This window comes from Hypomesus nipponensis, chromosome 2 (genome assembly GCF_054491055.1).
Source record: "Hypomesus nipponensis isolate SF chromosome 2, ASM5449105v1, whole genome shotgun sequence".
NCBI lineage: Eukaryota > Metazoa > Chordata > Actinopteri > Osmeriformes > Osmeridae > Hypomesus > Hypomesus nipponensis.
In genome coordinates, this window is record NC_140362.1 from 6,685,333 (window position 1) to 6,794,653 (window position 109,321).

Consider the following 109,321-nt stretch of genomic DNA (forward strand, 5'->3'; position numbering starts at 1 on the left):
CGATTTTGTATGCAATGGTAAAAAGGTCTCAAATCCTGAAACATTGATAGTGTAGGCCGAGAAACACTTTAACAAAAGCCCATGTGGATCTTGTTGGTATTGCATTTCCGATTTTGTATGCAATGGTAAAAAGTTATAAAAATCCTGAAACATTGATAGTATAGACCAAGAGTAACTACCACACCACAAATGGCCCACCATTACCCATAGGTGGCGCTACAGGCCACGCCAAAAAGCACAAATATACAAGGCTTTCTGGAATGGATAGGCTCACCAAGCCCCCTCCCTTCACTTATTGGCTTGAAAAAAAGGCCCATGTGGCTCTTGATGGTATTGCATTTCCGATTTTGTATGCAATGGTAAAAAGGTCTCAAAATCCTGAAACATAGATAGTATAGGCAAAGAAACACTTTAACAAAAAGCCCATGTGGATCTTGTTGGTATTGCTTTTCCGATTTTGTATACAATGGTAAAAAGTTATAAAAATCCCGAAACATTGATAGTATAGACCAAGAGTAACTACCACACCACAAATGGCCCACTATTACCCATAGGTCTTCCCTTGACACACGCGCGGGCTTGGCAAGACGCACACGCAACATTTCAGGAGAGTGTTCCTTGGTCTTTTGCAAAGGCCATGTGGATCTTGATGGTATTGCATTTCAGATTTTGTTTGCCATGGTAAAAAGTTATCCAAATCCTGAAACATTGATAGTAAAGGCCAAGAGTAACAACAACACTTTAACAAAAGCCCATGTGGATCTTGTTGGTATTGCATTTCCGATTTTGTATGCAATGGTAAAAAGTTAAAAACATCCTGAAACATTGATAGTATAGGCCAAGAGTAACTACCACACCACAAATGGCCCACCATTACCAATAGGTGTCGCTACAGGCCACGCCCTAAAGCACAAAGCACTTCACTTCTTGTGAAGATTAAAGCGCTTCACTTCTTGGCTTGAAATAAAGGCCCTTGTGGATGTTGATGTTATTGCATTTCAGATTTGGTATCCCATTGGAAATTCTGCAGCATTGATTTTTCTATACAGTTACAATTTGTCAAGAATATACATTTTTCAATGGTTCGCAATGCTTTACACGTAAGCCAGTCAAACAAGTTCATATGAAGACTCTTGAGAATGTTTAGTACACAAATCTGAGAAAAAGTTGACTCTAAGATGAAAGGTCGATTTTTGGTGAATCTTTGAAACATGCATGCTTGGCTAATTTCTAGGGAAATTTACAATGAAATGTGTCCCCTGCTCCTCCCCGCGCATGCTCCAAATTCTCAGACACTCATTCTTCCCTTGACACGCGCGGGCTTGGCAAGACACACACGCAACATATCAGGACTGTGTGGGCTGACCAAGCCCCCACTCATTCCTTGAATATCAGCATAGGCCCTTGAGGACCTTGGTGTCATTGCATTTCCTACTTTGTATGCAATAGTAAAAAGGTCTCCAAATCCTGACACATTGACAGTACAGGCCAAGAGTAACTACCACACTTTACCCAAAGCCCATGTGGATCCTGTTGGTATTGCATTTCCGATTTTATATGCAATGGTAAAAAGTTTTTAAAATCCTGAAACATTAATAGTATAGGCCAAGAGTAACTACCACACCACAAATGGCCCACCATTACCCATAGGTGGCGCTACAGGCCACGCCTTAATGCATAAAGATACAAGGCTTTCTGGAATGGATAAGCTCACCAAGCCCCCTTCCTTCACTTACTGGCTTGAAATAAAGGCCCTTGTGGATCTTGATGGTATTGCATTTCAGATTTGGTATGCCATTGGTAATTCTGCAGCATAAATTTTTCTATACAGTTACAATTTGTCAAAAATAAACATTTTTCAATGGTTCGCAGTGTTTGGAGGAATCCGCCATTACTGCTTGCAGTTATATTTGGTTTTATAATACGGTTGCCAGCGACATTATAAATTAAGCTGCCTTTCAGCACAAAATAGTTGTAGCCACCAAACGTTGTGTATCGCATTTCAGTAGCCGAGAGAAAATAGTCCCCATTATGTGTGGCTGTTGCAATGCAACAGACACACATCATTGGGAACGTCACGTTTGTTGGCCTAGCACCAAAAGTTTGTTGATGATTAGCTAGGAGATCGACATTCATTTGTGCGTCGTCTGAAAACATCCCAGGTCTCCTTGTTAGATCTCACACCATCTCATTAATTCACATCACTGTCAAGCTTGAAATGACAACTAACGGTCGCGCAAAATCTACCGTTATTTTGAATGCGCACTGATATGGAATGCTTGGGTTATAAATGTCAACAGGTGTACAGTACATTATGGCTCAATACAGTACACCCCGTGACTCACTCTCAACCAATCAGAATGCTTGATATCATGTACCCGTATTATAATTGTTGTTATTATGTTGCTGTTAGAACAGTATTGCGGACCACACTTGCATTTTTACTGCTTGCCTTGTAGCCAACCTGTATGAATAATGAGTGAGTCAGTTAAGTAACCTCTCGATTCTTTATTCTTATAGGACGAGGGGTCAGAGCAGGTGGATAGTTTCTTCGCAGAGGCCACCATTCCCAGAAATGAAGCTGCACTCAGATATTGGCAGGAACATCACCAGCGTTTTCCAGCATTGGCGCAAATCGCCCGCAAATACCTGAGTGCCCCATGCACAAGCATGGACAGTGAGCGGCTCTTCAGCACTGTGGCTCACGTTTTGGATGAGAAGAGAAATAGACTGGCCCCTGACAAGGCAGAGATTCTCGTCTTTGTAAAGAAAAACATGCATCTTATTAGGAAGTAGAGGCCCACTATAAGGGAAGGCTTTTTTTTTGTGTCTATTTAGTTTTGTTAAAGACTGAGGCCCATGTTCAACTCCACCAGCCTACTGCAATGGATACACAAGAAGGTGAAACTGTGAAAGATAGCCCTATTTGACTTTGTATTTATCTTATTTTTCATACTTATTTAATTGTATGTTGCGTTTCTAGTCACTTTTACATTATTTAAGTGAATTTGTTCAACAAAATATTTTTATTGGGTTGTTATTTAATTTAACAAATATAATATATTTACTGTAAGTACAGAAAGTCATTTTTTGTCATTGAGTAAGTAGTTGTATGGCAGGCAGTTTTCACAGAAAAATATTTTTATTTTATTTGTTTTAATCTTGAATTTATATGGCATTCCCTAAGGGTTTATGCTAGTGTTTTGTAAGGCTGCATTGCAAGCATCTGTTTACAGTTAAGATGATGTCTTGAGTAAGCCTGGTGATATTATAATTATATTAAATAAAGTTTAGTTAAACTAAAGATTGTTTCATAAATCTGACTGAATTTGTGCTCATTAAAAGATAAGAGTGATAAAGGGCTGAAATCATTTAAAATAGTGCTTTTTAAATAATGATTTCATTATTTTCCTGGCACAAAAGGGTGAATGAATAACAACAAAAACAAAATAAACAAATATCGGTATCGGCTATCGGCTAGATTGTTGTTTTAAACATCGGTATCGGTATCGGCCAAGAATTTCCATATCGGTGCATCCCTAATATGGGCAGTAGCCTGACCAATGTAACGCTTTGTAGGTTTGGGAATATAATGCATCTGAATAGGTTGTAGGTCCAACATTGTTGCCATAGCAGTTGCTCTTGCTAATAAGATATCAAAGTGCTCTTCTGTTTGCTTGTCATGCATGCTTCTTTTGACATGTTCCACAAGCTCCAACATGCCTGAAATGGTCAGTTTCCTAAGCTGCAGGGAGGTGTTCAGGCACTCCAAATCCACCATCAGGTCTTCAGCGATTACAAGGCCAAGCACAGTGTTCCCTTTTATAAATGCTCCATAAAGACCATTAGCCTTAGTTGAAGTGTCAGATGAGTTGCTTGAGGCCATTTCTTCAAGGGCTGTCACCATTGACTCATACTGACTGAGAAATGAGCGGATAGCAGGGGTGCGAACTGTCCACCTGGTGGGGCAGAGAGGTTTGAAAAATCACCATGAACTTGCCAGACTGATTAAAGAACCCCCCCCCAATTCATGTACCAGACTCATTGAATCTCTTAATAGTTGAGAGGCTTCACAGGCAGCCTGCGTAACTAGGTTCACGCAGTATGGAACACAGTGACAATACATAGCCAGCGGTTGTTCATTCCTTAAAATCGCTTGCACCCCCTGCAATCGTCCAGCCATGTTTGCAGCATCATCATAGGTTTGTCCTCGAAGTTGGGAGAGAGGAAGACCTAGACCTAGGGGAGTCAGATGGCTGAGTGGTTAGGGAATCGGGCTAGTAATCAGAAGTTCGCCGGTTCGATTCCCGACTGTGTCAAATGACGTTGTGTCCTTGCCCAAGCACTTCAACCTACTTGCCTCAGGGGGGAATGTCCCTGTACTTACTGTAAGGCACTCTGGATAAGAGTGTCTACTAAATGTAAATGTAGACGCATCATCACATCACGTGCCATCTTGGCTATATTTTTCCCTGTGGTTGATGACACTTCGTAGAGGAATTCTCCAGGAATTCTTCCTTTGGCTGTAGATCTGCATCTACAAAGCGCAAACATATTGACTCCTACTCAACTCCTGATATATCTTGAGTGCCATCAATGATAAGTGCAAACTGCACCACTGGCATTGATGTTATTTCTGACACAATTTCTTTGATGATTGTATGGCCCATCAGCATCAAAATTTCATTTTGCATTTGGGGACTGGTGAAATCTAAGTGACCTTTGAGCCAACTCACTGAGGCCTGGCCTGTGCCTAACCTTAATTGTGCCAATATTAATTATGATGTTGTCAGAATAACAATAACGCTGCAATATCCGATCAGTCATCAATATTTTCTCTTTTTAAAATCACTCACCTCCATTTCCTAACACTGCTCTCCCTGCCCTGTCAATGTCCTCATGCTCTTTCTCTCCATCTCTTTCTTTGCTCTGAACGTGAAATAAATGATCAGTGAACGTGTTGTTTCTCCAATGATGTTCAGGAATAGATTGGTAACCATTTATGATTTGAATGTCAATTATTGGGGTGTGCTTGCCTTCGGCGAGCACAAACCATTGTTATCTCACATATATATTATTTATTATTTATTGTTTCTTTTCGCCCCCCTAAGGATGCTTCAATATTTGGACTACATAGACAACGGCGATATCAAAAGGTTCATCTCGGTAGCGATTGCGTTGGTTGTATTGGGATTTACGTTCCATTGCACGGTTTAAGTAGAAATTACGTTTTTGTGGCAAAAAGTGAAGCTAACGGTGGCTAACTTGCTAGCCACAGTCACTGACGCCACTAACGTCACCAACGTCACGAAAACTCGCGTGACTATCTCTAGCAGAACATTAGTTTTGCATCTGTTAACTTGGGGGATACTAGTCTGCAAGGCAGCTGCAGAAACGCCACAAGCAAAGAGGCCAGGGTGATATTTAATCATTTTACTTTGTGATGTGAAACATAATTGTGAAATGTAATGTACAATATTAGCTGATATTATTAAGTAAGTAGGCCCACATCTACTTTCGGAAATGGTAGTCTACTATTTCACTGAAGCATTAGCATCATGACATTAGCCTCTGTTGCCCGGGCAACACATACTACAACGGTCTATGAAATAAACATTCCTCACAAATAAAGGTCTCAGACGACTCCTGTGCTAGCCACAGCACACACAACAACGGCTCTTTTAAGAGCCACCCAAAATGTAAAAAAAAAGAGCAATTACATCGTTCAAAGTGCCGTTGTAATTTTACAACCATGGGGTCTTACAGGGTTAAATCGCACCATCTTTACATCTTTGAAGTGTGTCATAAAAAGCAGCGTCACGTAGGCTAGGCATTGCGAGCTCAGCTCACGGTGTCCGGTAGGCTACTCTAGGCCTATATAGCGAGCAACTCTACATTCATAGGCCTCTGAGCTTGCTTTAAAATAACAGAAAACATTAATATATTGACGTTGATAGGCTACATTTAGATGCTTTTATGAATCAATATGTCCGAGGCTACACCAGCTTGCGATCCACTTTTGGGTCGGGAATCGTTGACCCACCACTTGAGAAACAAGTCCTACACATTATTTGACAAACTGGAATATTAGACGTCCCATAGCCTACAATTGACCCTTTAACCCTATAGCAAAGACGGCTGTTCGTTTTTTAATCCTTAATGTAAAAAAAATCCACTCGTCCCGGACAAGCCTTAATGTCGAGCCCTGTAGCTACATGGCTAGACTGTTGATACAGATCAGAATTCATCATATCTTGGACACCCGAAATCAGCGAATCTTGCAGCCAAATCAAATAGCCTATATAGGCCTTTATATGGCTACAAACTTCTGTTTGGCATCTGGCTGGCTACTTGTTACAACTTTGTTTCACGAGCATTCTTTGTTGGCTACAAACTTCTGCTGGGCGTCTAGCATATGGTCTAGCTGGCTATTTGTTACTAAGTAACAACTTTGTTGCAGGAGCATTCTTTGTATACATTGCGAGCTAACAGTGTCCGGTAATGATGTCGCTATAAATAATGATGTTAAACCGAGACCACTAAGCCCTCAAAGAAAATGTAAGGTCAAAGAAACAAAAGAAAGGTTTGAGGTTACTCTGAAAATTATTAATAAAATAGGCTTGTAATAATAAAACTGCTAAATCCTTCTCTAACTAGGCTCCTCTATCATGCATAATGAAACTTAACGTTTTTTAAGTAATCAATAAGCCTGCGCTTGCCCTCATTACTCAAATGATGCCGTTCAGGGCGTTCAAATTACATAATAGGACGATGATAGGAGGATAATAGGACATAATAGGGCAACCAACAAGTTGTTTATATCTGATTACAATTTAATAAGTTATCTAGCGCTGCATCTTCATGAGCTACATTTGGCCTCCTTCTCTTCCAACCAACCAGTATCACCTCTCCTCCATCTGAGTGATGCATGTCATTTTTACAAACTTATTATCAAGGGAACACAATGGTCAGAACTGTAGTCATACACTTAAATGCTTTTTGAAATATGTAAACACCAGGAGAGTATGGGCAGCTGGGTCAGCCCCAAGCACACCCTCACAATTTCCCCAGAAATTGTATGCTCTCTAGTTATTATTATTATATGAGGAAGCTAACTTATGTCTTCTGCTACTTCTATCATCTGACTGCCATTAATTTTCTAACTGCCCTCAACTTACTTTCCCTCTTTTCTGTCACTGCAACCCTTCCGCTTGCTCATGGTGACAGTGTTACTGTGAATGAAAGCTTACTGTAAAAAAAAAAACCTGCTTGCGCTTCAATCCAACAAACAACAATAATGCTATTCATCCTAAGCAGTAATCGGCATTAAGGTTTGTCCAGTTGTCTGGGAGAAGTTAAAACCAAATCGTTGTACAATAAAATACATTTTTACATGTTTTTTTTGAACAATCAGTCCTGTCAAATGAAGGGATATTACAAGACAACATGTTTCTACATTTAGCGTTAACTAGCTGGCACAGATCAATATTGGGTGATACATGATAATTATTGGTTCACTAGGAAAGTTTCCACAAAATACAAATTTGTGGGGATGTCTCCGACTAACTATCAGAGACAGGTCATGTACGAATCTTATATCCAGGCAAATGCTAGGTGTCCTCAATGGGCTAATGGGCTAACTCGGGCAGGGGTTTGTGAAAGTACCGCCTAGCTCTTCATGCTTTCCTTTTCCCCTCTCTCTTCGCACTCTCTCCCCCTCGCTTTTTGCGCACTCATCTCATCCTGCAACTGGTGCAAGCTTACACCTCCCGGCTCCCGTACAGAGCGCTGGTATCAGTAATACATAGTTATAAAATAGCAATTTTTACAAAAATAATTACATTTTTCATGTTCATTTCGGACAACGTGCATGGTTGCACGTCGTAGCGTAGCACATTTATATTTTATTTATATTTTTATCTCAATATATTGGGGGGGATATTTTGACCAGATTTGAATATTGGGGGGGGGATGTGTCCCCCCCAATATACATTATGATTACGGCCTTGGTGTTTAGCCAACAAAGCATCTCTGATTGTGTTGCTATCGGTAGAAAGATAGTTGGCCACTTTAAGTACTCAAATGTTGCCACCTGCTTCTTTTGACATGTTCCACAAGCTCCAACATGCCTGAAATGGTCAGTTTCCTAAGCTGCAGGGAGGTGTTCAGGCACTCCAAATCCACCATCAGGTCTTCAGCGATTACAAGGCCAAGCACAGTGTTCCCTTTTATAAATGCTCCATAAAGACCATTAGCCTTAGTTGAAGTGTCAGATGAGTTGCTTGAGGCCATTTCTTCAAGGGCTGTCACCATTGACTCATACTGACTGAGAAATGAGCGGATAGCAGGGGTGCGAACTGTCCACCTGGTGGGGCAGAGAGGTTTGAAAAATCACCATGAACTTGCCAGACTGATTAAAGAACCCCCCCCCAATTCATGTACCAGACTCATTGAATCTCTTAATAGTTGAGAGGCTTCACAGGCAGCCTGCGTAACTAGGTTCACGCAGTATGGAACACAGTGACAATACATAGCCAGCGGTTGTTCATTCCTTAAAATCGCTTGCACCCCCTGCAATCGTCCAGCCATGTTTGCAGCATCATCATAGGTTTGTCCTCGAAGTTGGGAGAGAGGAAGACCTAGACCTAGGGGAGTCAGATGGCTGAGTGGTTAGGGAATCGGGCTAGTAATCAGAAGTTCGCCGGTTCGATTCCCGACTGTGTCAAATGACGTTGTGTCCTTGCCCAAGCACTTCAACCTACTTGCCTCAGGGGGGAATGTCCCTGTACTTACTGTAAGGCACTCTGGATAAGAGTGTCTACTAAATGTAAATGTAGACGCATCATCACATCACGTGCCATCTTGGCTATATTTTTCCCTGTGGTTGATGACACTTCGTAGAGGAATTCTCCAGGAATTCTTCCTTTGGCTGTAGATCTGCATCTACAAAGCGCAAACATATTGACTCCTACTCAACTCCTGATATATCTTGAGTGCCATCAATGATAAGTGCAAACTGCACCACTGGCATTGATGTTATTTCTGACACAATTTCTTTGATGATTGTATGGCCCATCAGCATCAAAATTTCATTTTGCATTTGGGGACTGGTGAAATCTAAGTGACCTTTGAGCCAACTCACTGAGGCCTGGCCTGTGCCTAACCTTAATTGTGCCAATATTAATTATGATGTTGTCAGAATAACAATAACGCTGCAATATCCGATCAGTCATCAATATTTTCTCTTTTTAAAATCACTCACCTCCATTTCCTAACACTGCTCTCCCTGCCCTGTCAATGTCCTCATGCTCTTTCTCTCCATCTCTTTCTTTGCTCTGAACGTGAAATAAATGATCAGTGAACGTGTTGTTTCTCCAATGATGTTCAGGAATAGATTGGTAACCATTTATGATTTGAATGTCAATTATTGGGGTGTGCTTGCCTTCGGCGAGCACAAACCATTGTTATCTCACATATATATTATTTATTATTTATTGTTTCTTTTCGCCCCCCTAAGGATGCTTCAATATTTGGACTACATAGACAACGGCGATATCAAAAGGTTCATCTCGGTAGCGATTGCGTTGGTTGTATTGGGATTTACGTTCCATTGCACGGTTTAAGTAGAAATTACGTTTTTGTGGCAAAAAGTGAAGCTAACGGTGGCTAACTTGCTAGCCACAGTCACTGACGCCACTAACGTCACCAACGTCACGAAAACTCGCGTGACTATCTCTAGCAGAACATTAGTTTTGCATCTGTTAACTTGGGGGATACTAGTCTGCAAGGCAGCTGCAGAAACGCCACAAGCAAAGAGGCCAGGGTGATATTTAATCATTTTACTTTGTGATGTGAAACATAATTGTGAAATGTAATGTACAATATTAGCTGATATTATTAAGTAAGTAGGCCCACATCTACTTTCGGAAATGGTAGTCTACTATTTCACTGAAGCATTAGCATCATGACATTAGCCTCTGTTGCCCGGGCAACACATACTACAACGGTCTATGAAATAAACATTCCTCACAAATAAAGGTCTCAGACGACTCCTGTGCTAGCCACAGCACACACAACAACGGCTCTTTTAAGAGCCACCCAAAATGTAAAAAAAAAGAGCAATTACATCGTTCAAAGTGCCGTTGTAATTTTACAACCATGGGGTCTTACAGGGTTAAATCGCACCATCTTTACATCTTTGAAGTGTGTCATAAAAAGCAGCGTCACGTAGGCTAGGCATTGCGAGCTCAGCTCACGGTGTCCGGTAGGCTACTCTAGGCCTATATAGCGAGCAACTCTACATTCATAGGCCTCTGAGCTTGCTTTAAAATAACAGAAAACATTAATATATTGACGTTGATAGGCTACATTTAGATGCTTTTATGAATCAATATGTCCGAGGCTACACCAGCTTGCGATCCACTTTTGGGTCGGGAATCGTTGACCCACCACTTGAGAAACAAGTCCTACACATTATTTGACAAACTGGAATATTAGACGTCCCATAGCCTACAATTGACCCTTTAACCCTATAGCAAAGACGGCTGTTCGTTTTTTAATCCTTAATGTAAAAAAAATCCACTCGTCCCGGACAAGCCTTAATGTCGAGCCCTGTAGCTACATGGCTAGACTGTTGATACAGATCAGAATTCATCATATCTTGGACACCCGAAATCAGCGAATCTTGCAGCCAAATCAAGTAGCCTATATAGGCCTTTATATGGCTACAAACTTCTGTTTGGCATCTGGCTGGCTACTTGTTACAACTTTGTTTCACGAGCATTCTTTGTTGGCTACAAACTTCTGCTGGGCGTCTAGCATATGGTCTAGCTGGCTATTTGTTACTAAGTAACAACTTTGTTGCAGGAGCATTCTTTGTATACATTGCGAGCTAACAGTGTCCGGTAATGATGTCGCTATAAATAATGATGTTAAACCGAGACCACTAAGCCCTCAAAGAAAATGTAAGGTCAAAGAAACAAAAGAAAGGTTTGAGGTTACTCTGAAAATTATTAATAAAATAGGCTTGTAATAATAAAACTGCTAAATCCTTCTCTAACTAGGCTCCTCTATCATGCATAATGAAACTTAACGTTTTTTAAGTAATCAATAAGCCTGCGCTTGCCCTCATTACTCAAATGATGCCGTTCAGGGCGTTCAAATTACATAATAGGACGATGATAGGAGGATAATAGGACATAATAGGGCAACCAACAAGTTGTTTATATCTGATTACAATTTAATAAGTTATCTAGCGCTGCATCTTCATGAGCTACATTTGGCCTCCTTCTCTTCCAACCAACCAGTATCACCTCTCCTCCATCTGAGTGATGCATGTCATTTTTACAAACTTATTATCAAGGGAACACAATGGTCAGAACTGTAGTCATACACTTAAATGCTTTTTGAAATATGTAAACACCAGGAGAGTATGGGCAGCTGGGTCAGCCCCAAGCACACCCTCACAATTTCCCCAGAAATTGTATGCTCTCTAGTTATTATTATTATATGAGGAAGCTAACTTATGTCTTCTGCTACTTCTATCATCTGACTGCCATTAATTTTCTAACTGCCCTCAACTTACTTTCCCTCTTTTCTGTCACTGCAACCCTTCCGCTTGCTCATGGTGACAGTGTTACTGTGAATGAAAGCTTACTGTAAAAAAAAAAACCTGCTTGCGCTTCAATCCAACAAACAACAATAATGCTATTCATCCTAAGCAGTAATCGGCATTAAGGTTTGTCCAGTTGTCTGGGAGAAGTTAAAACCAAATCGTTGTACAATAAAATACATTTTTACATGTTTTTTTTGAACAATCAGTCCTGTCAAATGAAGGGATATTACAAGACAACATGTTTCTACATTTAGCGTTAACTAGCTGGCACAGATCAATATTGGGTGATACATGATAATTATTGGTTCACTAGGAAAGTTTCCACAAAATACAAATTTGTGGGGATGTCTCCGACTAACTATCAGAGACAGGTCATGTACGAATCTTATATCCAGGCAAATGCTAGGTGTCCTCAATGGGCTAATGGGCTAACTCGGGCAGGGGTTTGTGAAAGTACCGCCTAGCTCTTCATGCTTTCCTTTTCCCCTCTCTCTTCGCACTCTCTCCCCCTCGCTTTTTGCGCACTCATCTCATCCTGCAACTGGTGCAAGCTTACACCTCCCGGCTCCCGTACAGAGCGCTGGTATCAGTAATACATAGTTATAAAATAGCAATTTTTACAAAAATAATTACATTTTTCATGTTCATTTCGGACAACGTGCATGGTTGCACGTCGTAGCGTAGCACATTTATATTTTATTTATATTTTTATCTCAATATATTGGGGGGGATATTTTGACCAGATTTGAATATTGGGGGGGGGATGTGTCCCCCCCAATATACATTATGATTACGGCCTTGGTGTTTAGCCAACAAAGCATCTCTGATTGTGTTGCTATCGGTAGAAAGATAGTTGGCCACTTTAAGTACTCAAATGTTGCCACCTGCCGATTCAAGGAAGTGCAAACCCAATTAGGAATGAAAACAAATATGCTCAAACAAGACGTGTCAACCCGCTGGAACAGCACGTTTTATATGTTGCAGTCTTTAATCGAACAGAAACGGGCAATAGCGGCATATGGAGTCAATCACGAGCTGCCCGCATCTCTGACCCTCAATCAGTGGACTCTGATGGAGAACATGGTGACCCTGCTCAAACCATTTGAACAGTTGACCAGAGACATGTACTCTGTTACAGCCACAACAGCCTGTTGAGGAAAGAGACATCATCAGACCACGGAGTCAAAACTTCTAAGCAGACACTACTGGAGGCGGTATACAGGCGTTTCAATTACCTCAGTTCAGAGCCCCTCTATTGCTTTTCAGTGTAACCGATGTGAATCGGTGAAACTCACTCCTCAGGTATGTAATTGGCCACCCGCGTCAATGAATAGCTAGCTTTTCTTTGGCGTAGCTGGTAGTGGTTGCGCTTGGCAGTCCAGAGGTGGCAGGTTCGACTCCTGATGGCAGCAAATGACGGCCCTGGCGTAGCAAGACCACGTCCGTTGCATACCCGTTACATCAGCAATACTTGACCCACGATACAAGGACCGCTACTTCGATCCAGCTCGTTAATGGAAATGTATGACGAGATTGTGAATGAGAACGACAGCATGACACAGGAACAGGAGGGCAGTCCGGTACAAACAGAGGTAGGCTACGTTTTTTTTTAACTTGAGAATATGCCTATGACCAACATAGTAGGCTATAGTTGTTAACAGTAGATGTGAATTCGTAGACGTATTAAACAGAACGTGTTCTTTATAATTTATTTTATAGCTGCAAGGATACCTCGCAGAATGTCTTCTTTCACGAGACAATAGCCTGTTGGAATATTGGAAAATAAATAAGAGTCGCTTTCCAATACTGGCCCAAGCTGCGCAGAAATACCTGTCAGCCCCTCCTACTAGTGTGGATAGCGAGCATCTGTTTTCTGCTGCTGGCCATGTGATGGATGAAAAGCGAAACAGGATTGCATGTGAGAAAGCAGAAATGCTTTTGTTTATTAACAAAAACCTGCCACTCATGTCTCCCAAGTAACACACCACACCCTCTCCCCTACCCTACTGATGTGACACAGACACACACATACACACACGACAGTCTTGAATGTTGGATGTTATTGAATGTTATTTGTTTTGACTTGTTATTGTGAATACAAAGTACTACACGTTAAGTGTTGTAGTGCATCCTGTTAAGTATTGAGGGCTCCAGCCATCAAGTGTGTTGCTTTGAATTTGAATTCGCATTATGTGAAAGTTACTTTGAATTTGTTTTTTATCTTATCTACTGTCAGTGGGTCTATGAAGGCCAAAGCATTCATTGACAATTTAAATTAGCTTTCTTGTGTTAACATGTCAGAAAATAAAAAGGTAAATTAAAACCTTTTGTAGCCTTTATTTTTATATTAAAAAAACATTGGTTATTGTATCGGTATCGGCCACAATAAACCAATAATTATCGGTTATTGTTATCGGCCCTAAAATTCTATATCGGTGCATCTCTAAACTATAGTACAAAATAAGGTGTTCCAAAATAGCACACCTCAACAACACTCAACAACTTGAAGTATACTGATGATTAATCAGGCTTCAAGTATGCTAAGATTTAGTATACTTTGCATATTCTTTTTTTTACCTGGGAGGGCTTCACATACACCCATAGAACTGGCCCTCAACCAACTTAAACCCTCAAGGCAGACAAGGAAAAACTCCCAGAAAAACTCCCAACAGCAATTTAACAGAGCAAAAAGGGGTATTTGATGCAGCCCCACGCACTAAGACAGCGACAGCCTCCTTCGGTTGGAACATCTGTTCCAGGGCAAAGAACTCTAAAAAATAAATTCCAATCTTGAGTAAGGGTGCTTTCACACCTGACATGTTTGGTCCGTTTCAATCGGACCATGGTCCGTTTTTTCTGAAAGTCCGGTTCGTTTGGAGAGGTGACAACATGCATTCGAACTCTGGTGCGGACCAAACAACCGAACCATGGTCCCCCTAAAAAGATGGGACTCGGTCCGGTTCCAAGTGAACCATGGTTCAGTTCGCTTTAGGTGTGAACGTAATCGGACTTAATATTGACCTATTCCAGGAAGCAAACCAAAATGTAGTGCATTGTGGGTTGAAAACAAAAGTTGACACATGGTGGTGGAGACAACCGCGCCGCTTATCAACAAAATGAGTCGAGGGCAAACGTGGGGAAATGACGAGGTTAACGCTCTTCTGCAAATATAAGCCGACAAAGAAATAGGAAGGATGCTGGTGGAAACGCACAAAAATACAGAAGTATTCAAACTGTTCAGTGAAAAACTGAAAGAAAAGGGGATTGAGCGCACAGGCGAGCAATGCCGATTGAAGGTAAAAAAAAACTTAGGCAGCAATATATTTAAGTGTGCGATGTTCTCAGGAAAAGTGGTAGCTCTGGGGAGGAAAAAAACAAATTCCTGTGGTTTGATGACATGGATAAAATCCTGGGTACAAGGCCAACCAGCAACCCTAAACACGTGGTTGAGTCCTACATTCACGAAAGGCCTTCTACATCTACGTCTCCGAGTCCTTCAACGGAGGAGGATAATGGCTCCGATGATACCGAGTCAGGTGATAGAAATTGTCTTTTTTTGGTCCTTTTTGATAAGGGTATACCAGTCCCAAGGAAAAAAGTAATTCAATGTATAAATAAATAAATGAGCTTAAACCGCTATTGAAATGCATTTGAAACATTTGTCTATGGACACATGTCCAGTGTTAAAGTGACCAGTGCTTGGGTGTTAGAGGGCAAGTGAGGGGAGTACATGTCTATTTAGGCTGTACATGGTATGTGTGACAATCAGGTCCCCCTGTCTCAGATCAGCATCACCAGAGTACTAAGAGGGTACTCCCTCTTCACACCTGCAAACAATGAAACCAATCAGTCCACTCCCTTCTGCTCTGTATTTAAGGCAGTCACTCCCTTCACTCTGTGCTGAGTCTTGTTAACAGTAGAGTAACATTCTAAGCAATATACGGATAGACCCTGTGATATACTGACCTTGTTTTTGCCCCCAACTTTGTATCTGCTTCATCTGAACTATTCCTAGACGCCGTGATTGTTACGCACTACCCCCGTTAGGGAGGAGAAGCTACGCCCCACTGCTCAAGAACCCCCAGTGGTCAGAAAAAGAGGCATGGAGTCGCGGTGCAAGCAAGGGCACAGACACAATGTCACCGTTCAGAAAAAAGGGCATTTATTGGCCACGGCGATAGTAGGGAGAAGGGGCTGGACGGGACCAAAGCAAAGAAAATAATATATAGTCCACCCTTACCTGTCCTGACTACCAACCAAACAATACTGACTAGCTGGCGCTCGAGCAGAACGCCCTAAACAAAATACAGGGGGGTGGTCCGCCCAGATCTAACCTGGTGTGTTTAGACAAGGAAGTTAACCTGTGGGTAATGTAAGCCCAGGGCGTCTTGCCTAAAACACAAGGTGCCTCCCCTCCTCCCTGGGAAGACAAAAGAAATAAGGTTAACAAAAAAAAGATTATCAAACAACAGTGAATTACAGTACAACACAAAACAGTTATCATCTAACGGGTCTCTCAGGTTTCCACAACCTTCACAACCAGCGCAGCCAAACACACCAAGAAAGAGTTCTCCAAAAGACAAAAAGGCCGCCCATTGTCGAGACAAACAGTGATAGATATACAGCTGAGGGGACGACGGGATTGGACAACGGACAACAAGAACCAGCTGGACAATGGGTAACGGGAGGGAGGAGTCGTTGGTTGATGAGCGGTAATGAGGGCGATGGGCGCCACCTGTAGAGACTGGAAACAGAGCAAAACAAACACACACAAAACACATGACAGGACTGGGGACGTAACAGTGATCCAGACCCTTGCCTGTCCTGTGGAACTTGCCCAAGCCTAGCCTTCATTGCCCAGTCCACACCTGTTTGACCTACGCCTGTGACATGACTACCCTTTTGGATTTCCTCTCTGACTGTGTATGACCCCTGCTTGTCCGACCACGCCTAAATAAATCTGCACTTGGATCCAGTACCTGTTGTCTTGGGAGTCTGTCCGTTACAGTATGGGCCAAGGGCGTAGGTTTGGTCTCAGACTTGGTGGGGACATCCACCTATCAACCCCCCTATCCTATCCTATGGCTAGCAAGTTTAACCCTCCTACCATATTGTATACAGTGTTATTTGGACATTAATAATCAAATAACGATTCATTATATTTGAATAACCAACAGTGTTAACTTATTCACATTGCCAACTGTTTTTTCCAGCACCTGTCTAGCAATGCAGTTACAGTCCATCAACTGTGAATTTGTCCGAGGCTAGACTCCTAACCTTGGTTGAAAGATTAGCTACAAAAGCTAGGTTTAGCTCTAACAATACCCTGGGTAACATATAATATCACCAGTTAATAAATGCATAAATGTTCATACTTTTTCCACAGTAGAATCTGCATTTGAAAGCCTGGTCACTACCACTGCTAGTATGGCTAGTTATTAAGCCTGACTTACACTGCTTTTTGAAAAAGCTTTGTATGTGCCCTTTCTTCTTCTTGGGTGGAGGCATTTCTACAAAGCACAAAAAGGGGCAAACATGTACATGCTGAAGGGCAAAGGGAATATTAAAATGTGTTACTCCTTTTATATATGTATTGTTGGCAGACAGCCCTAATAAGTTAGCTGTACCATTGCGCCAACTCACCCGCTAGCTTGTCAGCGACTGCCAGTGCAAGCAAGCAAAGTAGCATGTGCTTCTTCCCGTGCGTGTCGCGTGTCAGATAACCCTCCCCCTTCGGATTTTCAGCCAATCAAATTATGGCGTTTCTTGTACTGTCGCGTCCTGACCGTCGGAATCGATCCAAATAGCAGCACAATTCGCAAAAATATTGGTGGGGACAATTTTGTAATTTTCAAATGTTGGTGGGGACAAGTACCTAGCGTCCCCCCCTAAATCTACGCCCATGGTATGGGCAGACATTGATTGGCTACTGTATGCTATGTACTATGCATTAAATTAATTTATTACTTTAGTACTCACATGTTAAGTATTAATTGGTTGGAAACATCTTGACATGTTAATTTTGACAAGAGCTCAATGAGACATTTTCCCTTCATTAACAGGGGCTACTGCAAGCGGGGCTGCATCCTGTGACACAGATTTCAGCAGGTCTGCTGAGGTTGAGCAGAGCACAAGGAGTGGAATCAACCATTCAAAGATGGTTATTCCTGGTGCTCAATCCCGAAAAAGAAAGGCAAAGTCAGATCGGGGTAATAGTGGGCTACACGAATATCTGGCTCAACTACAGAGGCAGCAGGAAAAGATGAATAAGGCCGATCAAATTCATCAACAGCAGGAGAGGGCTGACTTGGAAAATCTCATGAAAATGCAACAGGAAGCTGAAGACCGTCGGTTCAAAGCAATGCAAGAACAGCAGCAAGCCACCACTCAAATGTTTTTACAACTAATGGGGACTTTTATGAATGCTTCGTTTCCTGCACAACCACTGCGCCCACCAGTCCCCCACTGGATTCCTACAGCTCCAATGATGCCCCCCAGTACCTGGCCCATGACCCAGCCACCCAACACACCACCATCTATGACCCACCCACACATCCCACCAGCACCCTTTACACAGCCACACATCCCACCAGCACCCTTTACACACCCACACATCCCACCAACACCCTTTACACAGCCACACATCCCACCAGCACCCTTTACACAGCCACACATCCCATCAACACCCTTTACACAGCCACACATCCCACCAGCACCCTTTACACAGCCACACATCCCACCAGCACCCTTTACACAGCCACACATCCCACCAGCACCCTTTACACAGCCACACATCCCACCAACACCCTTTACACAGCCACACATCCCACCAACACCCTTTACACAGCCACACATCCCACCAGCACCCTTTACACACCCACACATCCCACCAGCACCCTTTACACAGCCACACATCCCACCAACACCCTTTACACACCCACACATCCCACCAACACCCTTTACACAGCCACACATCCCACCAACACCCTTTACACACCCACACATCCCATCAACACCCTTTACACAGCCACACATCCCACCAGCACCCTTTACACAGCCACACATCCCATCAACACCCTTTACACAGCCACACATCCCACCAGCACCCTTTACACAGCCACACATCCCACCAGCACCCTTTACACAGCCACACATCCCACCAGCACCCTTTACACAGCCACACATCCCACCAACACCCTTTACACAGCCACACATCCCACCAACACCCTTTACACAGCCACACATCCCACCAGCACCCTTTACACAGCCACACATCCCATCAACACCCTTTACACAGCCACACATCCCACCAGCACCCTTTACACAGCCACACATCCCACCAGCACCCTTTACACAGCCACACATCCCACCAGCACCCTTTACACAGCCACACATCCCACCAACACCCTTTACACAGCCACACATCCCACCAACACCCTTTACACAGCCACACATCCCACCAGCACCCTTTACACAGCCACACATCCCACCAGCACCCTTTACACAGCCACACATTCCACCATCGATGACCAAGCAACATACAAGTCATCCCATGTTCCTTGAGGGCGAAGCTGGAAGTCCAGGTTCTTCATCTGGCTCACTCAATACATTTTCATGACTTGTAGGCTGGATATATTACATGGGTATGTTTTATAACATGTATTCTTATAACTAAATGCTACAATGTTCCTATTATGTGCGCTTGTTCCAGGAAACCAGACTTCATATTTTATTTATATTTTTCCCTAGCTGACACTTGTCATTCCGATGCAAAGCTGTTTTTATGATTTCAAAATTTAAAGTTGTTTGAAGTGTTTCATAAAAGTTGACAGAGTCTGTACATTTCTGTTTTGCAATTTATTTTACAATTATAAAATTGTAAGGTTGTTGAGGTCTTGCATTGTCCATAATGTGCAAAAATTTTTAATAGGAACCTTATAAGAAATATTTTTTGTAATTCATATAACATAGTCTTTTATAACTTTGTAATAATAAACATTCTTCAAGTTATTGTTCTCTCTTTGCCTGATATTATGAATAACAAACTCACGCCGGAACTTCACCAGATCATAAATTGAATTGTTCAAACAAAACAACATTGAAATTCATGTTTTCTGTAACTGATTTCAACTATGTAATTACATGGAAATGTAATTCCCCAAATTCCAGTAGCATATAACTATTTTAGCCTTACACCCCCACCCGCCACCTACGGTCTTCTTCAGACAACCGCCTGGTGGTCCCACCGCTCAAGACCGCCCGATCCCAACACAAGCTCTTCTCCTGCCTGGCCCCCCAGTGGTGGAATCAACTCCCCACCTCCATCAGAGACACAGACTGTCTCTCACTGTCCTTCAAGAGAAGGCTCAAGACGCACTTGTTCCGGGAGTACAACGGTACTTAGGAATGGTTTGCTGAACCCAACGCTGGTTTCCTCAAGGATCACAATGACTCTTGCTGAGACTGTTGCTCTTGTTTGTTAGTGGTAGCTGATTTAAACAGTTTTCTACTTTAGTTAATCCTATTTTTATTGCTTTCCTACAGGTACACTCAGTACCGCCGCTAGCCATTTTGGTGCCCTACGCATAATTCCTTTTTTTTGGGGGCCTTTATTTGCGTGCATAATAGTTTTTGGAGCATAAACAAAATATGTAAAATAAACAGCCGTTTTTCAATTGGTAAAACCTTGTCTAGTGAAGATGATGTATTTTTGTCTCTTAAATTTTCAGCCCCACCGTTACGTTTCTTAGCATGGTTTTCCAAATTGATTATCAACATTTAAAACTGAAAGCATGCAGCCAAGGAGCTCTCCACCTTTATTACTCATTTAAAAACTATTTGATCAATCGAATATAAAAGCATCATAGAATGTACAGTAAAGTAACATCTAGCTGGCTTCACTTATTTCAAATGCATAGATAATGTTTAACAGTAAAATCTAAATTTAGTTTGCACCTAACATATTTGAGTGTGCTAAAATTAGCAATAACGTCAGCTAGTTTGAGGTTTTATGCATAGGCTAAGTTAGCAGCACATTTCCCGTATTTAACAATATCCTAATTAAACATGGACTTACCTGAAAGTGATGCACGGGCATCATTGACACCCTGACTCCTGTTGTCCTTTTGAGGCCATTTTCGAAAAGTTTACCCAGCTTACTGTCAAAGTTCGTCAGGCCACTGAGATAGGAAAGGGCACCCACGGCGAGCTTCGGAAAGTTGTGTGTATATTTGTTTGTTTTTTAGGGGGGGGCACCATCGTAACATGTTTTGAGCAATTAAATATATCTCTTGTTTTGCCTGTTTTGTGATATACATGCCTAAAAGGTGCGTAATATTTATATATACCTACTGAAATAATATCGGCATTATAATTATAATAACTTATGATTTTTCAGTTGGCAATTTTTTGGTGCCCCTCAGGACTTGGTGCCCCACGCACAGGGCGTAGTGGGCGTTATGGGAGCGGCGGCACTGGGTACACTTGCACTTAGAGTTTCATGTTGTTTAATTGTAACTTGTTTAACTACATGCTCTTATGGTTTCCTCCCTTTAGCACTTATTTTTTGGTTGTTCACAATGTGTACTTCTTGTTTTGGCTACCCGCAATGCTTTGGGGTTTGGGGTTATCTTATTATCAGTGACCTATGCACTTTGTAAAGCTCTCTCTTGGAAGTCGCTTTGGATAAAAGCGTCTGCTAAATGAATAAATTTAACTATTTACTATTCTTCTTTAACAGTCAACCTAAACAAATTAGCTACAACAGAAGGTTAACACAATATATTAACATAGAAAAGGTTTGATTACGTCTGCTCACATTGCAGTGCTCCCACATTAACGAAACTGAAAATTGATGTTAGCAAATTGGCCAGTTCCCAGGATGATACTGATTCTCATACACACACAAATGCACTCACTTACATGCATGCACATACATAAACGCACACACGCATACAAGACTACTTTTTGTGTGGAAATGGCAGTGGTGATTGCTGCATAAATGAAAGTGGCACTGAAAATCTACAACCTTCCAAAATATGCACACAATGCATTCCTAGTGTGGCGACTGGTTTGCCTGATTTTGATTCTGTAGCTCAGCATCTTCATGTTCTTCATCATCTGCAGCATCTCCAGGTTCTTCATCTCCCTCAAGTTCTACATTGAATTGTTCGCTGCGGATTTCACAAAAATTGTGTAGAACACAACATGCAGAGATTATATAGGGGACCAGGGAAATGTGTGCGTCACATCTTTTAAGAAGACATCTCCATCTGCCTTTTAAGCGCCCAAAGGCCCTCTCCACCGTCATTCTTGCTTGACTGAGCCGAAAGTTGAAGTTTGTCTGCTCAGGTGTTATGCCTCTGCCCTCTGGAAATGGCTTCATAAGCCACGGCAGCAGTGGGTAAGCAGCATCACCAAGAATGACCAGAGGCACATCCACTTCTTCTAAAATCTCAGTCCATCCCGATAACAACGTGCCATTTTGGCTTTGTTCATACAGAGAGGAGTTGGCCAAAACTCGGGCATCATGGACTTTGCCTGGCCAGCTCACATTGATGTCCCAAAATGTCATCTTATGGTCCACTACACCTTGCAGGATAACTGAATAGAAACTTTTCCGGTTATAATAGTCAGCGGGGTCATCAGCTGGAGCCAGGATGCCAATGTGTGTCCCATCTATTGCCCCGACCACCTGCGGGAACCCCCATCTATCGCGGTAGCCCTGCACTATCATCCTCAACTCAGCAGCAGATGGTGTCTTTATGTATTGTGGTTTCATTACTTCATTTATGGCTGTCACAACCTCTTGTGTAATCATGCAGGCAGTGATTTGATTAATTAATTGATTAATGGTAGAACTCGGGTATCATTAAGAGTTTATCGATAATATGACTCTTATCGCAGAGTACCTGTGCTATTGCTAAACATTTGTTTAAAAAAATATATATTTTTAAATTATGAATTAAGTTACTCATCCTGTAGCCTACTCCTGCTGCTGATGTGCCGCTAGTAGAGGGGAGGGAGTGTGTGTGGGCCTATGTAAACATATGTGTGTTGTGTGTTGAGGAGATATGCCCCAAACAGAACGTCAGTAATATTACACTACTGTAATATCCATCCCTATTGGCTAATTTACTCTTTTACAGTTTAATACATGTTGAATAAAAATACCTCACTGGTCTTCTATGTAATAAGTACAACGTGAACGTTTCGTAGGCGTCCATAAGGGCCCACCTTCTCCTTCGGTACTCTCTCGGACTTCTCCTAATGTTGTGAAGGTATTGCACATATCGTCTCGAGATGCGCTCGTGTTCGTAGTCCGTTCTTATTGGGTTGCAACAACATATCAAAATAATTAACGATAGTATGACAATCGTAATACGGTGCTGATGCTCCATTGTCCGTGACAATATGATTAGGAAGTGAATTTCCCTCGGAAATGTTCTATCCAATAGATAAACAACCTGTACAACCTCATCATCGTTTTTTACAAACGTCGTTGTTTTTTTTTTTTACAAACGTTGGTTCGCTTAAAAAAGGACCGTGTGAACACTAACCGGACTCAATGAAAAATGCAACAAAGTAGCAACTCATCCACTGATTCGGACCAAGCAAACGGACTAATAGGTGTGAAAGCATTCTTAATGAGGATAGCACTCTCTGGTGTTTTTTCTCTTTACTGCAAGTTCTTATCGATTACATGGATAATTGATTGCTTTCCCTTTGACGCGATGATCTCTAGATTCCTTTGCAAGGTCTTTCATAAATTATTATCATGGCAACAAACGAGAATATAGGCTCTAGCCAAGTTGATATTTCAGGCGAAGGTTACAACAAAACGTGTATATTTTGTAAAATAGTTAACAAAGAAATGGGCACAGAGCTTCTTCATTCGGTATGTATGACGAGACAGGACCAACATACTGTAAATCTAATGACAGACTGAAAGACATAAGATAGCATGATGCTAGCACCATAGATAGGCTAGTGATTCACAAGGCAAAATACTGGATACAAATACAATTTTGTGGTTTACATTAAACCACACACTGCTGTTTATTTTCAGAGCAATGAGCATTACAACGTGGAAAGGTCTTGTGCTATAGCCTACTAGGTAACCAGATTTGAGTTTATGAAAAAAGTTTGGGATCAAACAATCGGATCTAAATGATCGCATTTGGAGTTTAATTATTGTTCATCTGGCAACACTGAGAGGCAGGCGACCGATAGACAGTTCTCTACAGTCAGAGCTGGAGCAAGAAGGAACATAACCAAGCCCCCACCCCTCGGCTTGAGGCAACAGCCCCGGTGGATGTAGTTGGTATTGCATTTCCGATTTTCTACCCGACTCGTCCGGTCGTTTTTATTCTATTAACTCCAGTCAACATATCGAAAACTATCTCCCCCAATAATTTTTGTTAGATTCTCGAACCTGGCTCATACTACTAGCTTTTTCATAGAATAATTTTTCCTGATTTTTGCAAAGATTGAAACCAATCCGAAATGGGTAAACTAGCAGCCCATTTATTTGCTTACGTCAAGAAAAGTTGCCTGAAAACGTGCTCGCGGATACGAACATTGAACGAGCACAAAAGGGAGCATCAGCAAATTGCTGATTTACCTGAGCTGAATGAGAACAAGGAAAAAGGATTTGATAATCTACAGCTGCCTGCCTTTATTGTAGCACGTTTTACAAATGGTTGCACATACATGACGGTTGTTTGTAGAGTTAATTTCAGTTATTTTAAAGCAGATTTAACAATTTTGTAATGAACGCTATTATGCTCATGGCATGACAAACGTAATTATAGTCTAATATAATTAGTTATAATATCGTGGGATGTTACGGCGTCATTATATATTGTTGACATGTTATTCTGAGGCAAAGACAAATATGAATAAATCATGTCTGATAACGTCAATATTGTTATGGTCGTTATATTGTTAGAACTTTAAGTCAGTTAACACCACAACGATGGCATTAACAATAAGCTAGTAATAGTAAGCAACACTTATCCTCATTATAATAGTTACAAAGGTATAGGCTTAATTTGCTTTGCAAAGCTAGAACAACGACGGAGCCAGATATTCAGGTTTACAGTTTATTTATCCGACACAATACATAAGCAGTTAAACTATAAACACGAAGCAAAAAGAAAAACGTATAGGCCCTGCACGTATAATACTACAGTACTAATAGTATTGATTTTCGTAAAGTTCACATGTAGGCTATCTGCTTCTTGATCGGACTTGTACCACATTCTGACAGTTTTCTGCAATGCCTTAGCTCCAGCTCACAAGCTCGCGACTGGTTGTCGCAAAGTATGACGTATACAGCTAGTTGCAAGCATGCACGAGTTTCGGAGCTTCTGCGCAAGACCGGACGAGTTGGTCTGGAAAGATGGCGCGGTCCATTAGGAGCTCTCGCTTGCCTCACTGCGCCACTGAGCACTTTTCATAGAAATGAATGGGGACGCCACCTTGGAAGACAGAAGTAGCTGTCTCTAGTTATATTAACTCCATGGCTCATTCAGCTGAACGTAAACCGGCTATCGGCCAATGTGAACTTTTGTGCTCGTGCCCTGTTAGTATCCGCGAGCACATTTGCAGGCAACTTTTCTTGACGTAAGCAAATAAATGGGCTGCTAGTTTACCCATTTCGGATTGGTTTCAATCTTAGCAAAAATCAGGAAAGATTATTCTATGAAAAAGCTAGTAGTATGAGCCAGGTTCGAGAATCGAACACAAATTATTGGGGGAGATAGTTTTGTAAATGTTGACCGGAGTTAATAGAATAAAAACGACCGGAAGACACGGGAACCAAACCGTAATTGCAATACCACCTACATCCACCGGGGCCGTTGCTTCGAGGCGAGGGGTGGGGGCTTGGTTTGGACAATAGTAGTTTACAGCGGTCGGGATTGGACACAGTGACGCTAGTTTGTGAAAGACCCAGAGAAACACCAATATCCGATGAGGCAAAATCCCGGACAATTTTGGAATCCCTGCCGGACGCATTTTTTAGGTCTCAAAAACAGGACATGTCCGAGTAAAAGAGGACGTCTGGTCACCCTAGCTATACACTGTGTATGAAACCGTTGTTTAAGGCGTGGCTGACAATAACCGACCCTTGTCTGACAGGACGAGGAAATCTCCTGTTTCAAAGACATAAGGCCTGGAGCACCCCATCACTACCTTGTCGTGCCCACCAGACACGTTGGCAACTGTAAATCACTAAGCAAAGCGCACGTGCACCTGGGTAGGTTTAGTAGTGTTTTATTAGAGAATCCAGTATTATATACATGCATGTGTAGAGTTGTGCAGCACTTGCTACAGTAGCAGAGATAACACAAAATACTGAAATAAAAGTCCTTATGCAAATTAACTTCTAATGTAGGCCCATTGTTGACATAATTTAATTTGACGTGCTAAGGCATCATGTCATATGAATACAGGAGTTGGGAATAACCTTGACGGTTCTTAAATCTTGCATGTCATCCATATTTAGTTATAAATGTAAAGTGTGTTGTGTGCCCACAGTGGAGCGCATGGTGGATACTGGGAAGAAGATACTGCTGGAGAACAAAGTGACAGACCTCAGCGATGCCAGGTAGGCCAGCCCACTATGGAGCTAGAAAGCTGACAAAAGTATCTGAATTTGAATATGAAACATCTGAAATATTTGCGTGTCGAATTTCATAAAACTGAAATATTTTGCTGTTGAATATATAATATCTGAATTATTTGTATGCCGAATTTAATAAAACTGAAATATTTTGATCCAAAAATACAAATTTCTAAAATTCAGATTGCAGGAATTCAGATTCTTGAAATTCAGATTGCTGAAATTCAGATTCTTGAAATTCAGATTGCTGAAATTCAGATTGCGGAAATTCAGATTTAGATTTTGTCTGAACTAGGCCAAAGGTGAAACAGCTTGCCTTCACAGGGAAAAGTAGACGATTTCAGAACGACCGAATATAGACATTCGCTGACCGAATTTTACCCCAGAACAAAAGCTAAGAGTTGCTCGTTGGAGGAAGAGTATGGAGCAAGTGCTTATGAAACTTGTAAAAACTTGTGTCTTCTCCTCTGCCAAAATCTGCAGTTACTGTTACCAAGTGAGTCGAGATAGAGTCAGAGGGCGGCAGAGACCGATGGAAGACACGGAACAACTGGCAAAGCTATAGCCTATATATTTATGTTCCGTTGTTCTCTTTTCTGTGTTGGAGTTCTTTTAAGAGCTTGATGGCATCAACATCCAGCCTGATATAAAATCATGAACTTCAATTGTGTCTCTTAATTATAATACCCACACAGAAAATCCAGGTTGAATCAAGTCACGCTAGCTAGCTACTGTATTACTAATAGCCAATTTTGGATGGTCAAGCATATTTGTCATTGTCTCCTTATTCCTATCAAAGTCAATGTTCAGCCTATAGGCTATGTCCTAAGTGACATTTCAGATCGGTTATGGATAGTGAAATATTTGCTGTCTGAGAGATCGGACATAGTATTTAACAGCATAGATATAAGGAGTTATCTATGGTTAACAGGATATCTGTAGTGCGGCCGGGTGTGATTGAAATCATTGTCCACACGTTGTCTGGAAGTCAGTTTCGATCAAATGCCAACGATCTCCATACTAGATCTTGCCGACTTATCTTCTACACATCGGGACGTATGTGTGCTATCCCAGATACTTATGTGTGATCTGGGTATTCCTCCAACTAGCAACTCAGTTTGTTCTGAGGTAAAGTTCGGTCGTTGTGAAATTGTCTACTTTTTCCTGTGAAAGCAAGCTGTTTCACCTTTGGCTTAGTTCAGACAAAATCTGAATTTCCGCAATCTGAATTTCCACAATTTGAATTTCAGCAATCTGAATTTCAAGAATTTGAATTACTGCAATCTGAATTTTAGAAATTTGTATTTTTGGATCACAATAATTTCGTTTTATTAATTCAGATATTCTATATTCAACGGCAAAATATTTCAGTTTTATGAAATTTGACGCACAAATATTTCAGATCTTTCATATTCAAATTCAGATACTTTTGTCAGCTTTCTAGCTCCATAGCCCACAACCATACAAACCCTGCAACACTTTACATTAAGATTACATTCACTACACTATAGCAATATAGCAAAAGTATAGTAAAAACATTATATGTAAACATTAATTGCTATGTAAAATGGATGTAAAAAGGCACAGTTGAGGATTATTAGCAAAACAAATTTGATGTTAATACCCACTTACCTCTGAAAACTCCAACCGTACACACGTTTTCACATGAGTAATCACTTGTACCGTTAAACCGTAATGAAGTGTAACTATTTAGTTACGTGGTAGTTAATGTAGCCTAACCTTAATGTTGTGTTGCCAAATTAATTATTTGAATTTTGAATCATGTGAAAGGAAATCAAAAGTAAAACATCCAAACTAGTTTTGATTGATTGATTTCATACAGAAGCAAGTTACTGACAGAGTTAAAATAGACAAAATGTAACTAAGGACCAAGCTACAAACACAATTACGTAGTTTGAATACATTCGTTATTTTGTGACCACAACAGTACTAGATGAGACCCATAATGTCTATTGATCTAGGCAGGATGTGTGAAGATTAGAAATCTAATAATACATCACTTGTCTGTATCTGCAGGTTTGGTTTCCACTTGCCCCCTTTCTGTTCTGTCAGTCACCTGCACCTGCATGTCCTGGCTCCTGCCAGTCAAATGGGCCTGATGTCCCGCCTCTTTTACCGCCTCAACTCTTATTGGTTCATCACAGTAAGCTCCAATTACATGCATGTCATCTGGGTCTAGTTCTTCAGTTGTATGAATTAACATACTCAAACACATACACTCAAGCACTTAAGTGTCCCTCCTCTTGTAGCAACTGAGTTATTGACTGTCTCACTTTCTCTGTCTTGCCAATAGCAAATATATTATTTTGCCATTCTTGACATAAACAATGCCTTGTGTCTGTTCATCCCCCGCAGGCAGACCAGCTAATTGAACACCTGAACTCCAAAGGAGAGCCTAATTAAGTGATCAAAATGATTATATCATTTGAAGCTGATTTTGGGCTTGAGTCTGATTGTGTGAGAAGGTATGTGCATGTGAGAAATGTGTATGTGGGTGAGCTTGTATATATGTGTTTGATGACTAATAAATGAATAAATGACTAGTAGGGGTGCTATTGCCGTGAAGACAAACACAATTTTTGTTGTTGTATCAAGTCAAACTCAAATCAAAAATATATATTTTGAGCTGGTTTAAAATTGGCCACCAAAAGATGCATGGCAACGTACTGCATGTTTGTGAAATGATTGTCCATACATCGATCTTATAAGTAATGACAAATTTTCCAAGTTTGACCTGTAAAAAGACATTTAAAGTGTTCTCCTGGAAGAGGTACTTTTATCATGTGTGTTTACCATAGTACAGTAGCCACAGCATACACTATGCAAAAGGATATCTAAATCCTAAGAGAAACAAACAGGACAGATGAGATCAAATCTTAAATGAGGGGAAACGTTCCACTTTCATGCACTGAATAACAGCGTTATTAGTTATTCATCAGGTTGATCAATAGAGGTCTCTTTCATCCCATTATAGATGTCTGTCAGGGAGCGCAGTCAACAAAGGACACTCATGAACATTTTTTGTAGAATATTGTCAAGTTAATTATTATACAACTGAATGTTGAAGTGAATGACAATGTATCCTTGACTGAGTGCTACATTACAATAAAATGTGTTTAATCTATTGACTGATGGATTATGTTTAATGAATGTGATGCTGCTGCTAACCAGTATCAGTTTAATGATGACTGGGATGATACCATGTTTCCCCCTGCAAGGGAAGCACCATTCTAATGGAACTGCTAACAGTTGCTCCAGCTGATTTCCCATGAATTATGTGAAAGCTCAGGACTGCCTGGATTGACATTCCGAATTTATCTCAAACAATGAACTTGTGTCAATGTTGTTACAAAAAAACAATGCGATGTAAACATAAATAGCTATGTACAGTACTTTAAATAAAGGAAAAAATCAACAACATTGTTTTACCTTTATGTACCTGCAAAGTAAAACAGTTGGATGTGAAAACATGACATTATTGGACATCTTGTAGATTTCTGAAAGAGTTCATTACTTTTAACTATGGGATGTGTGTGTATGCCTGAAAAAGCCTTGTTTTTGTCATTGTTATTTCTTATGATGGAGTGTTTTACCATCTACAGTGAAAGTATGCAGTGTTTCACAGGTGAGTACTTTGTCGGCAGCCTCATAATCTTGTCAGTGTTCTATTATAGTGCATCAGGAAACAGTGTCCATTCAGGCCAGCGGGATCGGGTTTGTTCTTCAGCCCTATATTACATGTCACTGTTGCCTCCTCAGGTTCTCTGGGGCTGTGTCTCGATACCTTACAATTTCTAATTCAGTGTAAACCTTTTCACTTCCCCATGTAAGAGGTTGAGGTGTAAAATACCTGAAAAGAGAAATCTGCACAAATAGTGCTAGGACTCATACAGTGGATTTACAGACAACCAGTGTTTTTATGCTAATATATATTACTTTTTAGGTATCTTTTTACTGTGCCTGTCAATGTGGCTGTACAGTGCACTTTGCCACTGAGGATCAATACATTACTAATCTACTATCTGCATCTTCTTTTGCAACGTTCACTGGCAAAAGCCTTGTCTATTTGAAATGTGTGAACATTGATCTGTCTGTTCCCCCTTTCTCTTCTGCATCGCCTCCCAGTCTTTGTAATCCATAGAACCGTGGTCATGTGAAGTGTGCACTTAGGATAAATAAAATATACAATCAATGGTGACATTTTAGAGTAGTGATGTGCTGATACTCAATGACCCTCAAAAAGAAGGGACCTCTCTTGCCTATATAGTATCTGACTTTTTTATGGTGTCATCTGTGAAAGTCACTGCAGCAGTGTGATGAGCACATGGTCATCCTGACCCTGCCAAAGCATCTCCCCGTCAAACTGGACCAAGCCCTGCTTCCTGGCACGCAGCAGGATCCCCACCAACTTATTGGAGATGGTCACATAGCGTTCAAACAGTTGGCCAAACTCTACCACTGGCTGCCCGTCCTCCCCATGCCCTCCTCCCATCTCCCTGATGACCAGGCAGAGCTCCTGGACCTCGCGGCCAATGTGGGACTGGGCGTCTTGGCCCCGCCGCTGAGTGAGGGAGCCCTCCTGGGGGCGGCCATAGCCATTTTGACCCAGCAGGGGCTGCATGCAGACTGGCTGGCCATCACTGCTGAAGGGGTTGTGTTTTTGGTGCTCCTGGTGTTCGTTGGACCACCTCTGCCAGTTCTCCTTCAGACCTTTCACAGACACCACGCACACAGTCCGGTCATCTTCAAAGGGGGGTGGGGCGTCATTGGCCATCTGCATGGTGACTATCCGGCGCTGGTACATTGGCTGGTTTCTCCTCAGGGGATCTGTCCACTTTTGGACATGGCCTAGGCCTACATTCTGCAGACAAGCAGGAACACAGAACAAGATAGTTAAAGAACCATAGAGCCTACGTAAAACAAGGTAGTTTAGCATATATACTGTAGAGTTGACCTCTCCATGCCAAACCTTTTGTTTGACATTTTCATAATAAATGGTTATTTTGTTTTGTTTAGCTGCTTTAGGATAATTTTACCTTGGAGCCCTTGGAAAAAAGGCCTTCTTACATTGCAATAAACTATACCCTAACACTTAATACAATTTCATTACATAACAATTTATATGTACCTATAATGTTTTTACCATGGGCTAGCAATTTACATGTAGGGACATGCAGCTATGTAGTTAGATGTAAGTTAATGTAACCTTAATCTTAAGTGTTGCCCTTAGCCTATTTCTATATGTCCCCATGAAGCAGAGACTTCAAACGAAGTAGTTTGATAACAATGTCAGTCTTACCTTGAACAATAGGATCCTAAGGACGGTTATTATAATCATTACAATTTACTCCAGAGTCCAAGCTTTTCTAGCTAAAATGTAGCCTATGTTTAAAAGAGTGAACACAATATTTGTCCAGCTTGCTAAGTGAAATGGATGTCTAAATAAACATAATCAGCCCATAATTACATTTGCTGCTTTGTGTCTAATTTGGCGTTGGTTACCTTTTTTTCCCACAACAAACTTCTTGCTATGATTGTATCCTTTGTTGGCTGGGGGGTAGGCCGGACAGCTATAGAATTTGTAGCCTATTTATTAGCAGATAGTCAGTTAGTTAACTATTTAATTCAATAATAAATGCTTCAATATATCGTGGCAATGCCAATATATTACTCTTTAACTAAACAATTTCCTAAATTCCCAAAACCCCGGGGGTGGGGCCAGGGGTGCAACTACCCAGTGTCAGAGGGGTATGCAGCAACAATTTTGGCGCCCCCCCCCCCAAAAAAAAATAAAAATAAATAATAAGTGTGCCGGACATCATCATGTATAGGCTTTATATAATAAAGGTTTATTTTAAAGTATATCAGCCACTGTAAATAACCATAATTATAAATAATGATATATGTATATATAGCATAGGTATATTCAGGGCTTGACAAATTGTGGCAAACATATTGTGACAAGTGGTAACCTAATCATCACCCCTGGTAACCACATTATTGTAGCCCACTTTTTTCATGTACTTTATTTTCATTACAAATAAATCATCATTGATGGCATTCGAGCATATGCTTTGCGGATGTTTAAGTTTGTGTACTGTTTGTTTACTACGTCCCCACTGTCAGACAAAGGCTAATTGTTATATTTCCCACATGCAGGGTTTTGATAAAGAAATGCATTTTTCATTCGCAATGGCAAGATTAGCTTAGCCTATAACAAAACATGTTAAATTATTTCGATTTGGCATTAGAACTAATCAAACTTCATCGGTAAGGAACCCCACTTTAGCTCACGTTAGCAAACACTAGTCTGAAAACAGTCTGTTAACATTAATATTTGCACATCTCCAAGTTTGGAGAACTCTGTGCATAATTGCACACTGTGCATGATTGATGTAAACCAGAGTTAGTGCATTAGTTAAGTTTTTCAGATTCTTGTCATTTATTGTACATGCTACCTTATATTTTCCTGTTTTCAGCTCATCAACCTCGGTTTTGCATATTCTAAATTAGCCTTAAACCAAAAATTTGGCTGCTTCATTCCGTAGTTTGCGTGTTAGCAAACGCTAGCTAGTCTGTTAACATGAATATTTGCAAGCCTCCAAGCACAAACGTCACACTTTAAATCCTACCTGTTGCCTTTAACCATCCACTTTTTTACTACTACTGTTACATCCCTTGACATGCCATCTCCCTTTCCCTATTTATTTTTTCTATTTTTAGCCCCTGACAGCTTTTTTGCTTTGTCCATCATTTTCCATAGACGACAACTCAATTCTGGTAACTGCTCGCTCAGCGCTCACGGCGCCCCCGCTCCCTCTAGATTTCAAAATTCTATTTTATGAGAAAGGGCACCTACCCTAGCGGTTCTAAAATATTTTATAACATTGAGGAAATGCAGAAACACACAACAGCAGCTATCTATAGAAAATACCCCAAAAATATTTAATATTTTTACATTTATTCATTTTTACCATTGCTTTGGCGCCCCCATGGTGCGGCGCCCTTATGCGCCGCATATAGCGCATACCCACTTTTTGCGCCCCTGGGTGGGGCTCGATGGCGAGCGCCTGGTGGCCGGGCCTTTTCCCATGGGGCCCGGATGGGCACAGTCTGAAGAGACAACCATCTGAGCTCACCATCCGCAGGAGGGGTCACGGGGGTCGGGTGGAGTGTGAGATGGGCGGCGGCCGAAGGCGGGGGGGGCCTTGGCGGTCAGAAGCTCGGCTGCAGAAGCTAGCTCTAGGGACGTGGAACGTCACCTCGCTGGCGGGAAAGGAGCCTGAGCTGGTGCTCGAGGTAGAGAGAATCCGGCTAGATATAGTCGGCCTCGCCTCGACGCACAGCATAGGCTCTGTCTCCTTGACAGGGGCTGGACTCTCTTCCACTCTGGAGTTGCTCTTGGTGAGAGGCGTCGAGCTGGGGTGGGAATACTTGTTTCCCCTCGGTTTGGTGCCTGTACATTGGGGTTCAACCCGGTGGACGAGAGAGTAGCCTCCCTCCGCCTTTGGGTGGAGGGTCCTCACTGTTATTTGTGCTTACGCACCAAACGGCAGCTCAGAGTATAAAAAAAATATGAGGGTCTGCTGGGAACGGCTGGCAGAACCCCCTGTCAGAAGGAGCTTCAACTCCCACCTCTGGGAGAGCTTCGATCATGTGTCGGGGGGGAGGGGGCGCGGACATTGAGTCCGAATGGGCCATGTTCCGGGCCTCCATTGTTGAAGCAGCTGACCGGAGCTGCGGCCGCAAGGCGGTCGGTGCATGTCGCGGCGGTAACCCTCGAACCCGGTGGTGGACTCCGGAGGTGAGGGATGCCGTCAAGCTGAAGAAGGAAGCCTATCAGACTTTTTTGGCTGGTAGGACTCCAGAGGCAGCTGATGTGTACCAGCAGGCCAAGCGGAACGCGGCTTTGGCGGTCGCAGAGGCAAAAACCCGGGCATGGGAGGAGTTTGGCGAGGCCATGGAGAATGACTTCCGAACGGCTTCAAAAAGGTTCTGGACCACCATCCGGCAACTCAGGAGGGGGAAGCAGTGCTCTGTCAACACTGTATATGGTGGAGATGGTGCGCTGCTGACCTCGACGGGGAACGTCCTGGATCAGTGGAAGGAATACTTCGAAGACCTCCTTAATTCCACCAACACGCTTTCCGATGTGAAGGCAGAGTATGGGGACATCGGGGGGGGGGCCCTTCTATCTCTGGGGCTGAGGTTGCCAAGGTGGTTGAAAAGCTCCGTGGTGGCAGGGCCCCTGGGGTGGATGAGGTCCGTCCGGAGTTCCGTAAGGCTCTGGATGTTGTAGGGCTGTCTTGGTTGACACGATCGCGTGGACATCGGGGACAGTGCCTCTGGACTGGCAGACCGGGGTGGTGGTTCCCCTCTTTAAAAAGGGGGACCGGAGGGTGTACTCCAACTTTAGGGGGATCACACTCCTCAGCCTCCCTGGGAAAGTCTATTCAGGGTCCCGGAGAGGAGGGTCCGTCGGATTGTCGAACCTCAGATTCAGGAGGAGCAATGTGGTTTTCGTCCTGACCGTGGAACAGTGGACCAGATCTATACTCTCCGCAGAGTCCTGGAGGGTACATGGGAGTTCGCCCAACCAGTCTACAGATGTTTTGTGGATTTGGAAAAGGCATTCGACCGTGTCCCTCGGGGGCTCATGTGGGGGGTGCTCCGAGAGTATGGGGTACCGGATTCCCTGATTGGGGCTGTCCGGTCCCTGTACGACCGGTGCCAGAGTTTGGTCCGCATTGCCGGTAGTAAGTCAAACTTGTTCCCGGTGGGGGTTGGACTCCGCCAGGGCTGCCCTTTGTCATCGATTCTGTTCATTACTTATATGGACAGAATTTCTAGGCGCAGTCAGTGCGTTGAGGGGGTCCGGTTTGGTGACCTCCGGATCAGGTTGCTGCTTTTTGCAGATGATGTGGTCCTGTTTGCTTCATTGGGCCTCGACCTTCAGCTCTCACTGGAGCGGTTCGCAACCGAATGTGAAGCGGCTGGGATGCGAATCAGCACCTCCAAATCTGAGGCCATGGTTATCAACTGGAAAAGGGTGGAAAGCCATCTCCGGGTTGGGGAGGAGATCTTGTCCCAAGTGGAGGATCTCGGGGTCTTGTTCACAAGTGAGGGAAGAATGGAGCGCGAGATCGACAGGTGGATCGGTGCGGCGTCCGCAGTGATGCGGGCTCTGCATCGGTCCGTCGTGGTGAAAAAGGAGCTGAGTCGAAAGGCGAAACTCTCCATTTACTAGTCGATCTACGTTCCTACCCTCACCTATGGTCACGAACTATGGGTAGTGACCAAAAGAACGAGATCGCGAATACAAGCGGCCGAAATGAGCTTTCTCAGCAGGGTGTCCGGGCTCTCCCTTAGAGATAGGGTGAGAAGCTCGTCATCCGTGTGGGGCTCAGAGTAAAACCGCTGCTCCTCCGCGTCGAGAGGAGCCAGCTGAGGCTCGGGCATCTGATCAGGATGCCTCCTGGACGCCTCACTGGTGAGGTGTTCTGGGCACGTCCCAATGGGAAGAGGCCCCGGGGAAGACCCAGGACACGCTGGAGGGTCCTCGAGGTCCCTGAGGCGAGCGAGGAAGATTGTGGCCGACTACTCCCACCCTGGACACTCCCTGTTTCAGTTACTCCCCTCCGGCAGAAGGCTGCGGTCCATCAAGACCAAAACCTCACACCACAAGAACAGCTTCTTCCCATCCGCTGTTGGCCACTTTAACAAGGCCAAGGACTCACACTGACTTTAAATCACAAGCTGCACAATGACACCCCGCACATTGCACTATTGTATCGTTCTCTTGCACTATCTGTTTTTTTTAGGTTAGATTGTAAACTATGACTACTTATATTTTATCTTTTATTTTATTCCCCTTAGTAATAGCTAGACCCCCCTTAGTATTAGCTAGACTTTGCTCCTTTTGTATAGTTAGTCCACATATTTAAGTTTCAATAATCCTATATGTTTAATGTATGCACCTCCCTGCCAAAGAAAATTCCTTGTTTGTGCAAACATTCATGGCGAATAAAATCCCTTCAGATTCTGATTACTTGTCAAATACTTTTTGAGTATTTCAAGTGAATTTTGTTACATAAATTAATGTGTATACTGATGTCAAAACTGCCTGCACATTGCAAATGTACAAGTGCTGTATGGTGAATGTGGCCTACAATTATGACAACTGGCTCAACCATTGTGCATGTTATGACTTCTGTTATGCACTGAATGTTTCGTTGTTTGTTGTGGAAAGACAATTTAACAGAAAGCCAATATAGTAAATTTTGATCAACATAAGCAATTTATAACGTAGGAAACAGCAGACAACATCATGAAGTGCTTCGAGCGGCTAGTCAAATCATTCATCTGCTCCTCGCTGCCCCCCACCCTGGACCCTATGCAGTTTGCATACCAGTCCAACAGGTCTACAGACAATGCCATCACTCTGACTATGCACACCGCTCTCTCCCACATGGACAAAGGGGATACGTATGTGAGGATGCTGTTCATTGACTACAGCTCAGCATTCAGCACCAGCATCCCCTCCAGACCTGGGACTAAGCACCTCCCTCTGCAAGTGGATCTTCCACTTCCTGATGGGGAGGCCACAGGCGGTGAGAATCGGTGACCGCACCTCATCCACACTGATTACCAACACAGGCACCCCCCAGGGCTGTGTGCTCAGCCCTCTCCTGTTCTCCTTGTTCAATCACGACAGTGCGGCAACGCACTGCTCCAACCTCCTTCTTAAGTTTGTTGATGACACAAACATCGTGGGCCTCATCTCTGACAGTGACAAGTCAGCCTACAGAGAGGAGGTTGACACCCTGACATCATGGTGTCAGGACAATAACCTCTCTCTCAACGTCAGCAAGATCAAGAAGATGATTGTGGACTATAGGCGGCAGGAGGACTACTCGTCAACGGATCTGAAGTAGAGAAGGTCAGCTGCTTCAAGTTCCTCGGGGTGAACATCAGCAACGACCTTACCTGGTCTGTTCACATGGACAGGGTGGTCAAAGCGGCCCGTAAATGCCTCTTCTTCCTGAGGAGACTGAAGAAGTTTGGTATGGACTCAGTCATCCTCACTAACTTTTATAGATGCACTAAAGAGAGCATTCTGACTGGTTGCATTACAGTGTGGTATGGGAGCTGCACAGATAGGGATCGCAAGGCCCTACGAAGTGGGGTCCGTTCTGCTGAGTTCATCATTGGCAGGAAGCTTCCAGCCCTACAGGACACCGACCACACACGATGCCTCAGGAAAGCTGGCAGGATTCTAAGAGACTGTTACCACCCATCCGTCAGTCTCTTTCCCCCTGTTGCCTTCTGGCAGGCATTACCGCAGCTTTCGGTCGTGCACACGCAGACCGGACAACAGTTTATACCCAAGGGCCATCAGGCTTCTGAATGGACATTTATATGGACATTGATTCACTTCACACTAGTCACTTTAAACACTGTCACTTTCAGCTACTGGTTGCACTATTAGTAACAGTGTACTACTGTACTTTGCAATCAGGCTTCTGTGTGGTCATTGACATAGTCATTGATTGACCTCTTAATAGTTACTTACACACTAGGGCTGCAGTGGCATCTAAATGCACGGGCTTACCTGGGCTTAAGCCCGGGACCTCGACCAATCAGGGGCCTCTTAATAATAATACAAAATAATAATGATGATAAAGCTCGGCTTTGCTGTATCAACGTTCAAGCCTCATTTCAATATTTCCCGGCATGACCTCACGCTCAGTTAGTAAGTAGTTAGTATTCGCAGTGTCATTACTGTGCTCTACAGTGGCATCTAATCAAAATGCAACAAAAACTAGAGAGGGTACAATTTCTGGGGAAATTGTAGGGTGTGCTTAGCCTGGCTGCCAGCCCAACTTCTCCCCGCCCACAAAAAAAATTGGTCGGGAAGTTGGGTCTGGAGGGTCTCGTATTGGGGAACAACTACAGAAAACCAGAATCTGGGCGTACCAATGAAATTGCCAGGGCGGGCTTTATACGATGATGGACAGATGATCAACAGTAACATAATCAACAACGTCACGAAAAAGCCCTTGGGTTGAATTCGTTTTCAACAAACAACATATTACGTTGCTCTGATTGGTTGTAGGTCTATCCAATTGAGCGAAGAGGCATTTGTTTTACGAGTTCGGTTGAAACATGCCCCGTAGTCACAGCCCAACAGAGTTTTCAGACTCATATTCTGACTAGAATTATGAGTATGACAACGTCAGGCTATGGTGTGCTTGCTTGCGTCGGTTGTAAATGGGTCCATTTAATATGAAACAAGCTAAACCCCCTTTGAGACTAGCTATTCTAACAATGTTGTCACCGGCAGTATTTTTCAGATGGAATCGCGATTCAAACAGTAGGCTACCATCTGCTAACTGAAAATACCCCCCCTAACCCAAACGCAGCTTTTTGGTTTCAGTCTAGATCCCTGCGTGGAGATGCTGAATTGTGTTACGAAGCTAGCCTAGCTGCTGTTGCTAGCCAAACTATACACTGAGGGGATTGTTTGAATGCGCCGGAAATTTAAAACGTTTCTTTTGACATAAAAATTTGACTGTGGCATTGAAGACAGCAACGCACCACACAAGCTTGAGTTTAGAATACATTATTTAATGTGACATTACTCACTGTTCATGCAAGTCTTGAATTGCTTAAATGTATAATTCTGTTGGTACATCATGGCACGATACAATACTTGCTGTGCTAATATGTACTGACTTGTGACGTAGGCTAGCACTGAGTTCCCTTCGTTGACACAAGCCACTTTTTGCCACAAAAACTGAATTTCAGCCTAAACTGTACAACGGTTCAATCCCGCAGGCAATGATCTTGTGTGGGATATTTGGCTATATTGCTGTTGAGAAATTGATTGTGCGATTAGCGGGGAGGGGGCCTCAAAAAATGAAAAAATCCATAGCCTAGGGGCCTCAAGTGCTATTAAGATGACCTTCACACTGTCACTTTCAGCTGCTGGTTGCACTATCTGTAATTATGCACTATTTCACTCACTGTACTCCACCTAGGTTAGAAGTAGGTTAGAGGGTTGTAATAGGTTTTATGTGTATTTAGGGTTAGTATAGTGTATTATTTATTTAGGGTTAGTATAGTGTATTATTTATTGCTATCTGTATATTTAGGAATTTTTACTTATTTAAGCTTAGCATAGATGTAAATTGTGTTGTGTACGTACATGTTATGTTATGCCAGGTGCTTGCATTGTCTTGTCTTAAGAATTTCAGTGCTCATTCTGACCTTGTGTTGTTCTGTGTACCTGACAATAAAAGACTTGAACTTGAACAAATGAAGGCTACAGCATTGGCAGTTTGACTAGAATAGATGAGAACTTTAGAGATGACATGCATTTCAATTGTGATCTGAGAAATATAGATACCAAAACCACTGAGAAAAAATGTAATCACCAGCTGCATCACGGGCACTGCACTATTTATCTATAATTCCAGAAATCTGTGTGTCATCAACATCATTGTGGGCACTGTGCCTTTTCTATAATTCCAGGAATGTGTGTGTGTGCCACCAATTTTTATCACGGGCACTTTGCACTATCAATAGTTCAAGGAATTTGTATTTGTGTGTTTCACTGTCATTTAAATCACCAACTGCATCACGGGCACTGTGCACTAGTAACACACAAGCCCGGTTTTGCGTCAAGCCAAGGAGCGAGGGGTGGGGGACTCTATGCGTTTATTGGGGTATTAGTGGACGAGCAACATCACCAGTCAAAACCGAACTAACTAACACAGATAGCACAACAAATAAGTAAATGCAAGGAAGTATGCTAATCCCAGCTCTACACCTAGTCGCTAGCCAGAAGCGAATAGGCAAATTCACTTGGTCGCTGCAGTGGATCAGCACCTTACGAGTGAGCAAGGCGCTCACTAGCAGTGACCTGTACGTAGCCTACAACTCTCAGTTGTTGAATTTGTGCACGAACAGGCTATTTGCTATCTTGCCAGTGAAAAATTAATATCTGCGCGTGTAAAGTAATCTATGCGCTCGCGATTTTTTACATACATTTGACGCCATAGCTGGCTTGCACTCTGTAAATTGCTGTAGTAAGCGATGTCATTGCAACATTTTTGGTAGCCTATCCACCTTATTCCTAGCTCCCATGATCCATTTCCTGAATTATGGGCGCGACTTCCGGAGCAGGCGATTGTAATGGTAACGCTCATAAACAGTCATTGCGGTAAGCTAATTGATGCGAAATAAAACATGTGGGAACACAGCCTGTTACACCAGAGTCGGGACAGTTTGATCATACCTATGCCTTCTACTATTGAGGGATGGGAGGCCGACCTGAAAAAGTGGCCTCAAATAACATACAATAGCATATTTAGCTACTTTATTAACTCTGTTGCTACGGACGGTGAAGCGATAAATAACCTGAAATAACCCTCTTCTTTTGGCTCTCGACGAAGGCGGTCACATTTTTCTCTCCTCCCCTCCCTGACCTTTCCTGCTTCGCTCTGTCTTGTCTTGTATGTCTCAAGATACTCTCTAACGATCACTCTCCGAAACTAGAAGCATGGAATTAATTAGCTGGTCTCTCAATGCAATTGACACCATCTTCTCGAAGAGAAGCTCGGGTTCGGGGGAACCCAACTGTCCTGATGGGACGTTCGCAGCTGGCTACACGATGGACGCGTGGGACAATTAGCGTGTCGTGTGTCTAGCGGCACTTTCCGTTGAGGATGTTGAAGACATCTTTATATTTGGAACCGTGATTACAGGCTTTCTGTTGTTTGGATAGGCGGTTGGCTTGTATATCGAAAAGTCAAGGAAACGGCTGCAGCCATCAAAAGCCCCCTTAGGCGGCCCGACCTGATTGATACGGTGGGCAGAGCCGTTGGAGCACTGACTGTGAATTTACAGCGGAATATGGATTACAACAGGGATACGTTTGCGGCTCTGCAAAGGAGGTTCGAGGAGTTGGAGGCCTTCCTGAAGGATGGACGTGAAAATTGAGTCGCGTCTACTCGTCTAAACAACTACACCAATCTTATCTACTTTCGGCCCCGTAACCAACACAGGCCTTGGCCAAGGCCGTTGCTGGAAAACAACTCCCCTGGAGAGCGCTGAAGCGAGACTATCTTGCTCTTCCCTTCCCACTCCCCGACCATCATCTGTGGCTTGGTCTCTACCCGGGTCATGACCAAGGACGTCTCCTTGCCAACACAATCTGCATAGGGAGACTCGGACTGATTGTGGCCTAGGTCGAGGGCGCCAACCCAGACCTACTCACACATTAACTTTCACCTACTACAGATACCACCACCCCCCCACCCCCATCCAACGCCTTCGACTGCTTTCTCTGGGTGGCTGGCGGGTCTGTGTCCAGCGCCTATCATGGCTGCAGGTCCAGATGCTGTTGGTCTACCCCCCCCCCCCCCCTTTCCCATTGCAAGTTTTGTAATGTTGTGTTGTAAATGTTTGTGGGCTTATGTGCTGAGGTTTTTGCCTGTTCCCACACTGCACTCCTGTAGGAGCATTGTCTGGGGGTTGCCTTTTTCTCTCCTCCTCTCTCCTCATGTTATGCTTTGTAACCTTTCTAATTGGCGCCGCTAATGGCTGCCTAGGTAGGCTCTCCTGCCAAAGTAAATTCCTTGTTTGTGTAAACTTTCATGGCGAATAAACACCAATTCTGATTCTGAAAAGCTCTTGAGTCTTATCAGTAGCGGTACCTACACAGCAATAAAGTTGGTCGCGTTTTAATAAAGGAGGTGGGACACAACCTTATCTACCTTAAAGCAGACATAGAGCCTAGTCAGAGCCTCAAAAATCACCGGTCCTGGGTTTTAGTTTCATCATCAGGTGAAATAGAAATGGCTGGGTGCTCATGTGTAGCTGGACCAGCACACTACTAACCCACAAAAATTAATATATGAATAATTGCATCCCACCTTTACTGACAGTAATTCAACTAAATCTGTGGAGGTCTTTTGTAGCCTAAACACAAAGTAGGATGCGGATTTCCTCCGTCGGCTTTTTATCCACAAAATGAAATGAGTACACATACGATAGTGTTTTGGGTGGTCTCTTCAAGGCTAGGCTTTTCAGCTACATTCTTTTGTAGTCCTCATCTGTCGGCGAAGGAAACTGTAGCCTACCGTTTGTCACAAGAAATCCCTTTTTGTTGTGGGTGTGTGTTCAACACACTGTCGTTGAAGCTACAGATTTAGCGAAATCTGGTTGTTAGCTAGTAAAGCCACAAACAGCGCAACAGGTAGCCAACCAGAGCTCCGCAATGACATTTTATAACAATGATAATAACCATCAAATGACAACAAGTGTTTAAAAACAAACCAGTTTTAGTTCAATTACAGTTGAAATTACTTTAGAAAGAATCACTGTTGACGGCTGGCTGGGACTAATTTATTAGTGATGTGTCGTTCGTGAACGATTTCGTTCATTTTGAACGAATCCTTATAAGGACTCGGGAGTAACAAGTCCTCTCAACGAGTGATTCGTTCATTTCCCGACTCGGTCTTTCTACGAGTCTTTGGATCATTTTTCACGTGACCTGCATAGGTTCTGTAGCCTACTGGCAGCTAGAGGAAACGAACAATTCGTTCATTTCCCGACTCGGTCTTTCTACGAGTCTTTGGATCATTTTTCACGTGACCTGCATAGGCTCTGTAGCCTACTGGCAGCTAGAGGAAACGAACGATTCGTTCATTTCCCGACTCGGTCTTTCTACGAGTCTTTGGATCATTTTTCACGTGACCTGCATAGGCTCTGTAGCTAGAGGAAACGAACGATTCGTTCATTTCCCGACTCGGTCTTTCTACGAGTCTTTGGATCCTTTTTTCACGTGACCCGCATTGTATTTTTTTAGTAGAGGAAACAGTTTCCTTATTCACTTTCGCGTGGCCGCTGTTTTAGTAAGACGTGAATGATATTCGCTCACGTCATCATACTGACTGGTTTTGTTATTTTCACTGTACATTTACACTTACAGTTTAGTGCAGTGTAATTGTTTGACGTGATAATTAAATGCTAGTGTGATAATACATGACCAAATCATACAAACTCATGATACATTATTTTAATGCAGGAATTTATTTTTGAAATAATATCTGCTGGTGCACATGTCATGCACTAACCTACATGAGAATATCATACGTGTTTGCAGTGGAGTATGGAGTGAAATTCAACATTGTGCACACTGCCAGTGAGCCAGTCTGACTGAGGCCAACGTCAAAACAGTGTAACAGGAATGCAGTCTCACTCAGATTGCCAGTTTAATCAAATCAGAAAAATAATCGGACCAGCTGGCTAAAAGCAGAATTCCCATACCTCTTGAAAGCTGCCCTGCTCGACTTTTTAGATGTAGAATTGACTGTAAAACTGTAAAATTATTAACTTTTTGACATGACGTGAATGGTTGCCGCTCGACTATGCGGTCTGTACCGGGCGACATTCTCTCTCAAATTTCAAGACTTTCGTGACCCGAATCAAAATTCTGATGCGACAGATCAATGGGTAATCGCTTTTTCTCTCAAGGGCTGTCCTCCTCGACCCTTTTGGTCTTTTTAAATCTAACTATTTGTATTATCCGTGTGGTCCATTTGCCATTTAAAATGCTATCCTTTCCCGGTTTTCTGCAGCCACATTGCGCGCGCATCCCGAATGTTTACAGACAAATAATTGGTCTATAGCCTACTAAACAGTTAGCCTGACGTTGTCATACTCATAATTCTAGTCAGAATATTAGTCTGAGAACTCTCCGTTGGGCTTTGACTACGGGGCGTGTTTCAAACGAGCCTGGAAAACAAATGCCTCTTCGCTCAATTGGATAGACCTACAACCAATCAGAGCAACGTAATATGTTGTTTGTTCAAAACAAATTCAACTTAAGCGCTCTTTTGTGACGTGGGTGATTACGTTACTGTTGATCATCTGTCCATCATCGTATAAAGCCCGCCCTGGCAATTTCATTGGTACGCCCAGATTCTGGTTTTCTGTAGTTGTTTCCCAATACGAGACCCTCCAGACCCAACTTCCCGACCAAATTTTGTTGTGGGCGGGAGAAGTTGGGCTGGCAGCCAGGCTACTAAACAGTAGTAGCCTAATAGTAGCAGAATTAGTACGGAGGCATTTCTTCACGAGGAAGGAGGAGAAAAAGTAAGTGTTTGATTTAGCCAATAAAATTAGGTACTTGGACATTCTTTTTTGCAAGATATAGGGATGAAAACGATTTTAAAAAGCCTCAACTGAAAGGAAACAAATATGAACACCACACAACCTGTCACTACCAATAAATTATCAAGGTTTATTCCCACCACACAGGCTAGGCCATACCCTACTGTTCTTTCAACGTGATATCTTGTTAATGCATCGGTACATTTAGAAATTAGTAGAGTTAGAACTTAAAAATTATTTTCTTTTGAGTAGCATACTTTCACAATCCATAACCTACCACATAAAACGTAAAACAATGTTTTGATTTCAATACGTTATTAAGTTCATAAAACAATGTCATTGCAATATGGACAGAGTAGGCTACAACCTGAAGTGATTTTATGAACATAAGTGTTCTGCAGCACATCAGAGCAGGTCAAGTTCATGAAAATCCTAGTCCAATTTTAACAGATCAAAAAAATGTCGGGCTTCTTCACTATAGACTAGCTACAGTAAAGAACAGACTTGTCACAATCATGATGTCTTACCTCATAAACCTCTGTGCATCTCTACTTGTTGCTTCCTTTGCTCCAGTTAAGCCGAGTCACCTTTCTGCGTTGGCAACACAGTCCATTCTATGGAACTTTACATTACACAGTCCGGCTGAGAATTACCTTAGCTAAAATGCTGACAGACATTGACATCGACCAATGACAGCCTGGTGCTGATGAGAGGCTCCAAGGATGACCCAATCGTTTAGGAGTTGTCATGTGCTTAGCTGTCAATGCCGTTCTGAAGTAAAGCAGCTTAAAGAAGAGATATGTTAAGTTGCACCCAGCAAATCCCAGTACCAAACCAGAGCTGCCAACTCTCACGGTTTCGCCGTGTGACACACGCATTTCAACCATTTCTCACGCTCTCACGCCACACCTTGTGTATCGCTAAAAAGGCAACGCCAAACAAGTAGCCAAGCTGACGTTGTAAACAGTAGGCTAACGCGGAGGACGCGTAAGTTAACGGAGTGAAGCAACATTGAAGCGCAAACAGCTGGGGTGGGGGTGGTGTGGGGGGTGAAGCTCGTGAATCCTCGCCTCGGGGGGCCCTGCAAACTGAGTTGAATTTCAAGACAAGTAACGCTAATGTTGACCGTAAATTGAAATGCTCAAATCTGAATAAAACAAAATACGCATTTATATAAAAAAGCTGTTGCCCATAGGTCATATAGGCCTACTGAGTCACTGGTATAGTTATAGCCTAATGCAATTTGTGTAATGTCTTACTTTAGGCTAAACAATGTTCCATTATTGGATTGAATCCGGAACCCTCTGGAACCATGTATGTATTCTGGCCGGATATATTTTGAGGGAGAAAAAAAATGGCGACGCACCACAGTAGATCATGCTTGCAGTATTTGTTTCATCTTGCTCACGATCATCTTGATTTTAGGCTACCGGTATGGAGTTTTTCATTCATATCTTAGCTTACTGTCACACAGACGCCACGCGGCTTGAAACAAATAATGAAAAACTGTATATGCACCGCAAGTTGTTTGTTACAATACATTACAGCTGTATAATTCCTCCCCTCATACAGGAAATCAAGTCGCTACTCTCTTTAAGAGGAAAACCTTTTCATCCAGGGGAACACTTCAAAGAAAAGGTGATGTGTCAACTTCCTCCTGCTTTAGAGTTTTGTCTGTTGCTTGCAAGCTCAAATTCTATTAATGCTTACTCTGTTTCCAAATTTCACTCTTATCCTTACTAGTCTCCCTTCTGGCTGCTCGATGGTTTATCAGAAGAGGATGTCCATAACATCATGGGTAGATCAGTGTGTGCCAAGTGAGTGAAATTCGCTAACCTTACAGTACATTGACTGGTGGGAGATGCAGATACAACGTTGCTTTGTAACCTCTGTCTACTGAGAAGTTACAGCTAAAATGTGACAACTTATGTAGCAACAAGACAGGGTAAACAAGATTTTAATTATGCTGGTTGTTGAGAAAGTTCCTTCCTGGAGTTTATCGTTTCTTTGGCATTTGTCAGGATCATGTATTGTTATGTGTACATCAGGTCTGCATTTGAACTGTGGGGGCATGGAAAAACACAGAGTGAACTTAAGACGTCTCTCCTGCAATATCCAACAGAGGACATGGTTGGTTTGACATGTTTTTAACGACACAGATTCTTGTAGATTTTCTACTTAAAATCACCACTACAAATATTTCGCTTGACCCTGCCTCTCAACAGACACCCTTCCTACAGAAGAACTCAACATATAAAATCAATGTGTACACCTTCAACAAGACTCTGGAGTTCCAGGACAGGATTAAAAAGATAGATGTGAGTTGAAGATGCCCTTTTGTGTTTATGGACGTGATGCAAATATTTCAGTAGGATTGTATGTCCATATTTGCCTTCCTGTTTTCATATGCCCATGATGTTCATCTGTGTCTGTCCCCTCATCTTTGTCTCTCCCCAGGCAATGGAACATCTTCCCTTTCAGGGCAGTGTCAGTCTGAAGAACCCACAGCAGATCTTCTGTCTGCTGGAGGACTATGGTACAGACCCCAACAACATCCCAGAAGAGCCCTTCCACATCTACTTTGGAAGATGGGTAATTAATGGCACACACATAGATGTGTCAGAAACATTTCAATTTCGTTGAAAAAGAAAAGTGTTACGTTCAGTTTAACTTTTCATTTGGGTCATTTTGATAAGCAGTTCTCAAACCAAGCCCTGAGAACAAGTGCTGGTCTGTAGAGACTCCCAGATCCATTAACTTGCTCTGCACATTGAAGCCGATATCTCCTCCTAGGACACAGAGACAATGCCTTTTCTAGTCCCTGGTACCAAATAGTCAAAAAAACGTAGATCTGAAGTACACGTCTAACTAAATTTGGGTTTTTATCTTCTATAATGCAAAGCAGAAGCTTACTTGCTAGTGTAATGTGGTATGTTTGACATGCCAGTGTTGGACTGTTTATTCTCTTTTATATTGTAAGATTGCTGATGGTCAGAGGGAGCTTATACGGTCCCACAGTGTGAAGAACAGGCACTTCATCGGCAATACCAGCATGGACGCCGGCCTGTCCTTCATCATGGCTAACCACGCCAAGGTCAAAGAGCATGACCTCGTCTATGACCCTTTCGTTGGGACAGGCAAGGGATTTTAGGAACCCAAATATCTCGTTGTCTCTTAAAACACTGGTAGGGTAGTCGCACTCTAACTGTCTGTTCTTGATGTGTCTCCTGTAGGAAGCCTGCTAGTTGCTTGCTCTCAGTTCGGTGCCTATGTATGTGGAACAGATATCGATTACAACACTATCCATGGTATAGGTAGGACCCAAAATCCATCAATGATATAACAAACACTAGTTTTCTTTTTCTGCAATAAAATGTTTTGCTTGTGTTGAATGTACAGATTTGCTGTGTAAAATGTGTGTGGTTCCAGGCAAGGCAAGTCGTAAAAACCAAAAGTGGCGAGGCCCCGATGAGAACATCCGAGCCAACCTGCGCCAGTATGGCACGGAGAGGCTGTACGTGGACGTGCTGGTGTCTGACGCCGCCAAGTCTGTCTGGAGGCACGCGCTCCTGTTCGACGCCATCATCACAGACCGTAGGTTCTGTTCAACAGACCACACACTTTTAAATTCTGTTTAAGGAAAGTTAAAAAATGTTTTATCAGTGTGAGCCTTAGGGGAGTCAGGTGGCTGAACGGTGAGGGAATCGGGCTAGTAATCTGAAGGTTGCCAGGTTCCTGGCCGAGTCCAATGACGTTGTGTCCTTGGGCAAGGCACTTCACCCTACTTGCCTCGGGGGAATGGCCCTGTACTTAGTCGCTCTGGATAAGAGCGTCTGCTAAATAACTAAACGTAAATGTAAAATGTCAGTAAAGCCTACATTCTTAAAATAGTGTAGATTATTTTATTTATGAAATGGTCAAAAAACAAAGATGAGGGTTCCAGCCTTATTAGAAATGGAGGACATGGCTATGGATCCCCACATTGATCTGTGATTGACGGAGTGCATGATCTATTCTAAGCCCCCTATGGGATTCGCGAATCCACCAGGAGGACAGGATCTCAGAAGGACTCTTCCAAACCCAGTGAAGACTTGTAAGATCATTTTTTTTGTCTCATAGATGTCAGCAACCTAATCAACCATACTCATGCCCTTATATTGGGCCCTGTGCTTTATGTCAACTCATAATACCAATGTCAACGTAACATTTCAGACTGATGGACCAACATTTGTTTTAAATGAGACTGGAATTCTACATGTTGTGGGGTACAAGCTGTATTTTCATGAATTATTGCAACTTTATCAGGGAGATGTAAACAGACATCTTGGTAAAGTGCTAAGGCACTTTAGCCTGACGTTGGGGCGTGTTTCAACCAAACCTGGAAAAAATGCCTGTTGGGTCATTTGGATAGACTTACAACTAATTGGCAGCCATGTTTGTTGAAAACTAATTCAACCCAAGTACTCTTTGGTGACGTGGTTGATTACGTTACTGTTGATCATCTGTACATCATTGTATAAAGCCCGCCCTGACAATTTGATTGGTACGAACACCTCTGGTTCGGGCATAGTTGCGCCCCAACGGAGCAATGCCTGACCGAACTTCCCGACCTCAATTGCTGTAGGGGGGGCTAAGTTCGGCCGGCACCCAAGCTAAAGGCACTTATCTGTTTATCTTGCCAGTCCCCTACATGTTAAATAGAAGCTCCTATTCAACTGCTTGTGTGTTAACCAAAATGTGTGCCATGACAATGGGGATGTGTACATGTAACACCACATCTAGTCAGATCTATGATAACGTTGGTCTTTAACATATCCTAGTTATTTTGTATTTAAAGGTACCTACATTCTGTAACATACCACTGTAACCCCTCCCCCAGCTTTGGAGAGAGCCACGTCCCTGTATCCATGGCTTACCACTTGAGTGACATCTTCACCGACCTATTGAACTTTGCTGTTCACCACTTGGTTATGGGCGGTAGACTTGTTTATTGGTTGCCAATCTACAGACCAGAGTGAGTATGCCATAGAAATTAAGTTATGTATGTCAGTTTTATAGTTTTGTGTTCTTCTTATCACAAATCTACTGGGTGCACAGGATCTTCAATCGTAGAGTATGAACAGTGTCTAATTGACCGTTCCCCAGGCCACGCCCCCTTAGTTATTGTTGCTACGTCCGACACAATTCCCGGAACTGTCAACCCAAAAGCCATGGCGAGTACGGGGATAAGCGCTACAGCTGTCAGTGTGTGTGAGTGAGGATTTTTTGAGTAATACCTTTGTGATATCTTCCAGATCCAGGCAGAAGGGACTGCAATATGCAGTGGAAGGATATATTCAAAATATTAAAATGAGCAACAAAGGGGAAACAACAAAAATCAAAGCCAAAGCAAAGCATACAGGTCTCAAGTAGCCTTGTCTGGCTAGGCACTTGAACAGCACTTGAACAGGGTTGGGATACTCAGGAATAGGTCCCCCACCCACAAAATTCTACGAAGATCTAAATTAAATAAGTTTATAATGGCTTGTTTAAATGGCTTGACGTTTTGTTCAACATTGATACAGTATTTTAAGCTCTTAGCAACTTGCTGGCGTTCGTTGGCTGGCTCAGCTTGCAATTTTACAGACATTAACATTTTTATTTTAACATTAACTAATTTGTTGGAGTCACTAGTTATGCACTAGTAGTGGTAATAATACTAGTTTACATGAACCATAACTGTTTGGGAATTGGGATGTTCTCTCAACTAACATCTTAGATATTGTTCGCTACCAGCTTAACGCTAGCTAGCTACCTTGGAGCAGACATATGCTATATGTTTGGTGATGTTCTCTAAATTAAGTTGGGAGTGGGGTCTCCCACACTATTTTATCCACCGCCGGCACCTTCCCTCTTGAGTCTTCGGCTTTGTAAATGGTAAAAATACCACACCTCCCTCTAAACTTTTGGGATATCTAGTGTCAGATCGACACGTCCCATAGGCACACCGTTTAACCATGTTGCTTCTGAGTCAAAGCTTGACGGACCTTCTTCTCTTAGTAGCGGTTGCTAAGGTACGATTGGACGAGGGCTGTTCTAAGGAGGAGTTACGGGAACGGTCAATCACTATCCTTATCAGCAGGTCCATTAAGTATATCAGTCAGAGATTTGGCTGGTACACTGTCTATTCCTGTATGTCCATGTCATGACCACTAGGGGACAACCTTGTCAAGGTTCTTTACTGTCTGTCTTCATAAACCAGTGGTTTAAGCTGTGGCAAGTCCTACAGTCCTCCAAAAATCTGATTATCAACAACACCTGTTCTGTCCATATGATTGGACCTGTGTGCACGTGTGTGTGCATGCGTGCAACCCCATAAGGCAAAAAAAACTGACCACAGGGTAACAGGCTGGGCAGGTGTAAGGAGGAAGATGAAGTCATGACAGGCCCCAGCCTGTTCTGTCAGAGACACACTGGAGTTCCCTGGAGACCGCTGCAGGCCTCATAGCTGGGGAGGGAGGAGGAGGTGGAAGGGGTGGGGGGCACTGCCAGTAATGTCACTGAGAGATCCCAGAACATGAGTCTGACACTGCTCGCCTTTGTTGAGTGTCGACTTCCTTGCTGCAGCCAGAGGGCACTGTTGACTGATGCCACACCTGAGGCGTTTGAGAAAGTGTTGAGTGAGAGGATTCAGAAGTGATGGTGCGACTGTTTGCTTTTAAAACATTTTGGTTGCGTGATGGTACGTTTTAGGGGATTGGGGGGGTGACCTTTTGCAGGAATTAATGCTGTTTTAGTTGTCGCTTTTAAGTGCATATTTATGCATCCTATACACATGTAGCACAAACTGGCCCTTGCTCATTCCACATCTTTATAGGGATGCCATTTGACAAGGAAAAGCCTAGTCACACTCCATTATTCAGTGTAAAGACCTGTGGTTGGCACAAGGGCAAGTCCAACACTCCACCAGGTGTCACATGATTGGTTTAAGAGAGAACTGGAACCTGGCGGCTATGCTGTTGGTCGTCATGCCAACAAACATCCCACACCACTCGAGAGGCCCATATGCCATAGTGTCCATAGCAACGCTGCCGACAAAACGCTAGAAAAAATACACACAAAAACATCATGTTGAGGGTTGAGAATGGAGCTACTGACTGACTTTGTAACACATACATCACCCAGCCAAAATACCTAGTCTGGCCGTGGTCCCCCTCTCTGGTCTGCTGTAGCTGTGCTGCTTGGCTGGAGTTCACAGGGCTCCTGACAACGACTCAATTTTTCCGCTGCCTTAATGTAATCTACCTTTCACAGTAGCTTTCCCTCCCTCCTGGTCACTGACAGGCTAGCAACACCAATATGTGAGGGAGGAACCAGTAGACTGGGATATAAAATGGCAAAGAAGGGTAATTTTGAGGGGATTACAGGCTGGAGAGGAGTGGTGGTGTGGGGGGATTGCATCCTGGATGAATGCTGTGCTGGGCCTTACAGACCCTCTGTACCTAGAGGGTTGAGGAGAAGAGAGAGTGACCCAGGATTTGAGGCCCACTGCCTCTGTTTGGCTTCTTCATTTGGGTTGGATGTCAATTGTAAATGTAAACTGGTGTTTGTTGTTGTTTGTTTGTGTGTGTGTGTGTGCGCCAGGTACTGTGAGGAGATGGTCCCCCTGCATCCCTGCCTCCAGCTGACCAGTAACTGTGAACAGACCCTTTCTAGCCACACCTCCCGACGACTCATCACCATGGAGAAGATCAAGGAGCCTGAGGTATTTAGTTGATAATGTGATAATCCATTCAGAGGAATCTCCCTACTGTCCCCCTACTGTGTATATGTGTATATGTATATATGTGTGTGTGGACACATTATAATGAATCTTTCTACATTCACAAGAGTAACTTCCTGTGTGTGCCACCGAATACGTTTACATTCTGTTTGTATGTGTGAACATGCACATAGACCTGCATGTGCTTTGTGTGGAGTGACACTGTTTGTGCACACTATATGTGTGTGTGAGAGTGTTGAGACTGATAGAACCTGGGCTAAACCTCACCATCTGGCTGTGATTTACTTATTTTTATACTACACTTAAATGACTTAATCACACATTGTATGGAAAATAATCCATCTTTGGACTTGACAACCGTCTCATTTCACTTCAAAACCCCAAATTGCTCCCATAAAGGCCTCAGTGAATCATACACACACACAATATCCTCCTCACACACGTTAACACATTGCTATTTCATCAAAATCAACTGGCATGTGTCTAAGGCTCCTAGTGGAGTAGGAGACAGACTGTTGTTTATACAGTAAATAGCTATACCTAGATACTAAGGTACACATGTTCTGTTTCCGTAGTACCTCCTAGCTGTTTTCAAAGTGCAGCTAGAAGGCTGCCTGTCAGGGTGAATACTCTGTTCAGACTCTGCCTCTCTGGCGGAGATGGTTGAAATCCCAACCAGAAAGTGCTGTCCGCCTGTCTTGTTATGCACTTGGCTCCTGGATGTGGATAGATGTGGATTTAGTCTTCAGGTTGCCTGGCCTCATTGTCTTTGGCGATGAAGCAAGGTGGCGCTGACGATAAGCAGGCGGGCGGTGGAGTCATCGCTCTTTCTCCTGACGCCTCATTACTCCCTTTGCAAATGCCTCCATCTGTCCACCTCATGCGTAGCCACGCCAAACACTGCCCCTTGCTTGGTCTGATTCCAACACCAGCTCTAAACCCCAGCCAGGTACCCCCAGCCCTGGCTAGATAGCCCAGCCCCAGCTAGATACCCCAGCCCCAGCTCTATAACCTAGTCCCAGCTAAATGCTCCAGCCATATACCTCAGCCCCAGTAGTTACCACAGCCCCAACAAAATACTCTAGCCCCAGCTCTGCAACCCAATCCCAGCTAAATTAAATCCAATTGTTTTGTATAGCCCTTTTTCAAGCAGTTACAGAAGGCTTCACATATGCCCATAGAGCTGCCCCTCAACCAACTTAAACCCTCAAGAAAGACAAGGAAAAACTCCCTGTAAAACTCATTGAGAAACCTTGGGAGGAGCAATTCGGTGAAAGATTCCCTCCTCCAGAGACAGAGGTGCAGAAGACATGCTAAACATAATCATGCATCAGGAGTAAAAAAAAAAAAAAAAAAGACTACAGAAACGCCTTCAGAGTTGGCAAATGTCCATTTAAGCAGTTGCAGCATCACAAGACAGCCAGGTAGATGAGCAGGAGGGGACCAGGAACTCCTTGTTGTCCGTTAAAGGAGACTGATGTCCACTTGGCGACTAAGTCCAACTTTGTCAGACCAGCAACCAGGCAGATGTTGGCAGCTCAACCCCCCACAGCACAGGTGTGGAGGGGGGACCGAGAGAAGAGCGCAGGATTAGAGAATGCAAAGGAACAACAAATTGTTACAATAACAGTAAGGGTAAGGTCCCCACCGGTCAAGTGTGAACTAGTGCAGCAGTTTAGCAGGCAAAAAAGGGTATTTGATGTAGCCCTAGACACAAACACAGCCCCAGCCCCCCTAGATTGGAACATTACATTTGTTCCAGAGAAGAGAAACTCTAAATATGACTGCCCTGTCCCCCAACTAGCAACAGAAGTAACAAACAAGTTCAGGTTCACTTAATTTGTATGATACACATACAGACATATAGACACTAGGGCTGTCAACAAATATTCTAAATTCGATTCCAAAAAGGTTGTTCCCATCCTTGATTGTGATTGGCTATATCGCGTTCTATGCCGTTGTAAAATCCAGCATAACCTTACAGGTTGTCCTCATAACATTCTTTAACATTCCATATTACTGCGCATCGAATATTTCAGATAAAAAAACACGGCAAAGGTGTCCATCTGCCTGTTGCGTGGCAACGATTTATGTAGGAACTATACTTTGTAGTGGCGGAAGAATGATGGTTTATTATTAAACTATTTTGTCTCTAATTGTTTTTATTTATGAAACCATATCAAATATTTGTAGTAACAGTTTTAGAAAAGCATTCGCAGGGCTCTCAAGTTTTGAAGACAGGCAAGAGTGACATTCTCCCCCCTCCCCCGTCAGGGGGTCAAAATTAATTAATTGCTTTTTACCTGACATCTTTGAAAGGCAGCAATGATTATTGCATCCATGGCCAGGATATAATAATAAAATATGACATTATTTTAAAAGTCAGTAGAATCGGGCCTCTTTACATCCCGCACTGGGTTCGATCCTGCCACCTCTGGCATCCCAAACGCCGCCACTACACCAACAACCAACAAGCTGGATATTAGTTGATGCGGGTGGCGTTTTACTTACCTGAGGAGTGAGTTTCACCGATACACACCGGCTACATCTATGAATTACTTGTTCTGAGCAGGTGTTGTCAGTGAACAGGCTGTAAAACTGTTAGGAGACTTGTGAAAAACTGATGCTAATTATCTGGGAAACATTTTTTTAAGCAGTCCATTTGTCATTGTTTGTGTCAAACAAGTTGTGAATTTGTTGTAACATTAAAACAGGAGATCATGACTGTGCTCAAAGTGATGCTCAGCTCCAACAGTTTGCTTTGTAGGTGAACAAAACTTTCGGAAGACGTAGCAGAATCACGAAAAATTACAGGATATGCTTTTTTTTTTCCATTGGTTGTTGCATTAAGTCTTACCCAGATACAATGGTGCTATTTTTTTTTTTTTTTTTGATTGGCTTATAAGTGGCAGGCTCGACTATGAACTGAAGTGGGGCGGCCAGAGTAATTTTGATTTGGTGCTGCGGCATATTAAATATTATAAATATTTTTTTTTCTGCTGAGAAATACAATGTGTGGCGGGAGGGCGTGACTAAAGACCAAAATGAGTGACTGTCACTCTCAATGCGTGACACTTGAGAGCCCTGCATTCGTTTTATTACCTAATGCCTGAGCGTCACTACTGACAGTTGACTTACGTGGAGGATGGCAGAAAGTGCAAAACCCAGCTTGACCTCAGCAGAAAAAGTGATTGTAACCCCAAAAATCTAAAGAGTGATGTCTGTAAATATTTTGGATTTTGGTCAGTTGATAGTAAACTTTTTGAGCCTACAGCTAAAGTAGTGTGTAAACTATGTAAGCTACAGTTATCTTACCATTCAACAACTAGCAACTTGAGGCTACATCTCCATGTTTACCACAGCTCAGCTCGCTCGGAGCGTTCAATGTCGGTTCTATACTTTTATGTAATTAATATTTGTTTCAATCACTGAATGAAGCCTGCCATATTTGGGACAAGAATCGCGACCTTAAATTGCTCGCACAAAACTCCTGATCAGAACTCAGCATTTGTTTATTGTTGTCGTTCATTTTACACCGCTATGCGAAGAGAGCGCGACGGTTCAGGAGAGAGAGAGAAAAAGAATGACTGCGTGTGTGCGATCGAGAGGCCAGGGTCTGCGGTCTTGGCCATTAGTTCATTTACTTATTTTTGTGTAGGTAATTTGTCAAATATGTTTAAACTTAAATAAATTAGGCCTACCTACAGTATACAAGTAGTTATGTTTCGTTGTATTAACTTGTCCTGTTATTGACGTACCTAATGGGCAACCAGAAATTCGAATTTATTCGAATATGTTTTGTTTTTTTAAGGGAATATTCGAACGTCATTTTTGAGCAATTTTGACAGCCCTAATAGACACAGACATATTGTTTTATTTGTAATAAATTGTATTTAAATTGTATTTAATTACATTTTTATAAATACAGACACAAACTTCAGCAGCCGTAAAACTGACTAAACGGGAAGGTTTTTAATCTAACTTTCAATGTCAAAACGGGGTTGGCCTCCTTAATTGAAACAGGGAGTTTGTTCCAGAGAAGAGGTGCTCTATGTGAGAGCGCCCTGCCCCAAGCAGTTTCTTTTGTTGATTTAGGGAATCACCAGATAACCGCCATCTTGGGATTATAGTTTCCTTATCGGGTGATAGGGTGCGAGGATACCAGAAAGTAAGGCGGTGCTAATTTGTGAAGTGATTTGTAAGTTAGGAGTAGGACTTTGACGCTAAATGCCCTACACCAGCCCCAGCTAGATACCTCAACAAGATACACCAGCCCCAGCTAGATACCCCAGCAAGATACACCAGCCCAAGCTAGATACCCCAGCCAGTTACTCCAGCCCAAGCTCTGGAACCCAGCCTCAGCTAGATGCCCCAGTTAGGTAACCCAGTTTCAGCCAGGTACTCTGCCCCAGCCAGTATCAAAAACTCAGTTGCTCAGATTCTGAACTGCTCCAGTTGAGACATCTCCCCTTTAGCTCCAGCAAGCGTTTCAACTATCTGCTAGATGTACTTCACATTGCTGGGAGTGGATAAGGATATGGAACACCATGTCCTGTCTCTGGGGGTAATTTGTAAAGATACCTGGCTAAAACCAAAGGGTTTATTATTTTAGTTCCTTGTCTTTGCTTTTATTTTGTGTGCTGCAAAATGATATTGCTTGAGAATATTTTTTAGTAGGCCAACATTAAAGGCCAAGGACTGTACATTTATTATTTCTGGGGGGGAAATACAGCTAGATAATGGAAAGATGGATATTAGAACTGACTTGACATGGCTGGCTTTTGTGGGTACGAGGGCTGAGGGTGGTTTTGGGGTAAGGGTTTGACTAGGTATAGACATTACAGGAACAGACCATTTTGTCTCCATCTTCTAAGGATGCAGATGTACTGGCCCACCTGTCTGACCCCCGATATAGCCCCTACCAAGGACACAACGCCTTCAGGGACAAGTACTTTAGCGGTGTTACCAAGAAAACCACCAAGGATGACAAAATGGCGGACAACGGAAAGTGAAAGAACAGGTGACTTGATAATGCCTGCGCCGTTGGCTCCACTGCTGTTTCTAACACCTCTCTCTTTTTATCTTTTTTGTTGTTGTTATCGTCATGATTTTCTATGCCTGCTACCCTTTATAAACAAATAAAATACCATATAAAAATATGTATAATGAATGGACAGAAGTTAATGTTTCTGAAAATATAATTGTGTGACTGTAATAAAACAATGCCGCCTTGTCCCCGGTCAGATCTGGTACTGCTCGCTTCTGGATAGGGTTTCCTCTTTCAGCGCTGATTTTCATAATATATCTACATTCCCAAACCTTATAAGTTCAAAGAGAAGCCGCCACTGAGAATTAGGACAGCGAACCATCAACAGAGATACCTACATCCAATTTTTATCATAGCTAGGATAGAGATTCATTGTTTTTCCATTACAAAACAACCATTGTTTTGTTAAGTGTCTCTCTGGGAAGTGATGCCACATTCTTGGCTCGCCTGGTTAGACATGCGTGTGCGCGTAAGCATGACGTTTGTGGTCGCCAAGAGCAAAGCCTTTCCAGGTTGTATGTAATGGAACTGCCTGAGTGTCTGTTCCATGAGCCATCGGATGAGGGCGGTATTCTGAACTGGATGTGGTGGTGGTGGGATGGATGAACTGCCCCTGCGTACAGAAAGACTTTAGATTCATCCAATACTACTGCCAACCAGCAGCTATCAACTCGGTTGTAAAACAGACAGAAAATGTAAAGGGGTATAAAAAAAGTAAGGGTGAGCGAAGTGAAATGTCAATGGTGTAGGATGTGTCTTGCCTCACATGCTGGTAACATCAGCAGGGCGTCTTCGATAAGATGGCTTCTCTGAGGAAAGTGCTGAGCGGTGCTTTACACGATGCAGATGGTGACTCAAAATACAGCCAGACACATTTTTTTTTACATGTTTAGGCGAAAGAGGCTCTAGCAGCCAAGCCCAGACCAAATAACAGGACGCCCCCACCTCACTCCTCCTCTCCTACAGCTAGTCAGCAGCTCTTGTGTTTTCCGACCACAGTTTACGTGTGCCCGGACCATTTTTCATCTCCAAAGACAGGGCAGCCTGCCTCTGCCTTTACTCTTCCCTTCTGACTGTTTATCAAGGGGATGGGGTGGAGGATACTGCTTTCACCATAATTCTCCAATTTCACCACACTACCACAACCAATCCTTTCAACCAGCTAACAAAAAGGATGGTCACGCGATGCCCCCACTCTCCCTTCAACTTTCCATCGGGGCGAAACGATCCTGACCACACGACAAGGAGACATGTCCGCTCTTCCTCCTCCCTCACTCCTGCTACAATCACATATAAACAAACTATTCTTGAGAGGAAATTAGAAGATCTCATCAAAGGTTTATTATTTATGTATTTTTCATTTTGTAGTGTAGCCACAACACCAGCGATACAACGTTTACTGCTCCTCTTCCTCCAGCGTGGCCCTGTGGCTGGCTAAGGATTTGGGGTCCTCTCGGCACACATTAATGCTGTCCAGACACAACTCCTTGTTGTGTTTGGCCATGTTGGTTTTGGTTGTTCTGAACTGAATTTTTTTCAGATTTTTTTTCTCCTAATAAGGACAACATTGGGAAATACTTTAGATGTCTTGGTATGCTGTAATTTGGTAGTTTATGATTGTAGTATTTTACTTCTGACGTTTAATATTGAGAAGGTGCATTAGGTATTTATTTTTATGAAACTCTACAACAGATGGCTTGATGTTAGAGACTGCAGGGGATGCATGTGGTGCTACTATGTCTTCTCTCCTCCCTTTCTGGTTAGACAGGCCTCAGGAAAACCATCACAAAACCATCGTCCTGGAACACTACCCCCTGATTGCTACGTCTGTCTGTGTGAAAGTGCCCTCTACTCTGCTGAGTCAGACTGATACACCAAACCAAGCTCCATACCTTTCCAGAGACGCCTAGGTCAGGGGGTTTTGACACACAACACACGGCACTCCATCTACACACCCAAGACAGCTCAAAATTGCTCAAAGTACAGGAAGGAGAGGACACTGTGTGTGTGTGTGTGTGTGTGCGTGTGGTGTTGAACGTATCTGTGAGTGATTACAGATAGTTGCTGCAGGTGCGTTGCCCGTCTGTCTGTAGCCAGAGAAGTTTACACACCTGCATGTTTATCCTCCTCCACAACCCTTGCCCCCTACCTCCCCCATCCCCTGCCCTCAGGTAACCCTATAGCCCGTCTACCTATCCTTCCTATCCTACACCCACTACTCCACTCATTTTAGGGTCTACTAGAGAAACACTAGTGTGAAGAGGGTCATTATTTAGCAACAAAGTCAGTATATAGCTGCGGTCAAATCACTGCATCAGTCTTAACCCTCACCACCTACCCCCCCCACACACACACACACACACACAAGCACAGCTGTGAAATATAAACCACTGACAAAGAAAATACATGGGGTTGCGACATCAACTGCTCGAATACCTCAGAGCCTAGCTGTTTGTTGTTTTAAGTGAAGATAACCTCAAGCCTGTCACCACTAGATGACAGGCTTGAGTAAAGGTTAATTAAATGGCCAAATCATGCAGAGATGGGAGGATGGGTTTCAAAGGTGGCAACTGGCACACTTTTCCTACTCCACACTTTGCTTTTCCTGCCATGGTATCCCTGCATGTTAAGTCCAGTACTTCCAGTACCTAATGACACCTGCAAAGTCAGATCTCACAATGTTACACTCCATCATGCTGTCATCTGTCCTGGTCTTTCCCTTTTTGAGAGGGTGTACAGGGTAGCAGAGGAAACGGATGTATGCCCTTGTGGAACATTTAAAGGGATATCCTTTCCAACTGTTTTTTTTGCCTCTTATTCTTCTCAGAATTCAAATACATAATGTCTGGGCATAGGGCTCAGGGACTGTATTGGGACGAGGCCTCAGCTTTGCCTATTGAGATGCCCCCCAGAGAGGAGTGTGTGAGAAAAGGCAGACAAGTGAGGAACAGATGCCTGGAAGTGATGCAGGTCAGGGACACGGAAGTAAGGGAGGCCCTTTGCAGCGGCGCCTTTTATCAGGCACTATTCTCCATGGCCTGGTTTGACCACACAGAGTTGTTTAGTACAGCACTGGCATCAACAACAGCTCTGAGGTCCCTGCATATGGGTTTAGAGAATGAAAAGAAATAAAACTATCATTACTTTATCTGCCGGGCACAGAAAAAAAAGGTGTTATTTACATAGCAGCTGGCAGACTAAATTGAGAAACATCGGAATATGCCCATGGCTGAGTGAGTGAGAGAGAGCGACGGAAAGGAAAAAAGTCAGTAAACTATACTGCCATTTGCCTTCTCAGCCACGCTTTGTTAATGAGACGAACCTCCGGACTGGTTCGTCCTGCCCTTTTTTAATGACGCCACATTGCCAAGTGGGCAAACTTGACGCATCAGCAGCACATTTCCTCTTCCAGAATGGTAAGGAATCGCACCACTAATGCTGTTAATAAAATCTATTTAAGAGCTTGTTATGGGAGTTAAAGGAAGTTCCGGATACATTTTAAGTGAATTGTTGCTAATTAACCGCTGGAATTGGCGACACCTGTAATTTAAGTAATGGCTGACTATAAGTGACAGCCAATCCATGTCAGCCTCCCACTGTGACTAACCGTTTCCGTCTTCCTGACAGGTTCATGCCATCCAGCAAGTCCTGCATAGCTTACCCACCTTCTCCCTTGTGCTTAAGTTACACTTTGTTTATAAACATACACCTGGAAAGAATATGGATCAGAAAACATTAAATAACGATGATAAATCGAAACCAAATGAATATTGAAGACGCTTATAACACGTGGCGGGATATGACGTCTCAACGGAGACAAATACTTGCTAATTTATTGCGTGTCAGCGGCACCTATTGCGAGTGCATGAAAGACAACACTGCTGCCACATTAACGCAACAATAAAAGCAAGGCTTTCTTTTGAGGTACAATATTGACCTTGTAGTGAGAGTATATCCAATGCACATGTTTTTGATTGGGGTGAAATACAGCATGAGAGTAAACAAACCAAAGTCTTGTTCCGGAACACTCTTTCAGCTGGCTTTAATTGTATTTTACTGTACACCAACAAATATGTTAGTTCTTTTTCATTTTTTTTTGCTATTAATACGGTACCTTTTTACGGTTTTGAACAGCTTTAAAATGTCATTAAAACCAGGAATGGTCTGTCCACCTCTTAGTTTGTCTCTAATCCTATTACATTGACATTTATTCATTTAGCAGACGCTTTTATCCAAAGCGACTTCCAAGATAGAGCTTTACAAAGAGCATAGGTCACCATAATAACAACAAGATAGCCCCAAAGCATTGCGGGTAGCCAAAACAAGAAGCACACATTGTGAACAACCAAAAAAAAGTGCAGAAGGGAAGAACCATAGGAGCATGTAGTTAAGCGAGTTACAATTTAAACAACATGGATCTATAAGTGTAAGTGTACCTGTAGAAAAAGCAGCAGCAGTAAAATAAAAAGATTAACTAAAATAGAATATTTTGCAGCAAATACAACAGTCCAAATCAGGGGCCCGTTCGTCGTAAGGGTTGAAGCTAAGTTAATCATTTGTCTTTTTAGCCCGTTAACATTAGCAAGCTAACTTAGAACCGCAAATATCGGTTCGTTGACGGCTGATCCGCATCCAAATCATGTGGTTAATTTCAGGCTAAACTTATCAGGGCAAGTGCACGAGCACGTCCTACTTCAAAAGGCAGGAAAGGTCGATCACCAAAACCGTGATTTTCTAACAGTATAATGGCGGAAAAGACGAAAGAGAGAGCGGTGATATTCTCGCCATCTGAGTAAACTATTATAATCAGTCTCTTAATTGATATGTTACTATGGTGATTTATCTAAACTTGCTTCGACAAACCAAAAAGAGGGGCGTGTTTTATCTTAGCCTGAAAATTAGCTCGCTAAACTGTTTAGCGAGCTACGACGAATACCCCCCAGTTGCCACTAACCAACAAGAGCAACAAGTCTCTAAACAAGAGTCATTGTGATCCTTGAGGAAACTAGCATTGGGTTCAGCAAACCATTCCTAAGTACTGTTGTACTCCCAGAACAAGTGTGTCTTGAGCCTTCTCTTGAATGTGGAGAGACTCCTAGATGCTCAAATTGGACCTCAGGATTAGAACCTGCATGGCACAGGTGTTCTCAGTGAGCAGTGGCTTTAGCTCCCAGCTTCTATCTCGACAAGGCCTACTTGCTACCACCAGGCCTCAAAGCCTTCATCCCTCTGGCTCCCAAGGCAGAGTGTCGGCTGGGGGTGGGGAGGGGGTGGTTCTGGGTTAACATTTTGGCAATGTGTAGCATTTTGAGTGTGGGGAGTGTCTGATTGTGGAAATGTGGGTGCGTGTGGAGGTTGGGTATTGGTGTGTGTGTGTGTATGTAGTGAGAATCTGGGGGAGTGCGGGGAGGGAGTTGCTGCTGCGTCTCACGGCTGCATTACTGACTGGAATGCTTGCTCCATGAGGGCGTGCGTTTGTGCAGGCCAGGAAGTGCGCACGCTGTTGAGCCGGAGCCGTCTCCGTCCGTCTCAGGACGTGGGGATAGAGTCGCCCCTATCCCTGCAGGAGCAGATCCGTGCAGGCAGCTGAGTATGTGGCGGCCATAGACAGACGCAACCACACCTGTCAGCCGTGCACAGGTGAGCCATCTGATTGATCAGCCCCATTCCATTCACATGTATAATCTCAGGATAATGATGTGGTCACAGAAACGTACCAACTTGTAAAAGTACTTGTATACTGTTGCCAAGGTTTCAATCCTCACAATGCTGCAGACATGAAGTCACAGTTCAGTTTAATTACATATATGTGGTCAGTAATTATTGTGAAAGTTCAAATGTGCATGCTGTCAAGAAACAAGTTACATTGATTTGGCTTACTGTAGTCTTGTCTCACTGTAGTCTTGATAGCATTGGACCTGTAAAACATGGAGTCTCTTTTTCACTCCCACCATAATTTGATATGCTGTATATACGTCTCTCTGTTTCTCCCTCTCTCTCTGTCTCTAGCTCGCTCTCCCTCTCTCCCTCCTTTTCCCACAGGAGCCTAGAGTACAAGGAGCTACTTCAGTATGGCATGTGTAAAATCAAGTGTTATGGGCAGGTTAACAACTTGCTTTTTGTTAGAACAGAGCCTTTAAGAGGCCACTGCCAGAAATGCTGTTTATTTTTTCTCTTTTCAGTTTTTTACTGTTTTAAACAATGTTGCTATGCAACCCCTTTTCACTATGAAATTATAAACAAACCGCTAACTCCAGCGAGGCCAGCCTGCCAAAGGTTGTCAGGTCTAGGTCGCTTGGTTGAGTGGCAGATGCGCACACACACACTCCTTCTGGTAACCAAACAGAGACCTGTCTCTGTTGTCTTGCTTGAATACAACTTATACATCTGGATGAGGGCTTTGGTAGGAATATCAGTTATCTACACTACATGCGGGTAGTTTGATTTGAGTGACTGTGTCAGTATATTCCATGGCTTTTCAAATATTGTGTTTATTTGTATGTGTGACTGTGAGTGTGTGCGTGCAGGGGATTGGGGGTGGTGGAGGTGGGGTTGTACAACCAGCAAATTTAGGCGCGTACGCATGAAAATGGGAGTAGAAACATGTACGGGTGTTTCTACAAAGAGTTTCAGATTTATGAAAAAACAGAAGGTGTTAGAATCTGCCTACTTTCTGCGCACTTTAGAACCCATGCATACACCACTAGATGTGATAGCCTACAGCAGTGGTTCTCAACCGGGGCTTCGTGTACCCCTGGGGGTATGTGAAGGCAGTCCAGGGGGTATGTGAGATTTTTAAAGATTAGCATCCATCCAAATTAGCATCCATTCAAAAATCCTTTAAAAATAGTTATTATACAGCTCTTCAGAATGTTCCAAAAAGTTCTGTTGATTTGTATGGGCCATATGAAGGTTAAAGGTGACATGACATGAAAACTTCATTTTATGAGGTTATTTAACATTAATATGAGTTCCCCTAGCCTGCCTTTGGTCCCCCAGTGGCTAGAATTGTTGATAGGTCTAAACAAAGCCCTGGGTGTTCTTCTCTGCCTTTGACAAAATGAAGGCTCAAACGCTCTGTTTGAAAATCTCCAAGTCACGTAAATACGAGAAAGGTTACCTCCCCTCTCTCTGCTTTGCCCGCCCAGATCATCTGGCCTGCCCATGAGAAACTGAGCTACCACCGTGCAATGGCAAGTGCGATATCGGTTTTTCCTGGAGAGACATCATGGCGAGCAAACAAACGAAGCACAACAGTTGCTCCGATCGTGCTTGGATGTACAAATGCAAGCACAAGTCTTTATTTAATTCCTTCATCCGAGCTTCTGCACAACCAATATCTCAATTTTATTTTCGCTGGAAATGCGCCAACACAACTTCCCAAAGTTTTGCATGTCTGCGCCAAAAAGCCACTACTGTTTCCTCAACTTGAGCCAACACAAAGCTGGCCTTGCTGAAATTAAATTCTGGATCATTACTAAATCTCATTGGTCAAGCTACAAACCTTGGACAAGTAAGTTAACTAAAGCTATATCATTTTGTTGCTTTACTGTATATGGTTACCTAGCTTGCTACCCTTAGAATGTGGCTGTAACATTAGCTCTGCAGCCAACAGCTGAGTTACTGTTGCTAACGTAAAGATAAATGCAAATGGAATCAAGTGTGTGTGTGAATACAAACGCTGTAACGCCAGTGTTGTACACTTCTTTGTTATACTTTATGACCACAGTCATTAGCAACGGGTTTTGTGCTTCTAATTCACATCTTTCATATCATTCCGCAAGTAGTCCGGTCATTTAACGTTACGGAAAGTCATTGAAACTTGAAGTCAGAAGGTGGGTTGCTACGCACAAAGTTTTACCAATTGAAAAACGGCTTTGTTTATTTTACACAAAGCTCAAAAAATATTTTGCGCTCAAATAGAGGCAAAATTTTTTTGATTGCGCGCTACACGTGCTCGCATTAACTATTTATCTTCCGAACTAGCATCACATCTAACTCCAAATTTGCATGTATTAGCTGGGCAGGGTAGCTGTGGTGGCGTATACGGGGGCCGGTTCTGGATCAAAGTTCAGGGCCTATTTTTACTCCCACGTAAACGTAAACCACTTCCGTGGATGTGGGGGTCGCGAGTCATGGCACCATTATTTTAGGGGTCGTGGGCCAGGGCCAGGGGTGGGTAATCGGGAGAGTTTCCGGTGGGCCGCTTAACTTTTGGGCCAGTCGAGTATTTTTTGTTGTTATTGATGGTATCAATATAAAAAAATATTATGACCCCTTTCTGTAATCGTGATACCCCCCAGAAAAGTTCACTGCACCCCCAGTTAAAGCAGGCTGCATCCGGCCCTGTTTGGTATACAAAAAAAAGTGGGCCGGTCTTGGGCCTGACACTCGAGGACTGAAAAGTGGCCCCACTCCGGCCCTGTCGTGGGCTGAAATGTTTGAGAACCCCTGCTCTAGGTGGCACTGTTATCTCCTCTGGATATAGTTTTTTGTGATGTTAAAATGTATTTGCTAAATGTTTTCTGGTCAGATTTGAATTGCTCTTGGCTAGTAGTGTGCATTGAATACGTGATGTCATGTTGAATGAACATTACATTTTGTATTGCTTGATGGAAGCTGAGGTGCAAAGAGAGAGAAAATAAGATGGCAATTTGTTGTTTCATTGTCTTCTGCAGGAGCAAATAAATCTAAAAACCCACCCATAAGTTGTGCCTGTTCATGCCCTGAACACATCTGTTACAATGGCATAGCGCTGTGTATTAGGGCCTACATCTTTCTTTCAATCAAAAATGCTCTGCGCTGGTTAGGGGGTACTTGGCTGAAAAAATATTTCATAAGGGGTACATCACCAAAAAAAAGTTGAGAACCACTGGCCTACGGCGACAAAAAGTGACCGATGATAACATATAACAGTTTTACTTGATCTACAATGGGAGTAAATTCCATAGGTTCTATTCTATAACAAAAAATTATGCCAATTATCTTGCTTTAGCCTATTCAGCCAGAAAGAAAACGTGTGAATTTGGGCCATTTCAGCGGGAGCTGGCAGACAGGTCGGGGATAAGACAATCCAATGCCCGAGGTATGGGAAGACATGATCCACCTGTCCCCAAGGTAGGCTACATTAGATTCCCTTATACTGCGGTTGAACAGGCCAACATTAAAGATCCCATGACATGCTGTTTTTGGATGCTTTTATATAGGCCTTAGTGGTCCCTTAATACTGTAGTTTACTGAAGTTTCTTTCCCCAAATTCAGCCTTGGTGCAGAATTACAGCCACTACGAGCAGTCCCACAATGAGCTTTCCAGGACGTGCTGTTTCTGTGTCTGTAGCTTTAAATGCTATGAGGAAGAAAGAGGCAGAGCTAACTGCCAGGCTTCGGTCGTCACCCGATACAGTATGAATCTGTCAATTTATTAAAAAAATAAATAAAGAATCACCCATCTGAATCAAGTAGTTGGGCACCTCCTGACCTACTAGTAGTTTAGAAGGTTGGAATTACTCGATTTGACTAATGATATGCTAAGCTGTGTGTGTTAATAATGAGCCACCCTGGACCTTAAACAAGCAGAAGGGCTGTAGTTTACAATCGTCCCTTTCATATAGTGATCCCAGAGCCATATAAAAACCTGTTCTCATTCCCAAGTCATCAAATACCAACGCTTTGTCACAGCCCTAGGCGTCGGCTGCGGACGCACAGGGTAACCTTTGGCGTCAGTATGAGATGTCTTGGGGTTTCAACTGACTCCAATCCAAACCCATCCGCGGGAATCTTGGATGCTTTGGATTGGATCCATTTCCAGTGGATAAAGAAAGGGTGAAAATAGTCTTACTAATTTATTATTAGTGGTGGGCATGGATAAAAAAATGTATCTTGATTAATCTCACTGTAATCTTGGAATTAATCTAGATTAAAATGGCTCATTTGAATTTCGCCGAAGGCATTCAGAATGTGTGCTACCCAAATAATGACTAAAAGTAAGTCTTTGAGAACGGGTTTCTCAAGCCAGGTGGCGCATAAGACCTGCGGCTCATCTCCTGTTTCCAAAATGCATCACAAACTGCTTGAGAAAGCTGTTCTACTATTTCTTTTTTTTTTTCGTTCGTAGGATCAACTGGAGGTGCACACTCTAGTCTATTTCCTCATAACCTGCACATTCACTTTGCGCCCGGAACTTTGACGAGAGATTCCGTTTTTATTCGTTGGACATAACGAACCATTGACTCCGTTCTTCAAACCGACAAAAGTAACTGCGATTTGCAATATTTCTTACTTGTGACATATTGGCATGTTGTGTTTGAATTGTTGATGTTTGATTGTATTTTACAAATGATTTAACTTAATCATCGTTAGGTCTGTTTCCATTGATCGTCCATTGTTACTATAGAAGCCTCTTCCTCTCTACCTCTTCCTCAACTTCTCCCCCTCCCCCTTCACACGCGCTCTACGCAACCATTGTGTATTGCGCTCGCATTAGAATTTAGGCCTACTGTACTGCTTTAGCCCAACTAACCCATAACTTACCTGGTATGTGTTCACTATAATTACATTCTCTTAAATAAATCATTGTGTATGATACTTGCTCATCTCTCACGTTATATGATTGGCTCTACTTTCATAGAATTCACTACTTAAGATTAGACTGATTATTACGAGTGCTATTTTATTAAACAAGGTTTCCTTTGTCCCTTCCACGAATCAAAGGTGGTGCCCCAAGAACTACTATACTTTATTATAAACGAAGTATTGCTAATCTTAACCGTGCAAACCACACTACATACTGGAGCCCCGTGCGAGGCTTTGAAACAGATTGAAACGAGCGATTTATAACTGAGATTTTCCGTCTGAAACAAAACCCACCCTCCCACCCTTTTGGTTAAATTAACATCCGTTGTATTTAACTATCCCAAATAGCTACGGTTTAAAACTCTGTTCGAATACTGTGCTGTGTACTAATTGAATTGGCTTTGTCGTGACAACTAAATGTTTGTGGTTGCTATCGAGCTTTGAGCTAGGATTGAGCGGAGGTACGCGCGTGCGCAGTGACACGGCGTCCCGTCTAATTTCATTTTGTAAATCTGAAGGCAGCGTTTCCAAGAGAAGGCATAAGAATCTTTTGACGGGTCGTAACCACTACTTATATTGGTACCATACACGCTTCTAAAAGGTGTATCTTAGTAGTGTTTACTATTTTGGGTTAAGCGAATTAACCTTGAAACCGACAAGTTCTTCCAGGAAACAAGATACGGTTTAGTCCTAAAGGACTTTTATTTTGAAAGAAACTTCGCAGTTCTCTACTAAGCTATATGCTTCAATATTGTTAAGCAATTGGTCATTGATTAACATAGCTTTTTGGAAAAAGCTTCACTTTGTTTTGCATGTAATTCAAGCCCAAACACATGTAAACACTCAACTTTCTAGAATCAATAAAGTAACAGTAAAATAATTATTGAGACAGTGGACGCTGCTTATTTAAGGACTTTTATTGTTTGCTTAACCGGAAATAGTTACGCTTCGTCAGCAAAACTTGTAATTTGATTTCATTCTGCGCACCTAAAAGTAGAAAGTTGTCAGAATATCGGCGCTGTTGACCATCCTGAACTGTAATTCTATTTACCCCTCATCAGTACCAACTTTAACACAGTCACTAAATAATAATTTAACGTAAAGTTAAAGTTTTAGTTTGCCCACTCTATCTGCAATCAGTCCAAAAGGACTTTTGTTTGAAGTAGCCGAACAACGCAGCCTGTGCTGCCACAAATTGTTACACAATTCTTAAATTGATAACCCTAGCTTTTCGGAAAAAGCTTCACTGTTTTACATTCAATTCGACATTAATGTAAAGCCTTGCCCAATTAAAAGCTACATTATAGATGCAGCAGCAATTTGGTTTATTATCTGTGATTAAATCTGCGATTGTAACCTTAATATTAATTTAATTTTGAATATTAATTTCTGATTTTAAGTTCATATTAATTTGTATTTTTTTGTTAAATTTTGTTTTTTTTACTACAAACTAAAGTGCCTAAGAACTTTACCACAATAGCATTGTGCTAATAACCTCCATTAGCCAAATAAATCCTTAGTTAACTAATCACGTCTCACCTCACGGAAGCTGAGAAATTGATGGCCTACCTATCAGAGAAAGAAAACCCCAAATATGTGGAAACTCTGACCGGTCTACCGTTTGAGGAGATCGCCAGGAAAACCCTGGAAGTGGTCGCAGAAAATGTGGGTCAAACATTGAGCAAGTCCCAAACCATCAAATGCATATCCAGCCTCGGTCTCAACTATGCTGCCCAACTCAGGTTATCAATTGCGGATGTCAAAACACAATGGGCACAAGCTCTTCGAGATCAAGAAAATGCTCTCAAAGCGACAGAAAGTGAACGACAGCGCCGAGAACAATTGGAACAAAAAGCAAGCGACCTGGCTGGAGAACTGGAGAGTGCTAACACACAGCTAACGGAACAGGAAACACAACTGATACAACAGGAAATAATCCTCAAAGAGGCCCTCAAAGCAAGAGAAACAGAACAAGATCGACGAGAACAAATAGAACAGGAAGCCAGCAGTTTAGCCGAAGAACTAGAAGACGCTAAGACCCAGCTAACGCAACAAGTAAAAACACTCAGAGATGCCCTCGAAGCGAAAGACGGAGAACAGTACCAACTGGAACAAGAAACCAAACAACTTGCTGAAGAACTGGATACAGCTAAAGCACAGCTACTGCAACAGGTATCAACATTCAGGGAGGCCCTCATCATGACAGAGAAAGCACAAGGGCACCGGGGACAACTGGAACAGGAAGCCAGCTGCCTGGCTGAGGAACTGGATAAGGCTACAACACAGCTGATGGAGCAGGAAACACAGCTAACTCAACGGGACAGAACCCTCAGGGATGCCCTCAAGGCTGAAAAAAGGGAAAGAGAATTAAGGGAGACGCTGCAACGGGAGAGCGAGGAACTTGCTGAAGAACTAGAAAACCTGAAAGACGAAATGCAAAGGGTTCAGAAAAGCAAGGACGACACAGCATCACTACTGTCAAACACAGCTAGGGTATTGAATGAAACGAATGAAAGAGTATCACAATACGAAAACTTGAAAGAAGACAACAACACTCTCCATATAAAAATCCAACACCTGTACCAAGACCTGACACACATCACAGCGGCCCGTGAGACAATAAAGGACGAGTTGTATGAAACAAATAGGAAACTAATATCCACCATCGGGAAGCTAGACGCAGCGAATGCCAAAATCCATTCCACAGATGACCCACACACCGACTGGAAGTGGAGGAAAGACAAAGAGGTAGATCTCCATTCAGGAAACCAGAACCCAAGACAGCGGCACTCACCTAAACCACCCCTCCACCCCGAATATGAATCAAGAAGACCATATATAGATATATCTCCTCCAAACCAATCCCGATGCCAAGCTGACATGAACCCACGAAGGATGAGGACAACAGAATATGCAGAATGGCTGAACAGACGACGCGAGGACCAGGAATGGGAGCTACAATTCCTTCCTGAACAAGGCGTTGACAACACAGCCCCAGACAGTTGGGATGATGGTGAACACCCACGCTCAACCCATCAGCGGAATGCAACAAAGTTGCAAGAATCAAAACTGGCAGTATCCCTACATCTGCTCTCAAAAGTAAGCAGGCACATTGAAAGGTTCAATCCAGAAAATCCCACTCAGAGCATTGAAATGTATCTGGACCAACTAAACTATAATCTGAAACGCCTGCCGACAGCTACAGACGCAGACAAACTGTACCTGCTGAGGAACACCTCTTCCAGCTCAATCAGAGCCCTGCTTGACAGGCAACCAGAAGGAGAACGCGACAGCTACGACATGGCTTGCCGTACCCTCAAAGCGTGGCACTCAGAAACTAAAAGCTCTGGCTGCAATACCGCCATGCACACAAGACAAAAAACTAACGAAAAGCCCAAAATATTCTATGAGAGGTTCCGGAAAGCTTTCTTTACAACAGAGAATCAACCCGGAGGAGAAGAAACTCCCATGTTCAAATCAATGTTTATAAACAACCTTTCCCAAGCCATACGACCCTTTGTGATGACCTTCGCGGACCAGGAAACCATGACGGCTCTGCAAATAAGGGACATGGCATATAAATCCTGTGCGAACAACGACCGACCTCAGGAACCAAATGTCTATGTGGTGGAATCAAATTCACACCTACAACTAGAAGGAAGAGAACTCCAAAAACCCTACGAACACAGACCTGCCTACACGCAACACTCCTATAATGCACAAGACCACTCAACAACACCCGAACAATATCAAAGCTATTACAACAGACAACCCAACAACAACTACGACAACAAACAACACCCCCATCAGGCACGAAACTATTCAAACAAACGCCAAGAGTACCAACAAAAACAAGATAAACGTGGACATGGAAATCATGAAGAAAACCCTAACTGCCTTAGTTAGGAACATGGAAAGCGCAAACCAGAAAGAAGAATCGAAATCGGCATGACTAGAAGGCCCCAACGCGAATAACACACCTCAAGTGCCCCTCATTGGATGGAAAAAGGAAAGAGGACCCCAAAACACCACAAACCCACAAGAAGACAACCTCCAGAAACAACAACACACAAACAAGCGCCACAGTTACACACATTTCTGGGTAAGCTTTCCAGAAAAGGAAGAGCTCACCGAAGCTATGTCCCCGTCACACTTGAAGATGAAGTACCCTCCGAAGGATTGCTGGACACGGGTGCAGAAATCTGCCTTATTGCACCCACCTTGGCCGCCCAGCTGAAAGGAATAGCCAGGTCAAACAGAAGATGGATTAGAAGTGAAAATAGTGAGTTCAACATCACAGGCTTCACCCAAAACAAAGCTCCAGTCACAGAAACACTCTACTTGAAGCTAACGTTCGGGGAAATGTCCCTAATCCACCCCGTCCATGTTTGTCCGCTTGAGACCGAAAAACTGCTGATTGGACACGATCTACTCAACAGACTGGAACCCCTCATTGACTTCAAACAAAACCAGATGTGGACCAACGTCAAGAAGCCCTATCCACTGCCTCACCCTGAAGTCCACAACACAGTCTTCACAGTTGAAGGGGGGGGACATCCTACGTCTGATCCACATATCTCAGAAGGAGACTCGACCCATGGACTAGATGGCTACTCCAGACCGCCCAGAGCTACGCCACTCACTCATCGAGACACACAGTTCGAGGACAATCAGCACACCGCCATGACTGTCGGCCATCAGAAACCCACCTGCGACGAGAAGTATCACAGGTCCAAAAGAAGTCACATGATGCCAACTGGATGAGAGCGCAGAAAGTAGGAAGACCTACTATAGCCGATAAGCATCCCAGAAGAGGCACCCCAGCTGTGACAAAATGGCGCAACCCCCGGAAGAAACCACCGGACAACAGGCCATGCACAGAGGCCTGGCCTGGCTTTATACCAGCAACCTGACCCTGTCAAACTGCTGAGGAAACAAGTGCACAACAGGTGCCTTGCCCAAGTGCCTCAAAGTTCACAAAACTAACCTTCCCTTAAACCAAAACAATAGGCAAATACCGTCACAAGACAAATATGGCTCCACCAATTTACCAAAAATAAATAAATCGGTACCAGACACCCAACATGACTGACCACAATAATATGCTACAATGCCTCATGAGCAAACTACCGTGGCCCCTTACAAATACGACTATGACTCCAGGAAGTCAAAGCCCACTCCCACTTCTATTATTTTTTATTTCTATTTTTATTTTATTTCTTTCTCCTTTCTTTTTCTCTTTCTTTCCTTTCAATTTTAGGCATAGGACCTTAACCTAGAGAAACTTATTAATAGGACCCAAGTTAGCCCCATTGATTCCTGCCTTGTTTAGAGTCCACTCATGTCAATGTGTCCAGTAGAAATGCTATCGTACTGTCGTGTTTGTCTTTTCTCTGCTCTTCTTACGTGCCAACAGCCCAACGACGTCGAGTCATCGGACGTTGCCAGCAGGGGGATATGTAGCAGAGAGTCCACAGACAAAGCATGGTACCATCCACACCTTCCCCTACCCCCGACAAGGGAAGGGTCCTTCTCCTTTGTCCTTATCTCCCAGAGTAGGAGCTTCAAATTCCTGACCCAGCATGGGGTCATGGGGGACCCAGCATGGGGTCAGGAACAGAGACCATGGTCTCACATTGTCAGAACAAAGGAAATTACTTGAAGGAACTTTCTTGTGTGGACTTACAAACATTTTCTAAAGGACTACATGGCTCATGGACACTAATTCAAGGACAGTAGTCAATGTGTTATAATGTGTTTGTCTCATTTACCTAGAACGTTGTTAATTGATGTTTGATTATAACTTCCCTTCAGGTATAGTTAAATCAGTCAATCTTGGTATCAAAATAATTGTATCATACTAACAAAACCAGTTATGAACGTTGTATTGTTATATTCTGAAGTTTGAGCATTCCATGGACATTTGAGATAATGGAACTCAAAACTATCAGCCACTTCACACCTCTGGGCAGGTCCCAGGACAACGCCCAGGTGGAAGTAACTGACCAATGAGAGAGGTCACCTTCACAGGGATGACCCCCTGTTCTTTGGGGTATTTAACCCCCAAACGTACAATCACCCCCGCTCGTTCGTAGGATCAACTGGAGGTGCACACTCGAGTCTATTTCCTCATAACCTGCACATTCACTTTGCGCCCGGAACTTTGACGAGAGATTCCGTTTTTATTCGTTGGACATAACGAACCATTGACTCCGTTCTTCAAACCGACAAAAGTAACTGCGATTTGCAATATTTCTTACTTGTGACATATTGGCATGTTGTGTTTGAATTGTTGATGTTTGATTGTATTTTACAAATGATTTAACTTAATCATTGTTAGGTCAGTTTCCATTGATTGTCCATTGTTACTATAGAAGCCTCTTCCTCAACTTCTCCCCCTTCACACGCGCTCTACGCAACCATTGTGTAGTGCGCTCGCATTAGAATTTAGGCCTACTGTACTGCTTTAGCCCAACTAACCCATAACTTACCTGGTATGTGTTCACTATAATTACATTCTCTTAAATAAATCATTGTGTATAATACTTGCTCATCTCTCACGTTATATGATTGGCTCTACTTTCATAGAATTCATTACTTAAGATTAGACTGATTATTACGAGTGCTATTTTATTAAACAAGGTTTCCTCTGTCCCTTCCACGAATCAGAGGTGGTGCCCCAAGAACTACTATACTTTATAATAAACAAAGTATTGCTAATCTTAACCGTGCAAACCACACTACACCCATTAGCGGCCCATTTAATGGCAGCTAATCTTCCTGGGGTCCTCTTTAAAATATTCACAACATAAAATTACACAAAGCAATAACAACACAAATTCCAATCAAAAGAATTCAAACATTGCAATTACATTCAAAATATTACCAAGTGATTAGATATTACTACTATGATCATTGGTGATGAAAATAAATTATGTTCGATAAGATGTACTTGTGTTTACTAACTGTTTATTCAGTTAAACATGAACTTTGAACTCTAGGCCTACATAAGAGGTTGTGATGAACTGTTTACAGTCAGTAGCTTTGTGTCAATCAGTCCAAGCTCTCTGCACTCAAACATAGTAATTTGACGATAACTCTTCCCCTGCGCTACATCAGTGCTTGGCCCGGCATCTTCCGCATTCGCGATGCTTTGCGTTTAGGTGGTATTTGAGACTGTAAGAACTCCTACAGTAAACAAATTCCGCATTGCACAAGGTGCAAACAACCTTAGTCTTGTCGAGGATTCCATTGGGAAGCTTCTTAGCTGCATCCATGTTACCACATCCGGTTTAATGTGGTAATTTTATACACAAGGCATACACACAGGTTCGAAGACTCGTTCCCGCCCCCTACAATGCAATTTGGCTATGTATACATCCACACTAAAATATCAAGGTGAAAGTCATCATAGCTTGCATAGTATAGACCCAGCTCCCAACCCAACTTTGAGAATAGATTAACGGCGATATTTTTCGCCCGATAAGAGTCTCACGTTAACGCAGCACCTTAACGCTAATAACGGCCCACCACTACTTATTATAATTATAAAATGTTATGATTTAATCTTGCGCTTCATGCATGTACTGTACAGTACCGGAGAGAGATTAGTTGTAGTAAGGATATAATAATTAATAGTAAATTGATATTTTTAAGTAAAGTATAATTAATAGTTTAGGGGAAATGCACTTAATGAGCGAAGTATTTAACAAGGTAGGATAAGGACATGATAAAGGCTCAACGCATTTGTGTTGGAACGACCCCCAGAGGCTGCCCTATGAATTTTACCGCAGTAATTCTTCAGTGTGTTTTCATTGTTCTCCCTGTAAATTAGCAAACATATCTTGCTCTGATTCTGGCATGCAAAGTTGTGTTTTGAGGAACACGCATGTTTTATCTTTAATATTAAAAGGGACAATGAGTGTTGGGTAGTGTTAGTCAATGTTAAGATTATTCGCATTTATGTATTTTAATTTACTCTACAAATGGGATATTAGCTAGTGCTAGCTTGTCAGTTTCCCCCTTCTTTAGATGGCGGGGGAATCTCCTCCTGCAAATATACAATAGTAGGCCATCTCAATTTGCAGATCCAGGCTAGGTTTTACCTTCCTATCCAATACTACTGTATCTTACTCCCAGACATGGGTTGTGGAGAGAGAGAGAGAGAGTTTGTTGTTGGAAATTAATGGAAAATTAATTCATGAAGTCTAGCAGTAGCAACTAGCACTAATGTGAATATAAGCAGACTACAAATATGGCGCATGTTTGTCGTCAAAACGCTCTGGTGGAATTCTGGGAATTGTAGTTCTGTCTGTTCATATTCATTTTATACTTTCTTCGTCCTTTACATCAGTCTCTTTGAAAAGTCATAATTTATCAGTTATCAATTAGTCCAAATGTAACTGTTGTAATATGTTACTTTTACTTAACCTTATATAACATCATTATTCTACAACATTTTAGCGTGGTTCGACATTGTACTTAAAGAAAACCTTTTTGAGTCTGAATACAAAATCTCAAGCGGATTATAGCTTCAGATGAAATAAAAAGTAGAATTTAATTTCAAGAAATTAACTATTCTAGGTGGTGCTGTTGATCCCCTGTTGGAACTAGGGTCATGATATTGAGCCATTGTGTTTATCTAACCACAATTATTCACTTTACCAAGCCATGACTATGTACCATGAAAGGAACTCAAAACCCTAACCCTAATTTTGGACCAAAACTGCATGTGTGACTGCAACCCCTTATTTGTATTGTACATTTGTGTAAAAGTTGTATTTGGCCCCATGGTAAATCCTTAACAATAATAGTAAGTAAAAAAATAAATATATAATTATGGAATTTGGCCACTATATACACAAAATCAATTTGACCTTTCCTTGTCTTTGAAATGTACGCCCGACACAAAGTCCACCAGGGTGAAAATTTGAATTTGTCATAGGACAAAACTAAATATATAATTGCATAGTTTTTGATTAGGATAGTAACACAATGCCAGTCTGAAGGCTTTACTTGGGTTATATTTAACAATTGTGTATAACTAACCCCACATATTCAATATACCAAGCCATGACTATGTACCATAAACGGAACTCAAAACCCTAATTGTGCGTCCACATCCGACGCCTACGGCCATGACAAAGTGTCGGTATTTGATGACTAGGGAATGAGAATGGGTGAGCCTAATGCAAACACTCCACATTGCAAATGAGCACAAACTCCAATTCTAAAACTGGTTGTTCCCATCCTAGATTTTGATTGGCTATATCGCGTTCCATTCCGTTGTAAAATCCAGCATAACCTCACAGGTTGTCTTCATAACATTCTTTAACATTCCATATTACTGCGTATCGAATATTTCAAATTGAAAAACACTGCATAGATGTCCATCTGGCTGTTGCGTGGCAACAATTTATGTAGGAACTATACTTTGTAGTAGCGGAAGAATGACGGTTTATTATTAAATTATTTTGTTTCTAATTGTTTTTATTGATGAAACCATATGAAATATTTGTAATAACAGTTTAAAAAAAGCAATAAGCCCCCGCGAGTCCGTGGTTTACGCTGATTTTAGAACAGGTAAGGGGTTTTTCAACTCAATTAATAGCCTATAGAAGCTATGGCCTATATCCCTTTTTGGCATCCAGAATGTTGCTTGACGTAGAAAACGAATAAGTAGACCATAAATATGTGAGCTGTGAATAAGCTAGCTGTGAATACTTGTGGCATAATAGAAGCTCGAGTTCTTCTGGACAGAGCCGGCCCAAGGCATAAGCGAACTAAGCGGCTGCTTAGGGCCCCCGTGACCACCAGAGAGCCCCCAAGAGCACATAAAATTACAGGTTAATTAATAAAAAAAACGTTTTATTTTTATTTTTGTTAGCTCTTATTCTGCTTAAGGCCCCATAAAGGCTTGGACCGGCCCTGCTTCTGGATATTGTTTTTGCTGGTGTGCCACGGTTAAGCTACAATACAGTATATTGATGATCATATATATTGATCATGCTAAGTCTACTAAATTCTACAGCGTTAAGAAAAGCCGTGTTATAAGTAAGGGATAATGTATCATAGTGTGTCTTTTTACAATTTATTTGTTGCCATTCATAGTGTTGATCAGCAGATGTCGCTAAGCAACGGAGTACTCTGGGGTTGAAAAGTTAGCGGAGGCCGTTGAAAAAAGTGCTTGCGGAGTGCTACGAAAGACGTGCATCCGAGGCAAAAAGGCCACTTCCCTTGACAGCGGTCAAATATGCATAGCAACGGTCAAATATTTTAAAAAATGTCACCGCAGAACGCTGGGAAGCCCCATTTAAGTGAATAGAGCACTCTACAGCAAGAAAGTGTGATATATTGTGGAACATTCTTATTAAAGATTTTTTTATGCACCCAAGCCACAGTTATAGACCTGCTTCAGGACAATCTCTCCTAGCCAGGAGCGGTTTCAGAATATTTTCAGTGGAGAGGCACAGGAGGGAGCAGCCGTGAATTGGGGGGGCATCCAATTAAGTTAAGAATACAAAAGTAATGTCACCACTGACTTTTTAAATTCAATTAATGGGCATTATAGCAACACAAACATTTAGTTTCCTTAAATTGCATCATATGAATATATATTTACACTTTGCTTTTTAAATGTTTTATGCCAAATATTATTTATCAAAAGAAACCTACAGTGGGTCTCTGGTAAGTAAATCACAATAAAAAAGATACGTCAAAAGCTGGACTTTATTTTCACTGAGAAGCATATGAAGTGCTCTTCTGTATTTTCGCAAACAACATAGCAATATATCAATTGCACCATATGCCCCTTGCAAGGGTTCTTTTATACAGTATAGTTTTACTCAGTAATAAAAATAAAATCAAAGAAAGTGCCGACATTTACATTTGCTTTAATTTGCATTTACAGTTTGATGTTATTAGTTTTTTGTTAAATAAACTGCACTGAAAGCCAAGTGTTTTGTTACATTCTAAACATTGACATATTTTATACAATATGAAATAGAAAACTTAAATATTAAGTGTAATATTGAATATACACAAAAATCATCAAAACACTTTACTATAATTAAAGCATGAACATATGGCTGAAGGTTGACAGTTCTGGGCTCAGCTCCCTTCAACCTCTACAAAATCTGTTAATAGTTTTAACAATCCAAAACTTGTTCCTCCAGATCAGTGTTATACACATTTCCTAACAAAACCAGACTTCTGCTACTAAACAGCCTAATGAACCTGTCCATATCTAAGGGATTGGCTCTTTTGACTCCATACTAAGCACCCCAAGACCACTGAGCCTTTCATTGTTGTAGGGGCAAGACTTATTCAAAACAGTTGTATACGGCGGTTGCCATGTCTGCGACTAAATACCCTTATGAACTTGTCCATATTTAAGGCATTGGCTCTTTTTGACTCCACACTAATAACTCCAAGATCACTGAGCCTTTCATTGTTCATGGTTCATGACTCCAAGAATACAGTTAACTCCAGCACACTATCCGGACACTCCATTCCAGCTGCCTTCTTCCTCTCGAAAACCTGTTTCACTTAATTTCTTATTGAGATTGACATCATTCAGAGCCAATGAAAATAGGAGGGGCACCTGAGAACCAATCAGATTCCGGGGGGGGGGGGGGCACATGCCACTCCGTGCCCCCCCATGGGCTTTGCCCTTCTCCCAGCTGAACGTGTCTGATTCCAGTTGCAGGTGGATCATAGACTTCCTGTCTGACAGGAATCAATACGTTAAACTGGGAACACAAGTCTCTGACTCCCGGTACATCTCCTCAGGCCTGGGAGACTGACAATCTGGTATAGCCAGAACAACCTAGAGCTCAATGCTCTTAACAGTGGAGATGGTTGTGGACTTCGAAAAGAATACAGCCCCACTCACCCCCATCACCCTGTGCAACTCCCTAGTCCACACTGTGGAGTCCTTCCGCTTCCTGGGCACTATCCTCTCCATATTTTATTTTACATACCTGTCCCCTTAGTATTAGTTACTAACTACTTACTAACCGAGAGAGAGGTCATGCCGGGAAATATCAAACTGAGGCTGGAACGTAGCGAGGTTGATACGGCAAAGCCGAGGTTTGATATTTCCCGGCATGACCGATTAGCTTCTTCTCTTGCGCTCTCAAGTCTTCTCACGCTGTGTTTCATGTGTTGCCTAGCAACTCACTACTTTGGATAGAAAGCGGACAACATGGTTCTGCTAAAATGGCTTTAATTTCAACACAAAATAACGACACAAGTGATTAAAAGAGTCTAGTCTTCATCCTCACTTTCGATGGCAAATCTTTTCAGCATCATCTGGATAGTTAAACTCAGCAGCTGACTCGTCGCTCATTTTGAAGATGACGTCAGAGGGCAATACGGAGCCGTATTGACCGCTGAGGAGGGCAATACGCGTCTGGCATGACTACCCATTAGCCATCAGAAAGCTCGTACCGCCGTTGCCATATAATAATATTAGTTAATTAGATTTTGCACCTTTTGTATAATATAATTAGACTTGTTTCAACTTACAGCACTTATTTAAGATTTACTCGTAACCTATATGTTGAATGTATTAACATTCCTGACAAATTAAATTCCTTGTCTGTGCAAACTTTCATGGCGATTATAACCCTTTCTGATTCTGAAAACAAACTGACAGAGAAATGTGTTTAAACTAGGGCTGTGAAATGATTAACATTTTTACAGGTTTCTGTGGATTAATTATGATTAATTACATATGTCACAGATGCCAGTTGGCCAGCCTATGTTGTCTGTTATTTTAGTTTGGTTTTGACTATTGTTTGCTGTGGTGTTTTCATATTGGTTGATGTGGTATTTTCATATTGTTTGCTGTGATTGTGTGCATGGTATTGTGTGTGCTGTTTGACAACAAGGACGGGGGAGGGAACTCCCCAGCTGACAAGGACGCAGCCCATCACTCCTAAATGATTCTCAACTGGTTGGCCAATGAGAGGAACTCCTTCAAAAAGGAGCGGGGACTGAACAGAAGGCAGGATTCTACGGGGACACATACAAGAGCACAGAGAGAAGCAACGACCGGTATTCCGCTACTCCCATTCAGACTTCGGAGGCACAACCACGGCTCGATTACTGAGCGTAAAGGGAAGTACTTGAATCTCTCCTGCAAAAATACTTTCACCGTGCGCAACCAGAGTAGCCAATTATTATTATTATCTTCGAGGCTGGCTCGCTCTACATACTACAAACGGTGGTCCAAGGGAAGAAAGGAGTGGTACTGTGCGGAGCCGACCGCGGTCCTAGACCGGAGTGGACATATGCCAATGCAGCCGTAGGCTACGAGACATTTCCTGGTTTTAAAGGACAGAGATATTGTGTTTTTAGTATTTGGACATTTTATCCTTTATCATATAAATAAAAAACATTTTCTGCATCTGTCTCTCGGCTGTGTGACTGGCCCAAGGATAACACCTGCCATTAACCGTATCACACATATTACAGATTTTCCAAATTTTTGTCATCAGTGTGCGTCTTTGATTTTGCGGTACCTTGATGCTCGAGTCACCCATTGCCACTCGCAACATTTTGGTGAACCCCTCGTCCTCACTAATATCAATCGGTCTACAGCTTTGTGCAATACACGTGGCAACTGTGCTAGTCACCTTGTCACAGGCAGACTTAATGAGGGCCCTCCGCTGTTCAGTGAGGGTGGTTTGGCGCATTCTACTTGAACTCCCCTCACCGACCAACGCATGCTTCGCGTTGAGGTGGTATAGGTTACTTTAGACTGGTATTGCTTCGGTGAAACGATAACATTCAGTCATTTAGCATTCAGTCATTTAGCAGACGCTCTTATCCAGAGCGATAACATCTTCCCGCAGAGTGTGCATATCACTTTGGTTTTATTGGATGTTGCATCATTTTTTTGGAACATTAACTTCTCATTCAGAAGTTGCGGATTGGGTGGAATTGTGGGTATATTAGGTTAAATGCATTAAACAAAAATAACAAATTAATCCTGTAATTTAATCATAACGCGTTATTTTTTACAGCCCTAGTGTAAACTATCAATGATATGCTTACTACAACTAATCTCTCTCTGGTACTGTACAGTACATGCATGAAGCGCAAGACTAAATCAGAAAGTATAAATAAATACAAGGAAATCCTATTTAATAAATACATAAATCGTGTAGCGATGGTGACTGAAGATTTTCCGCTATATCCAAATCTTTTTACTTTATTTTCCAAAATCGATGCAGAATTTCTAAAAACTGGACATAACATTAACCCATATTACTGTGGAATTATCAAGGAGACTTTTATGTTTTGGGGTTGAAAAATATTCTCGGGTATAAGAAAAATCTTGCATAAACAACGGCATCCCTCCCTTTATCCAATGGGAATGGATCCAATCCAAAGCATCCATGGAGTTAGTTGAAACCCCAAGACGTCTCATAGTGACGCCAAATGGTATCTGTGCGTCCACATCCAATGCCTAGGGCCGTGACAAAGCCTTTGTATTTGACTAGTTGGGAATAAGAACGGGTTTTGATATGGCTCTGGGATCACTATATGAAAGGGGCAATTGTAAACTACTGCTTCTGCTTGTTTAAGGTCCAGGGTGGCTCATTATTAACACACACGGCTTAGCATATCATTAGACAAATTGAATAATTCCAACCTTCTAAATTACTAGTAGGTCAGGAGGGGCCCTACTACTTGATTCAGATGGGTGATTTTTTTGAGATTTTTTGCAAATAAATCGACAGATTCATACTGTATCGGGTGCGGTCGTTTGCAAGCCATGATGTGTAGAGGAAAAACAAGCGGAGCTGGTTCATGAAGGAGGATGCGAGATATAGCGTGTCACTAGCAACGCGTCTTATTATGCTGCAGGGCACTCCCTCCTAATAGGGCGGGGTATATAGCTGGGTTCTCGGCATATGCATCGCCAGTGCGACATAGACATCGTCTTCCTGCTGTTGTCGATCGAGGGAGGATATGTCGTGTCTTTATGGGTCCGAATTGGAGGAGTTCCATGGGGATCCATTCGTTGATGGTGGACCTTGCAAGGAGGCGGGAATCCCTCCGGCCGGAGGGTCCAAACCCCGTCAAAGCTCTCGTTTGGCGGTTAGGGAACCGGTCCTGATCGAGGAATGGCCCGTTCCTCGACTTCTTTCTGGGTACTACGAAAAGAACCTTAGTCCTCCGGTCGGTGTGTCACACGAGGATTTCATGGACGTGTGCGAGGAGGATGCCGGGGTTCCCATTCCTCGCAAAGCGCTGGGGAAGAGCAAGCGAGGTTCCGCCGCGGGTGCTGGCCTGGCCAAGAAGCCCAGAGCAGGGTCCACAGGCGGCCCGGTCGTGCCGCCGACCGATCCCGTGCTGGCGGCGCTGATCGATCTGCGGAGCACGCTCACTGCCATGGATGCCTGTATCCAGCACCTCAAGGGAGCCGAGGCCTTGGGTACAGCTACCGTAGCCACGGCTACGAGCGTGCTTGCTACGCAGGTGATCCGGCCCTCGTACACCAGCGCGGTGCCGGCCGCTGCCTCTGGGGCCTCCTTTCTGCCTCCGTCTGCTGCCGTTCCGGTGAGTCTCCGCGAGCAGATCCTGTCAGGTAAAGACGTGAACCTGGTGAAGATCTTGCTGTGTGGGCCTGAATCGGTCGAAAGCCGCTTGGTATGTTGCGGGAATGTGGTTGTGTTTTTGCGGGACGCCGATCCCCGTCTAACTAAGACACTTACGATGTCCGAATTCGTCGTTGCTTTTGGGGTTTTCTGCGACGTCATGTGCGAGGGGTTCCCCGGGAGGCGATTCAAACTGGACACCTATCTGGCCATCATTGCTGACCAGTCGCTCTCCTACAGGGGAGTGCTGTTCTACGAATATCACAAGGGTTTCTCCGCCAAGGCAGCCCTGTACGTTCAGCGGTTTAATCTGCGTCTGGACTGGTCTGTGCTAGATCTAGAGCTGGTTAGCCGCACATTCACCGGGCTTCGTCCCCTGTCATGTGTGGTGTGTGGGTCATTCTCCCATCCTACTGGGCTTTGCCCTCTCACGGTGCCTTCTAAAATGGGGGAACCTTCCCGTGATGTGAAACCTGGTTCCAGCGGCACGGAGCGTCGCTCTTTCAAACGGCAGGTGGTTAATGCTGGTTCCGCTCCTCCCGTGTGCATGTATTTCAATGAGGGGGTCTGTACCTACCCTAATTGTCGATTTCTTCATGTCTGCAGTCAGTGCTCGGACGCCCATCCGAGCTCGACCTGCCCACGTCGGTTCCGACCGGCGGGCAAGGCCATGAAATAAATAATCATCCTTCTACCCCTCGTTGACATTGGTAGTCTGTCTAAAGCTTTGAGTGGTCACCCCAACCGATGTTTTGTGAACTATCTCCTCACCGGGTTGCGGGAGGGGTTTATGGCTGGGGTGGAATGTGCGTCCACTGTCACTCATGTGTGTAACAACTTGCAATCAGCGCTCAGGGAGCCCGACGTGGTCGATGCGTTACTTAGTGAAAGGCAAGGGGTATTTGTTGGTATTTGTTCATGGAGTCGCCGTTTCGCGTCGGCCCCATTGGTGTGGCTACCATCAAATATTCTGGGGAAAAAACGCTTGATCGTGGACCTGTCCGTTGAATGAGGGTGTTCAACCAGTTGGAACAAGCTGTCTTTGAGCTACAGCAGTGCTGCCGTGCAAAGGCAAAAGACCGTAACTACAATTTTGTCGAAAATGATTTTTTTTCATTTTCGGAACAGTTAAGGTCTGCTTTATCATGTGGCCAAATATCTTAAATGAACTCGTCTGTTTTTCAGAGAAAATAAGGTTGTTGACTTCACCGTACCTTCCAAAAGCCTGCTTTGGCTTTAGAAATCCAATGCAGAATGCCGTAACATCAGTTACGGTTCTTTGCCTTTGTTTTGCGGCACTCCAAAACGTTCAAATGGAGTTATGGTTTCAATTGAACTAATACGTAAACTAGCAACAATAAACACATCTAGCATTAGCTTAGCCTACTCGCAGGCATTCAACACCAAATATCCCAAACATGAGTCGTTTGTAAGTATCTTACCCTGGCAGTTAAATCAAAAACACTCTTGTCTTGTGAGTCTTGTGACAGGTATCCACGTGTATGTTACATTGGCTTATAAAATACAGAGTTTATATCGTGATAAGCAACTAAGTGAGCGAAGAAACGGAAGTTACTGTATTTTGCCTTGGCATGACCACTTACGATAGACTATGGTATACTACTGTAACTTCAAAATATGGGTCAAAAGTGCAGTTTAAGATCAACAGTTTCAAAAATGTCTAGTTTAGATAATGTGTAATCACTAAAACATCAAACTGCTAGATTTCCAGTGTCCTACCTAAAATGCATTTGGCAGGACAACTACTTTGAAAGTGCAAAAACTTTGAAGTCGTTTTTCTCAGTTCTACACTTTGGCGAGTTACGGTCTTTTGGCTTTGTAGGGCAGAGTGGTTCTCAACCCTGCAAAATGCATGTTCATTACCAGGCTTCTACAGTGCTAGATAACAACCCTTTTATTTGAATCAGGTGTGTTGGAGCAGGGAAACATCTAAAACAAGCAGGACAGGGGGTCCCAGAGGACAGGGTTGAGAACCACTGAGCTAGAGCTATCAGAACAAAGTAGAAGTGTGTGACCTCTGGTTACGATGGTGTTGATGACCAAGATGACTGCGCAGTCGATGACAGATCTGACTGAAAATCAATTACCGAAAACATGTTTAACTGTTTAAAGCACTCTGCATGAATATATAATTTGACTAGGCAAGACTTTATGAGGGTGAAGTGAACAAATCCATTCTTATTTAAATGTTCAAGCTTTTTAGTGTTGTGGTCAAACAGCATTTTTAAACCTATTAACCAGCACCCTTTCTGGTCTCTGAAAGACCAGAGAGACCAGTGTCTTATCTATCTATTGTAACCCCTATCAAACATATTGAATATGGAATGTCCCTAAAACTTGCATTTCCTGCCCCTACAGGGACTCAGGTCCCTAGCATTAACAGCCTGATTCCGCCAGAGCCGTTTTCTCTGTATTACACTAACATTGATCACGCGATTCGGGTAATCAAACAGGCAGGCGTGGGCGCCTTGCTCGGGAAGGCCGATATCACCGACGCGTTCAAGGTGATGCCCCTTCAACCGTCGCAGTGGCACCTGTTCGGCATTAAATGGCGGTCGCAGATGTATTTTTACGCTCGCCTGGCTTTTGCCTGCTGCAGCAGCCCGCGCATGTTTGACACTCTGTCCGAGGCGCTGTGTTGGGTTTTGCTGAACGTGCACAGGTTGCCGTTTGTCCTGCACCTGCTGGACGACTTCCTGGTGATCGATTTCAGTTGGTAATTCGAGGCGTGTCTCAGTTGGTAAGCAGAGGCCGTGCCTCAGTTGGTAATTCGAGGCGTCTCGGTTGGTAAGTAGAGGCCGTGCCTCAGTTGGTATGTTGAGGCAGCATCAGCTGAGGCACTCAGCTGGTATTCATTTCAGTCACAAGATGCATCAGGGGCACCAGTGCGCTGAGATACAATGCTGAAGGTAAGTATGGGTAACATGACGCTCATCTCAATCACATCTACAGGGGCACCACCTACACACAGTAGTCTCATCATGGTCTCGTCTGGCATGTGGTTTTGTGTTGGGGAATGCGTTGCTGCTCTCTGCTCGGAGGTCGAGACGGTGTCTCGTTGGATGCGGCAGGGAGCCGATGCGAGCAGAACCACAATGCCAAATCAAATGTACAATCATGTATTGTATAGTGTGCAATAAAGTATTAGTTAAGTCATACAGAGTCCTACTGCCTGAACCAATATCACGCTTGCACGGTCGTACCTAATTTTCTCATTGGTGGGACAAATTGTATGTGCGGGCAAAGCAGAGAAAGGGGAGGTAACATTCGCTCTTACAACGTCATAAAACCAGCATTTTCAAAACTAAGCGTTTCAGCTTTTATTTTCTCAACGGCGGAGAAGAATACCCAGGGCTTGGTTTACACCGATCGAAATTTCTAGCCACTGAAGGACCAAAGACCGTCTAGGGGGACTCTAATTTATGTTAAATAACCTCCTAAAGTGAACGTTTCATGTCATGGGACTTTTAAAGCGTAATTTGCAGCGAAAACCAGTTTTCCAAATGTAGGCAATTAGTGCTATCGACTGCACACATGTCACAAATCACAACAAGGGCACAATGGATTGATTCATTCTTTTTTTTTCTTACTCCATCAACGGTCAAATAACTGCTAGCCTAAGGCCACCAAACAAGATGATCATCCTATTTTGCAAATTAAGATCTCCATTTCACATTCAGTAAAGTTGATCTTTTGCAAAAAAAAATTGTTGCCATAGCCATTTCTCATGAATAATCATTCATTGTTCATTATTGGTTAATTGAGAAGTTTAGTGAGAAACTGACAAAATATGGGCGTTTCAACAACCATACAGAGGTAGGCCTAAAATATGGGAGTTGGCGGGGCGTGGACAACAAGCTTGTTCACGTGCGTGTAATCACAAGTGGAATATATGTTCCTAAATCTGAGACAAATGTTCCCATTTTCTCCGTATGCAAACTTTTACGGATGAATGTACACAGTTTGATACACGTCGACCCACGCCTTATTTTGCGGGGTTTCCAGAATATATCCTTTAACATATTCCACAATAAATGTGCTTGTGTTGTACAAATGTTCACGTTCCTAATTCCTACTGCAAAAACGGATTTTTAAGAAAGTAAAAAAATCCTTATTCCTAGAAAGTTTGTCTTATTTCTAGACTAAAAAAAAGAAATCTTGCCAAGCATATTTCACATAAGAAAAAGTCTTATTTTGAGAAAATATATCTAACTTTTCTTAATAAGATTTACCAACTAATATCAAGCTTGATTTAACTATTAACAAGGTGTGGACATATTTTTAAATTATCCCAGCAAATGAACAAGATTATCTTCCTTATTTTAAGATTGAGACCACTTGCACAACTTCTCAATTTAAGAATCTTAGGAAATTACAGCAATTTATTTCATTTACATGAAAATACATTTTAACATAACCGTTGACTGATTGGGAAAAAGGAATTAAACAGTTTGTGTTGCCCACCAGCTTCTTACCAAATACATTTCAAAACTTTCCATAACATTTCTATAACGTTTTGCCAAACTTCCATGTATATCTTATGAGCCACAGCTGTTGTAATAACAGAATAACAGTGCAACACATCAGATGAGGCTTTGTGTGGCCCAATCACATCCCCGAGGTAATATTTAATTGGGACATAGACCATATCCTTGGGGGGGGGGGGGGGGGGTTTCTTATTTTTGATGTTTCTTATTTCTGATATCGGTCATAATGTACAATCATTTGACAGAATGGGGTGTTCAGAACTACTTGCATTCTGACAACATTCATACATTTGAATATGCCTTATTAAGGATTTGCAAACATTTAAGTTTGGTTTTGAAGCCCACTGTTTGAAAAAGCAATGCTTTGATTCAAATCTCATGCACAGATGACAAACCATTGGTCCCAGTAGGTTAATCTGAGATAGCACATGAATCAAATAATGTTGCTTTGGAGTGATGTTGTTATCTGGGAAAAGGTTCTTCATATGTTTTAGGCCCCGTTTACACAGAAGAAAAACGCATATATTTTCATGCGGTTTGGCCTTTCATTTACATGAAAACTGAGGTTTTATCAAGGAAAACGATCATTTCTAAAAACTCTGGCCAAAGTGGAGATTTCTGAAAACTCAGTTTTTGTGTTTGCGTGTGCACTAGCTTAAACTGAGTTTTAGGTTCCCAAACGTCACAGTATGGGACTAAAAAAGCATCACGTCATGTGAGCGTCCTGTTTATAGTAATAGGTGCGTTCGACTTCATGCAGCGCCGGCGTCGCCTGCAGCCGCCTGCAGCCCAGCTGACTTGAAGGAGCCAATGGTTTTCTCAGCTTCAATGCAGCCGGCTGTCGGCGCTGCCGGTGCTGCATGAAGTCGAACACAACTAGCGTAATGGGGTCATTTATTTGTGAATTGCGTTACATTTGTGAACCACAAAATGTATTTGTGCATCACATTTGTGAATCATTCAAACAAATGAACCTCGCTCCTGAAAGGTGAAGGAAGTCGATTGTGTTATTAGGGTTCCTCCGGTAGGAGGAAACCTATTGTTTTTGTTAGTATTCTTATTCTTCTTATTATTATATTTCTCCGCTAAATGGCCTAATAGCTCCAAAAGACCTGGAACCGATTTTTTCCAATTTGGCCCAATGATACAACAGGTCACTAATTACTCCCAGACGGCTAGTGGCCCATGTACGCCCATAGGTGGCGCTATAAAACACGCCCAAAGTCTACGTGATTTCCCCAGTGCCCCATTATTCCAAAATGCCTGAAAATCGGAATACATGCCTTATTTCTCATGGGGAACAAAAAAGCCTCAAGAACCCATAAGGTCCGCCATGATAAATTTTGCTGTACTGTCCAAATTTGGTACAACCTTCAAAACCCTTCTCCTCATGAACCATAGATCCAATCGACTTGAAATTTGTTACAGATGCGTAGAATATATGCCTTTACATAGGGTGCCATGGAATAAGAAATACAATACAAAATGGCTGAAAGAAGTGTATTTATGTAAATGTACAAATTGCCTCAATATTTTTTTTGTTAATAAATCAAATATAATTTTGACTGATTGTTTTTCAAACCTAATAGGGTTCAAGACGACATCAATCTCTAGTACCATAAACAATTTCACCTTGGTATGTCAATATATGATGGAATTCAATTGAATTGCTCCACAGTGCGCGCGCTCCAAACTCATCCTGCCCCCTGACACTAGGGTGACCACCCATCCCGCTTTGCGTTGTGTCGCACAGCATTTTCACCCTTTGTTCCGCACGTCGCATATTGAAATGCTGTGCTATACAGCTCAAAGAGGGACAGGTGGTCAACTTAAGGCCGATTTATACTTCTGCGTCTCCGTTAACGGACAGACGCACGCACGGAGTCGGACGGATTGGTTGAATTTATACTACTCCGACGGCTCTGCGTGCTGAAAGCAATTCACCGCTAGAACAGTAGATGGCGCTGCCCTGCAATGCTCGCTAGGTTATTGAAAAGTTGTAGCAAATTTACAAATTAGCCGCTTCATCAATAAAATAAGCACATTCTTAGCAACTACACTGCCCATTTCTCGTCACATTTTAATTCAGATGCTGATTTACATGTACTGTTTAGCTGAAATAAGAGTTGTAAAAACGTACAACAATGGTGGTCAAAGGATTCTGTTCTCTTGTTGGTCACGGCAACCCCGCCCCCCACCCCTGACGCAATACAGACCAATCATAGCCAAGGGGTATCCGTAAAAAGACGCACGGACAGACGGATAGTCAGGAAAATCAGGAGGCGCACGCAGAGCTCTGCGAGGGCTCTGCGAAGACACGCAGAGGGCGTTTCTTGAAGGAGAGGGCGTTCCCCGTGTGCGTGTGCGTAAAAACGCAGAAGTATAAATCGGCCTTTACTTGACACACGCGCGAGCTTGGCGAGACACACACACGTCCTTTCTGAAAATGGTGTGCTGACCAAGCCCCACCCTCACCCTCATTTCGCTTCCAATCGCGGCTCGCCGTTAAGAATATAAATAATTTTTTGCCGGCCATTGTTGTTTTCAACTGGAATCACCTGAAAGCCGTGTCTGAGGCAGCCACGTTCGGTAAGTCCTATTTTTACACATTTTAAGCTAGAATTAATGATTGGGTTCGTGAAAGTACACTACTCTTAAATTATCGTGAAGGTTTGAGCACTTTGAGACCTTTAGATCTTGAGTTTGAAGTGACGGAAAACCGAACTCGAAAAGTAGCTAGCTTTTTCCCTCTGTGTAATTACAGTACTGAATCATGTAGGTTAGCATCTCGGCGAATTCATCGAAAAGGTAGAGGAGGGCAGTTTTTAGGAAAACAAGCAATTCCCCACAGACCTGTCGGCTCAGAATTTTGATTTGGCTCGTGAAAGTCTTTGTAATAAGCCTATGCGCCAGGGAGACCGCGTCATGTTCATAAATTCACCATTTCACAGTTCGGTCGACACCAAAAATGTCGAGGAGGGCAGCCTTTAGGAGATATGGGAATTGTGCTTTTAGCCAGATGCTCCGATTATTTTTGTGATTTGTGGAAAACTTGCAAGTGGAGTGAGACTGCGTCCCGGGGGTACATTGTTTTGACTTAGCCTCAGTGACAGACTCGGCTCGCTCACTCACTCACTGGCAGTGTAAACAATATTGTAACGCACTAAATTCTTGTCCTAAAACCTCAGGGAAGAGTCTGCTGAAGATAGCCAGTATATAGGATCTTTCAAAACAAGCCTATTTCATTTCTCATTTTCCTGAGAAAGCGACCTACGTTAGCCAGGCTAGTTTCACTCGGTCAGCGTATTTAAAGGTCTCTGACAGTCAGAATCACTATTAACAGGCAAAGGGCGAGTTGTTGGTCTTTGGTCAGATGTGTATATTGACCAGTTTAGAGCTAAATACTCTTGCCAGAGCCTGGAATCGAGCCAAATATGTGGAGTGACTTTGCATGGCCGGGTCTCCATCAGTTCAACACATTTGGATTTAAGTTCAAGTAATGCCACTGCATTTCACAGTCAAAACTGTAGTTTATGTCAAGTGTAGATGTAAAAAGCTTCATTTTTTACAACTGACATGGATCTTTTCTCCACTTTTACAGGTCTGGAGGGTCATGCAGAGGCCTGCTCAACAAAAAATATGGAGTGTAACAGAGGATGCCCCGCAGCCTTCATCCCCACCAATTTGCCTACAGAGCGAACAGATCCACAGGAGACGCAGTGGCGGCAGCACTCCATGCCGCTTTGTCACACCTGGAGCAGCAAGGGAGCTATGTGCGAATGCTCTTTGTGGATTACAGCTCTGCATTCAACACCATCCTCCCACACAAGCTAGTGATTAAGCTGGGGGACCTCGGGCTCCCTTATACCACATGCAGGTGGATCAGCGGCTTCCTCTCTGGCCGCAGACAGTCAGAGTGGGCCATCACACATCCACAGCCCTTAGCCTCAGCACTGGCTCCCCCCGGGGCAGTGTGCTCAGTCCCCTGCTCTACTTCCTCTACACACACGACTGCACCCCTGTCCATCACAGTAACACCATTGTAAAGTTTGCAGATGACACCACAGTGGCGGGGTTTATCTTTGGGGGGGGATGAGCCTGCCTACAGAGAAGAAGTGGAGCGGCTGTCGAATTGGAGCACGGCCAACAACCTTCTCCTTAACACTGAAAAGACAAAATAACTCTTAATAGACTACAGGAGAAAGAAGACCGAGATAACACCATTGACCATCAGCCGGATCAGTGTGGAGAGGGTGGCAGACTTTTGCTTCCTGGGGGTCCACATACAGGACAGCCTATCCTGGAGTATGGACACCTCTGAGCTAATGAAAAAGGCCCAACAGAGACTGTCCTTCCTGAGAATACTCAGGAATTGAGGAGTAACATCACACAAAGACTGCTGGTGTTCTTTTACCGAGCCTCCATTGAAGGTATACTCACATACTGCATAGGCATTTGGTATACCAGCTGTACAGTGGCTCAGAGGAAAATGCTCCGGAGGGTCATCAACACCGCTCAAAAGATTGTTGGCTGCCCTCTCCCCGCACTGGGAGACCTACACAGATCCCGTTGTCTCAAAAGAGCCCAGAACATCATAAAAGACACTTCACATCCTGGGCACTCCCTGTTTGAAATGTTGCCGTCAGGCAGACGGTACAGATCAATCAAGGCAAGGACAAACAGACTCAAACACAGTTTTTATCCAACTGCAATAACCACTGTCAATGCTGCCAAAAAATAATGTGCACAATTTCATGTTATGTTTTATGTGATGACTGTGGATGTGTGACATGGGTGTGTTGTTTATGGTACTGTCTCAGGTATATTTATTCTGATTTATTAGTTATTGTTGTTTATTTTAGTACTTTAGTATCTTGATCCTTTTATTGATTTTTAGGCCAATGAATGTTGCACTGACTAGAAGCACTTTAATTTCGTTGTACCTGTGACAATGACAAATAAAGATCTATCAGGATGCAACAGAGGATGCTGTAAGCAAGACAGACCCCTTGCTGGACTACCTCTCTCTATCTGGACAGCTTCTCTTCAGCCCTGACCCCAGGATGGCTTCATCCTGCAGGCTCTGCTTGCCACTGCCTGCCAGCCCTCCAGAGACAGACAGTACAATACAAAATGGCTGAAAGGGGTGTATTTATGTAAATGTCCACATTGCCTCAAATCTTTGTGATACTGATTATTTATTTAGTTAAACAGGTGTCTAGGTACACCACAGTATGACTAGCTGTATAGTCAAAATAGTAACGGTAATGTTTCATTCCGAGGGGATTCCTACACAATAGCTAAATCTGGTTCTTTTTTCATTTAACTGGCTGTTTTCCTTTTACGTGGTAGTTGCTATGGCTCAGGGGTATTGACAATTGCGGTTGACATTTGAGAATGAATACACCCAAAGCTGCTAGAATGTAGTAAGTATTTATTGAATATAGCTTTTTGCAGAAAGGACCTGACACACACAGCGCACATTGGGTAGTCTGTTGGCATCTGATGAAACATTCTCCAGGGACAGGGTTTTTATACATGGAGATACAGCTGTAGCCACCTGCACACATCAGTGTCTTGTTCATATTATTAGCACAAAGTATCAAAACACAAGGCTACAGTTTTCTCAGAAACTTTGTAGAAAGTCACTAAATTATATATATTCACTACAACAGCTTGATTGATGGAAAGATTAACATTTCTTGTTTAGAACAGACAATAAGTCAGTCTTTTCAAAGGTATGCAATTTACTAAAATGTTTAGTTTGATTGTTTATTTTATAGTTAATATAAAGGTGAATTGTCTTTCGTAATTAACAACTATAAAAGTCATGATTTGCTTGCTCTATAGAAAGTCAACACAATTGATCGTTGATTTCACTTGTTGCTTGTCTACCCTTTTGGTTTGCCATTTACTATGTAGTCTACTGTTGGTAGTATAGGCTTGTGTGCTGTCAGTTATGTGTTTACTGCCTTTTTTCTTACTGTGCTGCCACATGCCAAAGAAAAATGTAATGTATGCATTTGATGAATAATAAAGTTTTGTTGTTTTACTATGTCTGGCCATTAAATCCATAGACATAATAAAGAATGTCTATGATTAAATCATTTAGTGACCTAAAAACAGGTGTGAAGCCTGGTCATTTCCGGTTATTTTCTGCCACGAGGTACGAAGGCAAACAAGCATCTAAGAGAAGCAGCTACTAAATCAAATTAAGTCATCACAAATTATGCTTACAACTTAAATATATTATATATATATAGTCAACAGTGAATGAGTTTGTTAAGCTACTAGCGTAAAGTTAAGTTTGGTAACAATTTCAGTAGACCCTAACCGTTGTTTGGCGAGAACGAGAACTGAACGTTTTTTCCACAAGATGATACAATCTCAACGTTTCATATGTTAAATATATAAATGAAAGAGGCACATAGTAGTACTATACCAATTTTTTGAAGGGTAGTAAGTTAGGTAGTCTACATTAGTCATTAAACTGAGTAGGATACCTGTTTAGTAGGCTTTGCATACACATGTGCCATCGAAACCCAGAAACCACAGAGCCCCCCGATATATCAAACCCCAATTTACCCCGATTGTAACTTATGTCATAGAGTTATATCCGTGATTCAGACTGTAGCCTGTTGCAATATTTCTTAAACGGTCTTAACAGCAGAGGTATTATAGTCGAAAGGGAATGGGTCTCAATTGTTTCGTTACCTGGGCTTGCATGATTAGGTTAATGACTCGTGTATAGCATTAGCTAGCTTGTAGCCGTGGAGTGCATTTCATTAACACAGTGAATGAACTAGTTAGTACTGTTTAACTAACACGGTTGAATATAGTAGGTTTAGTTTGATTTGTTGCCAACGTGGGACAACTGCACAAGACTTCTCAGACATCACTCATGGTTCCCAACAGTTGGTGTGTAGCAGAGAGGAGAGAGAGACTGACTTGTAACCTTACGCTCATGAGTTCAAATCCCCATTCAGCCTATTGTTGTTGGCCAAACATGAAATCGTTTTGCTTCTACATTGTACATTTTTAAAATATTTTGCCATTATGAGGAGGAACCCGCATCGCTGCTTGCAGCTATATTAATATGGCTATTATTGATGTGAGGTATTCATTAGCAATATATGTTGAGATGCCTATTATTGTATTATGCTAATTATCCGACTCTGTGGATTGCCTCTCTCCTGTGCACATAAACCTGCATACTGATTGAACCTCTTCTCCATGACTGATCCTCCTGCTTGCACTTTGGGTATTCTCAATACCATCAACAACCAGCCAATTCATTACATAAAAAAATAATGTTTTAGTATATCTCTCTCTCTCTCTCTCTCTCTCTCTCTCTCTATATATATATATATATATATATATATATTAATCTTTATATATATATAATCTTTATATATAATAATGGAGTCATGGCATGGAATTTATGGCAAACATTTATTTTCTTGGCAAAGCAAATGCCACAAGATCATGTGTATAACTACCTTAGTTAGACCCTTAGCCAAAATGTAAACATAATCACAAATATAAGGAGTCACAATTTATGCCATCTGTGCTGATTTATGCTTTGAATCATTTTCAAATCACAAATCCATTTATTTTTTCATCTCAAGCATTTGTACACAATAACACATCAGCGAGTTCATATTTTCTCAAAACACACATCTTGTCATAGATAAGTACAGTGTGATACGCAGTGTAATCAGGTAATTTCTCTAAATCTATTACAGTTTTTTTTACAATCTAATGACACCTTTTTCAATACCTTTAACGAGTTTCCTAAACTCTTAACACAGTTAGCACAACATCCGTCTGTGTAGGCTGTACAATTAACACATTTCTTGTTGCTTTGACACAAAATGCAGAGTAAACACAAATTTAAAATGCTTGAACTTCTTTTACACACAAGCTCAACCAAGACCAAAACAATCGATTTTTAGGGACTAATTTACCAATGCTTTCACACTATGTCAGAACAGATCACATCATGTTCAAAACCTAACTTATTAGCTAAAGTCAAAGTGAACAGCTGTTCATATTGTTAATTGAAACACTGTTACTCCTCTCGAGCTAAGTCAAAGCCTAAGTTGTTCTTGGGTTTCAACTAGGGTGACCAGAAGCATGACCCTGAAAAGGAGGACACTTGGGTCCAAAAAGGAGGACAAAGGGTCAAAAAGGAGGACAACCTCAGAAAGTTGTTGACGGGGAGGGGGGGGGGACTAACTGGTTTCCCAGCAGTGCGTGCACCTATCAGTCGGGGGGGGGGGGGGGGTTGTGCAGTTGCGTATTCCACGTAGGTTAGAAGGAGGTCTTTCTTTTTGGCATCGGAAAACTTACGCGAGTGGTAAATTGCGACGGTGGGCAGGAAGGGTCAAAAAGGAGGACAAAAGGGCGAAAAGACGGACAGCAGTCCGGACAAAAGGCTGGAAAACCGGACTGTCCGGCCGAAATCCGGACGTCTGGTCACCCTAGTTTCAACTGACATTTATTCTCCAACAATGCCGTCAGAACTAAGACAGTAAAAACATCAACTTCAATTACCTTTCTTAACAGTGTTTTACACAGAATAAACAAAATGTACATACAAAACGAATACATAAAGTGCACATTCAACACGTACGAAAATACGCTTAATTGGCTAATTACACGTTCACATACAGAAAAGAAATTAACACGACAAACACATACCTCATTGGCCTCTCTTACTCCAGAAGAATAAACTTGGACAACTTCTTCAAAATAAACTTATTTGACATGTACAGTATGTCGGCTTATTTACTTATGAACTGTCTCGTAGGCTACATGCCACCAGCACAGCACCTCATGTGTCTCCTTTAGTGTAGTGCACCGACAAACCCATCCTGACAACAACAATCAACAATACAAAAAACGTAAAGAAAAATTGGTTCCCACTTTTGTTCATGGTTCTATCTAAATGACAAGAAATTAACCAACATACACCAACAGAAAATACATTCCTCATTCATTCAAAACCCATGCTGGACTATTTATTAATTATTCTCTTAGCAAACAGATCTAAACACGAGTTGCCTCTCTGACGGCAGCTACACTCCCACCAAATCACTTGTGATTTCCAACATGAACTTATGAATTATACTAATCTGCTTCCAGCAATGTTACAGTCTTGTGGATTGGTCTTACTAGATGAACTGGTTTACTCAGTCTCTTCCCATGGTCATCTAATGTTGAGTGGCTGATTAGCAGCTGCACTATTCGTATTCGCATCCATCTTGACTTGGGTACACAGCAGTGATTTTAGCCAGCTTCCAATCGTTTCTGGGTGTTGATTCGTCTTGCATGATAACTATGTCATTGACTTTTGCATTTCTTTTCGTCTTGTGCCACTTTTGTCTTTGTTGTAGGCTCAACAAATATTCTTTCTTCCATCTTTGCCAAAGTTCATTAGCTAGGTACTGCACCCTACGCCATCTTCTATGAAGGTAAAGGTCCTCCTTTACAAAATCTCCTGGTGGAGGCAGTATTATTGACGACTTCATTGTCAAGAGAAGGTTGGGCGTAAGTGGCTGAAGTCCAGCAGGATCATTTAGTAGGTGTACCGTCATAGGTCGGCAATTTACGATTGCCATCACTTCATACAGGTAGGTTCTTAAGGATGAGCCATCAAGTGTTCGTGATGACTGATCCAGGATGGACGTTAACACACTTCTGATTGTTTGGATTTGCCTTTCCCAGGCTCCACCCATATGGCTGGCAGAGGGAGGATTCATGACAAACTCGCAGCCTAGTTGTTTCAGGCATTCTTCTTGCTCCATTTCTTTTACTGCTTCCAAGAACTCGCGTCTTGCTCCAATGAAATTGGGGCCTTGGTCTGAGCGCAGTTGACGAACGTTTCCGCGTAGAGCAATAAAAGCACAAAGTGAGTTGAGGAATGCGTCAGTTGATAAATCATCAAGTAACTATATGTACTGTACGAGAGCACAAGCATGTAAACCGCAGTCCATACCGTTTTAGTTCTTTCCTTCCTTCTTTAATATAGAACGGGCTTTCGCTAGGCAGGTTTGCCATTTTTTGTTCTTCTGTTCGACGTCTGAACTTCCTGCATTTGACACAGTTGTACATAAACGATGATACTGCTTGACTACAGCTGAGAATCCATATGCCATTAGATCTCAGTTTGTTTATGGTCATGCCACGCCCTTGATGTGTCACTTGCTGATTATAGTGATCAATCTGTAACTTGGTGATGTGGCTGGTCTTTGGTAAGATAGCTGGATGCTTGATGTGTGAATGTAAAGTTGCATGCTCTAATCTACCTCCTACCCTGAGGATGCCCTTGTGGTCCAGGAAGGAATTGAGTCGATACAATCTGTTTGCTTTGTCTTTGGTAGTTAACTCCTTTAGGGACTGAAGTTCTTTGATTTCTTTGGAAAAGACTAATCTTTGTACAATGGCAATGATTGTAAGCTCAGCTTCTTGCCTTTCTTCAAGACTTGTAGCTTCGTCAGTTCTCTTTATTGAGCCTTTAAACTCTTAAACAAATCTGAAACGTCTTGCAATAGCTTTAATTAGTTTTGTCCAACTGGAAAATTTCAGGAAACTTTTTGCCAAAGAATCCACTGTTGTTAAGGTGTGGTGTACAATAACTTTGCGTACTTCTGGGTCCTCTTAGTGAAGTTCTCCCACCTTAATCTCTCCACTGGGAAGTTGATCTTGCCAGAGAAAACTTGGACCACTAAACCAGTTGGAAGCAACAAGCTCTTTAACTTTGAGTCCTTGTGACGCATGGTCAGCAGGGTTGTCTTCTGAAGCAACATACTTCCATTGTGTTGGTTTAGTACTGTCCTTGATGCGCTGAATGCGGTTTGCTACGAAGACATGAAAACGCCTCGCTTCGTTGCTTATGTATCCTACCACAGCTTGTGAATCCATCCAGAAGAATTCTTGAACATTTTCCAGCTCTAGTTCTTCTTTGAGCATGTCACTTGTGCGCATTGCTACTACTGCTTCAGGCAACTCCAGTTTTGGCACAGTAGTTACCTTGGTGGGTGCTACTCTAGACTTGGAAATCACAAGTGAGCACAAAGCCAAGTGGGTCGTAGACGGAGGCTACCGTTGACAAGACTCCTCGTCTGGAGAATGGACGCTCATTCACAACTACTTGAAACTGGAAATGGTCTGAGGCGACACACCATTTCACACCTAAAGCTCTTTCTATCTGTTGCTCACCCAGGGCTAAGTCTTCTTCCTGTCTCTACACAATCTTCTTTAGGGAGACCCTTTTTCTGAGTGAAAACTGATAAGACCATCATCCACATAAAAGTTTATTTCGATGAATCTTGTAGTTGTTTCACTGAACTGACCTTGACCTTGTGCCGCGATGTACCGAACTCTCATTCGGTGGACTGATGGACTTGTGTGAAAATCTCCTTTATCCCACCACAGGAAACGGAAGTAGTCTTGAACTTCAGCTCTGACTCTGAACTGGTGAAACATACGTTCTATGTCGCACATCACTGCTACTGGACCCTTGCAAAACCGACACAGGACACCTATCAGGGTGTTGGTTAGCTCTGGCCCTGTGAGCAGGTGATCGTTTAATGACATGCCTTCATACTTTGCTGAGCAATCAAATACTACTCTTATTTTGCTTGGTTTTTGGGGGTGGTACACCCCATGATGTGGAATGTACCAGGCAGGACTCTTGTCCAGTTCTTCAGGTGGGACCGTTTCTGCATCTTCACGCTCTTTTGTTTCGTTCATGAATGTTGTATAGTCTTTGTGATATTGTTTATCCCTTCCACATCTTTTCTTGAGACATTTGAGTCGGTGTTCTGCACAGCTCTTGTTATTTGCCAGACTTGGCTTGTCCTCCTTAAATGGCAAAGGCAGCTCACAATGTCCGTCTGCTTTCATTTTCACTCCTTCCTCCATTATAGAAATTAAGCGCAGATCCTCTTGGGAGAAGTGAGAATCTTCCACCTTTCTTTCGTTGACGTCAGACTCAAGGACTTTAATCACATCTTGTGGTGTGACTAATACTTTGACTTGTGTGCGACAAACCTAATGAACTTCACTTGGCAGCTGAACTGATGACTGACAGGGTGTTATTTCCTTGACAATAATCTTGTGGCTGCTCCCAATAGCATCACCATAGTCAACACATGGGTCGGCACCACCGACTATTGTCCAGCCCAGGTCTGTTCTTTGCGCGAATGGCTCATTGTCTTTTCCTGACACAACTTCTCTGGGTAACAGCGCTTGCGAGCAGTTGTAACCTATGAGCAGGTCAACATCACATTCTACGAGAGGTGCTCTAGGTGTGGCCATGCTCTTGCTGTCTTAGGAGTTGGGATGTGACTTAGATTGGCAGGAATACATTCTCTTGTACAGGTTACAGGAAGAGGGATTCTCTTGGAAGAATAGAAGCCCCTGACTTGTAGCCCAAACAGCTTTTCACTTGTAATGACTGTATCTCTGGTTGACAGCGTAGAAAGCTTTAACTGTACATGCCTCTTTTCAGTGTCCAGAGCATCTGCCCTTTCTTGTAGAATGAACGTGGTGTCGCTCTGACTGTCTAGAAGGGCGTACAGCAGGATTTCATACTCTGGGTCACTTGTTGTGGATAACCACACTGGAACTATTGTAGATGTGAGGTCACTACTATTGTGTTGGACTACACAGTGTGTTATTTCCTCGCTGGGTACTTCTTTACTTTGATTTGCTTGTCTCATTCTTCATGCAGACAGGTTGGGTGGTTTCTCCTGCATGTGTCACAAACTGTCAGAAATATTAATCTATCAAGAATTGCACAGGTGAACAAGTTTAAGAAAGTTTATTGCTTGCGGCCGGCCCACAAGGAGACAAAAACATCACACGCCATTGTGCTACAAGTTTGTCCGCTAGCATGTTGTGCTAGCTAGCTATTTAAGCAGAACCGCTCTTTACAGTCATTGGTTAAGACAAAGGCATGCAAATGTTCCATTGCTCTTCTTCATTGGCTCCTTGCATAGACCTGGCGCAGGTGTGTGTACGTGCGTGTTTGAGTGTGTGTGCCTTTTGACCCCTGTAAGCTTGACCACATGATTCACCCAACACAGATAAGACCAGACATCTTTTATGGCCTCTCCAGTAAGAGAGAGTGGTCAGCCCAGGTCACCTTGTTTACATATGCCCTGTGTTCCCCAAAGTTCAGATTTGGGGGTAGGCCTCTCTCTACATACAAGGAATGCTGAACACAGAATCATTCTTATACAGGATAAATGTGTTACATCTTCAATTTTCCCAACACAAACACTTCTCTTTTCACATTTCTTTGACAGGTGTCCAGTTTTAAGGCATCCAAAACAAAGTCCTTTAGTTTGTACGAACTTGGCTCGTTCTGTTATTGGCTTGTCCATTAACTTTCGACATGTGTGAACACTATGGTTAAATCTTTCACAGAAATCTCTTTGTATTTGGTTTCTCTTCTGCACTGCTTGCTAGCACCTTAGCTCCAACACTTCGAGTCTTTATGGGCTTAACCTTCTCTGAGTCACTTCCTTTGAGTGCATGGAGTGACGTTATTGGATTGCACGATATCTTGGCTTCTCTTGTGATGAAGTTGACAAAGATACTGAACGTTGGAAAGGAACCGTGCTGCTCTTCAACTTCAATAACTTTTCTATTCCATCTGGCTGTTAGCCAATCAGGAAGCTTGCTTAGCATTTTCTGATTTTCACTACTATCATGGGCCGCGTTTCCCAGATTTGATCGTTCTTAAGGACTTAAGAAGGCTCTTAAGAAGGGTCCGGCTAAGAAAGAGTGCGAAGATAGGGGTGTTTCCCAGACACGTTCTTAACTGCCTTCTTAAGATCCCGACAAAGAAGCTTCTTAAGAAGCTCTTAGTGGGAGCTGTCCACCGCCGTGGTGTTGAAACTAAATCAATCGATGCCAGGAAAGTCGATCACCCACCACTTTGTAAGCGCATTAATCACACACAACACCCTGTGGTCCCCACACACAGGTGCAATTAGGCTTCGCGGGCGTGTGTGATCACAGCTAACAGGTGTATTCAAGTAGTAATCAAGCCCATTAATGCATATATACTCCCCTGTGGCTAGGCACACATATGTGAGAATGGAAAAAACAGGGACGAAACAAGGTAAGAGGTCACCCTCCTTTACCCCGGAGGAGATGGCCGTCCTAATAGATGAGGTAAGCCAGCACCGGGATGACCTATTTGGGGGAACAAAGGGTAAAAAAACCCTAGTAAAAAAAAAACGCATTATCCTGTTCAATTTCACTAATCAATCTCCCTTCTTTGCAGGTGAGACAGACGCCCAGTGAGCCAGAGGTGCCACTGCTTTTTGCTCCTCTTAGTTTTTTGTTGTTGTTGAATAAACTACTTTTCCTTTTCAACCATGTGTTGTGTGGATCATTTTGCGTAATTTCCTAGCTTTCAAGCCCTATCAAGGCCGTAATCATAATACATATTGAGGGGGACACATCCCCCCCAATATTCAAATCTGGTCAAAATGTCCACCCCAATATATTGATATGAAAGTATAAATGTGCTATATGCTACGACAGGCAACCACACATGCTGTCCAAAATTATCATGAATGTAATTCGTCCCCCCTAATGTTGAATCCATGGCTACGGCCTTGAGCCCTATACATGATAGTTGATATGGGTTGTGTGATGGTAGTGGTAGGTGGTTTATTGTTGGGAGTAGGGTGGTGCTGATAACAGTGCGTGGTGACTGGGTAAGGGATGATGGACATCAAAACAGACTGTCAAGCTCCTCTCTGGTCTGGACACCAGCTTGGTGGAGTGCTGCTCGGGTTTCGCGGGGGGCGAGGTTGGGGGCTTCATCTTCCGATTCCCCATCCTCATCCTCAGGAGGCGGCATGGCTGTGACTACAATCACGCGGCAACACTTTGCAGGTGACAAGCGCAGCCCCCCCGACGAACGATGGATGCATCGGAAACGTCCCTTCCACCTGCCAAACACCCGTTCAATGTGGGTCCTGGTGTGTGTGTGGGCCTCATTGAACCTCTCCTCCTGTGGTGTTGCTGGGTTGGTCATCGGTGTCACAAGGTAACTCCGGAGAGGGTAGCCACTGTCCCCGAGGAAGATGCTCCTGCCGAACTCTCCTCTGCCAGCCTTCTGCCCCACAGCTGAGTTGGCCCACACAAAGCTGTCGTGTGTGCCTCCTGGCAACCATGTCCGTGATGAGGCTATCGTGGTCCACTGCCACCTGAGTGTTGATGGCAGCGTAGTGTTTCCTCCCAATCCAGCACGGATCCACCAGGGAGGGATTGTGGATTGGGATGAGTGTGCCATCCACGACACTGATTACCCGGGGGATCCCAGCCATGGCGTGAAATCCACTGTGGACCTGGCGGACCTCGTCCCGTGTGTTGGGAATTTTTATGTGTGTCCGGGCATGGCGCAGGAGGATCGGTGTCACGGCTGCCACACTCCGTGAAACCGATGCCTTGCTGAGGCCAGTGCCCTTCCCCCACCACCTCCAGGAAGCTCCCCACTGCGTAAAAACGCAGCGCGGCCAGGAGCTGCACCTCCGGGCTGAGGGCAAAATTGCAGCGGGTTGCCCTCTGGATGTGTGGTGACACTATCGTGACGAGCCGTTGGATCTCCATACGGGGAAGCTGGTACTTGGACTGGACAGTCCAACGCACACAGGCATTTATATAAACCGTCTGGCTTCGCGCAAGGCGACGCTGTTGGTTAGCAGCGAGAATATGCTGTATTGCAGCCATGGTGTCTCACTCGCATGAACTTCAGCAACGCCTTTATATAGACTGGCAGGTGGAGCCTCTCTTGATGAGGTTCCAGCCGAGTTCAATTACACCTGTCAGTTTCCCTGTGAAATACCACAGGGTTTTTGATGTTTTTATATCTAATGTAAACTCATGCAGATGCGAATGTTTGTGAAAACGTAATGAGTGATAGTAATGATGATTCATTTTATTTATGTAGCTACAGGAACACATGGGCAATTATTTATTTTTATATCGTTATTTTTCTTCTTATGCTATTATTTTTCTTGCGTCCGTGTTCTGCAGCTGTGGGCGCACATTTATCATCACGCATGGTTCAGGCAGGAGGACTCAGTATGTATTTACTTGATACTTTATTCACACGATACAATACATCATTGTAACATTTGATTTGGCATTATGGTTCTGCTTGCATCGGCTCCCTGCCGCACCCAATGGAGACACCGTCTCGACCTCCGAGCAGAGAGCAGCGACGCATTCCCCCTACGACAGGAAACACAGAACCAAGGGTGGAGGCCGGGGAGGCGGAGGCAGCAGATTAAACAGAAGCACCTTGTGTTGCACTAGCAAGCAGAGTGCAGCGATATCCTCATTAAATACCCGCCCTGCTAAGGTGTGCCCCTATTGCGTGATGACGCACTGCCAGTGACACGCTGCTAATGACACGCTATGTCTCGCGTCCCCCTGCATGAACCAGCTCCGCTTGTTTCAGGCAGGAGGACTCAGTATGTATTTACTTGATACTTTATTCACACGGTACAATACATCATTGTAACATTTGATTTGCATTATGGTTCTGCTTGCATCGGCTCCCTGCCGCACCCAACGGAGACACCGTCTCGACCTCCGAGCAGAGAGCAGCGACGCATTCCCCCAACACAAAACCACATGCCAGACGAGACAATGCATGAGACTGCTGTGTGTATGTGGTGCCCCTGTTGTGCTAGAGTCGACTAGCTGAGCGTCGTGTTAGCCATACTTACCCTCAGCATCGCATTTCAGAGCAGACTGTGCCCCTGCTGCATCTATAGTGAATGTATTGAAATTGAACAAGCGTGATTACTGACTGAGGCATGGCCTCGACTACCCAAATGAGGCACGGCCTCGACTTCCCAACTGAGGCACGGCCTCGACATCCCAACTGAGGCATGGCCTCAACTACCCAACTGAGGAACGGCCTTGACATCCCAACTTTCGATGGTGACTGTCACCTGTCGCTCCACATGCTGCATACCCGCGCCCGGCCAGCCACCAGACGAAACATTTCGTATTAAGCATTTGAACACCTTAACATGGAGTGAGTGAATACATAGCCTGAAATACAAGAACGAGAAGAGTGAACGTTATTAGAGGTTGGAAGAGTGAAAGCCATCCTCCTGGCTGTCCAGAACATCCCTGCATTCAGTCTGATGTAACAATGAACCGTTGCACATGACCACTACCCATACTTTCCGCGTAGATGACGAAACCACTTGAGACGCCGACGTAGCCGCTCCGATTCCAAACGAGTGCGCCGTGTAGCTACAGTTTAGGATCCAGACCACAGCGCCGGCACAGGATTCCAAGCCGCCGGTGAACCAGTAGCCGTCATGGCTTCCCGGCATTGGTAACGAACGGGGCTCGCTCATTACCGTTGATGAACGCCAACGGAGGTATTTCACGATGGAAGAGAGGGAACAGAAAGAGGAGTTAATCTGTGATATCACGACAGGAATAGGCTACCCGCACTTGCCCCTTTTAAGACCCACGGTGGACATGTGCGAGTCTATGCCTCGACATCCCACTGGAGGCGTTGCCTCCACGTCCCACTGGAGGCACTGCCTCGACATACCAACTGAGGCACTGCCTCGACATACCAACTGAGGCACTGCCTCGAACATACCAACTGAGGCACTGCCTCGAACATACCAACTGAGGCACTGCCTCGAACATACCAACTGAGGCACTGCCTCGAACATACCAACTGAGGCACTGCCTCGACATACCAACTGAGGCACTGCCACGACATACCAACTGAGGCACTGCCTCGACATACCAACTGAGGCACTGCCTCAACATACCACCTGATGCATTGCATCAAACCACCTGAGGCACTGCTTCGACATCCCAACGTTGACGGTGACTGCGTCACCTGATGCGCACGTGCTCCTGGCCTGCCACCTGACGAAACTTTCATTTGTAAATATTAGCAGGCAATGCATGACATGAAGTCAACATTACGTAGTTTGGAGGTAGGGAGGGTGGATGCCATCCTCCTCTGCCTTCCATCACGACTGCATTCACTCTAATGTAACATTGAACTGTTGCAGATTAACGACCCAACACTGAGCAGTGAGCCGAGACCACTTGAGATTCCAACGTTGTTTAGGGTCCGGACCACAGGGCCGATACAGGATACCAAGCCTCCCGGTGACAGTTATGTAGTCATGTTTCCCCAGCATATGTGACGAACAGGGGTTCGCTCATTGCGGTTGATGAACGCATACAGCGGAGGTGGTGCACCATGTAAAAGAGGGGACAGAAAGCGGAGTTAATATACCATGTAACAAGAGTACCCGCACCAGCTTCACACTAGTACTAAGTTAAGTATGCGTGTGTCTATGGTTAAGTCGCCAGGGTGAGAATGTGCAAAGGTCAAGGTTGGAATGTGACATCACTTACGTTGTTAACCAAGCCGGGAAGAAATGCAGCCCACAAACATTTGCCCGTGATGCATGTCCAGCTTGTAAGACGTCTCACTACTGTTAATCTAATGCCCTTGATTGTTACTGTGTCTTCATTATCACAAGACACAACGATGTCTCTTCCTGCACCATATTACATTTGTTACATTTTGTATTTAGTCATTTAGCAGACAAGCTTGTCACAGCTGCAGGAACCCTTGTATCTTATCACATCATATTAGTTTAGCCCACGTCAGAGAGCTACAGGGATAGGATACAAATTCATAGTCAGTCTTTATGACGGATGGGCAAACACCAGGTCAGACTGGGCCCTGAATTCTCAGGACAAGACAACGCAAGCAACCTGGCATAACGTGAGAACACACAGAACATAGATTACATCTTAACAAAGCTAAATGTTAAACCTCCTGAATAGATAATATCCAATACAGTATACTGGACCTCTAATACGCCTTGTACAACCTATACCAACCTTATAGACCTAAGAGTAATATAATGCACACACTACCCCTACTACCCTATGACAAGTGGGGTACAATTAGTGGGATACAGTCGAACAGTGCTGTGACATGCAATCGCCCGCCGAACTCCATTCCACGAGCCCTTCATTTGCATCGAATCCCCAACACAATGTACCGACAGGGAGCTAAAGTTGCACCCCGGCCGTACAGAACGACACCCGTTCATAGCCCGCAGAGCACGGCCCAGATTGCAATCGGATTGCAACCCTCATACGACAAGATTGTGCAGCAGCCCGCAACCGATTTAGCCACGGCCACAGACGGGAACGACGACCTACCATGAGACGATGCGCATGCGAAATTAGGACGCCCGAGCAACGACAATGAAACGCACCGAGCCGGTGCAAGAACGAAAAATCCAACACAAAATCGTCCGGCAGGTGCAGCACGAGCACTCTGCACCCGTCCAGCTGACCTACGCAAGACTCGGACAGAATGTCGAAATGCGCACCCGCTACAACGCTGACGCCATAAGAGCATGAAGACATCCGCGATCGCCGTTTAATCCCGACAGGTGCCACTGCGACTGTTTAGGGCATACCTGACGCGTCGCGAGACGCCTGCCCGGCAATTGACTGATGTCGACTGATATTGCCGAAACACACAGGATCAGGCAGATCAAGCAAAATGCCAGGCCCTGTAACCCTGTCAGTCACCCCAGATCAGCCGATTCCTTAAAGACTCAGCTTCCCCTGAATGCAAAATTACGGGTAAATTTGAATGAGTTAGACACGTTCTCGAAGACGAGTTCGTTCGGAATCAGCTACGTACAGTAGCAGGTCGACTGACTGATTCCATCCCATACATTCCTGTAGCATCACAGTGCATTCCCCTGTTGAAGCCCAGCTTCAATGGACTTCGATGGGGCTGCTTCCAACAGTTCTTTGAAACTCTACAGTCAATGGATAATGCTGTGATCATACAATTACACCACATCCCTCGTTTCAGTTCACCTAATTCCCACATTCCCTTTGAGTTTATGTTTCTTCCTTAGTTCGTTCGTTCATGTATCCATTCATTCAGTAGCCCAGGCTATTGTCGTAGGCTGACTAGCCAAATAAATGAATACATAGGATAAGACTGAAAATGAGCTTCCCCTATTCGAAAACCAGCAGCCGCCACTGCATCAGATATGTAATGGTAGCTGTGCCACCGACTAAAGAAACACAGACCAATCGCGGCCCACAGATACCTCTGCCGGATCCTTGCTAGCCCTAGCGACACATCGGGCTCCTGAGAAAACATTTGCAGTAGCACACACTAGTGACACACTAGAGCGGACATTTACAACCATAAGTTTGATCTGGTTTTATGATTAAAACCCTCGCATTGCATTAAAATTCAGTCATGTAGCAGACACTTATCCAAGGCGACTTCCAAGAGAGCTTTAGTGCTAGTTCAAGACCATAACAACGAGACATCCCCAAAACAAACGACGTCCAGGCCGAGGCACAGCCCAATAGACCAGGGGAAACGCCCGCACCAGAACACGCTACCCACCGAGCCCAGCAAGCGCGGCTAACTACTCCGGATCCAACACGGACCAGTCCAGAGTTGATAACCACATAGACATGCAGGTTAGATCCCGCGAAGAACGCTGTGCTACACGCAGACAGAGATAACCCGTCGTCCCGCCGAACCACGGCCAGGCGGCCACAGACCCACATTAGACCAAGTGTTCCCAAAGATTCAGCCCCACACAGCGGAAAACCGCCAAAGAACGACCTTACCCGAAGACACAAACAGCAGATTAAACAGAAGCACCTTGTGTCGCACTAGCAAGCAGAGTGCAGCGATATCCTCATTAAATACCCGCCCTGCTAAGGTGTGCCCCTATTGCGTGATGACGCACTGCCAGTGACACGCTGCTAATGACACGCTATGTCTCGCGTCCCCCTGCATGAACCAGCTCCGCTTGTTTTTAGTATTCCTTTGAGTGTCAGATATAACTTTCCCTCACACGGCTGCAGTGAGCGTTTGGTCGCTAAGAAGGCTGTTAAGAGTGGGTCAGGCTGATCTTACATTTCCTTCTTAGTGAAAGATCTTCTTAAGCTAAGAACAACTCTGGGAAACACGTCCTTCTTTCACAGCGCTCTTAAGAGCGCTCCTAAGAAGCTCTTGGCGCTTAAGAGCTTCTTAACGAATCTGGGAAACGCGGCCATTTAAAACTTAATGACTCTTGACTTGTAGCATAGCAGCTTCACAGCCTCTGAGAAAGTCTGAGAATTCTTGTAATTCAGCACTGTCCTTTGTTCCAATCCTTGGCCATGACGTTAGCTTGTCTCTGAAGGCTTTAGCAATTACAAATGAACTGCCATATCTTTCCTCCAGGGTGTCCCATGCTGCATAGTACGCTGTATCTGTACCCAGCAGGAAGTAACTCTCGACAGCTCTT

The 109,321-nt window shown here is 43.2% G+C and overlaps 3 protein-coding genes and 1 long non-coding RNA gene across 6 annotated transcripts; 2 read left to right on the forward strand and 2 right to left on the reverse strand.

The window, feature by feature from the left end:
• Positions 1-15,420: 15,420 nt before the first annotated feature.
• On the reverse strand, positions 15,421-16,193 carry LOC146300606 (uncharacterized). The gene is made up of 3 exons (XR_014764061.1): positions 16,173-16,193; positions 15,976-16,034; positions 15,421-15,441 (listed from the first exon to the last, which is right to left on the reverse strand). It is a non-coding gene; the product is annotated as an uncharacterized LOC146300606 (long non-coding RNA).
• Positions 16,194-23,362: 7,169 nt separating this feature from the next.
• On the forward strand, positions 23,363-29,385 carry hint3 (histidine triad nucleotide binding protein 3). 3 transcript variants are annotated; one of them, XR_014766412.1, is made up of 6 exons: positions 23,363-23,510; positions 25,757-25,874; positions 26,156-26,225; positions 28,278-28,404; positions 28,617-28,726; positions 29,236-29,385. XR_014766412.1 is itself a non-coding variant. In XM_084703951.1 (5 exons), exons 1-5 carry the CDS (start codon positions 23,391-23,393, stop codon positions 28,662-28,664), a joined length of 483 nt encoding a protein of 160 aa, XP_084560077.1. In that variant the 5' UTR covers positions 23,363-23,390; the 3' UTR covers positions 28,665-29,385. The 3 variants fall into 3 exon arrangements, 2 of the variants coding, with proteins under 2 accessions (XP_084560077.1, XP_084560078.1); XM_084703951.1 differs by having other exon boundaries at positions 28,617-29,385; XM_084703952.1 differs by lacking the exons at positions 28,278-28,404; positions 28,617-28,726; positions 29,236-29,385 and adding an exon at positions 26,724-28,262.
• A 147-nt stretch (positions 29,386-29,532) lies between these two features.
• LOC146300608 (actin-binding Rho-activating protein) lies at positions 29,533-45,074 on the reverse strand. The gene is made up of 2 exons (XM_084703950.1): positions 44,969-45,074; positions 29,533-31,122 (listed from the first exon to the last, which is right to left on the reverse strand). The coding sequence occupies exon 2, from the start codon at positions 31,063-31,065 to the stop codon at positions 30,562-30,564; it is 504 nt and encodes a 167-aa protein (XP_084560076.1). The 5' UTR covers positions 31,066-31,122; positions 44,969-45,074; the 3' UTR covers positions 29,533-30,561.
• A 652-nt stretch (positions 45,075-45,726) lies between these two features.
• Positions 45,727-57,362, forward strand: trmt11 (tRNA methyltransferase 11). Its single transcript, XM_084703949.1, has 13 exons — positions 45,727-45,873; positions 46,014-46,079; positions 46,185-46,258; positions 46,490-46,571; positions 46,667-46,759; positions 46,899-47,033; positions 47,422-47,578; positions 47,675-47,755; positions 47,871-48,035; positions 48,462-48,534; positions 49,321-49,455; positions 52,065-52,185; positions 57,078-57,362. The coding sequence occupies exons 1-13, from the start codon at positions 45,796-45,798 to the stop codon at positions 57,213-57,215; spliced, it is 1,398 nt and encodes a 465-aa protein (XP_084560075.1). The 5' UTR covers positions 45,727-45,795; the 3' UTR covers positions 57,216-57,362.
• Positions 57,363-109,321: the final 51,959 nt, after the last annotated feature.

Coding starts and splice junctions, on each gene's coding strand:
- hint3 (XM_084703951.1), top strand. CDS start 23,391: ATGGCAACAAACGAGAATATAGGCTCTAGCCAAGTTGATATTTCAGGC. Junction 25,875..26,155: donor CAAAGCGCACGTGCACCTGG/GTAGGTTTAGTA, acceptor GTGTGCCCACAG/TGGAGCGCATGGTGGATACT. Junction 26,226..28,277: donor ACAGACCTCAGCGATGCCAG/GTAGGCCAGCCC, acceptor CTGTATCTGCAG/GTTTGGTTTCCACTTGCCCC.
- LOC146300608 (XM_084703950.1), bottom strand. CDS start 31,065: ATGTACCAGCGCCGGATAGTCACCATGCAGATGGCCAATGACGCCCCA.
- trmt11 (XM_084703949.1), top strand. CDS start 45,796: ATGGCGACGCACCACAGTAGATCATGCTTGCAGTATTTGTTTCATCTT. Junction 46,080..46,184: donor GGGAACACTTCAAAGAAAAG/GTGATGTGTCAA, acceptor TATCCTTACTAG/TCTCCCTTCTGGCTGCTCGA. Junction 52,186..57,077: donor AGAAGATCAAGGAGCCTGAG/GTATTTAGTTGA, acceptor CCATCTTCTAAG/GATGCAGATGTACTGGCCCA.